This window comes from Hakea prostrata, chromosome 9 (assembly GCF_041222555.1).
Source record: "Hakea prostrata isolate BN-2017 chromosome 9, UWA_Hpros_2, whole genome shotgun sequence".
Taxonomy (NCBI): domain Eukaryota; kingdom Viridiplantae; phylum Streptophyta; class Magnoliopsida; order Proteales; family Proteaceae; genus Hakea; species Hakea prostrata.
Genome location: NC_142608.1, coordinates 12,769,534 through 12,892,553, shown reverse-complemented (window position 1 = coordinate 12,892,553; position 123,020 = coordinate 12,769,534). Strand labels below are relative to the sequence as shown.

Below are 123,020 nucleotides of genomic sequence, written 5' to 3'. Positions count from 1 at the left end.
TGCACAATTTGAGACGTTTAAATACCTTAAAAAAATACCATACGTACGTTTTAGCTCCAACAAATTTATGATTACAATTAGCTTGCAAGGGCAATGCAGGGTTGGTTGAGTGGTAAAGATCCATGTTTCTCAGTAGAGAGGTCTTGGGTTAGACGCTTGCGGATGACATTTCAATTTCAGTATTAAAAAGCATCAGTACCAAAAAAAAAAAAAAAAAAAAAAAAAGCCCATTAAGAATTTTACAATGTTTTTAATTATACAAGCCCACATAGAGAGCAGGAAATAAGTATAAACGAGGCCCAAGAACAGAAATAGTAACTTAAGCCCATAGAAGGAAGCTCAAGGGAGCCTCCCCAAATGGGCTTGTGTGAAATAGCTCGCGATGCCTCTTATTATGAGATGACAAGGACGAGTCATCAGAGCAGTCTCCGAACCAGCAATGTTTCACACTCCTATGGCTATTGAGGTCAAGTATGTTGGAACGGCTTGAGAAGGGTTTTTTTTTTTTTTTTTTTTGAGGTTCATTCAGGTCAGCTTGTGCGCACCTCGATTACAACCTTAGAGGTAGCTTTGTCATCCGCAAGGTTCGAACCCATGACCTCTTCACTGAGAAGTACGGATCTTACTATTCTACCAACCTTGCATTGACACTACTTGGAAAGATTGTTATCGAATCAGATTGCAAGAAACTCGTGAGGTTGGCAAAAACTCCTCCAAACAAGCCCATTATCTCATATATTAGGCACTTTGTAACCGATTTTGAAGATTGCAACTTCTCTTATGCTTCTAGGCATCAACCATGTGACTAATCATCTAGCCTAGAAGGCCCAATCAATTGTAAGCATGTATGGTGAATTCCACTCCTTAGGTGGTGAACCTCCTGCCGTGGCTTTGCGCTGTGAATAAATTTCTGATTTACCAAAAAAATAACAATACAAATTTCGAACACCTAATTTTATTCAACTTAATAACTTTTTCTCAGTGTATTTATTTAATTATAGAGTTTTTTACTGATGGCCCACTTAAATGGGATTAAAACTCTAGGCACCTACCTTTAAGTGTCAAATATTACCGATGACCTAGTTCTGAAATTACTAGTTACCCACTATTACAAAATGACCTTCATTTTGTTAACTAATTCAAAATTTGAAATTAAAATAACCATTTTGCTGTGTAATGTTATGGTCATAATGCCCTCGTTATTGTGTCATTCAATGCTCAATCCTCAGGTGGGTGAAGGGATCCCATCTTCTTCCTATACCTTGTTGAAAAACACCTATTACTACCGGAAATTGTTGTCGCCATGGAAAGTCACCTACCCAATTTATTTTGTCCTTCATCGTTCTACAAAATAGAAAAGTTGGATAACAAACTCATCAGAGCTTCAAAGCCAAAATCAGCATTGGATCCGATGAGTCGACAAAGGTTTCGAACCCCAACAATGGAGGACGCCAGGAGCCGGGATCTTCCTTGGCACCTGTTCATGGTGTTCGCAATCGCTAGAGCCACTATACATGTTTTTTTCCCAGACAGTCTTCAAATACTTAGTCTTTAACAACAATCAAACTCAGAAAACAAGCCTAGAACCAAGGTTTAAAGTATCCTATGATACTGGACGATACGTATCTATAGTTGAAACAATCAATACAATACATATCGATATGTCTCTCTATTGAATTGCACTAAAATACATTAGTCAGAACAATACAATACTCGATATAGGATGATACATCTCTTAAAATCACCTAACCAATATGATACTCAACACCAATACTTTAAACCTTGCCTAGAACAAAATACATTACTGATACAAAACCCTAATTCTCTTGATCGGGTTTATAGAAGCTTCTTCACTTGAAAAGCTTTGGAAATGGCAGCTCTTCTGCCAAAATATGCAAACGAGATAGTAGGAGAAAGAATAAATTGAAAAACCAAAGATTGTGATGAACGAAACCAATGTAAAGCCGAAGTTATGTTTGTTGGCAGTGGCGGAGCCACGTTGGGACCGGAGGGGGCATGGCCCCCCCGGATTTTTTGAAATTGTAAGTATCCTTGTTTTTTCCCTTATTTCTCTATCTTTAAATGTGAAATACCACTATTTGGCCCCCCTCCAAAAATTAAAAATAACAATTTAAGATAAAGATGATGGGTACAAATGTCATTCATAATCTCTATCTAATGGTTATCATTAAATCCCTAGTTTTAAGGAATAAAATGTTAAATTCTAATTAAAAACTAATTCACGATCCTTGAATATCTTCTTATATATTCTCTCTTATTTTCATTTCTATTTATTCTCTCATGAATTTCCTCTTTTATTCCTATTTTTTTCTCTTTTTTTTCTCACACGTCTCACAAAATATTGAAGTAGTTAGCAAACTTTGGAATTCTCCTAAATCTTCTCTACATCAGGTATTCACTCTCTTTCTCAAATTATTCCTTTCTCTCTCTCACACTAACCAATTTTCTATTAATTTACCTAATTTTTAATGTAGACTATACATTAAAATATAATAATAAATTCTGAGATGGGACCTACAGTGGGTCCCACATTGGCCCACATACATTCGGCCCCCCTCCATTTTCAATCCTGGCTCTGCCCCTGTTTGTTGGATTGACATTTTAATATGAATCAGATACGATTCGAATCCAATGTTTTAAAAGTGGGTTGGTTGGAATACATTAAAATTTGGTAAACTTTACACTATACAGGACAAACGGCTAACTTGTTTTCATCTTTTTTTTTTTTGAGAAATTTTCACCAATCCTGAGCCAATGGTGGGTTAGTAAAGCGGTTAAAGGCGCAATCTCCCACAAGGAGGTCTTGGGTTCACATCCATTTGGCGGCATTAATATTCTCATTCCAAAAAAAAAATTTATTATTGAAAATCACCAATTAGCTTCTTATTTTCATAGCTCAATGCAGTCCCATAAAAATGTGGTGATCAATTCTTTTCTTCTCTACTGGAGATTGTCATACGCCATTTGTATTTAAACCTAGAAAAGCTTTTGTACTCACTTGGGTGGTGGATGATTTTTGGTAGAGGCGGTGGTTTGAGTCAAAGGTAGGCATTTTTTGTCAAAGTATAGAAAAAAAAAACCCCTTCACCCACCTAATGGTTAGGTATCGAATGACATGATGATAGGGGCATTACAGTCATAGCCCTACATATAAAGGTAAAATAGTTATTTAAATTTTAAAGTAGTTAATAGAATGAAGGCCATTCTCTAACAATGGATAATCTGTAATTTTAGAAATGAGTCACCAGTAATATTTGTGAATCATCGATAAAAAAAAGAAAAAGACTCTTAATTATATTTCAAGGTTTGTCAATGTAGTGATAAATTTATTGACAAGATCGACTATTTCGAATGATTCACTAAAATTTTGGCCCATTACCACTAAATTCCAATAATTGTATTGAATTACTTCAATAATTTTTCAATTTACCAAAAAAAAATTTAGCCACCTTACCTTGATTTTTATCCTTCCTTTTCCAAGGGTGGCTTTTCACTTATTAGGGTAGAGAAAGAAAAGATTTAATTTGTGATTTGTCCACGTGGCAAATTGTATGCCTTTTTATATTTAGAAAATTAATAAATCATTGTGACTAATAATATTCCCTTAATGAATATTCTAAAATTTGACTTGCCTCATCAATAAATTTTGTAGAGGGCATGTCTGGTTGAAGACCTGAATGTCTATATCATTTAAACTTAGAATTTTTTTGGGAGTGTTTTTATGTTAATTTACTAGGAATATAAGATTGGAAGTATTACATATATCATTACGGAAAAATGAATCCTACCTACCCGTTGAGAGACACTGATCATTGTCAACTAAACTAACCTTTGAATTTAGAAATTTGATCAACTACTTTAAAAAAGGTACACTAATAAATTACACATGTAACGATTTTCTTTTTTAATTTTGTGTGAGACACGAGACGAATTCTATGTTAATTATTTGAAAGTGTAGTTATTACCTTTTTCTTTATTAATTTATCAATTTCTTGTTTTAAAAATCATTTTAGAGAAAATTATATACTTTTACATTTTTAAACTATCATGCTTATACTCATTGAAATTTAGTATGTTAGAAACCTCTCATGTGCTTAACACTATCAGTTTTAAATAGTAAAAAGATATATTTAGCTTTTTTAAATCTTTTTATAAATTTTTCAATTTGATATAAAATATGTAAATAAAGTAGGATATAAACTCGAGAAAAACGTAAATGTAATAATTTATAATCTTAAGGGTATATATTAATTTGTTTTTCTTCTTTGAATTATTTTCCATGGAATCTCCACAATTTTAAACCCAAAAAAAACCCATAAAATGTTGATCCTTTGACTAATATGCCCAATCTTTGAAACCTTACCCCACAATAATTCCGACCTCCTTACTGTTGACCTACTTCTCCTTTTTTTATTTTGTAACCACCTACTCTGTCTACTTGTAGGTACAAAAAATTGTTAGGTCATCTCCCACATTTGTTTCTCTCTTAATTGAATATCTTTTGTCAAGAAGGAGAGAAATAAAAAATTAATTTGATTTAATTTCAAATATAAAATTATCTAATATTTATAGAGTTATTGTAAGGGAAAGGATCAATTAGTATCTATAAGTGATACAACGTGACATTAATTTATCTTGCTAAAAGTGTATAAGAAAAGAAAGTAGTCATTTAATAGTGTTAGAAAGATTCCCTTTTCTTCATGGATCATGAATTAATTACTTTAAATTATGGGTCAGAGTAGAAAACACTTTAGTTAAAAACTCAAAATTTACTATAATAAGGTTGATCGGTTAGTAATGATCAACACCTCTTAGTGAAGAAGTTGTATGTTCGATTCTCCCTAATGATATACATAATATCCTCTGAACCCAAAAAAAAAAAACAAAAAAATATACATTATATCTCATTTTTTCGTATAAAAAGCATCCTTGTATAGTCGTACCTAAAAAAAATTCAAAGTTTCCCTTGGACCATCGTCAACTTAACGTATAGTCTGGGTTTCTTAATATTTCTCTTTTGAGAACACCAAAGTAACCGCTTAAAAAGTTTTTCAAGGAGATTCTAAACGAGATCCTTGTGTATAATTTTAGTCTTCTTTTACTTCACGGTTTTTATATACAGAAAAAATAAATCCAAAGTGAATACAAGGATTTACAAGGTTCGCAAGTGTGATAAGATTATATACATCAACGGTGAGATGAGATTTGCATAATTATTATCGGAGAATAAGGATTACACTAATTCATCCAGACATCTCTCTCAGATCGATTCAAGAGAACGAAGAATTACCAAAATACCCATATGGCCTTAAATGACTTGTTCCATTTGGAATCAACCCAAAATGCAATAAATGAAATATAGAGCAAAAAAAGGAAAGCAGCATGGAGGATATGTTGTCATCAATGAATCTCTAGCTATAGGTACAAGGAGAGCTAAAAGGAATGACAACTTCCAAGAATCTTAATTTGTTAGATGATGCTAGGATACAATACAAGCAAAGTTGAATCTACAAGTATCATAATCTTGGAACTATTCTACTACTATTTCTATGTAAAGATTGATAGAAAGTTTTTAAGATTCCCAAGTCCCTATGTATGAAATTCTACATAAACAAGCAAACATGACACTAAGGTTGGCATTGTGTCACTATCAAGAGGATATGGACATTCAACCACCACCTCCCAAATATTTCTATCTTTAAAAAGTCTTACCTCATTTTACACGAATGTTTTACCAACAAAATTAAACAACACTGCTTGAAGAATAAACAAGTTTGCTTTAAGTATGAATGATAGAACAGTTGAGCCTTATAAGACTTTTCCTCAAAAAACAACAAAAGCAAAAGCATATGAGTGCACTAAAATTCCAGCCCACCTCCCTATCTGCCTTCCTAACTCTTCCTTGCACTATATGAGCTTCAACCAAATCATTAATACTCTCTTCATTTAAAACTTGTCTACTTCAACCTCACCATTAATACTCTTCTTCAATTGAAACTTTATCTACCTTCTTCATTAGTTATTTTCTGCAAGTTCTTGAAGTTCCTGAGGATCTGAAGTTAGCTAGCTATCACTGATGATGGTAGGGACGAAGAGGCTTTGCTACCTTCTGCTAAGGCTTTTAGCCTTAGCTGCAACAATCACAGCAGCTATTATCATGGCTACAAGTGAACAGACTGCCACCATCTATGGTATGTCCTTTGAGGCCAAATATAGCTACACCCCTGCTTTCAAGTAAGTTTTCTTGATATACTTTGTGTGAAATTGTTCTCTCCTTGTTCTTGTTCTTGTCTGTTTTGATTACCAGATTCTTTGTACAGGTTTTTCGTGATTGCGAATGCCATTGTTAGTGTTTATGGGTTGTTGGTTATTTTCCTTCCCAAAGAGAGTCTCCTTTGGCGCTTGGTTGTGGCACTTGATGTGGTAATTCAACTCCTTTGTTCTTGGTTTGAGTTTGTGAATTTGAAAATTTGATAGATTTAATGAAATTTCTCTTTTATGGGTTTTTGTAGATCATGGCAATGTTGCTCAGTTCAAGCATTTCAGCAGCTTTAGCAATTGCATATGTGGGTAAGAAAGGGAATAGTCATGCTGGTTGGTTGCCTATTTGTGGTCAAGTTCCCAAGTACTGCGACAGAGTAACCGGAGCTCTTATCGCTGGCTTCATTGCAACAATCATTTACTTGCTGCTGCTTCTTCAATCCATCCACACTGTTCTTGATCCACTTCTTGTTAATAAGTGAGAGCTTAAACACTTATATATAGGTCTTTCTCTTCTTTATCTGTTTCCAGTTGATGAAATTGTACTTCTAGTAGGTAATTTTATTTGGATTAGAAGAAGAAGAGTACAGAGAGTACTCAGAAAGGGAGAGTGGGGAAGGAGGGTCATGTTATGAATTGTTGCACTGGCTGTGGCTTGTGGTTGTATAAGTCACTATTGATGTATGCTTATTATAATTTACATCATGTTTTTTTGCGTGTTCCATACTTGGTTTGAATTGCAGGATCCTGTGAACAATCTATGAATATAAATTGTGCCTTGGCCCAAGGGCATGCCTTTCCTGGTATTACACATGAACAATCATAAAAGATAATGTAAATTGGCTTCTACTTCTTCAAGCCCTGTTTTTTTTGGCAAGTGCAGGTTGATTAAACTACTTTTATGCTTTGTAGCTTTCTTTTTGGGAAAATTTACGCAAGGAGGGAGATATTTAAAAAAAAAGATATTTACTAAAAAAAATTACTCATTTTTGAATAATATTTAACAAATTTCGAATTTCATGATATATTTTTATTGCCCATATATATATCTCCTATAAACTACCTCCCTCAACTCTCTCTCTATATATATATAATTAGTATTTTTTACCCTTTTAAATATCATTAAATTTTCAAGAATACATTATTAAAATAAAATAATAATTTTAAATGCTAGTAATTTATTTTTATTTGAAAAATCTTAAAACGATTATTTACCTATTTTTTAGTAATTGAATTAGATGAAAAAAATTAGGTAAATATTACTTACCTCACATTTTAGTTGGATAATATCACTTACCTCCTCTTTTAGCTTGCAAAATTATCGAACACCTCTCTTCTACTAATGTTTTCTGTTAAAGTTTTTTTTTTTTTTTTTGAGTATTTTTAAAACCCCAAATTATGTTTAAGTTTAAATCTTAAATTATTCTCTATTATTTTAGTAGTTAAAACCTTAAATTACCTTCAATTAATATTATTGTTAAAACCTTTTTTTTTTTTTTTTTGATAATTTGTTAAAACCTAAATTACCCTCAATTACTTTAGTAGTTGAAATCCTAAATTATGCTTCAATTAATTTTGTTGTTAAAATCTCAAAATACCCCTATGATAGAATTCTTAATACTAAATCTGAAAGAAAACGTTGAAGAGGACCAAGTCAAAATGGTTAGTTAGAGTTAACCACCCATCATGCACATTCCAAAACGTGGGGAAGTGAATGATGGAGTAACGGCTCAACTAGTCTTTTACTAAGAAAATAAACATGCTTCGTAAGGCAACTCGCCCCACTCTTCAATCAATGGACGAAATCGATGAAGGGGCCGCCCTTAGGTAACCGGAATATAACCTTCATCCTAAGATGGACAAGGCATGAGACTCTACTCACTATTATTCTCTATGCGTTGAGAACCCTCTCATAACCTTCTATTGTTGCCTAAACTAACTTGAGTGTCGGAGGCAGTCCCCCAACCAACACAAGGGCAGCCACTTTAATTTCCTTTGTAAGTGCAGGCATCACACCTACTCATATCACATTGGAGAAATCTGGAAGAGGTCGTTCAACTATTCAGTTGACGTGAAGAAGGCCTAGACACAAGACAACCGTTTTGCTTCGGTTACTGTTCTTATCTTATTTGGATTCTTTTGATTTTGGTTTCTTTACAAGTAAAGATACTAGTCTCTCTATTGCAGATTTCCGTACTCAAATGATCAGAATGCCCTTACCTTCTTCCCTTCACAAGCTATTGCCATGGAGATGCAACAGATTTTAATTTCCCCTCTTTGATCTTAAACTGAGAATAGCAGGAGGACAGGATTCCATGGGTACTAAATAATGTCTTTTAGACCAGATTCAAAAAATTAACCAACAAAAAGGAATTTTCATGCTGCCACCTTCTTTTCAGTCTCTTCTTGAACCTATATCAAGGGATCTTATGCAAATCACCCCCTTTTTAATAGCTTGATTTCTAAGGTCTCCGATTCCAAAGGTGTATTCTATGAGATTTCTTCCGGCAAGGGGTGTGGTGGGAAGATTTTCTGGCGGGGGTGTAGGTGTATTCTATGAGATTTCTTCCGGCAAGGGGTGTGGTGGGAAGATTTTCCTGCAGGGGTGTAGTGATTTTCGGTGAAAATTAGACTAACGTATCCAATGAAAATTCAATTTTGAGGTGTCTACGTTTTTCAAACATAAAGTGGAGGTGTCAGTGCTTTGAAACCTCCATTTTGAAGTGTCGGTACTATTTGCTCCGATATTTATTCACATTTGTCAACTTTTGGTGTTTATTTACCAAGCTCTTTTTTATATTCATTTTCGTTCTCATTTTCACTCTATGAAAATAATTAATTCTAAAATCAATTTTGAAAACGTGAAACTTGATTTGATAATTAGGTTCCACAAGTGAATAGTGGTAAATAATTTTTTAATATTTTAATTCATTTTAGTGTTGTTGATTTAGAAAAGAAAGGGTCATCACTTTCAATAAATAAGGTTAATTTTGGGTTTTATCTAATCTCTTTGGGAAACCAAAATAGGGTTCCAAACAAAGGTCTTTATTAAGGGAATACATGTTGTGTCTCACTTACTTTGGATTTACCCTTAATGATTAAAGCAGCATTAATAAATGTTATAATCATTCAGTTTATTTTGTATAATTTATTAGTGTTAGGTTTAATGTCGGGGTCCACGCAATGCCATGTCAGTCCATACATACATAGCCGATTGATAGCTATCTCTAAAGTAAATCTTAACTTTAGTATGTTGGTTATAAGATTTTTTAGTAAATATTAAAAAAATTAGAGCAAGTTGTACTGACACCTCAAAATAAAGGTTTTAAAACACTGACACACTCCACTTTAGGTTTGAAAAACATAGACATCTTATTTATTAAACACAATAGCCCATTCTGTTAGTAAAATCATTAATTTACTGTTTTTTTTTTTTTTTTAATTCCAAAAATATCTTTACCAAAATCTGGGAGAAAAAAAATGGGCCATTAGATAGTTAACACGTGTTTTATTCTAATCCTATGCTCATTATTCTTCCAACACTTAAGTCATGCTTTCATCCCTCAATCTATTCTTTGTCTTCCCTCGACTCTCCTCTGCTTCACCTTCTTCACCTTTGGCTTTGGCAGCGCCAGTGACGCCGCCACCATCATTACCACCCCCTTCTTCCTCTTCATAGAACAGAGCAAACGATTACCATTATCACTTCTTCTGAAAATCAGATTTTTCCACAAGTTTGATTAGAGCCTCCAAAAGAAATGTAAAAGAAAAAATCGCTTCTGAAATTCTGAGAAGACGATAATGAACTTTGTTGCTTCCTAAATGTTAATAGCAACAAGGGTTAGATATTTTGTTTCTAACCTGGGCTTCCTCTGCTAATACTACTATTGCCTTTTAGATCTTTTCTAGTAAATCTGCTTTTTCTGTTTTTTTGGATATCTTGCATTTTTTCAAGGATTTCTAGCTGGATGTTAAAGGTTTAGTGGAGAAGATGAACCGTCATTTATGGAGAGAGGTCGCCGCAGACAAGATCTTTGATTAAAAAATTTCCATCAGAAAGCAAGATCAGGGGTATGTAGGGATGTCAATTGTGCGGTTTTGACCAGTTTCGGGTTGGGCTTAATGGTTTCGGGCTCAAATACACCTAGCCCAAACACGGCCCGTTAGCAAAATAATGGTTTCGGTTTGGTTCGATTTGGGTTCAGGTTAACTAACCGTTTAGGCTAACAGTCTATACTCGAGTTTAACGGTTTGGCTAACAATTTATGGTATGCAACAAAAAGAACAAAAAAAAATAATTGAGCATCTTGCAACAAGAGCCAAAATTCTATGGAAAATAAAATTATTATTAATCAATTCCCATTAAAAAATGAAAAGTCATTCCAAATTACTTAATTAAAATTGATATGCAAAGACATATCTCTAGATTGGATAAATTAAGCCACAATTATATGCCGCCGAATGGGTGCGAACCCATGACCTTCCCATGGGAGGGTGGGTCTATTACCACTAGACTAACCCCTCATTGGGCATTCATACTTAATCATTCTAATTGTCCTTTACAAGTAGTATAAGACTATTTGATCTTTGAATTCATATTCAATTTTTTTGATAATCTATACCAACTACCTAGTGGTAATACAATTTTATTCAAACAATATTTAATGTCAAACTATAAAACGAGTTGTAAAATAGTTTATAACAGGTTGCAGTTTGGGTTTGGTTTGATGCGGGCTCTGCCACCCTCAACCCAAATACAGCCCATTAAGGTTCGGTCCGGGTCGGTTCAGGCTATAACGGACCGGTGCGGTTCGATTTTAACGGTTTGGGCTGCAATTTGACATCCCTAGGGGTATGTATGCAAATTAGGTCACTGGCGATGGAAGAAAGACGGTACATGATCAGGGTCAGATGGTTGGGGTAGGTTTTAGTTAAGTGTTTGATCTGAATCATTTTGTGAATTTTGTCTTCTTTTGTGCAAATTTTCTTTCAATCAAGGTATGGAGAATGTGGTGGTGGCGTCGCTGGTGCTGCGGGAGCTGAAGGTCGAGAGGGTGAAGCAGAGGAGAGCCGAGTGAGGAGAGAGAATAGATTGGGGGACAAAGCATGGCTTAAGTGTTGGAAGAATAATGAACGTATGATTATAATAAAACACATATCAACCACCTAATGGCTCATTTTTTATTTTTATTTTTTCACCGTAAATTTTGGTAAAGGCATTTTTGGAATTAAAGAAAAACAAACAGTGGGTTAGTGGTTTTAATAACAGAATGGACTACAGAGTTTAATCAATGGGGTGTCTGTGTTTTTTCAAACATACAGTGGGGTGTTAATGCTTTAAAGCCTCCATTTTGAGGTGCCAATACAATTTGTTCAAAAAAATAATAATAAATAAATAAAAGATGGAACTTGCTGTAGATGGCTTCTGAACAAATAGTGAGGGGTGCAATTTTCCTACCAACTATTGGAAATGATCTCAATAACAACATTAGAAAAGGAGCCGATCAGCTTGATCATAATGATTTAGTTTGGTTCGGTGTACCGGTCCGGAAGATTTGACACCAATAGAATGAATTATGGAATGAAAAATAGTGAAATAGGTTCCAAAAGTGAAGAGTCATAAAGAGTTTCCTAATATTTGAATTCATTTTAGTGGTGTTGATTTAGAAAGGAAATTGAAAATTTAATGTCGTTTAAATGACAACCAGAACCAGTGATAAAAGGTTAACAAATTAATCCATAAATAATGGGATAAAATTAAAAGTTTTATTAGACGGTTCAGATTTAGTTCAACAAATCTGATGGTAGATATTTAGAAACGTTCAAGTAATATATTCACACATCCGTTAATATAATTTGACAATTACAATCATTACACTTAATTCTTTGGGATTACATAAAATGATATTTAGGATGGAGGTTTCATTCACTCGCATGGTTGGCAGAGGGTAGGAAAAAAACATTTGTGTAGAAGTAGATAAAAGATATTAGGCAGTTATATTAAAACATCAGGAGCGATTTGTGAACCCTAGGGCCTGTTTGGTTACATGAGTCTAGAGATTTCAAATATCTATAAATTTCAAATCTATAGAATTAACGGTTTGGTTAACTGTTCATGTGGATGAAATCAGTGGTTTTATATGTAATTTTTGTGAATACAAAAATATTTAGCATTTTCATAGTAGGAATGAAATCTCTGGATTTCACCTCGTACCCATAAATATACAGATTCTCGATTTTAGTGTAAAAAGATGAATTTCTAGATTTCATGAATCCAAGGATTTTCACAACTAAACAAGTATAAATCTAGCATTCATGAATCCAGAGATTTGAAATCTCTGAATTCATGTAACCAAATAGGCCCTAAGGTGGTGGGAGAACAAGCTTAAACTATATAATTTATGTAAGAAAATAGAGTTAGCAATTCCACATCTAAAACATTTGCCTTTCACAAAAACATTATCAATTTTTGTTTTCTTTTTTGAAATTGGGGCATTGATATTGACTAAATTAACTCAACCTTATTTTTAATGCAAAATTTTCAGATCTTATTTATACACTGATGATATAAGCAACGCCTAAGGTGAGAGAAAGATCCAAGCTGCATGTAACATCAATGGAAAAGGACGAAATCCCTTGATACGTTTTGAAAGTCTCAAATCTCAAGCTTGTTAATAATCCAAAGGATAACCTCAGAGTAGTTGGGAAGTCTCATAAAAGAAAAGGGAAGAAAAGAGGAAAATAAAACTTGTTAGTAATAAAGAAGTTTAGACATGGTTGATTTTTTCTTATTTTTAATTTAGAAGGACCCCTAAAGCCCTAAGATAGTAGGATTAAGTTTTCATTCAATTGAAAAGAGGTCTTTGTTGAGCACCCAAAAAAATATTGATTAAACTTCTTTGTCAAAATACAATGACGAGTTGAACGTATCTACACAGTTGTTTTCTTATAAAAAAAACACTACAATAAATCAATACATAGAAAGGCCTGTGCGGAGATTTTGGTGGTGTTGGTATAATAGGGAGACTCTAATGGTGATGTTGTATTTGCTGCTGTTAGTAGAATGAAGAACATATCTATTCTTCAGGCTGAAATGTTTGTTATTAAGACTGGTTTGCTTTTTGCTTCTTAAAGGGGAGATTACCCAATGTCATCATTCAATCTGATTCGTTGGTAGCCGTTAACTCTATTTTGGGAACCTATTAGGCTCATTGGTCCACCCACCCTTGACATCCTTGAAGACATTCTTGATTTGAAAGGTTCTTTCAGTAATTGTGTAATTCGTCATGGAGTTAGGGAGACTAATAGGTGTGCTAATTTACTTGTAGGGCTTCTTAATGTTGAGCAAATAATTGCTTTTGACCTTAGTATACTTCCTGACCGCCTTGCCCTCTTCATTCATGAAAAGAGACAAGGTCGGCATTTCTACAGAATGTAACACCCCCATATATTCAATATAAGTCTCCCTTTTCCCCACACCATGTGTCAATACCGGGATTATGAATGCCTTGAAATTTAAGTCCAAAAGTTAAATTAAGAGAAATTTCTTATTGACTCCCTCACTAAAAATAGCTAGATATCACTTTTGTTTAGGATCCTAGGCTGATTCTAATTACTATTTTTTTTTCTTTCCCAAAAGCTATGCTAAATACAGATCCATTAGAGCTGGTTTTCCATAAAAGAGGGAAGAATGACAATCATGATAGAATTCTTGTATATCAGCTATGTGGTTCTTGGATCATGGTAAGTGACATTTTTAAGATCGTACAACTGTGATCTTTTCACCCTTAAGTTATGATCATAGATGTTGGATCTTGAAAATGGTATATAAATGTTGTCTGCACAGGATCCTATCCGGAATTTTCTTTTCACACAAAAAAAGAAAGAAAGGTTGAAATGAGGCAAATTCATTGCTCATTTACCTGTTTGACATTAGATTATGATGAATTTAGATAACAGGCTAACCATTATCAGATTTGAACAACTTAAAATGAAGATTTTCTACTCATTCTCCCACTCAAGTGAAACAAACAAACCTAACTTCTGAAATTTCATTACAAATATTTCATTGTAAATAGTATAGTTTTGGGATAATTTTTATTGTCCTGTGCTATAGTCTAATTACCAAATGAACCCTCCTCTTGTCCTCCTTGCTTCTAACGGGTTAAAAGTCTGTTATAGTTGAATGTTTGATGTTCATTTTGCCCTTCTAGATTTAAAAAGCCATATAGACTACCAATTTTGTTCTTAATTCTTGTTATGTTGGATCTTAGAGAATTCATCGGATTGTGATGGGATGAAATTGGGTCAATATTTTACACCCCCTCCCCCCCCCCAAAAAAAAAAAAAAAAAACAAAAAAAAAGAGAAAGAAAGAGAGAAAGACTGTTATAGTTGAACACTTGTTGTAGAAAACTTTGCACAAACACTTGTAAGACTGTTGTAATCACAAACTTGACGGAACTAAAACATACCAGTGATACTTTCTTTAAGGTATTTAGCCACCTCAATTTTTGCAACACGGGCTCCAAGTGTGTCTTCTCCCCCAAGATCAATCAGCCTAAACCTTTAACTATGCAGTACAACAAGATTACTTTATGTGCAATTAGGTTGTATTCACTATTAATCAAAAAGACAACAAGGAGAGAAATGAGGAAAATTCATTGTTCAAAAAAGGAGTTCAAGTCTGGGTTATGAAAAGTTATAGGCGAAAAGGAAAAGGTAAAGTACCTCTCTTTGTGAGGGTACCTATTCATGTCACCTCCCTATGACACTTCCATATCCTAACCTGCATAGGCTTTCCAGACCCATGTCCATGACCCAATGGGCTTTTGCACGAAGGCCCATGACCCACAACCCAAGTCCCAAGTCATGTATAGAAATATTAATATTAATTAATACATGTTATATATCTATGGTTCAGTAGAACTAGGATTCAAGCTAGGTTTGCATCACACTATACTTGCGTGAGGGCAATCCTTAACCCCAAAGTTAAAAAACATAGGTATTTTCTATGTAGACTAACTAACCAGCTCCTTACCATTCGATTCGGACTAAAGTTCCGGCCAAAAAAAAAAAATGATAAATATATATAATTATGTTAAAATGATAATAATACACAACACAAGTTTTAAACATTTTTCAACAATCCCCACAATGGTCAAACCTTCAAATACAAAGGATAAATACCAAAGCAACAGTGAATACATTAGACATAGTAGGACACTTCATTGTAGATGTTTTTTGGACTTGAATCTGCACTAGATACAATAAGACACGCTACAAAATACCAGTGAAGTCAGACTTCTTGAACACATCCTCTTCAGTATAGCTGGCTACTCCACCATTCACATCCAACCGATCGACCTTATTGACAAACTCTTTATGGTATGCTAGTAGATATTTTCACTACAAGAAAATATCGATTTTAGAGGCATTTATAAAATATTTTTAGAGACATTAACCCCAAAAAAAAAATTAATATTGTATCTAATGATTTTTTTTCTTCTTTTGGTCCGTAACATTAAAAACGATTAACGCAGACACTTATGTTAAGTTCACCCAAGTCCCCGTTCACTCATTTATCAAGTTTGGCGAAACTCTTTAACGGCCAAATTTTCAACCAGCGACAACTAGCGGGAACCAGCTTTTAGTCCTTCGTGTTTTTTTCTTTTTTTGGTCTTCTCCCTCTTTCTTCTCACATTCGAACTTACAGCTACTTACAGCCGTGGCTGAAGGTCTTTATGGCTTTTCGTAGGTTATCATTGGCATCGCTTGTGAGATTTCGACGGAGCAGAAGAACTCGAAGTCGAAAGGTGCGGGTGAACTCCAGTTCGACATAGTGCTTTGAATCCCCAAGCAGCAGCTGCTCTGATCTTAAATCCTCCAGACCTATTTTCTTCAATTATCGTCGTCTCTATTCTGGGTTAGTTTCGCGGCCTAAATCGTGCTGATCTATTGCTTTGAAATTGCAGGTATTGTTTTGTATGGATTCTTTAATTTCCTCGTGATGCCACTGCAGGTTCCAATGACATCCCTACTTTATCTGGAGCCGAGCAACTTGCTAGGGAGAAGATTCTTCGGCTTCCTTCCGAAGATAAGAACATGTATGCCGTTCACGGCCATTGTCCGGAATATCCCAATATACTACGTTATTGGGGATTCCTTCCTAGTGAGTATTACTCTTGGTTGTTGGTATCTTTATTTTTGTGACTATCTCTTTGTGTTCGATAGTAATTCTTCTATCCTTTTTTCAGTGATGCTTAATCGGGCAAACGTTTCCCGGGCAGCTGATGAGGACATGGAAGAAGCTGAAGCTCGGATCCCTACCAAACCTGAGCGAACTCGGTCAGATAGAAGGAAACAAGTTCAACCCGGGCCGAAGAGATCGGCAGATGCGTCCGACATTCCTCCTAGGCCGAGCAAAAAGAAAGCTCCTTCATCCTTTATTGCAGGCTCGGGAGAAGATGTGGACGCCTCCCCTTCTGTACCTCCTCGGGATATTCCGAGTACTCAATCTGTAGATGCTTCGTCGAGTGGATCCCTTAAAGCTGGATCTTATGTTTTGAACAACACTACTGATGGTACTGAAGTTGCCAAGGCATGGTTGCCGGGAGCTTTGCTCCCTACAGCCAATATGGGTTTCTTCGGAAAATTGGACCCACCCGTACCGCAAGATATAATGACAAGGTATGTGGTTTCTGCATGAATTTGCTTTTCACTTGGAGTCCTCCTTATTTATCATTTTTGCTTTTTCTTCTTGGTAGGTTGGTTTGTGCTTTAACCCAAGCTTGGGGAGGCAACTTGGAAGTGCTGCTCGGAAGGATCAATCCACCATTTATCATCGCGGACGATAAAGTCAAGGATTTAAGTGGTCGGTTAGAGAATGTAATCGGTGAAAACGCTGCTTTGAAGGATGAGAAGGCGATCACCGATGCTCGTGCTTGGTCCGTGCCGAAGAGCGCATTTCCGTTCTTGAGCGTGAAGTTGCCGGTTTGAAGATTTCTTTGGAAGAGAAAGATGTTGCCTTTACGCAGCTCGAGCAGGAAAAGGATCACTTTATAAGAGATTTGACCAACCAACTCGCTCGAGCTTGCCCGACCTCTTTTGAGAATCTTTCCGAGGAACTTCGTTGGGATGTGATTCAGAGGTGGGTACGTACTAAGGGTTGTATTGGATTTGTTTCCAAAGTTGCAGCCCCGGGCTTTAAGTATGGTCGGAAGGATGCCTTTACTAAAGTCATTGAAAATTATCCGGAGACCGACCTTGGGACTGTGCCAAAAATATGTCGACCCCCCGGTATCTTCGATGAGCTCAAGCTTCCCCCGACCATCATGGGCAGTTGGTAAGGATGTTTTTCCTTTCTTGAAGAGGGTGGGCGTACGGGATTTTTTAGACTCCGCGGGAACCGGCCCCCGAGGAGGAAGATGAAGCCGGCCCCTCAACGAGTACCGATCCGATCGACCCGGGGAAAATGAAGCCGACCCAGTTGATGAAGCCGACCCCGTCGATCCTTTACCGTCCACCAATCCAGTTGATGATGTAATTGCCGAATAGCTTTACTTTATGCTTTGGGCAATTTTTTGTTTGTTGTTTAGGAACAACTTTTGAATGATGAATTTGTAAACTATAATATATTCACTATAATTTATTCATGGTATTTTTCCTTCTTTTTGTGCAAGTGTACTTGGTCGGTAGGATAACCTTATTTGGCATATTTCCCCCTTTATATCAAGTTTACTTGGTCGGTTTAATACCCTTGTTCGTTTGTGGCCTGCCTTTGTATCATCTCAAGCCATGCTGGTGGGGTCAAGAAGGTTTTGTTCGGTCAAGAACTAAGCGGCTATTCGTCAACATCTGCTCGTTCATAACCCCTTCCTCCCGGGCATGTTAACTTGGTATGATTCTGGAATTTTTGTGCCTAAGAAATGTTAGGTCTTTATTGCCTATTGAGTGTAGGTCTTTTATACTTTAAGATTCGTAGGGCCTTCCTAGGAATCTCCGATATTTTTTGCCTGAAATTTTCAGGTCTTTTCTGTCTGAGAGTTTCAGGTCTTTTCTGCCTGAGAGTTTTAGGTCTTGTCCGCCTGAGAGTTTCGGTCTTTTCCTCCTGAGAGTTTCTGGTCTTTTTCCGCTTGAGAGTTTCGGGTCTTTTTCTGCCGAGAGTTTCAGGTCTTTTCCTGGCCCGGGAGTTTCAGGTCTTGTCTGCCTGAGAGTTTCAGGTCTTTTCTGCCTGAGAGTTTCAGGTCTTTTCCTGAGCATTCTGTCAAAGTTGAGTAGTAATTTGTAGAAATGTCTTTATTTATATATAAAAACTGATCTGACTTCTTGGGATTATGAATCTCCCATGTTGTCTACATACTGAAATAAATGGCAAAACTGGAATAAAACGCTCAAAATTTGTCATGTTTACGACTTTCTCAGATGCTATTCTTATTGATAGTATTTCCTGAGATTGTTCGAATTCCATGATCGAGGGATCCTGTCGCTCGTCTCCGGATCTTGTAAATGATATGCTCTCGGGGGCGACTTGTCGTATAACTATGTATGGTCCTTCCCAATTTGGGGATAACTTCCCTTGATTGGCCGGATCGCAAGCAGCTGTTCGCGAAGTACCGGTTCGCTTCGGCAAGAATTGTTCATTTCGAACCTTGGCATTATAATATGTCGCTATTCTTCTTTGATATTCTTCAAGACGGGCTGGGCTTTGTCCCTTCCACTCGTCAATCAGATCCAGATTGGTTCGCATTCCTTCGATGTTTGCTTCTTCTTCGAATTCTATTTCTCGAAGTGATCCAATTTGGATTTCTTTCTGGGACTCGGCTTCTGCTCCATACGCTAGTCGGAATGGAGATTCTCCGGTGGTCGTCCTGGGAGTTGTTCAGGTGCGACCACAGTACACTAGGTAGTTCATCTACCCATCTCCCTTTTAGTTGGTCGAGCCTTTTCTTGAGCCCGTCGAGCATGGTTCTATTAGTAACCTCGACCCGGCCGTTACTTTGGGGATAAGCTACCTGAAGAAAATCTATGCTCGATCCCTTGTTCTTTGCAGAATGTTGAGAATGCTGCATTCTCGAATTGTTTTCCATGGTCGGTTACTAATATTTTTGGAACTCCATATCTGTACGATATGTTATGCTTGACAAAACGCTTCACCCTGCTCAGCATGTGATAGTTGCAAGGGGTTCAGCTTCTACCCACTTTGTAAAGTAGTCTATTGCTACTACCAAGTATTCTCTTCCTCCCGATGCTTTAGGTAATTTCCCTACCAGGTCTATTCCCCATCTTGCAAAAGGTATTGGGGATAGAGTTGATGTTAAAGGGACTGCGGGGATATGGGAGATCTTTGCATGTGCCTGGCACTTGTCACACTTCTTGACGAAGTCTTTGGCATCTTCTTCTAAGGTCGGCCAATAGAATCCTTGGCGTATTATTGTATTAGAAAGTATAGGTAATGCAGTTGCTTGTAGCATTATTAATTATGCACTCAGGTTTGTTCGGTTCCACTAATTTCATCCAAACAATTGGAACTGGGGAAAGTTCAATAGAAGGATAGAGACAAGACTGTTTTAGGTTCTCTGACTACATAAAGAGGGTATTATTTTTTCTTTGGCCCCCAGATGGGGGTGGAAGAAAATTGAAAAATCTTGTGGTGGAAACCAGTGCCATATAGGAGCTGTTTAGTTTGAAAAATTGGAACATTTGTCCTGGGTGAGAGTGATGATTGTATTTTAAAGATCTGAGGAAAGGGATTTGTGGTGAACTTAAAAAAACTACATTCAACAATTAGGACTAAATTGCTAGTAAGATTAAGACGACTAAATAGAGAAAATTTTGAATAACTTAACAATCAGAATTTTCCCATGGCTGAAACTCGGGTTGAGTGGCCCTTTCAATTGGTCCAATCTGGATGCCTTCTCTCTCAAAACTCCCTAGAGAGGGGGCATAGGTCTTACTTTGTCTTCTTCTTCTTTTTTTTGGAGGGATGTGCTAGGAAGGGTGGGGGATACCAAAACAGGGAAGAGATGCTGATTTATTATGAAGCATGGTCTGTATATGGAATTTCAAGGTGGGTTTTGTCGGCTAGGTTGTGGAAGTTCTTTTTCCTAGCTCTTTTTTTTGTGGGTTGAATAGATTAATAGAAGATAAGGATGAACAACTTCAAGTCTGTAAATTGTCCAATAAACAGGGTACCACGGGGTGTTTGGTATAGATATTCTCATTCATTTAACCTTCTGAGTTTAAAAGACTTTGTAAACTGGTATAGTAGCACTTTCATGGTCAACCACTATGGACTAGTCTGGAAGCCCACCCTAGGATAATAGGTCTGAATCTGGTTTCAGTTCAACAGGCTAGTTAGTGAATTCCTTATTTTTTCCAATCATATATACTTTAATTGAGGTTGGTCCCTAGTATACTTGTCACACCCCACCCAGCCGGATCCGGTCATACCCGAATGCCCGTGGGGGTGATACACCGCAAGATCTAGGTTCAGTGACAAATCCATACAAAACATGATATAGCATAATTAAATGGACAAGAATAAATCAAGTTCAAGTAATAAATTATCAAAATCGAAATAATGGTTACAGTCATCCATTACTTCAAAATAAAAGGTATAACATCAGAGTTTTGAAAAGAAAGAGAGTAGTTTTATTCGCAGCGGAAAAATAAACTAAACTTGTTCTCTAATGGAATCCAATCCAAAAGAACAGTCTTGAAACTGGCATGAAGCTCCATGTGCGTCCACTTCTTCTTTGGTCACTCCTTCAAGAAGATATACTAGCAACGAATCCTCCATTTGGAAGAAGTCCTCTTAACCTGCAATATAATCTAATAGAAAAAGACATATAAAAGGAATGAGTTCAACAGAACTCAGTGAGGTCAACTCAACATCATATCACACATTCATTCTCAATATTCCACACCACACATATAAATGAATATCAATAATGTAATTAATGACAATGATATGATATGTGAATGATTATGCTCCTAACTCTACAATGAAGTCTCTATGGTAGACACGCATTAAGTCATACACCAGTCTTCTTTGGGCGGTCTCATCACTCTTCCCTCACGGCCTCGATGCACGTCGTTGGGTTCTCCGCGGTTGTTGTGTAAAGTCTGTCAAGCCATGGTTGGGGATTAGGTCACCACTCTCTCACATCACCATTGGTATAAGATCCGCGCGTGTCAAGGATAATCTTAGGCCCAATGCAAAGTCATATGGTCTCGTACTACATATGGTCCGGATATTTCCCCTCACGCCTAGTGCTCTGTTGGTTCAATACCTTCCCACCTATGAATGGAATCCTCAATGGAGGCATCTGTTGGACCCCATTCATTAACCCAGTGGTCATCCACATATAATGGACAGGATGATCTCCATGTCCTCTCACGGGTCATTTCACCGGTCTTGAGCGTCCATGAGCCCTTATCTATTATATGCAACCCTACCTCTCTATGATGATAGTGGGCACCTTGACATACGGGACCCAACCACTAAAATCACGGGTTAACCGGCTCAATACCCCGCCGAAAGGGTAGTAGTACTCATGAGGTCACCTAACCAAACACTTCTAGACATGCCCTAAATATGTAAATTAGTAATCGGAAAGAGCCAAGGGCACCATAGGAATGCGTCCCATACCGCCTCCTTTGGTATCCTATGGCAGAAATGCCCAAAGGGCATTCCCCATTCCCAACCACAATATAAGCAATCATATAATATCACTAGGGCAATGGGTGAACCCACAACCCTAGTAGAAAATACAAGGTAGAAGAAATAATAATATTTCTCCTCTCATACAATCACATTCCATTTCATAACAACAATAATAGATTTCAAAGCAAGGAGCAACATCAGAAGTAATAATAAACATAAATCATAGCAATTCATATTTAACAAAAGACATAAAATAACCACAAGATAATACTAAAGCAATACAAGATATCAATAATGAAAAGTAACTGACATCATTACACATGTAATATAAAGTTAAGTATATTCCTCACCTTTTACTTTATTCTTCCTCCAATGATCAATAATTCCTTCTCACAAATTAGTAACTAAAGATATATTAACCTATTCATGCAAAAGAAATAATTATCACAAATTAGAGCCAATTTGGGTTTCAAATGATATCTTAAAATCTTCCCACAAAAACTCAAATCTGAAAACTAGGTTAAAATGGGTAGTTCTCAACCTCACTAGTGAATGGTCACTAATTTGCCACCAACTCGAAGTTTATAATGAAGCAAAACTTTGGGAAAATCTAATTGGAAACAAAAGGATCCTACGGGTACCTTCAATTTTATTAAATTTGACCCATCTCAAAAAGCCCCAAATTTGGCTCTCATAAATCACCCGTGGGTGACCGGAGAGTCAAATTCTAAAATCTTTTGCAAGAGGATAAAGCATTACTCCCAAACTCAAGGGAAACATTAATATAAGAAAATATAAGCATTAGGGTACCTATCATTATTCCCTTTCATAGATCCCTCAATAGAAGAGAAAAGATATCACTCCCACAAACTAGGAAGGGACATTAATACAATAAAGGAAAGCAATACCTAACAACCTTCCCTTTCAAGATTCCTTAAAAGGAAAGGAGAGAAAATACTCACAAAATTGTGAGTAAGAGAAGCATTAAAGAAAACTAACCTTTCGTAATGATTTTGCGAAGATTCGGATCACAGACACCTTCGGAAGAATGAAAATCGCTCCTCTATTTCGTTTATCCTTTTCTCCAAAGCCTCCGCCTCTTTCTAGCCTCCAAAAATGCGTTTACGGATGAGATAAAACATAAATAGGGTTTAAAAATCCGAATTTCCAATTTTGCCCCTAAATAGAAACTAGGGTGGGGGTTGGTTCACCTAAACGGCTCAAACTTCTGGCTCATGGTTGGACCCCCAAACGAACTCCGATTTTGATGATCTTTGGCTCGTTGGAAAGGTCTTTCAACGATCTTCGATTTAGTACATTATTTGAGTCAATCGGATTCTCCATCACTGATCTACAGATATTCCAAAATTACCCTTTTTACACTATCGAGACTAATCTTCTCTCTTTACTTAAACTTTAGAAGAGTTTTGAGTCATTATAAGGGTCATCTACCAACATTTGTTTAATTTCCAATCCTTCGGGCTCGAATTGAATGGTCCACAATTGTCGCCGAATCAAGGCCCAAGTTCTCGGTCTTAAAACCACGGGTTAAAGGGGTAGAAATCTGGGGGATTTCACAATACTGGTAAGCTTGTTCCATTGTAACCTAGCGGTTGCATGTTAAAGTCTGGAAATAGCCTCCGTGAAGCTGTTTAAGACTGTACATTATGATGCCCCAGGAGAGGTAATAATTCACTTCTTTCTTCTTCTTCTTTTTTTTTTGGGGGGGGGGGGGGGGGGAATTAGAAGTGAAACTTTTGAGAAGGGAGCAAGAGTAAGTGGAGAGCAAGTATAGGGGGGAGAGAAAATTTTCCTAATAACTTAAAAGATCCTTATTACCTTATGTTGTCTGTTTAACCTCCCTCTTCTAAAGTTCCACAATAGTCTATACCCTTCTGATTAATTTACCATTTGGTCCCAGATTCTTTTTTCCTAACCTAAAAGGGCACTGAGCTTTCTGAAAATTATATAATTGCCACTATTTCTTCAACTTAAGTTATTTATCATTTTGATGGCTCATAACGAGTTGAATTAGGCTTTGGGAAACCAGGTTCCAGCATAAACTCTTAAAACTTCTTGAAGGTACTTGGACTGAAAAACACAAACTAATATTGACCCAAATCTTGCCTAAATTGCTAGAAAGTTGAAGATAGAAAGTAAACTAATACCTAATCTTGTATTTGACTAACCATCCTTTCAAGTGGGCTTATAGAATTAGCTTAATACAGCAGTAAGCTCAAGAATAATTTTCTTATGACCTATATATCTCATTGCACTGTCAGAATCAAGCCTATAAATGCAGCCCCTACCCCAACATTGGTATAATTTTTCTTCTCTGATTGTGGCTTGTTTTGACTGTCTTTATTTGTAATGGCAACTGTGAGGCCGAGCAGTAGTGCGTGTTGTTTTTTTTTTTTGGTTGGGTTTTCTGGGTTACAAAAGGGTGTTCTATGATAGTTATTTAATGAGTAATAGGGTGTATTAGGTGGTTTGGCTTTAGTTTATTTAGTGAAGAGTCCTGATCCGAGTTATCTAAAAGATTATGAGCTTCTACTCTCTAGTTGGTTGGCTTTCTAGTCCTTTTTAGTTAAGGTTGTCTTAGAGTTTTATGGATTAACTGAATTTTCTTTGGTTTTCTTATGGATATGTAACCAACACCATCCAACCAACTCGAGGCTTGAAACTAAGTACAACGAAGACGTAATGTCTAATATGTAACTTCGGTTGGGACCGGAAGGATGATGAGGTGGTGAAATTTGATGAGAAGGAGATTTCATGAAGCCATTATTTTAGGTACCTTGGCTCATAATTAAATATGACATACATAGGGGGGGACGTATATGGAATTAACGGGAATGATTTGGTTGAAATAATGGTTTATCTGGCTCAGTAGATTTAGTTTAGAGCTTTTGGTTCATTTATGAATTGATGGATTAATGAATGGTTCAATGTATAGGAATGGGGTTCGATGGTGTTTAAGGGTCCAATATGGTTTTGTTTGGTTCAAGAGTAAACCAAAGCTTTGAGTTAAGGTGCAAGGGCTGGTTGTTTGCATTCTCTTGTGAACAAGAAAGGGGAAGTGCTGGAGAGGGTGATTCACCTAGATCTTTTAGGATTCAAGGCTTGCATGGACGATTTCTTCATGGATACTTGAAGGAAATGGTTGAATATACAAGCTATTGCTAAGGTTTTGAGGAATCTTGGAGTTTACAAGCTGTTCAAGCTCCAATAGAGGAACCCAACAAGTGTTGAAGGGAAAAGCGATTAAACGGGAGTTTGAAGGAAGGAAAAGGAAGGTTTGAAGTGATCAAAATTGAGTAGGACATTCATCTAATGCTAGTTAACAAGGCTAATGTATATGTGAAACAATTTGAAATTATTGCATGATGGAATAACCAAGAACTGATAATATGCTTGTATGTGAATGATTGACTGTGTATTGATCCAGATGTAATGTTTATGATCTATATCATGAATGTATCTTTTCTATTTCATGTTCTATGATATATAGATCATATGAAAAAATGATACCACACAAGGAAAGGAAAAGGTTACAAAGTAACCCTATGAATGACATGGTAAACACATGATATTAAATATGAACTCAAATGAAAGAAAGGACTTGTCATAAAGTAACCAAAGGAATGAACTGGAAATGGAAAGCATGTTCAAGACTAAGCACAAAGCTCTCAACCTCGTAAAAGTGCAATGTTGATTCGTTCCAGCATGTACAGAGCTGAATCATGTGACAGGATCTGTTCCAACGTGAATGAAGGGGAAGGTGCTCAAATAGTGTAATGGACTAAAAGAAAGATGAGTTGGATGTTCATCTAATGCTAGTTTATGTGGCTAATGTATATTTTAAAGAAGCTAGGAATTATTGCATGATGGAATGTCCAAGAATCGATAAAATGCTTGTATGTGAGATCGGGACAAGGATCAATGTAGCCAACTCATTTAGTTGGGACAAGGCTTCTTGTTGTTGTTGAGTGAAACCAACATCATCCATTCAACTAGACTTTTGACTTTGAATAGAGAAATTTTATTTGGAAGTATTGCCAAGTGAATGCTCCTCATGTCCTGTTCTCCCTTTATGCCCCTTGACAGATCAATTTCTTTTCTCTTTCCTATTGATCTGCCACATCTCTCATTCCTTGTGTTGTTTTTCTGGCTTTGAACTCCATTATTTATTTGCTGATGTAGAAAACAAATCTCGCTATTGAAGAAATGAATACTAATTAAATAACGATTTTTTTTTTCTTTTGGGAAGAGGGGGGGGGGGGTTAGACCAATTTAAAAGGGACTTGAAGGAATGATTGTGTTCAGAATGAGTTGATTTGGTCTTTAATTTCACTCATAATTTATTATTTCATTTTTGTACTCCTTATTTATTTGACTATTTTGTATTATGCAGTGTTGATAATTCTGTTCCTTATGATGCCTCACATAATGAAGGTGAGCCAGCCAATGAAGAAGCCACTGAGCAGCTTAAATGAGGTTTGTCCAAGTTAAATTATCATTCCTTCATGGATAGGACACCTTCTGAAAGATGGTCGAAACAGGACACACAGCAGTTTTATGAGGTATTACTACTACTATTCTTGTTTGCGTTGCAGATTTAGGCCTGTAGGTCTTACTCTTCTTCTGGATATAGGTCTTTGCATTTGTAATTCGTATCACCAAATAAGTTCATCAGCATAGAAATTCTTTTTTCTTTTGGTTGTGGGTGGCTTTTTTTTTTTTTTTTTTTTTGTTTGTGGGGTGGGGTGGGATTTCTATAAGAAAATAATGATAAGTTTGGCCCCCAAATCATATATGATGCATAATTATGCCTCTATATATGTATTCACCAACTTTAATAAATTTATTTACTCTTACCCTGTGTTTCAGGCTATCAGACAGTTTGGCACAGATTTTGCAATGATACAACAATTATTTGCTGGATGTACCCATCATCAAGTGAAATTGAAGTTTAAGAAAGAAGAACGTCAACATCCTTTAAGGGTTTCTGATGCCTTGACTACTCATTCTAAAGGTGATGTCAAACTTGATGGTTTAATTGATCTCTTTCTTCATTCAGAATCTTGATTTTACGTATTTTCTTTGATTAGTAGAAAGCTGGATTTTGGTTTTACAATAATAAATGGTAATTGGCCAAGTGCTGGCTAAGGTGAAAAACATGCAGGCTGCAAGAGGCCTAAATAATTTTAGAAAATAGGAATAAAGTTCACTTTTTTTTGGACCAGTTACTACTCATTACCTATTAAAATAGGAATTTAGTAGGTGATATCATCAACTGGTCTAGTCATAAATAATAACAATAGACAAAGTAATAAAGCTAAATTCTTACTCAACCTATATATTCATATTCTGGGCCCATTACAAGGTTTACCAGGGGAATCAAAACCTGTTACCTATATGACCCAACCCTAGGCAATATTTCCTAAGAAGAGAAGCCCATTTGAGCTATGATTCTGTAAATTTGTGATTTTGAAGATTGAATACTAGCATTCATTTGTTTTGGGTAGTTTTGATGGTGGAATTGGTATATAGGATTTTTGGATCTTGGGAAAATTATGGTTGAGACTGCAGAGGAATAAAAAATGACTACTTGCTTCAACTTACTGCTGATTCGAGTTCCATATGTTCCTGCCCATGAGTTCCATATGTCCTGTGAGGTTTTGAGTTTTGACCGAAATCTGGTATTTGCCTTTACTGCTGACCCATTTTGGAATTTCCATGACCAGCATGGGCTTCTGATTGGATTTGTTGGGTTAATTGTTATTCTGAATTCAGATCATACCTTGGAATTTGTGGTCAAACTGAGTGGTGGGTTCTACCATAGAACAAGGTCTGCTCTTCCCCTTCCGAATGCTGCAGAGAGGTTGAAGACAACTTTCCTTTTACGGATACAACTAAGCCCTCTTTCATTTGATTCACTTACCCGCCATTGTTGTTCTCAAAATTATTCCTATCTCAGTAAATTCCTGATTGATCCTTCTCTTCAAGGATTAAGTACTATTTAGTCCCACCTCCTATATATTCACATGGTTATGCTCAGCAATGAGAGAAATCATGACAAGAAAAAAAAAAAGGTGGGGGGCAGTGAATGCTGCAACTATTGAGGTCTCAGATGAATCACAAGTCCAAGAAGACTCATAATTTTCCATGGGAGGATTGACTTTGGGAACTTTATGGAAAATTAATATTTTTGTAAACCATAATATATTGAATAATTTCTCTTGCAGATCATTCCCATTTTGAAATAGTTATTCAACAATTATAAGCCTCTGCTCAGGCAGAGAAGAATGATTCTGATGTGGAGGTGGCCTCAGTTGCTATGACAGATGAGGAACAAGTTTTTCATTAACCACTAGCCTCTTTTTACTTTTCTGTTAGGCATTTGGATAACAATTATTGGTCACGCTTTTCATATCGTGGAACTCTGGGCTACTCTGTCTGTTTTCTAATAATATCAATGACCTGTAGATTTTGTTGAAAGCCATTCAAGTTCATGATATTTAACCATCTTGTCTGTTTAACATTTCTTCTGAACTATTGGGAAGTATGTGAGGACTGTGGAGAAGCTTAAGCTCACTTTTTTGTGTTCGGCCTAGATGCTGCTCTCCTAGGACTGGTTTTTCCTTAGTGTGGTCAGGATTCCTTTGCCTGTGCTTCAAGCATGTGGAGGAAACCTGAAGGATCAATTTTTGCCACTCCCCAATTGCACTTGATGTAGATCCCATAGGGCTTAGTCAAGATTCCTTCTTCTACAAGCCTGTAGAGAAACCTGAGAATGTTCACACACACACACATATATATCTCCTTTTGTTTGGTTAAGATTTTGTCATTTGTAATATTGATCCTTTATCTTCTATGTGAATTCCTGTATTCTTGTTGAATGATGGAATCAACCATGCTCACAGGAAGAAGTAGCAAAATCAGACCAAAAAGGAGAAGAAGAAGAAGAAGAAGAAAACAATCTTGAACTCAAGGTTCCTGTAAGTTAGTAATACTGCAGCATTCCTGGCAACAAGGATGATTTCAGTGGTTGGAGTGATTATAAAGGCGCAGATTTTTCACCCTGAAGATGAGCAAAGGGGGAATATTACTTGTTCTGCACTAAAGCCCCTTTTTTTCTTTTTTTCTTTTTTTGAACTGAATAAAACTTAAGTTTGTCTCCACTATTTTCTTATTGATGTTTTCCCTGTAAATTGTTAGAGAACTGATTATTTGGCAAGCTCTGCAGCACAAGAACGGGTAGCAAGCTGTAATGCAAGATGGCATAGTACAATTCAGATGGAGTTACATAAGGATACAGCGGGTCTTGCCAGGTATTAGTTAAAATGTGTGATTATGAGCAGCTGTGTTTCTCTGATTCTCTTTTTGCACTAGGGACTCGCTCATCTTGTTTTGACTTTTTATCCTTTTTTTCTTTTTGTCTTTTTTTTAATGGAATTGACCCATTAGTGAAAAAAAGATGTGTACAAATTTTGAGATTATTGAAGTTTCTTTATTGCATGTACATTCAAGTGCATTTGCAGTAGTTCTTTGTATATCTTAATTAAATCATAGGGATCTATTTTATGTTGGATATTAAAAATTTTGTAGATGTCAGAATATTGTATGTGAGCATGGAGGGTCTAGATGCCTTGAATCGAGGGAGAGGGAGAGGGAGATTCTTCAGAGCCAAATGTTGTTGATGATTTACTCAAGTGAGAACTACAGTGTCAAGAAGCCACAGCGAAGGAGCAGAGCTTACATTCAATTGGCTAGAGCAGCCTCTGTGCAGAGTTTCAGATGGGCACCTGATGATGTTGCTGGCAGTTCCTTCTTTTTATATCTGCCAAGTTAATTGTGATGGTTTTCTTTTGCTTCCTACATCTCACAATTTCCATCCTTATGGTACAGGACCGAAAGAGTAACAGAATTTCTTTGTAGGTAGAGAATTCTTTCATTCTTTGATTGCATGAGACCTTATTTTTCAAGAATAGCAAGAACTAGTTACTATTCTTTGAGTTCTTTCAGGTTAGAATTTTCTGGAGTACCATTTAGTATGTTATTCTTTGATTCTTTCTTTTTCTTTTCCCACATTTGGGGAATCGGTGGGTTTTATGTATTTTCTTTATGTATTTGGAAAAAAGTCACATTTGCCTATTCACATTTAACCAGTCAAAATTTTTTTAATGCAATATTGGTTCGAATGACCAAAACAACAGGGAGAAAAGGCTGGGAACAAATAAGAGAGTTTCGAGAAAATTCAAAACAACCATGGCCATGGGAAGCTGTTCAGGATCTACTATACTTAGCACCCAACATAGAAGGTCTACAGATTTTCACACATCAGAATCAAGAGATCCTAAAGAGTGCCAGGATACTAGCTGATATAGCATTAGTTGAGGATGAACCATGGGAAGGGATGAATGTGTAATAGTAATCATAGTTGCTTTTGAATCTTTCTTGTATCAAAAAAATAAAATAAAATAAAAACAAAAAAAAAAAAAAAAAAAAAACCAAAAAAAACAAAAAAACAAAAAAAAAAAACAAACAAACAAAACTGGGAGAAAAGGCAAAGATGAATGGCTAACTGCTAATCCCTATGACTATCATTTTCCTGCTATGTTCGAAGAACAAGTACTGCTATCCGGTGGATCAATTTGGTTTTGATCTTGGTTTCAAGTTTTTGATAGGTTCTTTATGTTGGATTTTGGGTTGTAATAGAGCAGCGGGTCCAATCAAAATTCACCGAGTCACACCTTTAGGATGAATTGAACTTATGAGAAGCAAATGAGGTTTTGTAGCAAGTTAATCCAATAATGACAGGTGGTTAGTGGATCATTTAAGTCAAGAACAAAGGAAAAAGGTGCCACAACATCAATCAGCCAATGAAAACATCAGCTTTCAGAAAACTGCAATGCAAACCATATGAACTTTATAATTCCTAAAACCGTAAATGGATACTTGAAATTTGTATTCATATTTTTTTAAGAATATCCATTTAAGAAATTTTATGGTGAGAGACTTTGATATTCAATTATTCATTGAACTGGTGGAATTTTTTTTTTTTTTTTTTTTTTGACAGCAATTTGCTCACTTAACCCCTCTAAGGTCAATCAACGGTCAAGATTGATTAAATGTGCATCTGACGGTTCGAGTGCTGCACGTGCTAAAGCAAAATCGTACCAATAATGACTCCGACAAGCTCACTTTTATTTTATGTATTACTCTAATGTACGGACTGAAACTACTCCCAATGACCAATTGAAACGTGTAAAGTAAAAAAGCAAACTTTTTCACTTTTAATCTGCACCGTGCAAGTCTTGCGATAGGAAATTAATAATAAAAAAAAAATTCAAGAAAAGAAGTCTTCTTTGAGTCAAGTAAAGTTGCCTTTAAAATGATTTTTTCTGCTTCTGCTTCTTCTTCCACTCCGTGCTTCACTAGTCTCACTCTCACTCCCCATTCCTTCGCTCTGTTCCCAACCCTTCTTTGCTTAATTAATTTCCTGGAATGACATCTGCTTCTGTTCTTGGAGACAAAATGGGGAGATTTGGTTTGGGAAACTCAAATAATCATGATCTTGAAGTTGCAGCAGACTTGATCACACCCATCTCATCCGTGCCACTCTACACCTCTTACAATGAACGAATTCGACCTCTGCTCGACACCATCGACAAACTACGCCAACTCAATGTCATGCAAGAAGGTATTGAGTTACCCACCATCGTCGTTGTGGGTGATCAATCTTCTGGCAAATCCAGTGTTCTTGAATCCCTTGCCGGCATCAGTTTACCTCGAGGTCTGGGCATCTGTACTCGTGTTCCTCTCATAATGCGACTTCAGCAACACTCATCACCTGAATCTGAACTTCACTTGGAGTATAACAGTCAAGTAGTTCATACAGATGAAGATCATGTAGCACAAGATATCCAAGATGCCACCAATGAGATTGCTGGTTCCTCTAAGGGGATTTCCAATACTCCTCTCACTCTGGTTGTGAAGAAGATAGGTGTTCCTGATTTAACCATGGTTGATTTACCTGGTATTACAAGGGTTCCTGTTCGTGGCCAACCTGAAGACATCTACGAGCAGATTTCAGACATAATTATGGAGTATATTACTCCAGAGGAGAGCATTATTTTGAATGTTTTATCTGCTACTGTAGATTTTCCGACCTGCGAATCGATCAGGATGTCGCAACGCGTGGACAAGACCGGGGAGAGGACCTTGGCTGTTGTCACCAAGTGTGACCAAGCTCCTGAAGGGCTGCGTGAGAAGGTTACTGCAGATGATGTCAACATTGGGCTTGGTTATGTCTGCGTGAGGAATCGAATTGGAGAAGAATCGTATGAGGAAGCAAGGAAGGAGGAGGCAAGATTGTTTAAATCTCATTCCCTTCTCTCAAAGATCAACAAATGGATTGTGGGTATCCCTGTTTTGGCCCAGAAGCTGGTGGAGATCCAAGCAGCTAGTATTTCTAAGTGCTTGCCAGGCATTGTGAAGAAGATCAATGAAAAACTGAGTCTCAATGTTTCTGAGCTTGACAAATTGCCCAAACATTTATCCAACGTGACGGATGCAATCACTGTGTTTATGCCGATTATTGGTTCTACAAAAGAATCTCTCAGGAAAATTCTCATCAGGGGTGAGTTTGATGAGTACCTAGAAGAGAAGGATTTGCATGGGACAGCTCGAATGGCGGAAATGCTCGATGGGTACTCCAAAGAACTCCACCAAAAGAGCAGCAACTCGGGGGCAAAGTTCTTAGATGAGGAAATTAAGGTGTTAGAGGAAGCAAAAGGGATTGAGCTTCCCAATTTCATTCCTCGCACTGGTTTTCTCAGCATATTACAGGGTAGAGTGAAGGAAATATCGAATATTCCTGTTGAATTTGTTGAGAAGATATGGGTTTATATTGGAGCTGTTGTAGTGTACATTTTGATGTCTCACGCTGATGGGTATCCAAAGCTTCAATCTTGCATGAAAAGGGCAGTGCAGAATCTGGTGGAGAAGATGAAGGGAGAATCGATTGAACGGGTGATGGAGATGGTAGAGATGGAGAAGCTCACAAATTACACGTGTAACCCGGAATACATGTCAAGATGGAGCAAATTCATGGCAAACCAGCCAGCCTTTATGCAGAGATTGGCCTGTAGATATGGTAGCTCGCAGTTAGATGGAGTGGGTGAGGTAGAAATTGATCATCTATGGGGGTACCATCAGGACTTACTGGGTGAGGCATTTGATCTGAGAATGAGAATTACTGCTTATTGGGAGTTCGTGTTGCAAAGATTGGTGGATTGCTTGGCTCTTCATCTTGTGTTTAGTGTTCAAAAGCTGGTGAACAAAGAGATGGAGAAGGAGATAGTGACTGAGTTGATGGAACCTGGTAGGGGTGGAATTGAACGGTTGCTGGAAGAATCTCCTTCCATTGCTACAAAACGAGAGAGGCTCAACCAGAGTATTAAGTTACTGAGGGAATCAAACAAGGTTGTAGGAAAGATCATGGATATGGTTGAACCTCCCACCAATGACTTCTCTACCAAGCTTGGGTTTCTGAATTTTGCTCCTATCCCTTCTGCCCCTTCTACCTCTTCTCCTGCCTGAAGGTAGGGTAATTGTAAGGAAAGGTTGGGTTAGTATAGCCAGTAGAGGGGATAATTGTAAGGGCATGTTTGGGTTAGTATGGTCACTAATCATAGACTTTTAAATGTAAAAGGACAACACAGTTGTGATTTCCCTTCTTCTTCCCCAATCCCACCTTCTAAATTGTTGTTCTCCCCTTGTAATATTCCTCTACTCTTAAGCTTCAGATATGGTATCATATCATCTTCCATTACGATATAGGAGATGGTGTCTGGTTTCCTACTTTTGTATGCTCAGTATTTTTATTTACTATCTAGGAATAGCTCTGCCATTATTGTGCCAAGGGGAAGCTTTACTCTTTGCTTCTAAGGGTTCTGCTGCTATGAAGAGTTTGTTAGTATGTAGGTGAAATCTTTGCAATGCAAATAATGGTTTGAACATTTTAAGGGTTGCTTTTTAATTCATATTATTTGGGAATGGGGTCATGTTGGGATAGGATTGTGCTTGTATTTCTTTCACATTCTTCCATACATTTAAAAGGTGTTCACTTCTGGTTCACCTTCTCAGGGCTCAAAGAGAAATTTTGGTTTACATGTGTGATTGAGGGGTGAGAGAGGAGAAGATCCGGAGTTCCAGACTACTTGAGATGATATCGAGATATGAATTAGACAATTAGGGTTGTTGCACCTTATCACAACCTTTTCCAAGCCAAAAGTTACCCAAAAAAAAAAAAAGGAAAAATCCTTTTCCAAGCCAAGTTGTTTATGTTTCAAAAATTTCGATTGTATTTCCTTCAAGGTGACCTGGATGAATCCGGATCATCACCCGTCAGGGGAGCACCTCGACGGCTTTACCACCACAAATCCTATGGGACCCACAGGTAAAAAATAAAAATAAATAAAAAGAACCCATCACCCAACCCCTGGGTCCCCCTGTATTTATGGTGGTAAAGCCATCGGAGAACGGTGCTCCCTCGACGGGTAGCTAATCCGGACTCGACCTGGATGGCTGGATACCTGATACTATCATATAAATCAGGTCACAAGCAAAGTGAGTTCTCAAAGACCATATTAGCATTTTCTGGATTTACAAGCTCAACAAGATTTTCTTCTTTTTCAAATATGAAACACAATGGGTACTTAAGGGTGTAAATTGCTAACTGAAATCATTACCAACACATTAAGTTGGCAAAAATCCTTTACTAGACACTTCAAATTGGTTTTGAGTAGTAAAGTAAAAGACTCGACTTGCCTCAATTTTCAAATCGATCTGTTGATAAATTGATTACTTTAGAGTATGTTTGTTCTCAAATAAACATATACGAGAAGCCAATGAGTTTTGTAATAACTCAATCCAATAACGACAAGGGTCACAACATCAATCAGCCAAGAAGAACATCAACAATATGAACCTCATAATTCCTATAACGGTGAATGAATACTAGAAATCTGTCTCTAAATTTGTATTCATATTTATTTAAAACTCTCTAATAACAAAAAAAATTGTATTGAGAAATAGTCTAGTGTGATATTCATTGAACCGGTGAAGTAGGCTCACCCTAAATTTCTCAAAATCGAATAACCAAACGAAAGTTAGAAAGCCTCATTCAGTCGTCCTTCAAACTTGGCAGGCCAGGGACGCGGCCCCTAATTTTTAAATCAATAGAAGTCTTTGATCTCAATAAAAAATATTATAATATATATTAGGTAATCATGGACCTGAGGTGACAGCAAGCCAAAAAGGACACGCACCCCCGAGGTACCAAAAAAAGGGTAACACAGACCCCCAAGGGGCATGCATAGTCCAAAAAAGAAACCATCGCCTCCCATAGATTGAAGAAGTTAATTTAAGGACAAATATCACATGACAATGCCCCATAATAAAACATTGAAGGGTTAAAGATAAACAAAATCATACCCCCAACCCGATCCCAAACCCAAACAAATCCCGGTTCTATCGATTCTAAATCTTTATCCAAATCTTAGTTGAAGATTAAGAAATGAAAATTAATGGTGGAACATAACTCCAACTAGTCGAGAGTGAGAGAGAGAGAACAAAGAGAGAAACCAAGAGGTAGGAAATCGAGAAAAGCACAACGAAAGTAACGGTGGAACAACCAACAAGAAAACCCTCCATCTCAACCCAAGAAACCAAAAGAAATCATTAATTGAACATCCTAACATTCTCAATGATCGAAGCAAACAAAGAAAGAGAAAGAAAAGAAAGGAAATGAAATAATAACACACCGATGATGAAAACGGACCACGCCGACTAACGCCGGTGACCTCAACAACGAACCAACGCACACGAAGAAAAAACCTATAATCATCTCAATTGATCGAAACGAAACAAAGAAAGAGAAAGAAAAGAAAGAAATGAGATTAAAACACACCAGATAAAACGCGGACTCCACGCCGTTGGATCTAATCGCGGTTGACCTCAATCGCCTACGTCGATAAATCAAGAATGATCCATTGCCGATGAACCGAGTAAATCCACAAAAGAAAAAAACCATTAATCATCTCAATTGATCAAACGAAACAAAGAAAGAAAAAGAAAGAGAAAGAAATGAAATATCAACACACCGATGATGAAAACGAGATACCACGGGGGACCTCAACACGAACCAACGGAAGAGAAGAACCGAGAGATTGAGAATGAAGAGAAGGATTTTGTAAATTAATAACAATCCCGTAAATTGTAAAAATAAAAAAATTAAATTAAGAAAAAGAATAAGGGCAAACACCTAGAAGTGATAATTTGTCTTAAAATTGGTTTTTTCCATCCGGCAAAGAGATGCCAAAGCTTCAGCTCTTTGGACAAAAATGACACACATAAACCTCATGGTCCGGATGAAAACTACCCTAAATAATTAAGGACAAAGGATTTATGACCAAAATATCCTCAAATATTATAGATTTAAAAATTATTATTTATATTTTAAGGATTTAAAGCAATTACAAAAACAACCCCAAACCGACTCTCAAACCCGCCTGAACCCGTGATGGAATTGACAATGTCGTTTGGATTAACCGAAGACTATAACAGAGGGATTAAGAGAATCGCCCAAAGGTAATAGATCGGTTTCAACGTCACAGGGAAAAAGTGGGCAAATGCACAGCAATAAAGAGTACAAAGCACAAAAGGACAACCGCCAACCCCCCCATATGTCTTCTAAGAACTACTAGTTCTAAGGTTCAACCAAAACCGAAAGCTCAATAGCTCCCAACTGGTAGAACTAGGGCCTGTCAAGCGGACAGGGGCAGACGAGCCCAAACCACGCCCACACGGCCGATCACCACCTCCACCAGAGAGCCCACCACCCGCGAACTGGTGGAACCGGACCCCCCCGAGCGTCCAGGCCCCCCATAAACAACAGATTGAGAATCGGAAATAAGGGGTGTTTGTAAATAAGAAAAAACAAGTTACAAAAAAAAATATTTACAAGAATACACATGAGGGTATTTTGGCATAAAAATACAATTGCCAACGGTCTTATTGGTAACCGGGGAGGCAGAGCAAAGTGACTATTTATTTGGACTAAAAATGACATAGATCAAACCTTAGGGGGTCCAGATGAAAATTACTCTATTATTTTTTATCGTTCTTTTTTATGTAAAATATTTGGCCCTCCTGTCTCCTAAGTTCTATTTGAGTGTTTTTTGTAAAATTTTTGTGTATGAGGTTCATCTGTTGTTTTTTTCTTTTGGTTTATAGAAACAAAGTGATATTACAATTGGTGGTTACATAACTCAATCAGCTGGCATTACAACCTCCCATGTGTTTGAAATCGACTTATCTATGGTATTTTGTGCAAGGGTACAAATCCAAACTTGGATTTTCGATATTTGAACTGATTTGATCCGGACGCTAGTAGTCGCCTTTGCTAAGGTAAAAAGATCCTCTGTAACCTCAATTGGCCATGCTATTTGGGCTTTAGGAATGTATTGTGGTAGCTCTATAATCGTTGTCCATATTTTTGTAATGTGGATATCGAATGATGATGGTTAACAAGATCCTTCGATAAGACCTCGAATAACCATTTGAAGCTGGTTGCTTGATTGGAATCTTCCAAGTTTACGGTGGTGCAGGGAGCCGTGTATAACAATGGCCCAACAATAGCCCGTCCATTCACTTCTATCAAGTGTACATCCTGCACATATGAGGAGGTTATCATTTGCAATTTCAGTTGTATGGAAGGTAGTGCAAGAACAGACATTGGGATATGGGATTAGCTGAGAAGTATCCAGAGAGCTGCTACCTGGTGGTTTGAGACTATGTTCCTTAATCCATTTGTTTAAAAATACTACAGCTTGACTAGGATGCGGAGCAGTTTTATTGGCAAGAGTCTCATTACAAGTAAGCCATATACCATAACAAGTAATAATAAATACAGAAAAAAACCATGTTAGGGTAGCTTTATCCAACATATTTTGGGAAAACATAAAAGCACAAAAGTCACGCATATCGGTTAGAGCCAGATTTTCCAATCAAAGACCTAATGGTTCCAAGGCCCAAATCCTTCGCATCCATTGGCATCCAGCAAAGAGATGCCAAATTGATTCGCTATGGCTATCACAAAGTACACACATAGGATCAGCCATGGTCCACTTGGCAAGTTGTTCCATTAACCGGAAGACCTGCATGAAACAAACACCAAAAAAGATTTTAAATTTAAGATGTAAAGGGATTTTCCAAAAGAATTTCCACCAATCAGACAACCTATGGCTTGTGCCAGCATTTCTTTCACCAAACAAAAAGTGATATGCATGTTTAGTGGACAACTTGTTATTTTGAGAGTGAGTAACCACCCAAGTATCAGCCTCCTGATTAATAGGAATAGATGCCAGAAAAGACCTTTCCTGATCCGTATTTGAGACCAAAGGATGGGAGAGGGAACCAGGATGATAAATTGCTTCAACCATAGAGATCATCCGCATGGTCGTAGGGATGCCCTTATGATCGATAGATGGAGCAAAGCCAGGAAACACCTAAGGGCCAAACCACAAATTGGTCGATCTACCATTCTCTATTTTCCTTTTAATCATTTTAGATAGTAAAGGAATCACTTTCCGAATGTTGTTCCAAACCAAAGAACCCTTTTTATCCTGGACCTTGGGATCAAACAAAGAGAGAGCTTTGGATAATATTTGGCCTTAAAGCATTGAGTCTAGAGAGAATTAGTCTCAGTAAGAAGTCGCCAACCTCGTTTGATAAGAAGAGTTTGATTGACCAAAGCTAATTTTTTAAGCCCTAAACCCCCATGTGTTTAGGTTGACAACATTTATCCCAAGCAATGAGAGTGAGATGTTTACTTGAATCAGTATGTCCAAGCCAAAATCTCTGACAAATAGAGTCAAACTTCCTACAAATTGTCTTTGGAAACAAAGAATATTGCATATGGTAAATAGGCAAAGTCTGAAGAACATATTGGATCAAAACTGTTCTTCCAGCAAACGACAAGGATTTAGCTTTCCACCTAGCCAACTTGGCTTGCACCTTACTAATCAAGCTCTCCAAGTTCTTAGTGCGGGCACCTAGAATTAAAGAGATTAGTTCCTAGATAGATAGCTTTGGATGGCATTTCTTTCAGGTTCAGGATATTTAGCAAAAGGGCACACATGTCACGAGGCACAGAATTACTAAAGAAAGCTTCACTCTTTTCAAAACTAACTACTTAACTAGTAATGCAAGAAAACATATCCAAAATAGTTTTAATCACACACACAACATCCACAAAAGCCCGACAGAATAAGAAGATATCATCAGCAAAGAACAAATGGGAAATTTCAGGGGCATTCCGGGCAATAGTGATAGCCTTAAACGCATTCAAGCCTCGAAATGCATTCAAGCCTCGAAATGCATTCAACAGTCTAAAAAGTACTTCCATGATAAAGAGAAAGAAATAAGGGCTAAGAGGGCATCCTTGACGAAAGCCCCTCGAAGTAGAGAACCAAGAAAAAGGAGAGCCATTTATTTTGATAGAAGAAAGAGGCAAAAGACACAAGTCCATCAATCAATTTACACCACCAGTTATTAAAGCCTAGGCATTGCATGATCTTATTTAGGGAAGACCATTCTACCCTTTCATAAGCTTTAGACATGTCCAATTTCAGAGCAATGAAGCCGGGCTTGGCTTTGGTCTTCTTCATGTAATGGAAGATTTTCTGGGCAACGAAAATATTATCCATAATCTGACAGGTGGGAACAAAGGCACCCTGGCAGGGTGAAATAAAGTGATGGAGCAAAGGTTTTAACCTCAATGCAATGAGCTTTGCCAAAATCTTATATGAAACATTACAAAGACTGATAGGGCGAAAATCATTAATAGAATTAGCATTCTCCTTCTTAGGAATAAAATAAAGCAAAGTATGATTAGTTCCAAAAGGTAACATAGCATTCAGGAAGAAATTTTGTACAAACATAACAATGTTAGGATGAACAACATGCCATAAATGCTGAAAGAAACAAGCCTAGAAACCATCAAACCCTGGTGCTTTATACGCACCCATGGAGAAACACAACATTTTTAATTTCATCAATATTAGGAATGGCAATGATATTAATGGAAGCATGAAACGTCAGGCTCCTCATGTAAAAGGTTATCAATCAAATATAGCATTGAGGGATTAGAGAAAGAATAAAGTTGGGACATAAAATTCGCAAAGCAAGAAGCAATCTTCCCTGGTTCAGTAATCCATTCCCCATTATCACAAAGAGCTTCAAATTATCCTATGTTTTATATGGATTTTAGAGGCGGTTAAGTGATAAAAATGGGTATTCGTGTCCCCATCCTGAATATATTGCAATCTAGACTTCTGGAACCAAAACATCTCCTGAGCATGGTAAAGCCCAGCCGAACCAAACCTTCTTATGATTATAGGCCACCCAATCGGATGCAAGAGAAGATTCAATAGTATACAACTTAGCCTCAAGTTAGTCACACAAGGAGGAAATATTACCAAATTTAGAGTAATTCCAAATTCGAAGGAACCGAGATAAGTTTGCCATCTTGCAAGTGAGAGACTCACCCTACTGAAGATCCCACTGCTTACCAACATCCAAAAAGAAGTCAGGGTGGGAGTGCCAAGCAATCTGATAGTGAAACAGCTTACGATCAGTTGGCATAAGAGGAATAATGTTTATGAGTAGGGGGGAGTGATCTGACCCAATGGCAACCAAATGAGTAACATGTATGTTAGGAAGAGAAGCCATCAAAGAGTCATTGATGAAAACTTTATCAATCCGTTCCTTTGTTAAGCGGGGGAGGGGCTGATGGTTAGACCACGTGAAGCTGGACTCCAGACGCTCCCAGAACTCGCAGACCATGGGAAGAGAGGAATTGTTGAAGATAGGGAAGAGCAAGAGAAGGTTTAAAAGGACCCCCCCCCCCCCAATCTTGTCATCAGGTGACATTACATCATTAAAATCCCCACAGAGGATTATAGGGTCAAAGATAGAATAGAGATATGCAAACAAAATCCTCCAACAGGTTTTGCGTAGGGAAAATTGGGGGGGGGGGGGGCATAGAGGAAAACAATCACAAAGCATGTATGATTTTCCATAACTCCCCAAAGAGAGAATTATAGGTTTTGAGAACACCCGCCCATTTAGAACTAACTTCATTAAATTGCTTACAACGTGGTTCACAAATAAAAAGGAACTTGGGATGGTACTTGTTACAAAATTTTCCCAAGCAAGAAGTAGGTATCTTTCCATGGATGCCCCTTACATTCCAACAAAATAATATCATTCTTGCCACTCTCTCCACCACCAAAAAGAAGTATTCAAGGAGGAGTCGGCACCAACCACAGCACCCCAGGTATAGATAGTAAACACAACAGATTATAACTAGGTTATCAAAAGATGAAACAGACGGATTGAAACTAGATTGCAAGCGCAAAACAAGGATCATGGAGGACCTAAATAGAATCACACAAATTAGGAACATAGTTAATGGAAGCAAAAAAAAAGTTTACATAGTCTTCTGAAACAAAACAACCAACCAGAAATAAAGAACTTTGCAATATAATCAAGAAGATTCAAGAAATGGGATGTAGGGGTCACCTGGGATTCCACCAAAGGTTGCGCTATAGAGGTGTCTTGGTAAAAAACCATAGGGCACCCAGTTCCAGGAATTGGGCCCGAGTTGGTGAAAGTCCTAGCCACAATTTCATCCCGCATTTGGTGTAAGAGAGATGATCAGTTAGGGTGATTGAGAGAAAGGGAGTCAACAAAGTTGAGGAAAGATTTCAGAGGGGGATCAGAGGGCTAGGGGGATGCTGACGCTTATGGGGAGGTGCCCCATTGGCTGGTTCCCAACAAGGCTGTATCATCCGACTCATCCCTCTTTGGATTAGGAGGTGGTATTCCATGCAAAACTCCATGTACTTTAGAGTGACAACAATAAATATTGTACGCATTAATAGTTTTGCCCTCCGTTTGCACGACTTTATTCTGTAGAAGATCAGCGGAAAGAGGGCCTTGGGCGGCTTCCACCTTCAAAGGAAATGCAGGAACTTTCGCATAAGTGTTTACTTCATGAAACAGACCCTTTAGGTTGAAACTCTCCACAAGGTCATCAAGAAGGAATTTATCCCCGAACATTACACCCTCCCAATCCATTGCATTAAAACCATCATTAGCATTTACATTTGCTTTTACATTTGTGTTTCCAGTATCAACAGAGCTCATTCCCACAACATCAATATTTCTTTTGTTCTTGGAGTCAATAAGGGAAGAAATATTCTTCATTTTAAATGCCATGAATTTCTCAAGGCAACGTGTAGAGAACACCTTCGAAGATCCGACAACAGAGGCATGGTTCGAGCACTCAAGTAGAAACCACCTAGAGGCAGGTCCAAATTAATGCTCCCATTAGGCATCTTGTGGAACGGACAATGACCATCCGAATGTGTGAGACGGCCACATATGGTGCATAGCATCCGAACTTCAAATAGACATTTGGAATAGAAAAAATCACCCTGCTTATACTTGAAGGAGACTTGAAACTCCACCGGAATGCCTAGATCCACCATGATTTTCACCCTTGCAACATCTTTAGGAAGCCCAAGGGATCGCAGCTGCAACTGGACATCAACAGTTCGGCCAATGGGTGCAGCAGTCTCCACTATTGCATTCTCATTGTAAAATTATTTTCTAATGTCATGGATTTTTACCCACATTGTCAACGAGGGAGCAGGATCACCGAGGCAATACATCTCATGGAATGGAGAAAAGGATAGGTGTAGCACCAAGTGATCGAACCACCAGGGGGCTAGCGAGAGCACCCGATTTCGGTGATCTTCAGAGAGGAACTCCATTGCAAGATGTCCTCCATTGAAACAAAGAAGAAGGCTGGCTCCATAATGTAACTCCAAGCATAAGCAAGTTTTTCCACCAGCAAAGAAGCGTGGACTTTAGGAAAACCCATAGCAAATCCAAAGCACACCCGAGAGCTATGTTGATTTGGCATGTGCTTAGAAGGAGAGCCGTCTAAAGTTACAACACTTGCCCTAGTCACATGCCAAAGAGCAGCATCCACCCGAACTCTTCCCTCAGAGGGCCGAGAGCTACCTTCATGAGGCGACCGCCCCAGTAACCCAGAAAGAGATGAGATTCGGGCGTTGGGAACCAGCAGATGAAGAATGCCCCATAGCAAAACCAGTAGAAAAGAGGAGAGAAAAGTAGAAGAATGAGTTTAAGAAAGAGCCAAAAGCGGGGTAAGTGCGTAACACAAAAAGAGATATGTCAAACTGGATTTTAGAAGAGTTCAGTAGAAGTCGCGAGAAAGAGAGGAGAAAAGCATTACTATAAAAAGCCAAACCAACAGAACTTTAATTTCACACACCTAAGGTGGTTAGAAGGATTAAAGCCACACCTAACCAATGGGAAAACACCAAATGCGACATGACATTAGGAAGGACAAAAAATCAAAAAAATAGCAAACTAATCCACCTCCCACGCACCTCATGGCCTTAACCCAAATGACCCCAATGAAAGGAAAAGATAAAAAGTGAAAAGGACTAACATGTAGTTAAGAAGACAGAAGGAGATTACAAACTTAAAAAATAAAAGGAGGTAGGTGACTGAGGCTGGCAACTCCGACGACCATCAACGTTCTGTCATGTTTAAGTCTTTTTAATCTGTATCTTTTAGGATGATAAGAAGTGATCTCTGCTTTCGTAGCTATGGACATCAAAATCAATGGAGAATCTTATCAAGAAAGAAAAGAAAGAAAATCAATTTCATCCATTGTTGTTGTGTATGATGTTTATCCGGGCCAGCTTGTGCACACCTTGATTACATCCTCAGAAGGGAGCTTTATTATTCGCAATGGTTGAACCCATGACCTCTCCACTAAGAAGTATGGATCTTACCACTCTACCAACTTTGCATTGATAGAACTTAATTGAAAAATGATGATGGAGGAAGTTCTATTTGAGTGTTGCATAGCACCATGGAGCTTATTGTCCAGATCAAAGTTTACTATCAAAATAAAATCTGGACCACTCGTTTTGCATTTAAATTTTAGGAAAAATATCACTTAAATCAATTCGCGTCCTTCCTACGGGGAGATCAAAGATAATGAATTAAAAAGTCATGGTGGGACCATGTTAAATCCACTGGTTCCGTCTCGGTGTGTGGCTTTTTCTAGACTTTTCTTGGCATCGCTTGCGACAATTCGACGGAGCGGAAGAACCTGAAGTCAATCGATTGCTTATAGAGGATTGCAGGTATTGTTATGTAGTTCCTTGTGGTGCCACTAGTTTCGTTCGGTTCCTACAGAACCCAGGTTTGCTTATTATTATTGATTCCTCTCCATGGAGCTATACATGTGTGTGTCAATAGTTCAAATCAAATACTGGATTGCTTTCATACACTAGCAGTCGTTAATTTTATCCTTTCGATTTGGAAACAGACCATGGTTGCATGAGTATGCAGTAACAAATGTTTTCATGTGGTTTGTTATTTTAAATGTTTTTGTGTTTTTGTTGTTATTTTTGTACCTTGGTCTTTACTTTCACCAAACATTGTTTATCTCTCTGCTTGAATTATATCCTACTCAGATGCCTTGTTCGATGCTTGTTGTATTACTTTGTTCTTGATTCAGAAGACTTCTTTGCTTCTTTTATTCTTTAAAACTGTTCGTGGCTTGTATGCGAAGATGCTTATGTGAAGTTGAGAAGTAATGTCATTGTTGAGCTATTATATCTGCCCAACAAGGGATTGGATGAGAGGTTGAACTATTGATCTTACCGATGTCCATTGTGGTGGTAACGATTGAAGCTGGGGCAGTTTCTCGTATGAGACCCTTCTTCGAAAGAATTAGCTAGATCTAGTATGTCAATGAAGCAACAAGAAAATACTTCAACAGAGTGCATAGGTTTTGCAGTTCTCTATTTATGTAGGCAGGACAATGAAAACCACATTTATTGCTTTGTTTGAATGGCAATTAAAAAAATAATAATTGTATTGTATAGGGTAGGGTGAGCCTTGACACAAGTTGCTTGTCTTCTTTTGAAATTAGTTCCCAAAATAAGAATTTCTCCAGTGAATTGGCTAACCCATGACTATTTCCTTTTACGCTGTTTTCTTTCTTTCTAAGTAATTCTGCATTAATATGCTATCAGTGTATCACTCGATTTTGCAGCATGTGGATGTGTCTTTCTGTTGTACCATTCCATTTCATGAGTTTATGAAATACATTTTATAGTCTACATAGATATCTAGCTTTTTTGCAAATGTACCTGATTATTGATGAAATGTTGTTTATTGTTATTATTAAGATGGGATCAGAAGCTATATTTTATGATCCTCTAAATGTTCTATTGTATATGTTGTTCAAATACGTACACGAGTACTATAAATTAATAGGAGGAAAGGGGTAAACTTTTTCTGGGGTTATTGAACTCGATTGACATGTGGAACTTCAACTAATTGCTGGATAAGAGTTGCTTTGAACTATGGATCCAGATATGTAGGTAATTTCCCTCAAGTTGTGTGTGTATATTGTCCTTTTCTCATTCCATACTTGACAATTCTAAATGATTAAAATCCAATTAATCCCTTATTTTGTCTGTTGTCTGGATGCTTGACCACATTTTGGCCATCTCCTTTAATTTCTAAGCTGTTTAAATGTGATGTTCCAACCAAATTTTTGTTTTTCCTATTTTAATAATTATGTATAGGATCACACGGTCCCAGGTTCCAAAACTCACTTCATTTATGGATCAGTTTTGTCCTTTTTGGGGATAGCAAAGGGTATTTTAGGAATGTCATGTAATAATGTATTTTTCTGAATTTATTGATAGGTGTGGAGAATACTCTCTTCAATTTTTGCAGAACCATCTAAACTTGCATGTGACCCCCCCCCCCCTCATCAGTCATTCTTGAATTAGGGTTTCAGTACACAGAAGAAGACTTCATCAACCGACAATGGCAGATGATGACTACAATGATGTAGACTTGGGGTTCGTCTATCTATCTGCTCTCTTTTCTTGTTTCCTTTGCAGTATCCATGATTTGAAACTTTCTATTTACTGGTTGAAATTTATAAACCAGTTTTTGCCTTGTGATATTTGACTGTATGCATATCCTTTCTGCTGCCTTTTTGTGGCTCAGCAATTAAACATACCAATCTATGGAGGAATTTTTGGGGTGGCATTAATGGAAGATGAGATGGAAGTTCACCAATAGTGATTACTAAGCCTTGGTCTGGGTGTTTTGAGTGGTGGGTGTTGAATGTAAATGGAAAGATCAGAGTTGCTTTTTCATATAGTGGTGTAATTGAGGCCAGTAAAGAACAAACGAAAATGGAAGAGAAGTAGACCGATGGATTAACTTTCAAAACCATAAATGTAGTCCAGTAAGGCATTGCTTTTTTGTTACTTCATTTGATATTGGTTAATTGTGCAGTGGATGAAATGCCTTAAGACCACTGTAGTAGAAATTTGGGCATTAGGCAACAATGATTCAACTAGACTGATTGAAACTTTGTTCACTATATCGAAGTTTTTCAGGATAGTGGTTTGTCATAAACTGTTTGTACAATTATCATTCAGCAACTCAATACATCAGGTGATCTATTTTACATCTTTCCCTCGACACCCCCTCCCCCAACACCAAAAAAGAAAAGGGAAAGAAAAAAGAAGCAAAATTGTTGTTTTAATATATTATTCCTTTTTAAAGCTTGCATGTGGTTATCATTATCTAGTGGACCTCTCTCTTTCTGAGGGCAAAAGCCTGGTCATTAGCTTGCTGGTTTGACTGCACTGATTAGCAATTTATGCTGCCTACACAACTCAAAAAGTAAAATAAAAATAAGTTGGTTGGGCAGGGGGTGGATGATCCCCAAAGTTTGATGATGTTCCAAAGGGTAAACTAGCCTAAATCTAGGTTTTTTTTTTTAGGACTTTCCAGACTGCAAAAATTTAAGAACCTGTTGTTTTCTTGGTTTAGGCTGTCTAAATCAGCCGGGGTTGAACCTGAAGGTCACTTGGGTTGGATGATGATGTGGCTGTAAGTTTGGGATAGACCTGATAGCTAGATGGATGATAGATCTGGTCTTGAATTTAAGGTGTCTTGGAGAGTTTGAAGAGGAAAAAAATAAGAAGAGAAGGGGAAAGAATCTGGTGGGAAGTCTCAGTACTAAAGTGAGCCTGTTATATAAGCTGATGTGTGTGAATTCTGCTAGAGTAAGAATTGCTTCAATGCCAGTTCATCTGGAAATACTAATGCGTCGATAAGTGGGAGCAGCGCTTTTTCTTTTTAAGTTGTCTCCTATAGAAGGAAACAATGTTCATGTTTTCCTGAAAGCGAACGGCAGAGGATCAGTGCTGGAGCGGCTAGACTCATCCCACCATGTATGTGGATAAAATAACCTGAAAGTGAATGACCGAGGATCAGTGCCCGAGCGGCTAGACTCATCCCACCATGTATGCGGAAAAAATAACTCACAGCGAAATATTCCACTTTGTTGCTTTGAAGAAAGAAGGAAAAGGACAACATGTGACAAACTTCCTTTCCTTACCGAAATAAATACCGAACCTAAAGACGATTATCAGGAACTTTCATGTCCGAAACATTGGAAAGCCCACCCTCAAATGATATTGTGTCTATAGAATATTGAACCTGTTCATGAACCCAACCAGGAGACCCATTCTGGTTTAGCTCCAAAGATCTTGATTCCTTGAACTGCAGCTAATCTTACTGGAACAGGGGTGCTTCAATGGGTGAAGTGAAGACAGTGACAGCAGGCTGAATCCACAACCTAAGGATTCCAGGGATTCAACCTTTTTCACCAAGAAACCCCAATCTAGGCTTTAAATAGTAGATCAGCAACCCATAAGGGGAATAAAAACCGAAGTCAAAGCTGAAAATCTCATAAACTGAACTCTATCTTGTCTGTGCTTTTATTGTTCATTGATGAGGTTAAAGATGGATGGCTAATCATCCTTATAACTCATTATAGGAATAGGAGAGGAACTCCTAAAAGGAATAGAACTTAAAAACATGTTGGACCTAGGTTCTGTTCAATGCCTCACGCTAGCCTTTTTTTCCTTGGGATGGGGGTGGGGAAGCTTAGCCGAGAACATTAATGGATCTTTCTTCTTTTTTAATGGATTTGTTGTGGGGTGGGAAAGTAGGAATCAAAGGAATGAGCTGGAGTGAGGTTTCAGTGGAAGTCGTTAGGGAAGGGATGAGATGTGATTAGTGTTTTAATTCGGTAAGACTCATTCCCCCCTTCCTTTTTCTACCCCACTTTGTTGGTTTTATTATGGCAGAACAGAAATGGATGAAAGAGAAATGGGAAGAAGAAGAAAATGATGGGACAGATAAGTAGGTAAATAGTTGGATCGTTTGTGCTGTGATACCAAATTGGTGAAGGGCCAGTTAGGAGAAGAGGGAACCCTGGAAGAAGTCAGGGTTGCAGGGGAGAAAACACATAAGAAGAAGAGAAGGGGAAAAAAGAGGGGGGGGGGGGTTGTGGGGATATGTGGGTGTGGGAATGCATGCATAAAGTCATAAACCAGCCAAAGCCAAACAGGCTCTTCTCAAATGCAAACCAATCAATCTACCAATCTATTCAGTTGGGGAATTTACCATATATGAATAGAAATAAAATAAAAACTCTTGAAACTAAATACTATCTCTCTTAGTTAGGAAAGTAATATGAATAGGAAAACCCTATATAGCTAACTTCTAAATTTAACAGAAAAAGATAAAGTCAAAGACATTATTTCTCCCTCAACTCCTTTACTATAGGGAATCCAACATCTCAAACTCGACCTGGTTCATCTTCTCCTGAAGATTTAACTTGTTTCAGTCCAAAGTGGTGTATATCTGCATCATACTCCTAAAGGATTCCACTGCAAGAATGTTGGTTGCTGGAATGCTGCTAGAAGTTATCGAACAATGGAGAAAACACAAAAGAGAACCGGAGAAAAGAAGAGGTGACCAATAGGTGTCATCCACCTAGGGCCTGCAGTTGGCATCACACTCTCCCTCCAAGGCTTTACTAACTAGAACGTCACTGCATCACTGAGGTTATATCATTAGGCAAGACATAACTTAAATCAAAATCTTGAAGTCATCTCTTTTATTCATGATAGGGATAATGCACCACAAGAAATAGAAACTGTTAACAGCATAGAAAATAAGGAGAGAATACTAAGTAGTTAAGTGTTAATGGGCTACCAAGTATTTGTCCTCCAAGCAACTATCTGGCCAGTAGCCACACACTAGGGCCCACAGAATCTTAAGCAAAATTATATATAATGAGACAATCACATAACAAAGTGTCCTTACGTGATGCACTTGAATTAATGGGGCCTGATATAGGGTTAAGTGACTTAGCACATATGGGCCCAAACAGGCTGAAAAATAGCAAGACTTAAAAGGCTTTTCATGAATCTGTTTTGTGTGCTGCTTGATTCCCCCTTGTGCACCTTTCAGCTATGCATCTGGAACTTACATTTAGTATTTCTTGCATATCTTGTAAATTTTTTTCTTTAAATTTTATGTCCTTTCTAATGTTCTCATTACTTACTGTTCCTTTTATTGTGAGTTTAAAATCCAATGTGCCCTTACTCAGAAGAATTATTTTTGCAGTTATGAGGATGAGCCGCCAGAGCCTGAGATTGAGGTAAACAGTAAAAACCTTGTCATGTTCTAGTTTAGTGCTTCTGACTGGTAGAATTATGTTGCATGTAGATGAACTGATGATTAACAAATTGGTTGGTGTGATTGGTAGGAAGGAGTTGAGGAGGATGTGGAGAATAATAATGAAGACGTTCCTGATCAGCTCGGACCTGAAGGTGAAGAAAAAGAGGAACAACAAGAGGTTCAACGCACCCGGAAGACTTCAAAATTTATGACTAAGTATGAGCGTGCAAGAATCTTGGGCACACGTGCCCTCCAGATCAGGTATCATTTCTTGGGCTTGATATTCTTCTCGAATGCATGCTGCAGATCAATGGTTTGTTGGAAGCGATAGTAGAGTAACATTCATTCTTTCAAACAGCATGAACGCGCCTGTGATGGTTGAGTTGGAAGGCGAGACCGATCCACTTGAGGTTAGTTTTTTTTTTTTAATACCAGAACAATAAATTCTAGTTCCCTTTGTGTCCTCTCTCCTTTTACTTACCAAGTAAACGCTTGAAGAATCTGGGTATTTACCAGAAGAATGCCACACTGTGTGCATTCGATCTATTTACTGTTTTGCCACTAATGTTTTTGATCAAGTCTTCTATACCTGGGTGTGTCCATAGCAAACCCAAGCTATGTTTTAGGATACTGTATTGTCCATTTGGATAAGAAGCTCGTTGTCAACGCACATGCAAGTAAAAAATAACGGTAATGATAATTAAGGGGGGGGGGGGGAAGGTGTGTTCAAGTTGTTTCTGTGACCCCTATCCTTCTCAGTGTATGTAACCTTGAAAATCCATTGGGATGCATAAATAAATGAATGCAGCAGCAGGCTCCATCTGGATTGGCAAAACTTGCAATGTTGCTGTTTTTATGTGTATATTTCACTCTGCATCTGAGTATTTACTCCAGTAAGCGGGGTTCTAATGTGCTGCCATACATGCCTTCATGACTTAAGAAGTTTGATCCATAGAAATCCCATCATTGCACAAGCCATGTTCATACATTGTCTTCCATATGATTACTTACTGTTGCTAGACACCTCATCCAGTATTCTAAATATATCTGTGCTACAATAATTTGATAGAATTGGGCTCACTTCATGGTCATATTAGCGAAGGGCATGTGATAACTATTGAATTTTTCCGTTGATGTCAGATCGCAATGAAGGAGCTCCGGGCACGTAAGATACCATTCACCATCCGTCGTTACTTGCCCGATGGAAGGTACTACCATTATTTTAGTCTCTCATTGTAATATCTTCAATAGTATTGAATCAGCAGCAATATTGTTCACGGGTGTTTCTCACTCATCCTGAGATTTGACAGCTATGAAGACTGGGGAGTTGATGAGCTGATCGTGGAGGACTCCTGGAAGAGGCAAGTTGGAGGTGACTGAGCTGGATGTGTTGGATGAATAGTAAATGGTATTAATAGTAGGAAACTGATTGTCCATATTACACTACATAAGCATGGATGTTTCAAAATAGTAATAGTATACAGTTGCCTAGTGTAAAATATGCCTTAGAATGTTCTGCTTAGTGTCTGCTCTCTGGCTACTACATGTTTTCCTGGAAGATGTGATTGTCAACCTGGGTAATGGGCAGTGTTGGATTTTTCCTTTCTCTTGGATAAGAATGGGCAGTATTAGATGGCAAGTGGGAGAATGCGAGTCCTCTAGCGGTTCCATTTGGTGGTTTGATAGCTTAGATGTTCTCCAAAAAATCGTCTGCTGTTCACAGCAATGCAGCATCACAGTTTGACATGTGTCATATTCTTAATTAATGGTTCAGATTAGAAGGTTGGGTTTTAAGTAAAAAATATCTAATTTTATGACCAGTTTTAGCTATAATTAGCCCGTTTACAATTCTCAGTTCTAGCCCTCTTACTCCTTTCTTCCATCCCTCGATCTCCTGTCCTGAAGCTATGAGATGCTACTAGGAGCAGCTACAGGTGGTAGAAGGAGGTTTGCTGGAAAAGGGGAGACTTGTTTATGCCATTTCGTATGTTTATAAATTGATTTTTTTTAGTTCTACAATACAGATGATGTGTTTCTAAGTTTAGATAGATCGATTACTTTGATTTCAACCTTGCTGAAGGCAAGAGACTTGTAAAATAGCTATTTGTCCTTTTTACCTTTGTTGTCTCTTTAAATTAACTTCCCCATGAATTCATGTTTATAAAGGCTTGCAGTATCTGAATCCAATGCAATGATGCCCCTCCCAATAATCTGTTTTGTGAGCAATTACTTTTTAGCCAGGCGATTTTTGCCACTCTAAAATTGTAATAAAACAGTGTTTTTCCAACAACTATTTCATGGAAAGGCCACATGTATGCCTATTTGTAGTCAAGTTTATGCTTGCCCAAATCATCTTTTTCAGATTTGTGGACATCACTAAAATTGCTACTCGTCAACAAGAACCCACTAAATGAATAGATAAATTCTAGTATTTCTTGACATTGTTGAACAGTGGATAAATATTGAACAAGAAAATACAGACATCAAATACAAACTGCAAAATCCTTTTTGGGTAAACAACTATGGAATCAAGGAAAAAAACATAAGAAGATCAAGAACAAGAGAACTTACAAAATTCACCTGATTATTCACCTGGTTATGGCTCTTGGTGTATGTTATTTTTTAGAGAAATGTGCTTTTGCTACTCAAAGATGTATTCAAGAATCAATGGTTTCCATTAACTAGGAAAAAATGAAGAAATGGATTCTCAAATAAAGAACAACAATGAAGACATCAAGAGATGAGGAAGAAATACCATGGAAGAACAGCAATGATGGTTAAGAAGATGGAGTTGAAAAGGCGGAAAGTGATAAGAAATTTTATGGTGGGTTTTCCCTTTTTTTAGAATCGTGTATTGGAAAGGGTGGATTTTGGCTAAAATGGATCATAAAATTAGGTATCTTTCACTTAAAATCCGGTCTTCTAATCTTGAACTGTTAATTAAAAATAACACGTGTTAAAACTGTAGTGCTACTCTATTATGCACATAGACGATTTTTTTTCTTCCTACTGTTCCCTGCCAAACCGGAGAGACAAAACAGAAACAGAGGAAGACAGATTAATGAATGTAGAAAGAAATTTCAGGGCCCACGTTTAACGTATCGATCTCAACAGCTGTGGAGTCCGCAACTCATCTTGCAATTAAGAGAGAGCATTGGATTCACTGAATCACACCAATCATCACTCACCGTGAAGGTAATTCGAATGGAAGCAATATCTGTTGCGGGGTGGAGATTTCACGCAATTAAATGGAGTCCGGATCTACGACCCGTAAGGGCCGACGGCTTTTCCACCCCAAAATACAGAGGGGCCCAAGGATGGGTGATGGGATTTTTTTTTTTAATATTTTTCAGCTGTGGAACCCGCCGATTTTGTGGTGGTAAAACTGTGCTCCCCGACGGGGTAATGATCCGGATTCAATTAAAGAGTCTCCCACACGGCCACACTCTTGCCTTTTCCATTGCCACCGGTTTCTGATTTCTTATATATAATCCGTCACTCTCACTCAGTTCACTCCTTCATTGATAGTGGCTCTGAGTTTAGGGTTTAGAATTTCTACAATACATGTTATCCTGAGACTCCTGACATTATACAGAAGACATCCCAGAAGACACCTTCCGAATTATGCTATCACAGTGCGGCTTTTGTATGTTGTTAAAAAGAGGTTCTGATACTTCTAACTGTCTGTTCGGTGAACAAAATTGCAGAGGCTGCCGTTCATACAGTAAATTTCATTAGATCAGACAGCAATATATTCCTAACCGTTAAACACTTACAAGAAGTAACAATAACCAAGCCAATCACAATGCCATCACTTCTTGAAGCTCTGACATGAAATCCTTCTCTACAATCTTTCCTTTTAGACAACTGTAGACCTCACACAGCCCATTACAAAATCTACCAAAGCTTTGCCATGCTCCTTCGCCGTCGCTTGAACCTTCGAAAGACTTTGTATGATTAAAAGATCCCATGAAGAAAACTGGTACTCAATGCAGTTGAAACGTCCATTGGAAGGCCAACCAGAAGCAAGAAGCATTGTCTCATTAAGCGGGTTAAAACTCCTAGGATCTCATACAGTTAATATGAACTCAAGCTGAGGCTGTATCATCTCATCTTACAAGGAAATGAGAGACACCTATAGTCCTCCTTAGATCAGCCCCTGCCGTTGGAGATCGGTATATGTCTTCTTGTTGTAGATGTTACCTTCTTTGTCTTCATACTCCTCTTCAAGATCTGGACGCCACTTATTTAGTCCTTGCCTTTCATGAATCTTCTCCCACAACAATCTTGCTTCCTGCAAGGAAGAGAAATTCATTGTATCAGAGTGTCTTTTTTCGTGTTGTTTTGGGGGGGGGGGGGTTGTCTGTGTACAAGAAAAGGTTGCGCCCGTTTTCAAAGACCCAGGTTGAACCTCAGGTCACTTATAATCAGCCCAAACCTAGAAAAGAACAGGTTGACCAAACTCAGACACAAGTTTTTGGGGGCCAAGTAACAGTGCCATGATTCATGGGAATTAAACTGCTCAAGGAGAAACACTCTTGTGAAGGATGTATCTCTCTACGTAAGCACGCTTGGTAGGATGACAATATCTACCTTGACCTCTTCTTTTCCACAATCTAGCTTTTTATAAATATTAAGAAAATAAGTGCAACTTTAACATGGATATAAAAACAAGAACTGCTACAGTGAGTTCTCAATTACCACCATCGTCCTTGGGTTGAGGTTCCTAGTCGCAGGACACATGGCACAAAAACAATAACAGCACATTTATAAACACGAGGCAAGATTATGGCAGCAGAGGATATCTAATCAAATTAGAGCTGAATAGAACAACCAAATTTCAATTAACACTTCATACTTGACCTTGCAAATGTATTGAATGGCTACATAAGCTTGATCCGATATTTGAATGATCCTAGAGAAATAAGGAGTTCTATTCTTCCGTATATTTTCTGATAATTTATTGGACCATTGACAAAAATTTGCACCAGAAACTAAATGGTGGGATCACTGTGTATTAGGAAGGTGGGTAAAGATGTCACAAGTGGCCAACGCAGAGCTGTTCTAGTGGTTGAAACCAACACCTCTTAGATTAAGTGAATCAAAATGAAAACACCATTCCTATAGATAGACTTGGTGGTGGGATGATAAGATTAAGCAGCCACTAAAAAAAAGAGCTAACTTCAAGACATGGCAAAGGACTAAGGAGGTAGAGAACCTACCAAAATAGAAATTTGGCTAGAAATGAAACTAAGAAAATTGTGGAAAAAGCAAAAGGAATATAGACATCTATATAATAAGCTAGGCATAATGTAAGGAGAGAGAGCTATTTACAAGATGGCTAAAATACGAGACACAAAGATATCAACCATGTTAGATGTATTAAAAGTGAAGACGGTAAAGTACTAGTACAAGATCTAGACATTAAGAGGAGATGGAAATTTATTTCTCTAGCCTACTAAACCAACATACATCAGGTAATTGTGACTCACTAGATTACACCATTCGCCATGGCACCAAACTTCCAACATATATACAAAGAATTACGAAGTCCAAAGTAAAAGAAACACTATGGAGAATAAAAGTAAGAAAGACACAAGGTCCTGGTGAAATCCCAATGGAAGTATAGAAGAGTTTAGGAACCTAAGGGCTAGCTAGTCTAATCAAATTGCTCAATAAGATTTTGAACACAAAGAAAATTCCAAATGAATGGAGGAGAAGTATCGTGGTCCCAATTTATAAAAATAAAGGAGATACTCAAAGTTGTAATGACTAAAGAGGCATAAAGCTAACAAGTCATACTATGAATATGGGAGAGGATAACTGAAACTCATTAAGACCAGAAACTGATATTATAGAGAACCATTTTAGTTTTATGCCAAGAAAATTAACAATCGAAGCTATTTACCTTATTAAGAGATTTATGGAAAGGTATAGAGTGGAAGAAAGATCTTTCTATGGTCTATGACCTTGAAAAAGCCTATGATAGGGTCCTAGAGAGTTATTGGCAAGTACTAGAGAGAAGAAAAAAAAGTACAAATAACTTAAGTGGGCATAGTCAAAGATATACATGACGGTTCAATGACAAGTGTAAGAATGGTAGGGAGACAAGGTGATGAATTCTTGATCATAATCGGGCTTACATCATGGATCAACTTTAAGCCCCACATTTATTTGCACTCATAATGGATGCATTAACCAAAGAGATTCAAGATGAAGTTCCTTGGTAGTTGATCACATTTACTTGCACTCTCAATGGATGAATCAACCAAAGAGATTCAAGATGAGGTTCCTTGGTGCATGCTTTTTGCTATGATATTGTTTTGGTAAGATGAGACACAAATAGGGATTAATACCAAGCAAAAATCATGGAGAGCAACTTGAAATTAAAGGGTAGTAAACTAATTGGAACAAAAACGGAACATCTAATGACTTTGGTCATCATGAGACCGATGAGGTGGTGAAATTTGAAGGAAATTCTACAAAACAATTTTTTTCTGTACTTTGGCTCAATCCTAAATTAAGAAGGTGATATAGAGGATAATGTTTCCAAAAGACTTGAAACAAGTTGGTTGAAGTGGAGAGGTGCCTTTGGTGTGATCAATGCATTCCTTTAAAGCTCAAAGGAAAATTTTATAAGACCATCGTAGAACCAAATATGATGCATGGTGCAGAGCATCGGGTTGTTCAGAAGCATCATCTCAATAAACTCAGGTGGCAGAAATGAGGATGCTATGATGGATGAGTGGAAAAAAGTAAGAGGGGTAAGTTAAGGACATATTAGAGTTGGTCTAGGAGTAGCTCTGATAAATCATAAACTACAAAAATCAAGGTGGATGGCCATGTTCAGACAGAGGCCTTTAAATGTCCCTATATGGAGAAGTGATTTAATCTAAACCAAAAGAATTGTAACTAATGGCATACTTAAGATAAATTTAGGAGAAGTGGTGTCTTTGTGGTGAGAAAGGATACACATGGCTTAGGCCTTTGTCTAGTATAGCCTCAAACTGAACTGATTGGAAGGCAAACATCCACATAGCCAACAGCATTTAGTTGAGATAGGGTTTCTTCTTGTTGCTGCTGCTATTGTTGTTGATGACAAAAATTTGCATCAGAGATTACATAGTCCCCCCCCCCCCCACACTCTGACGGCAGAATACAGTGATTTGTTGCCAATGTATGACCATGATTGGAGAATAAGAAGCCCAAAATCCAAAAAAGAAACTTTGATTACAAGATAACTGTTAAACACCATACCTTTATTGATGTAATCTCATTGAAATTCTTGGTGTTTGGAATCCCAAGGCAACGCATTCCATGCTGATGACGCCACTCCTTGAAGTGCCGCTCAAAAGCCCTACGGCCCCAATAACTATGATTTCCACATATTTCACACTTGAATTCCTGAAAGGCAGGACCAAACCCCATCATATCAAGCCGGACATCATATAGTAAACAAATATAATCAGAAGGTATTTTTACTCCCTCATATCGTAAAAATTTTGCGACAAGTGAATACAACAAATGCGCAGACTATTGAAAAAGGAAACTAAGGGAATCCAACAGAACTTCAATTTTTCTTGGTTTTAATATGGAAAGATCATTTAGGCACACTGAAAACCCTAAAATAACTTTCCTTTTGGTTGTGTGGACCTACCTCTTCTTGTTGTAGAAGTATGTGTTGATAGGCATTCTTATTTCTTTCCAAAAATTCTTCTATTATTAGAAAAGGGGGAAAAAAACCAACATCTATTGGAAGCATTTCAAATGTTTCAGTGTGTTATGTGATCAATCATTGATATAACTTTGGCCACCAAAAGAAGTCTGGTCAGCAATAATGCATGAAGCTGTATGTTGGGCAGTGAAGAAACATCTTACAAATAAACTTAGTGAAGGTCAAATGAGGATGAAAAGACGGAGGTTTGGTAAAACTTGATAACATAAGAAATGAATACATTTATGCTAATTTAGGAGTAAATATGATACACGATAATTTGCGAAAAAGTTGTTTGAGATGACATTGACATTTGAAATTGAGGCCTTTGAGTGCTCCAGCACAGAAGGCTGATTTGATTTAGATTGAAGGAGTTATAAGTGTAGGGTAGGCATAAAATGACTCTATAAGAAGTGGTGATGAAAAACAGGTATCGCCTGGGATTTGTTTCAAGATAGGGATAATTGGAAGGAGGAGCTTGCAGCAAACTTTATTAGTTGGGATGAGTTAAGTTGAAACAGCTAACTTTTGAGGAAACAAAGAAAATTTATACATGCAGTCATGCACACATGTATAACATACAGAAATACATCGGGAATTGGATAAATTTCATTTACATAAATATAAACTTTCTATTGGCAATTAGATCACAGAAAAAATTGTTGGGGGTAAGACTGCATAGGTAAACTTCCCCCAGACTCTGCTTGTGCGAAAGCCTTTGGGACAGGATTCACCCTTTTTCATTCACAATTAGATATATCTTCATTAATTTAGGGGAAAATATACAGGTAGAAGAAAAAAAATTCCTATGTAACTGCTGGGAGGAAAATCAACTGGGATATAAAATATTACCTGACCAAGACCATGAAGCTTATACAACCAGTAAGGAATAGGCTTTCCATCCCATCCCATTGGCAACTTTAGAGGATTATAGATCTGTTGGTCCTCTTCGTCACTTTCAGTATCAGCTTGTACTTCTTCCTGCTTGAAATTTAAGTAAATATTTTTTACTCCAATAGTAGAAACTAAAGAACAGAAAAAATGATTTCAGCTTAATCACTAAGAGACTATTAATCCCAATCAAATTACTGATGGAATTATTTGAGTCATCAACTCACTGCTTATTGCATATTTTAGTCAGCAGGCAATGTAACCAAAACACAGTATTCATGAAGGAAAATATGTTTCTGAGTGACAAGCATTATGGATCACCACATCAGTAGCTTGAATAGACTTGTCCCTTTGCCCCTTCTCTTTGCACAACATAATTGAAGAAATAACCCAAAAGTAGGATCCCAAGAATTGAGAAAATTAATAAGTTGAGATAAAATCAGCTTTGCTCATTAAGGATCCTCCATTTTGAACTAGGAAATGAAAGCCCAAATGACTAAATATTACCTCATTGTACTTTCATAAATCAGGCAAAGGTTTATAAGCTCCTCCCAAAGTTTTTCCTTTCTTTTGTTCTCTATCATTTTTTTTTTTTTTGGAGGGGGCATCTGAGAGTAAAACACTTCATTGACAGTAAAAAGAAAGGGGAGAAAATCTACATATGACGACTTTCCTAAATACTAAACTATAAATAACAAATTATCTCCATTGGTTTGTTACCTAGAGAAAGGACAGACCAGTAACCCCACGCAGAAATTATAATTGTTTAGTGTCACATGAACAACCCACAAAAATATTAGGAAGTAAAAAATTCAACCCAGGAACAGGGGAGATGCAGCCAAAAGAAATTGCCATTGATTTTCACAAATAATATATAACATTGATATAAACAACAAAATTTTATCAAGTATGAAACTTTGACATCACCTCTTCACGCTCTGCTTCCATTTCTTCATACGTTAAAGCCTGTTTCTTCTCAACATTTTCTTTAGTCTGCAATATTGTCTGCATATTTTCACAAAGAAAACCATCAAAATCTCCTACAGATATACAGAGGTTCATGTGCATTTAAAATTGCCTTTATGAGATGTTTGTCACCATGGTCCAAGGTTCTAAACCTCAGTTTTCACATCAAGTTTCATCCAGGTCAAAATAAAATGGAACTCATATGTTAATATCAAAATCTCAAAACAGTTGAGAACGGAATGGATTGAAACTTTAGAGACTGCTGGAATTTAAAACCTCAGCCGAGTCAGAGAATATTTGATTTAAGCTGTGATAAAAGGAAACTTGGACCAAGAGATGGACAGAACTACAAAATACATGGAAGATGCAAACCTCATTTAGCAGTTCACACACGTGCTTTATCTTGGCCTCCATCAGAGCAATCTCTTTTGAATTATCAATCTGTTCGGAAGGTGCAGCATGACCATTTTGCTCTAACCCACGTGAGGGCTTAGCAAAATGTTTTCTGTCCAATTGCTCAAGAGGTGTATGCTGAACAGAAGGGGGGGGGGGGGGGGGGGAAGGTAATTAAAGTTAAGCAAGATAATACATCACCTAACATTAAGATCTCGGAAGAAAATTTGACCAAAACATTTTACTTGATAGTCTGAAGCCTTATTTTTTTCAAAAGGAAAGCATGTCAGTCATTACAACCTTGGTAGTGGTTCAACAGGATTGAACAGCCCAAACAACAAGACTAGAACTGGGCAAATTATAGGATAAGCAAAAGCAAACCTTAAGAAGAATATCATACGTAATCCAGTGTTTAAGTTAAAATCATGCAGATAATAAATCTAGCAAACAAAATTAAGGATTCAGAAATAAAATCTGCAGGGGTTCAACAGACTACTGCTAAGTGCTAACAGATAAAATATGTCGGCTTTGACAAACATCACATTAAAGCCTCCATTTCCAAGATGTTTCCAAAGAGAAAGAGGGAGAGTTATTAAAGCCTTTGACTAAATCCTTTAATACCTTAGTAAGGAAAAGCCTCTCAGCACGTTGTTGAACAGTACCACCTGCTTTCAGTCCTAGAGCAACCAATGCCTGAAAAGAAGCAAAAATGACAAGGTAAAATTTAATAGACACACACACACATATGTATATAGAGAGAGAGACTACTAAAAAAAGTTAATTGAGAACAGTAATATCCCTGCACCGGATTAGTGCCTGTTAGTGGCATAGGGTTCAGAGTGTAGTCACTGTTATAGTCGTGTCACCAGCTTGTACAATTATCTCCCACCACCCAAAAATTAAAAAAGAAAAGAAAAGTACACCATATAATAGCACTCTGCCCTACGGTAGGGCCAATAGACTGCAAAGCATGTTGTGATGCAAAGATATTAATCATTTATTGACTAGATCAACCTAACCCTGCAAAGCATGTTTAAGGATAGTGCAAAGATGTTTACCATTTATTGACCAACTTAAACTATAGGAGTTCTAATACTATTAAAGTTCAGGTTTTGTCAAAATATCTCCAATTTGGGCAGCAATAGCATTTTTGGATAATTTGAGATTTATAGTAAAATCCAAGTCTAGTCAATGTTGCCACATCAGTTATATGTTGTCAATTTATATTCAAAAGCAGGGTTTGACATGTTCCGTTTTTATTTAAACTTAGTTTAGGTACTTTTATGGTGTCACCAAGACTTGTTCTTAAGACAATTCTTCTACTTCATTCTTCCCTTTATGCTACTTTTGGTAGCTACAAAAAGAAATGAAAAGAAAATTTTATAATGTGACAAAAATTATGATAACACAATGATTGGTTTATGTAACCTCCTAAAGTTTCAAATTCTTTTTGGAAAACTTTCTTTTCTTTCCTTGGCTGCAAACATAGCCTTAGGTCATTCATTTGACAGGATTCTATTGTTAATTGAAAGTGACTAAATTAATCTTCAATCATACCGAGATGTTGCAGACCCATGACAATATGAGAAACCTATGTTTATAAACCATGCTGAATGAGCAGTAGAACAACAAAAAATCAGCTTTTTGGTTAGACCATCTGCCCTGCCCCCCCCCCGGGCAATTTAACTAAAAACCATGCTGAACGAGCAGTAGAACAAAAACCCAGAAAGCTAATCAGCTTTTCGGTTAGACCATCTGCCCCCCCCCAAGGGGCAGCCGCAATTTAACTAAAAACCATGGTCAGCCTGGAAAAGATAGAACTGAACATGTTGTTAATTTGCTGTCAGGGCCAGTTTAAAATTACAAAGGAAAGTGATAGGCCCCTCATATCTCGTGTATATCTCGCAAGCAAAAGAAGAAAGCTGGATTTGGCGAACAGCAGCTAGGAAAGGCAATCAAATATGGTCCTGACTCCTGAGAAGGAGGTTGCTGAATAAAGTAAACAATCAGATTTGGTCTTGAGAAGAAGATTGCTGAATAGAGAATGGTTTGCAGAATATTGCAGAATATTTACTACTGAATAAGAGGGATTTGGGGTCAGGCAGAATATTATGAATGGTTTGCAGAATATTGCAGAATATTTACTACTGAATAAGAGGGATTTGGGGTCAGGCAGAATATTATGAATGGTTTGCAGAATATTGCAGAATATTTACTACTGAATAAGAGAGATTTGGGGATAGGCAGAATATTGCAGAATATTTACTACTGAATGGGAGAGATTTGAGGAGATTAAGGTTGATTAGGGGTTATAAATAGGGGCACGATGTGAGTAGTAGAAAAGGATTATTGATGTGAGTGTTTGGGCAACCGTAGGCTGAAGGGAAGCAATGTGTTATGGGGGTGAGTGACACCATTGTAACCAGTTTATCATTGTTCTTCATTATTCTATCAATTAAATAATATCAGTTTTGCATTCGATTCGTGGGTTCTTATCAAATTGGTATCAAAGCAGTGACGATCTGCGGAAATAGATGGACACCAGATTATCCATGTTTTCCGGCGAATGCAATGTGCAAGAATGGCTTCTTGAAGTGTTGTTATTCTGTTGGGAACACCAAATTGAGTAGGAGAGAAGGTTAAGTGTGGTTCTCCAACATTTGGAAGGAGATGTGCTAGATTGGGTGTATGACAGATCTTGGTCGGAATTTACTTGGGTGAGTTTCCAAGAAGCCGTTAAAATAGATATTGATGATAGCAGAGAATCAAAATGAACTTTGAGTTCGCACAATCCTGAAATAGCGATCAACGTTAGTGAAGACAACCATGCTTGTGCAATCACAGGGAAGAGGAAGCGGATCGACGAAGGAAAAAATTGCAGATGAAGCCGTGATTAATTTCAGATCTGTTCAGGCTTGCGTCGATAATCGAAACAATTGCATGGAAGTTTTATTTGAGTTTTCCACTAAAGAGAGAGAAGAGAAGAAACATAGGAGGGGGGCACAAAGGCTTTTTCGGATAGAAAGCAAGGTGGATTGGGAAGCAAGAAGTCCGATGAAACCACCATGGCTGATATTGGTAGCAATGGAAGGGGAGTCGTCGGCACTGTCGGAGATGAAACAGCTTGAATTCTAGCAAAATTCTGGTGCGACATGGGTGCGATTGCCGAATAAATTATTTCCCGATTTTCACCTTGATGACAAGGTGAGACTGTTGGAGGGGAGAATTGATAGGCCCCTCATATCTCGTGTGTGTCTCGCAAGCATAAGAAGAAAGCTGGATTTGGCGAACAGTAGCAAGGGAAAGCAATAAGATATTGTCCTGAGAAGGAGGTTGCTGAATAGAGAAAACAATCAGATTTGGTCCCGAGAAGGAGGTTGCTAACTAGAGAATGATTTGCAGAATATTTACTACTGAATAAGAGAGATTTGGAGACAGACAGAATATTGCAGAATATTTACTATTGTATGGGAGAGATTTTAGGAGATTAAGGTTGATTAGGGGTTATAAATAGGGGCAAGATGTGAGTAGCAGAAAAGGATTATTTATGTGAGTGTTTGGGCAGCCGTAGGCTGAAGGGGCAGCAATGTGCTGTGGGAGTGACTGGCACCATTGTAATCAGTTTATCATTGTTCTTCGTTATTCTATCAATTAAGTAATATTAGTTTTGCATTCGATTCGTGGGTTCTTATCAAAAAGTAAAGGCCAGATCATGGACACTAATTATTGAACTTATTAAATATTAGAGTTTTTAAAATTGAAGTCATTTCCTGTATTTGGATAGTGCTTCTTATACATTGATAATGCACTTAGAAATCCATGATGTGCTTAAAGATATGTACTTAGAGATGTGCACTTTCTTCACATCTCTTTTCTATTTTATCCAATTGATTATGCAAGTCTTTGGTGCTTGGTCCACAGTCTGTAGTTGTTGGCCAAAATTTCATCAAGTAGAAAAGATGTTTACCTCTTTTAATCTTTCAGGTCCCACTTCCATTAGCTCCTCCACACTACTGTAATAATCTAGATCAATTCCAGAATCCATAGCTGAAGCATGTCCATTCTCTTGACTCTTAGTTTCCCATCCTTGTATCTGACCATTCACCCAGAGTTCTTCAAATTCAGTTTCAACCTGTGAGAAGCCAATCATATTTCAGAATGTTGATAAACATAAAGCATTTGGAAGACAATGAACCTGAACATAGATAGACATTTGTTTAAAAACAAAAAAGTCTTCCTAATTCAAATCCCCGTAGTTTCTTACTGTTACTGATGCGGCCTACCTCATAAACAGAAGTAATTAAGCTTGAAACCTGAAACTGATCATTTAAGCTAGATACTTCACTACTCTACTGTTTTTTTCATGCAGCATTGCCCTAAAGTTGGCATCATTAAAGGAAGTATGCATTTGATGTTGTAAACTTGGTAAGACACAATAAACTTAGATGCACCACAGAGTGCAAACAAGATCATAAACATCAGTTCAAATGTACTAGATCATTCGTATTGTAAACTAACCAGAGCAGTTACGTTAAAAAAAAAATACAGAATGCAACTGAGAAAGAACCTTTGAGAACACCCTATCAAGATCTTGCAAGGGCTCCTTTCGCTGAAAGAAATATACTAGATATTCCAGTAGATGCTCCAAATATTCTCGGTACTGTCTATAGAGCCAATAAAATAAACCAAAAAAAATTATTACTTCATGTCAAGATTTAACACAAAGATGAAATTTTAGCAGTTTTGGGGAAAATATCTGTCAATTTCTACAAAACACAGAACACAAAGAAGGATTACCTGGTTAACTTATGGTTGCGAGGAATTTTGTGTGGCTGTGAAAACACATCCAAGTAAGCAGAGTACTCAATGGGCTCCCCGAATTTAGAATTAACATACTCATTATATAATTCATGCAAGTCCAAGTATCGGCCAAAAGCTTCCTGAAAAATAAATCCCAATTAAAAATAAAAATAAAAATAAAAATTGTGAAGGGGGTTGGGGAAAATAATGCATATATAATACAATAAACTAGATATTAAATTAAAAAAGTAAAAATCAATCTGCCGCTCTTGCCAAGGATTTCATTAGAAAAGCAGTAGACCAAGCAAGCAACATAAAGTGAGCTGCAGAGCATACTGGTCAAAGTAATTTTCTCTTTCTCTATATACGGTTCAGCTTATTCATGATTTACATGTATACTGTATATAAGAAATGACCTTGAATACGACTCCCCCAGGGGATGCACCTTTTTTTAAGGGTTCGGGGGAGATGGTGGTGAAGAAAGGGCTTATATTTTGCAATGACTTTGATGCAAATTTACAAGAGAATAGCAGTGTCTTGAGTCAGAGATAGTGTTCCAGTGAAACTCTTGCCATTTTTCTTCCATATAATGAAGTTAATCATATGAACAAAAGAAAATAAAAGCTTTACTAGAACGACGTTTTAGTAAAGAATAGAAAAGAAGAGTTATAAAAACACTCATAACATTCCATTCGTAAGAAGTTTTTGCTCAAAATTATATAGCAGATTCTAAAGAGAAAGTTGTTAAGCAACAGTTGAGGCTGCCACTATATCCATAACTATAAAAAGAAATTTACAAAAATATAAAAGAGGATTTGACATATCACTCTTAAATTAAGTGACGCTACAACAAAATTTAAATGCAATAAGGAACCATGTCACTAATAACCAAAAATATAAAGGGGAGACCAAAAAAAGAGAAAGCGGGGGGAGGAGGGCAAAAGATAAGAACGAACCTCGCCACTGAACTCAACATGTGGTTCTTGTTTGAGCAATTCTTCATACTCCTCCCCGGCATCAACAACACGTGCAACTGGATGACGTCTGTGGTATTCACGAATCTGCAAAGGTTGTAACAGATTCAATTATCATTAAGTCGTGATTTTCCATTATCATCAGTGAGAACTTACATTTAACAAATGAATAAATCCAGATGACGCTGAATGGATCACATAGCTAACCTCAAGTATACAACAATAAGCATTCTCCCAATTAAATGGGGCTGGCTACATGGATCCTTACTCTCTATTGGATCTATCCACTGTCATACTTGATCCAATGCCCGAGTCATGAATATGGGGTAAGGAGGGGAGAAGTTAGTTGCTAAGGGGTTCAAGCCTTAGGCCTCCTGATGAGCATGGGCTTTAGAAGCACCACTGCACTAACCACTTGTTGGAAAGCTATGAATGTCTTCCCTCAAAACTTCTCCCAAAGTTATCCTAGATCTCTACCCAGGGCTCATTTAGCTCCTTCAATCTAAATTAAATCTCTCCTCTGTGCTGTGGCACCTAAAGGCCTCCGTGAAAATGGCCATGCTACCAAAAATGACTTTCTTGCAGCTACTCCAAGATCAAATCTAGTATACCATTCCTACCTTTACGTTCCTAATCTTGATATAGCCCATCACTCTTCATGTCAGCTATACTAAGCAAATTCATTTGATGCTTCTTAACGTTCAACATTCCAGACCTTAAAATTATATCCAGTCATAGCTAACATCAAGCATGCAAAGGGGATACTTCTTCGCTTAGGTGACTATGCATGATCAATTCCTCTACTATTTTTTCTGGTAAACACCATATTTCATAAAAACGAAGTCTATTATTCTCTTTTTCAAACTTCAGCTTTTACAATTATGATGATAACTATCTCTGGAAAAATGGGAAAGCGAGAGGAGGAGAAAGTTTAAATCAAAATAAGCTTACTTACCTCTTTTAATCGGTCATAAAACGCACTAAACACATTGGTTCCAGTCGCAGTCTGTCCTCCGAGAGCAGCAATCTCGTCCTTCCTTGAGTTATCTTTATCTTCGTATACTTCAATCTGCAAAAGTTAACATCCATTAAAAAAAACTAAAGTATGTGTAGATAAACATCATGAAATAGATAATTTCAACGAAAAATCGAGTATGGAAGTGAGAAAAGGGGAAAAAATAGAGAAAATGGTTTTCCCCTCTTTCGTTGCAGAAGAGATATAGAAGACTAACGAGTTTTTCAGAGGTGGAAATTATAGAATCAATCATGTTCCGAACTCGATGGCTTTGAAATAGACGCTCACGGTTTGAAGCTGGCTCGCGCTGGAGGTCCTTCACTACAAGACGCTCGAGACGCTCTACTTCCTCGTGCCCTGCCCTCGTAACTTCCAGTAACGTCGAAGACATTTTCTCCGACCGGATCTTTGATCAGCTGCTCCTCGAATTCGCTTGCAGCAATAAACTAAATCGATCTAGGGTTTAGTCGGAACTACAAGTAACTACCGGAGGGATTTTGCTACTGCCATCGCCAAGGTTCTTCGTTTTAATCCAACTACATCAAAGAAATCATGATGCAAAAGAACCATTGGTGCGTGGGCTTGGGCTTGGGCTTGGGCCTCGAATTGTCTAACTAAATGTGATTTTGTGTGCAATTTGCCCAATTTGGCACAGAAGCATAGGCTGTGTTTGTTTGCTGAAATAAAGGTGGGGTGGGAAAAAAGGGGTGGGAAAATTCTTGAAAAAAATGTAGATTTATTACTTTTTCCTTAAATCCCAAAATTGTAGGATATTTGGATGCTTGGGGTGGGAAAATGAGAGACAAGTTTCCTTGAATGGATTCATGGATTCTTGTCTGGTGAGGTGGCAGTCCAATTTTCCCACCCCATTGCTTTTTAAAACCCCACATATTTGACGGGATTTTGTAGGAAAGCTTGAAAAAGTAAAAAGTGGAACCCATCACTATCACTTTTTCACAAAATTTTTTCCTTTCATTTCCTTCTCCCTCACCCCACTACACATGGGGCCTACATGTGTTTTTTTTTCCCACCCCTTTTTTCGCACCCCACCTTTGCAAATAAACGCAGCTTAAGAAGTGCATTATATGCCGAATTAGAAAAATTGGCATAGAATCATTTCCATACAACCCTATAGTGAAAAATGTGACGAGAGCACAATCCTCCACCCTAAACCTACATATAATGCCACGCAGCCTATAGGGTTGTATGGAAATGATTCTATGCCAATTTTTCTAATTCGGCATATAATGCACTTTTTATGCTTCTGTGCCAAATTGGGCAAATTGGGCACAAAATCTGGATTGAAATATTGTATAGTTAATTCACTTACTTGTAGGATTTGAAAGTCAACGAAGTTCTACAAGATTCTCTGCGAAAATGGGTCTTTTTTCTCCAACACGTGCTCTCTGACCTTGCTACCGTCCACGACAATCTATTGCATTAAAACAATGCAAAAATAGGGTTTAGGAAGCTTTAAATAGGGTGTCAAGGGCCATAGAGGTAATTCTACCCATACTATTCCAATAAATCACCACGGTGGTGCTTGCTTGGCCAATCAACCACTTCAAGCAACTGCCCCTAGAACTTTTTAGTACTTAGGCGTTTTGCTCTCTCAATTGGTTTCAAACATTGGTACAAGCCTAAACATAATTTAAAAGGTTCTTACTTTGCTCGTAAGCATCTGCAAACTTTGTCTTCTTTGCACAGGATATCCTCCTACTCAAACCATCTGGATTCTAATTGGATCTTCTTCTGGTTCCAAACAAGGTAAGTTCTTCACCATCTTCACCTAGGTTCATAAGTTTTGGGGCCAAAACAAGGGCTTCAATTCGGATGGCCCACTGCTTCTTCCAACTTGGTGTTCGGGTTATCATATCTGCAATTCGGGTTTCGGATTAAGATCATGGGGATTATTACATATATTATTCTCAGAAGAAATCGTGAGGGAAGATCAATTTAATCAAGGGAACCTAACTTTTTATTTGATCTAGCATTATGAGTGATTCTCCAATCAATCCAAGTTGCTGAATTTTCTTTTAAGGGAATATTTCTGATAGATCATGATTTGTTTAATTATTGTTTATATTTGAGATCTAGATCTATTCTTTATGTTTACCATGGTTTGGGAAAGTTTGTGGGAACCCTTAAGCAATCTGGAAGTCGTCAGAAACTAGAAAACAAAGCCCACAAGAACCTCGTTTGGTTGTTGTCAGTGCATCCGATAGGGGTCACTAGAGGGGGTTGCCCCAAGCAACCGCCCCCTACTGGTTGGGGCGACTCTACCCCCTAGGGGTCTATTGGAGGGGTCTCCTAGGGCAACCACCCCTTTTTTGTTTAGTTTAGGTTTTGAACCTATGTTTCTATGCAATGAATTCTAATGTAATTCTAACTTAAACCATTGATTATTTATGAAATTTTGGGATGTGTTAGGCCATCCTTTGACTTACTTTTGAAAGGTCATATTCTACGTATCACATGGGGAAACCATGTATGCATATGTTTAAAGCATGATTTACCATTAAATGTCCAGTATGTATTATATATTGTTTCTATATGATTTGTTTGTTCATTAATGAATCTAAAATTATCTTGAATCATGCTTCACCCATGCTTGACTAAATCATGACGTGTTATGGTTCAAGTGTGGGTTAACAAAGTTTTGCATGGACTTGACATGAGGTTGTGACTTGATCATTGCCCTCGAAACCTTAGAATGGACATGTAGTTTAGGTGCACATCTATGATGTCTACTTGCATATGTTAGGTATTACCCATCATGACGTTACCCTATCGACGGGGGTATTGAGGCCTAGTGACCCGTGGCAGCGATGTTGGGTTGATGGGTGCCCAAGATCAGTAACCAATCCGTGAGGGAACACAGCCGCACTATGGGGGCCATTCATTGATAGAGTTGCACATCGTAAGGTTGGGCTTATGGGCTCTCAAGACTAGTAACCAACCTATGAGAGGGCATGAGAGCTTTCCCCCATCATATGTGGATGACCAAGAGGGTTAAGGGGAGGTGTAGTTCAAGTGGGTCAGTGCTATAGGATGCATTAACCCTAAATAGGGGAAGATATTGAACTGAGTTGGTTGGTGCCAAAGGGGAGGTATCCAAACCTATAATGATGTGATTAAGTAAATGACTTTGCATTAGGTTAGGTATTTCCCTCATGCATCAGTTTCATTGGTTGAGTTCTGTTGTGCTTTCGAAAACAAAGCAGGCATCCCCTTATATTTCTCGTTTGAAACAAAAAATTAAGTTGCAATGAATTTTTCACTGTGGAACTTGTTAGTAGGTCAAGCGGCATTGCCCTTTTCTGGAATTTAAATTTTGATGTTACTTTTATTTCGTCATCACCTCATTTGGTTGATCTTTTTGTGACTTCATAGGAATTCCCTACTAGCATTAGGGTAACTATATGTGTGGTGAGCCAGCGGTGGCGAATAAAGTGCATACATGGACGACTCTCAAGAGGATTAGTGGGATGGTTATAGGGCCTTCGTTGTTGTTAGGTGATTTTAATGAAATTTTAGATTCTAATGCGAAGCAAGGAGGGCTTTCTAAGCCATCTTCACAAAGAGAGGCTTTTAGGAATGTTGTGGCTGATTGTAATTTAACTAAATTAAAATTTTCAAGTCCTCATTTTTCCTAGTCTAATAAGAGGAAAGGTTCTGCTCCTATTTTAGAAAGCTTGGATCATGTCTTTGGTAATATTGAGTTTATGTGTGCTTTTGATAGTGCATCTGCTCATCTTTTTTCCTATGGTAGGGTCGTACCATACACCAAACATGATTTCCTTCGTTCAAAAAAAACATAGCCATTCATCTTTTAAATTTGAAGCTATGTGAGAGGACCACCTGGAGTTGGCACAAACTGTACAAGATGGATGGTTTACTATGATCATGGTTCCCCTCTATTTGTATTGAACAAAAAAATTAGTCGGTGTGCTATGCATCTTCACAGTTGTACCAAGAAAACATCTAAGAAAGAAAGCAAAGAGATTGACAAAGTGCTTAGTGAGTTGTCTAAAGTGCAACACCGGCCTCCTTCTATAGCGAGAGAGTCAGAAGAGCACAAATTACAAGACAAACTCAAGTCTCTTTTGGCATGAGAGGAGGCATATTAGGCCCAGCCTTCCAAGAATTAATGGTTGAAGTAGGGTGATAAGAATATGAAGTTCTTTCCAATGAGTACAATATGTCGTTGGCATTTTAATCGAATCACGAGATTGAAGAACTAGGTGGGTAATTGGGTTAAGGATGAAAAGGAGTTGCACGCCCATATCAGGTGTTATTTCTCTAATTTATTTTCTTCCTCTAACCTGATTGAGGGCGATGATTTCATTTCACCAGTAGCCACTTTGGGATCTACTGAAATGAATAATAAATCGTGCGCTCTTTTTCTAATGTGGAAAGTAAAAAAACTTTATTTTAGATGGGGGGGGGGGGATATAAAGCCCCTTGTATTGATGGAATGCTTGCTAATTTCTACCAAAAACATTGGAAAATTGTAGGAGTGGATATTATTCGTGTTGTATCTCACTTTTTTCACGTATGGATTTATGTTGAGGAGCCTTAACCCTACTATTCTCACCATTATTCCAAAATAGAAGATCCCATTGGAGTTGGGTCATTTAAGGCCTATTAGTCTTTGCACTATTATTTATAAAATTATGTCAAAGTGCATTGCGAATAGACTAAAGCCTATTATTGGTTCCCTAGTTTCCCTCTTGTTGGGAAATTCCATGTCAGCGTTGTCACATTAGCCTCCATTAGTTTTGATGATAACAAAACATGAATTACTAATGGCTATATTGAGTTGTGTATGTATATAGTTCAACATGAGAACAAGTGGACCAAATCCAACTAATCGTTGGATGCCCAAGCCCAAGTCAAGGCCAAGACCAAGCCAAGATGAACATAAAGTCTAAGTCAAGATGAGCATGAATAATAAAGTTCAAGAAGACTCAAGAACATCAATGAACATCAACTTAAGCTCAAACAAGAAGACCTAGCAAAATAGGGCCTAGGATACCTCTTGCCCATATAAATGTAATTGCATTCATTTGCATCAAAACCATGTGCATTATATCATTAAAATGACCTAGGACATGTTAAGAGAATGTGTGTGGACATACTTTGGTTAAGAGAACCTAAATCCTTTTGAAATCCCACTCTGGGCTGTAGACAGAGCTCCACTTGGCCCAAGACGGTGATCTGTCTAACAAGAAGGCGATCCGTCTGGTTAAATATGCCTCAACGACTTCTTCTTTTTTTAACGGCTATAATTTAATCAAACGACAATCCATCTAATTAGAAGGCAATCCGTCTGGGTCAAAATTTGTATGTTTTCTATCCATTGGGGATTGGGCTAAGGCACTTGAAGGTCATCTATAGAAACCCAATTCATCCATTTGAGAGTGAGAACCTTGCCAATTGATCATCTACTCCCCAAATACTCTCAAGCTCTCAAATTGCAAGAATTCAGTTATATTTGTCTCGCACCTTTACTCCACCCTTGAAGGACATGCCAAAGCATTTAAGCAAGCTCGTGGAATCTAAGCTTAAGATGATAGAAGGCAATTGAAAGGTCATTGGTGGTACATATCATTTCTATTTAGACATACAACTCTCATTGCATCATACTAACACAAGGGGTAAAGTGTCACACCCCTTGTTAGGTAATCTCTAACCATACTGTTTTATTTTGTTGTATTCAATTCTAAGTTTAGGTAGACTAGTGTTGGTTTAGGGTGCACTTTGCCCGTGAACAAATATTGCAGAGGGTGCTCTTTGCCCGTGAACAAAAATTGTAAAAGGGTGCTCTTGTCCTATTAAAACAAGATTGTAGAAAGGATGTTCTTGCCCTATTGAACATACATTGTAGAAAGGGTGCTATTGTCTTATTGAAAATAAATTATAAGGGTTTGACTCTCTACCCACCATATTGAAAGAGAATCACTAGTGGAATTATCTCTTGAGGCCAAGAGAGGAGTTGACGTAGACTTGTAAAGTTGAATCACTATAAAAAAATTTGTGTTGTGAGTTGTGTGTTTGCAAATTTGTTTAAGTTCAATTTAATTTTTTCAATTATATTTAGATTTGCATACTTAATCTTGTATTTGCAATCAAACAAAAAAATTGAGTAAATTCACCAGTTGCAACCTATTCACCCCTCTTTAGGTTGCATTAGCACCTCCTAAAGTGCCTTTGTCCCAGGTCGTTATATTATGGATAATGTTTATATTGCTCAAGAGCTCTTGCATCATTTGCAAAGCAAAGGGGTAAGAAGGGGTGGATGGTCTTGAAACTTGACTTGAGCAAGGCTTATGATAAAATTGAGTGGTCTTATTTGCATTATGTACTCATGAGGTTTGGTTTTGCAGAGAAATGATTCAATTGAGTCCTACAGTGCATATCAACATTTCAATACCATATCAAAGTGAATCGCTTGATCGGGATGGTGGTGCCTTAGAGGGGTCTTCAACAGGGCTGCCCACTTTCCTCTTAACTCTTCATCCTATGTAAAGATACTCTGTCAAAGGGAGTTCCTGGGGGTGGCAAAGCCTCATAGTAGGGAGAGATCTTATTGCCAATAAGGTCTTTAGGGGTATTGGTAATGGGACTCCCACTCGAATTTTGAAGACCCGTGGGTACCCTCTCTCCACTATTTCAAAGTTCATGCTTCCACATCGAACTTCTCCTCCATAGTGTCGGATCTCATTGACTGAGGGTTTTATAATTGGAAAACAGATTTATAGCAGGCTTTGTTTTCTATAAAAGAGAGAAAGGTTATTTTGCTTAGTCCTTTGTTGCCGGTGAACATAGTGGATAAATGGGTATGGTCTCCCTCTGAGACGGGACGCTTCTCAATAAAGTCAACATATTTTGTCGTTGTCTCTATAAATTCTAGCTTCTTAAATCTCCCCTATAGGTTGACAGCTAATCCATTTTGGAAGTTTATTTCGCGGCTTAATAAACAACCAAAAGTTAGACTCTTTCTATGATGTTGTGGCCACGGCATTCAACCTGTCGCAACTAGTCTCTCGGATGGAATATCTATTCATCCAAGTGTTGTCTGTTATGCAAGGATGGGGATGAATCTTTGGTCCATGCACTCATTTTTGTGATCATGCAGCTAAGGTATGGCTGTTGTCCCCACTCAAGTTATAAGTGTAGAGCTTTCCTACCACAAGCTTTCAGGATTGGGTGATGTGGATGAACATTAATCTCAATCCTCAATCTAGAGATGCCTCATTTGTATTGCTTTGTACACAATTTTTTTGGCAAATTTGGAAGTGTCACACCCCACCTAGCTGGATCCGATCATACCCGAACACCTGTGGGGGTGATACACCGCAAGACCTAGGTTCAATGACAATTCCCTACAACATATGATACAATAAAATCAAACGGACAAGAATAAATCAAGTTTCAAATATAAAACTATCAAATCTGAAATAATGACTACAATCATCCATTACTTCAAATCAAAAGTTATAACATCAGAGTTTTGAAAAGAAAAGAGGATAGTTTTCTCCGCAGTAGAAAAATAAACTAATTTTCTAAGGGCCTGTTTGGTTACATGAGTTTGGAGATTTCAAATATCTAGAGATTTCAAATCTATAAATTTCAAAACTATGGAATCATAATTTATAAAATTAAATGTTTGGTTGTGGAATGAAATCTGTGGATTCATCCTAAAAATTTATTTGATCAACGTGATTTTTGTGAATGTGCAAATGTATAGCTTTTTTGAAATCTTTGGATTTCACCCCTTACTCATTAATCTACAGATTCACGTTTTTAGTGTAAAAAGGTGAATCTCTAGATTTCATAAATCTAGAGATTTTTACAACCAAACGGGTATAATTCTCAGATTCATGAATCCATAGATTTGAAATCTCTGGATTCATGTAACCAAACAGGCCCTAATGGAATCCAACCCCATAAGGACAGTCTTGACACTGGCATGAAGTTCCATGTGAGTCTACACCTTCTTCAGTTGCTCCCTCGAGAAAGCGTGCCGACAATGAATCCTCCACTTGGAAAGAGTCCTCATAACCTGCTGTATATTCTAATAGAGAAAACATATAAAAGGAATGAGTTCAACTCAACATCATATCATGCATTAATTCACAAGATTCCACATTACACATATAGCATGAATATCGATAATGTAATTAATAATATGATATATGAATGATTATGATATTATGCTCCTAATGAAGTATCTATAGAAGACACGCATTAAGTCATACACCAATCTTCTTTGGGTAGTCTCAGTCACTCTTCCCTCACAGCACTAAAGCACGCCTGTTGGGTTCTCCATGGTTGTTGGGTAAAGTCATGTCAAACCATGGTTGGGGATTAGTCACCACTCTCTCACATCACCATTGGTATAAGATCTGGCGTGTGTCAAGGATAATCTTAGGCCCAATGCAAAGTCACACGGTCTCATACTACATATGGCCCGATACTTCCCCTATAGCACCAACCAACTCGGTTCAGTATCTTTTTCCACCTATGAATGGAATCCTCAACGGGAGGCATCTGTTGGATCCCATTCCTTAACCCAGTGGTCATCCACATATAATGGACATGATGCTCTCCATATCCTCTCACGGGTTGGTTACCCGTCTTGAGCACCCATGAGCCCTTATCTATTATATGCAACCCTACCTCTCTATGATGATAGTGGGCTCTGCTTGACACTCAATACCTAGCCACTAACATCACAGGTTAACCGACTTCAATACCCCTGCCGAAAGGGTAGTTGTACTCATGAGGTCACCTAGCCAAACATTTCTAGACATGCCCTAGGTATGTCAACCAATAATCAGGGAAAACGCCAAGAGCACCATAGGAATGCATCACATATTGCCTCCTCTAGTGTCCTATGACAGAAATGCCAAAAGAGCATTCCCCATTCCCCAATCACAACCTAAGCAATTACATAAGGTCACTAGGGCAATGGATGAACCCACAACCTTAGTTTGCAACATAAAATAAAAGAAGTAATTTAATTCAATATCATCCATTTATTTTCATATCAATAATTTAAGATTTAAAAATAAAAGAAAAACTCAATCCTTCCAATCTCATCCATCTCATACATTCTCATATCATCATTTAAAGGATATTAAAAAATAGAATACATAATCATAAGATAATACTAAAGTAAGTCAAGATATCAATAATAAAAATTAACTAACACCATTATACATGTAATATAAGGTAGATATATTCCTCACCTTTCACTTTGATTCTTTTCTCTAAAGTCCCAAAATTCACTCCCACAAGTTGGTGACTAAAAGATAATTGAACCTATTCATGCAAGAGGATCAATAATCATAAATTAGAGTCAATTTGGGATTCAAAAGATCTCCCAAGATCTACCCACGAAAACAGAATCTTGACCACTTGTTTAAAAAGGGTAGTTCTCAACTTCATTAGTGAATGGTCTCTAATTTGCCACCGATTCGAAGTCTAATCGAAACGGAACTTTGGGAAAGTCTAATCGGCAACAAAAGTATCCTACGGATACCTTCAATTTGATTCAATTTGATCTATATCAAAAAGCCCCAAATTTGGCTCTCCTAAATCACTTGTGGGTGAGTCGGAGAGTCAAAATGTGAAATCTTTCTCAAGGGATTGCACAATTATCTCTTATACTCAAGGGAAACATTAATACAAGAAAACAGGAGCATCCAAGATACCTCTTCCTTTTCAAGATCTCACAAAATAAGAAAAGAGAAATTCCCACAAACTATGTTTAAAGAGAAGGGTTTAAGAATTCTAACATTTCATATCGTTCCCGTAACGATCTAAGTCGCAGAGCACCTTTGATTGGATGGGATCTCTTCTTCTCCTTGGTTTCTCCTCTTCCTAAAGCCTCCACCTCATTCTAGCATAAAAAAAATGCATTTAGAAGTGAGTTACAACCTAAAATAGAGTTTAAAAACCCGAAATCCCGATTATGCCTTGTAACTAAAAACTGGGTGGGGGGGGGTGGGTCACCCAACAGACCAATCCATGGTTGGACCCCATCCGAACTCCGATTTCGGTGATTTTTGGCTTGATGGAAAGGTCTTTCGACGATCTTCGTTTGGATACCTTAATCTCGTCAATCGGACACTCCATCGCCAATCTACGGACGTTCCAAAATCACCCTTTTTACACCATCGTGATTGATCTTCTCTCTTCTCTTAAACTCTAGAAGAGTTGTTGAGTCATCAAAATTGTCATCCACCAATATTGGTTCAATGTCCAAAACCTTCGGGCTTGACTTGAATGGCCCACAGTTGTCACCGACTCGAGGCCTGGGTTCTCGATCTTGAAACCACGAGTAAAGGGGTAGAATTCTAGGGGATTTCATAGGAAAGGTCGGAATAACTTTTTTTAGGGACAGTATCCGTCGATAAGTAGTGTTCTCAATCATGTAGGTGGAGTTGTGAGTGAGTTTCTTGGTTCAAAGGAGGAGAGTGTGACTCAAGAGGAGGTTCCCCAACCTCTATTGACTGAGTTCACAATATCAAAAGGTGAGTATGCATCTTTTGAGATGGTTCCTTTGATTCGGGTACGAAAGAAGGAAGTCGAGCCTATGTTACTTGGAATTCTACTCGCCAGTTCTTGGCTACTAGGTGCGTGTATTCCAGTTCCCTATTGGTTGCGGTGGTGGAAGAGGAGGCAGTCCGTGACAGCCTCCTAGCATGAAGTTGTAATCTTCAGTACCTGAGATTTTTCTTAGATTGTCCGGAGCTTGTTAAGGCCCTTAACTCAATTGTCAATTTCCATTATTGGCATGCTATTGCCGTAGTGTAGAAAGTTACTCCTCTGGCTGCATCCTTTGGTTCGGTTTGGTATCTCTTTACCAGGAGGGATGGTAACCTCCTTTCAAACTTTCAACATCTGGCTCTTGCAAGTTGAAAATGTCTCGCACTTGGTGGTTAACGCCACCTTTCTTTGTTTCAAATCCTCATGTAATCTTGGCTAGGAGTTTTTCTCCTGCTTTCTTTAGTTAATAATAAATTGTTGAGTTGCGACAAAAAAATACAAAAATATAATTATTTCTTTGCTCATGATCATGTTATTATGTGGATTGGTTTGTAATTGTGCGTGAACCTGATCTTGTGACTGTGGATCACTCCCTTGGGTATTCGGGTGGATCCAATACCGGCTGGACAGATGTGACAAGATCATCTTCCCCTTGGGATAGTATATTGTGCTCTTCACCTTTTCAAAGCACATATTGTGTGGGACTCATTTTTGAATACTAATAAAATAATTCAAAGGTGGGACCCCCAATGGCTCCCACGTGGGCTTCATACTATGTGTGGTGAAAAAGCATCACAATATGTGTTTCTTAGTGGCGAGGTTATCCGCACTCCCCATAATCAACTATATCAACACTTAGAAGTAGGCCTTCTTCCTACCAAATGCTTTGGAGTCTGAATCCTCTACCCATTGAGATAGCAGATTGTGCTCCCTTTACATCCCTTCACCGCATGCTTACAAGGGAGGTCTACATCTACCCACATATGATTCACTATATTAATGCTCAAAAGTGGGCCCTCCTCCTACCAAATGATATGGAGTTCAAATCCTTTACCTATTGAGATAGAGGATTGTGCTCCCCTCTCATCCATTCACCACATGCTTAGGAGGGTTGTTGACCTCCACCTACTTGTTATCCACTTTATCAATGCTCAAAAGAGGGCCCTCCTACCAAATGCTTTGGTGTCCAATTCCTCTATCCATTAGGATAAGGATAGAGGGTTGTGTTCCCCTACATCCCTTCACCACATGCTTAAGAGGGAGGTGGACCTCTACCCACTTATGATCTACTTCATCAATGTTCAAAAGTCGGCCATTCTCTTGCCAAATGTTGAAAATTGGATCCTCTACTCATTGAGGTAGAGAATTGTGCTTTCCTTACGTCCCTTTACCACATATTTTGAAGGGAGTCCACCTCTGCCCACTTATGGTCCACTTTACCAATGTTTGGAGGTGGACCATCCTAAACATGTGGTCGAGATGTGTGAGGGGAACACAATCATTTACCCATCTAGGTAGATGATCCGGACTCCAAAGCATTTGGTAGTAATGTCAATGGTCCAATTACGTTTGGTTTAGTTTAGTTTCCTTAGTTTTCGTATTTCATGGAAATGGAGACCAATACATTGAGATTTATTTGGTTTTAATTTGGATTAATTTGGTTTTGGTCTGATTTTAGTTTGTGCTAACAATTTGGCATTGGCTTTGATTTGATTTGATTACTCAATGTTTTTGGTTTATAATTATGTTATCCTCTTTTTCTTTTCAATTACAACATGACTATATGTCTCTTCCCAAAACCAATATCACTCCCTAAAACTATAATGCTATTTTTTCTTTTTTTTGCCAAAAAGATACTTATATTAGACTCTTCATACTAACATTTTCGGAGGTAAAATAAGAATTATTTACAATGAAAAGGGGTGGGACATATCACCACACCCTATTTAAAGCAAAGAGTGTAGCTCTACGTGTTAAATAGTCAGCATAAAAATTATTAGAACTATCAACAAAATGGAAACAAAACACTTATAAAACTAGCACTCAAGTGTTTAATCTCTTGAACTATGCTACAACATGCCTAATCAAAAGAATGGGGTTGCCCATTAAGAGCACGAACAACAAATTGATAGTCAAAAGTCATTAAAAAGCCTGGGCATTGTGGTTGAATGTGCCGAAAGCAATCCATCACATATTGCATCTAACTGAATGATAGGAGCTGATGACATTTACAAGCTTTGGTCTAAGCCACAACAAAAGAGCCATGCATGCGGGTCTTAAAATATAATGTCACGGCATCTGCTCTTGCTAGCTTGATCCCATGAGCCATCAGTGTATAACTAATATGTCCCCTCCTCTTATAAATACACCGAATGAATGGTAGTCTCCTCAAAAGTAGGTTTGATTAACTTGTGACACTATTTTTGAATTTTAACATTCAGTTGAGAAATGGAGTTTAAAGTTGTCAAAATAGTGGGAAAATAACCATTGAATAAAACTACATTTCGAGATCTCCATATTGACCAACAAATAGTACTCCATGTAACATCCATAACATCCAAATTCTCCATAGGTACAATATTTAGAATGTACATAACAATATCCTAAAAAAATTGATGAACCTATAAAGTCAGACACATCCTAAGTGGACACATTCACCAAAATATCCCTAGCATGTGTACAAAAGAATGAAGCATGACATTTGGATTTACAATAAAATGCACAAATGTAGACACAAAGGAGAAACAACACCTTTTTCTCTCAAATATGGTTTTACTTAAAGGCAAAGCTTTGTGAGAGACTCTCCAAAGAAAATGTTTTATTTTGGGAAGGGTATGAATATTCCATTTCCCCCCCCCCCCAACATTGAGACATATTGGACAATGATGCTATATTTCTTGGCATGTTAGTTATTAAAAGACATTGATAATAAATAGATCTTGCAGTGAAATTCCCTTGTATAGTCTTATCCCATATTCATGTATTGTCTACATTGAGAGGGGATAGTAATGATTGCTTTTATTTCCTAAACTGAAAATAAAATGAGTAAAACATATTCTTTCCATTGTAAAATTTACTAGTCAATCAAATCACACACACTGTGGGCCATGCATATTAGCTGGACTGGACATACATTCAAAGGGAATGAACAACAACCAATAAAGAGGGGTGTCTTATCCATTACCAATTTGCCTCATAATTCCAGAAAACAACACATCTCTACTAATGAGCACACTAGGCAAACCCCAAGAACAATTTTTGGGCACATCCACTTCAATGATAGGTTTGTCTTTTAAATACTTAGACTATCATATCTTGTGCCCAAAGTGCATTTGGCCATTGGAGAAATCTCTAGCATTGCTTAGCTACTAAAGTATTGTTAAATAAATGAACATCCTTGAAGCTAAGACCCCCATACTTTTTATGCTTACAAAGAGTCTCCCACATAATCCAACAAAATCTCTTCCCTTAATCATTCTTGCATCAAAGCTGCCTAACTTTTTGTTGCATTTTTTGGCATAATTCTTTTGGGATAATGAAATATGACATGACATGGCATACAATGAAAGGGCAAAAGCTAATACCTTTATAAGCACCTCTTCCCCAGTAGGTGACAGTAATTTTGCCCTCCACCTAGATAGGTTAGTACTCAGTCTATCAACAATGAAAGGGAAGGTTTGGGATTTTGACTTACCTATTAAGGAAGGAAAACCTAGGTAAATGTCGTGTAAATGTGCTTCCTATACATTTGAAGTAGAGAGGATGTTAGAACTTGAGGTGGCAGGTGCCCCAGTGCTAAACAATACTGATGATTTTCGTGTGTTGATATGTTGGCCCAAGACTTGCTCATAATATTGTAGAAGAATGTTTATTAGGGAGACATCTTATATAGTAGCAGGAACTGTTAGGGTTAATGGATGCACAACCACAAACAGAGAATAACCACAAGCAAAATACACTAGAGGGATTTAACATGGTTTGGCAAAATCTTGCCTACGTCCACCAAAGATAAAAGAAATTTCATTATTTTAGAAAACCTCACACCACTCTCACACTGCAAAGTATTACCTTTTGCTTCCCCTCTTACCTAGGTTATCCCACATAAACTATTTATAGGGAAACCTAAAACCCTAATCCCAATATAATTACGTTTTAACCCCAAGACTAGTAATTGACCCAAACCCTGTTTCAATTATAAATACAACTAAAACTATAATTACATGGACCCATAGAATACAAGACACCCAAACCCAATAACCTCTACCTTGGCTTGAATTCTGCAAACCACCTTGAAGAAAATTGTTGATGATGTCTCTCTACAATCACCCGTCTCTGTGTATCCACCACACATTATCGCATGGCCCACATCCCCTTGTTGCAATTCCTGACCACCATCATTAAAATGAATATGGCGCACACCCCCCACCTAGGGTGTCCTGTACAACTGATCGCCGAAATACGATGTGACGTGGCTCCATCTCTCCTTCTGTCACAGTTGGCTCCGAGAGATCATTGCCACTCACCAAATCCAAAGTGAAAGTCACCCATTTCTTTCCAGATTTGCCATTGTTTTGTGCCTGAACAACTTGCAAATTCTACTTACCTGTACCCCGTGCCAAAGTGTCAATTGGAGCTCCACCTGTTTCAACACTCCCTGCAAGCCTGTACAACTTAATAATCATCTTTCCCCGCATCACAACTATGGATCCCCTTGAAACCTTAAGAACTCCACCTTCAGATGACCATCTGAAACCTTTATAATCTAGAGTACTCAATGAAATTAGATTATTCCTTAGATCTGACACATGTCTAACCCCAGTCAAAGTTTGCACAATCCCATCAAACATGCGAATCCACACAGTCCCAACTTCGACAACCCTGCTTTTCACATTATTTGCCATCTTGACAATACCACCTTCACATGCATGATATGTAGCAAACTGATTCTTGACTAAACACGTGTGAAAAGAACTAAGGGTGTCAATTGCGTACCGAACCGCGCCGTCTAAAACCGCACCGTACCGTACCATTCAAAATTTGGTATGGTACGTACCGAAACCGAATTTCTTCGGTACGGTTCAGGGTTTTAGGTACTTATACCGTCGGTATGTACCGAAACCGTACCGAATTGGTACCGTACCAAATAAGGGATATAAATTGCATGTAATTTTACAATTAAAGCACTTTACCTTTACCATATCTCTAATTCCCTATTTCAGTTTTTCGTTTTATCATTCACTCCTCTTCTTAGATTTACTTGTTTTGTGTTTGTTAACTAGATTTACTTGCTTTATCTCTATTAATTTCAAATTCTATTGATTGGTTGATCACACTTTCATTAGGATCTTAATGAACTAATAACAACAGTGGCATAAGTTTATTCGTACCAAAATTGTACCATACTAGATACCGTGTTTGAACCGTTTTCCCATACCGATTTAATACCGAAATCGTATCAAACCGTTTTTCTAAATACCGAAACCGTACCGTACCGTTTAAATTTGGTACGGTATGGTACGGTTCTGGTTTTCGATATTCAAAGATGGTACCATACCAAAATGGTACCGAATTACCGAAACCGTACAGATTGACACCTTTAAAAAGAACACCCAGAGTCTAAAATCCAATATAAAGTATCCAAACCTAATGATGAAGTCAAAAGGACATCATCTCCTCTATCATCGCTACATAAGACAACAATATATGATATATCACTCTCCTCATCCTTATCATCGCTCCATAAGACAACAATATATGATATATCACTCTCCTCATCCTTCCTTTTCCTATTCTCCTTACGCCTTGGAAAATCCTTCTTCATATGACCTTCCTCTTTGCAATAGTAACAAGCTACTTTGCAACCATTAGACTTTGAGCAACCCCTTGACTTGCTAGACCCCTCCATTCTCTCACTTAATCTTCCTCTACTATGAGTACAACCAAGGCACTACTTTCATCTGACTCCCTATCATCGCTATTTTTCCGCGGTGTTTCATTCATCAGCAATGCAATAATAACATCGTCAAGTTTCAAAGTATCTTTACCAAAAAGTAATGTGGTTACAATGTGATCAAATGACTGAGGCAATGATATCAACAAGAGTAACACCTTGTCTTCCTCCTTGATTTCCTCATCAAGAGCTAACAACTTCGTCAAAATCTTATTGAACTCATCTAGGTGCTTGTCAAAATTTACTCCCTCTGACAACTGAAGGCCATATAATTGTTTCTTTAAAAACAACCGATTTGTCGACGACTTGGACTTGTACCTATTCTCCATCTTTGCCCAGACTTCCTCTAGATCCACCACCCCAATGATTTTATGAAAAACATTATCCGCAAGATACAACTGGATTGTACTATTTGCTAGATCCCTCAACTCTTGCCACTTGTCTTCCTTCATCACCTCTGGCTTTTCTGATTTTTATTGAGAGCCTTAACACTCCCTTCCCGCGTAAGGATGTTCTTCATCTTTTGTTGCCACAAGGTGAAATCGTTAGGATGTTCTTCACCCTTGGTTGCCACAAGGTGAAATTGTTATGGCCATTAAAAAGTTCTATGGATATATTAGAACTCTTCACCGCCATCTGATTTGTGCCCTTCATACCCGTCATCAACCTAAAAGACCTGTCCTACATATCTCTGTATAAACTTACAAAATCAATACCAATGGGGTGAATTCTCCTTGAACCGTCACTTCCACTAAGTTCGGAACACCCAAAAAACCTTAAAAGAACACTTAACTTCGTATAAAATACGTTCACACAAAATCCTGTGGAAACAACCTATACGGTACCGATCCAATAATAAAAAAAAAATAATAATAATTTCCCCTTTTTTGATCCATCTTGAAAGAAATGTTTGTGACGCGAACCATAAATTTGATTGAATTTGAATTTTGTCAATTTTTGGGCAGAAGTAGAGAAGTCGTGGACTGGGGGGGTATGAAAAATCTTCCAGTCTCGTGTACACAAAAGCTTTTCTCGTTGTTTTGGTAAGTATTTCACTCTCGTTAATATTCATATTTACTTTGCATTAAATGCTACCTCTATATGGATATTTTGCGAAGATATTGAATCTTTTCATTGATTTGTCCCCCAATTTACGGCGAACAAGACGGATGACTAACACACGACTGTTTGGTTATAAAACCGTAAATTTCATAGGGCCGTCGTTGCAGATTACAAAAAGGGATGTTAGGCGAGCACATGAGGAGAAGGTGTACAATAGAGATCTTAAAACTTCTTGGTCTCAAGAACTCCTTTCTTGTTTAAATGATCTCCAGGAATGCCCTTTCTGATCTGAAGAACTCGATTGACTGCTCTAAGAGTTCACAATACCTACCTATGACTCATGGGAGTAGTTTTTATCTATCCTAACTTTTTTGTTTCTTGGTAAGAATTTTTTATCCATGCTATAACCCCCTTGGTATGTAGTTTACAAACGATTTTAATCAACAAATACTAAACTTGTGTGTGTTTGCATTTTTCTTCTTGATTATCTTCCCTTTCTTTATTCTTCAAGTCGATATTTAACGTTTTATATTTGTTAATATATATTTTTTTATTTTTTGGACCATGATCTTGGATAGATTGCTGCTGGTACATTTTGGTGCACAAGGTTAACAACTTCGCATGGCTCCAGTTATTACCATCCGCCCACCAAAGACAAATACAAGTAACAATGGAAATTTTAAGGTATAATATATTCTCGTTGGATTTTCATTAACTATAGATTTAATTATTTCACATTTGTTAATTAATCTATCTTATATTGGGCGGCTTAGCCATCCATAGATGTGTTTGGTTCAATTTTTTTTTTAATTTAGTAAGGTGTGGGGATAGATCTTTGCCTTTCATGGGGTATGGACCTTGTTTCTATAGAGAGTTTAAATTTATTTTCATCTGAATCTATGTGGCAAAAAATCCGAATATGCGAGTTCTTGAGTTCGTATAATTGGAAAAGTAATAATGATCCTGAATGTTGTGGTTTTTCTTTACCTATATGGTGGTAGAACATGGAGTCCGGATCCTCACCCCGTCGGGGGAGCACAGAGTGTTCCCCGACAGCTCCCTGACCCACAAACATGTGGGGCCCACAGGTGAAAAACACTTTTGGAAAAAATAAAAAAAAACTTCAAATTTTCACTTGTGGGCCACACATGTTTGTGTAGTCGGAAAGCCGTCGGGGAGCACTCTGCGCTCCCCCGACGGGGTGAGGATCTAGACTCTAGAACATGTTTCATTTATCACTTCTCTTCTGCATTGGGTCTCTTAAAATTTTATTTACTCATAGCCATATTTGCCTTTTTTTTTTCTTTTTTCTGCCACAAAGATGTATTTGCATCTAAGTAAATATATGAATTTTATGATATTGTTCAAATTCTTTTTTTTTTTTTACTTCATAATTTTATGGTTTATGGTTCAATTTTTTTGTTAAAAAAGTATTTTGATTTTAGGCTGGACACGTATCATGAATCCATCATGTTACTTAAATTTTTTTTTATCTCCTTATTAGTAGAGGATTCAGACTCCAAAATATCATTTTTCAGATGTGTATGAATTTTCTTTCTATATTGGTAGAGGATCCGGACTCCAAAATATTTTCTCTTTATACGGGTGGAATATCCAGATTCCAAAATATTTCTTTCTATATGAGTAGAGGATTCGGACTCCAAAACAATCATTTTCGATAGTACATGAGGTAGATGCACATTATTTCCATTAACGCTATTTGAAAGATAAAGTAGATGATTCTTAAAAAGAAATAAAAAGTACTTATATAAACTCTTGGAACGCCTAAAACCTTAAAACCCTCATTCGCAAAATTACGAAAATACCTGACTTTTGAAGCATGACCTACCTTCTATTTTTTTTTAAAATTTTATTTAAATGTTACATATTGTTCTTAAAATAGAAATTTATGAAAACTGTGGGTTTGGTAATGTTTAAATTTTATTTAAAAAAATAATATTCCATGTTATTAAAAAAAAAAAAGGGAAGTCTTTTGTTCGGTAATACTAATTTGTTTTTGTCTGCTAATGAAATAGGCTGGGTTTTTTTTTTGTTTCAATATAAAAAATAAGATTTTAGGATCAACAAAAATCTTAGTTGCATTGATTTTCAAAGCAATTATTTTCCTTTTTGAAACTGATTCTAAGTAAAGCATTTGACATTTGTTTGAGAAACTACTCTCTCATGTTGTACTTGTACCTTTAAAAATAATTTTCTTTCAATTTTGTAAAATATTTTTGAAAGTAATTTTCAAGGCCATTTATCGGTCACCAATTTCAGGATTAAAAACAGTTTCTTTTTATGAAAAACTTCTCATTACAATCGCGTGGGCAAACACGCCCTAATGTCACTCCAAATATTTGGTCTTTGGGAAGTCAAAGATATGCCAGACAAAGTCAAGGCCGAGTTAACCAGGCAATTCGGCCGATTCAGAAAACCAATTTCTTCCTATATAAATCGCGAGTGACTCAAAGAAAATGTTCGTCTCTTTGAGGACCGCCTCTCTCGTTTTCGCTCAGCTTCGCATCTGAAAATCCCTCAAAACATTCGTGGCAAAAAGTGGACAGAAATAAGAAGATCATTAAGAAATCGACTGTAAACTTGCCAGGGTTTTGGCATTTTTTTGTTAAATCTGTTTATTTTCACAAATTAGGTTTTGCTTGAGAAGCTCAGAAAGCAGATGGAAGACGAAAATGATATTATGCAAGATGAAGAAGAGGAGATCACTCAGGAAGATGCCTGGGCTGTTATCAGTGCTTATTTCGAAGAGAAAGGTCTCGTGCGTCAACAGCTCGATTCCTTCGATGAATTCATCCAGAATACCATGCAAGAAATTGTCGACGAGTCTGCTGATATCGAGATTAGGCCAGAATCTCAGCATAACCCTGGTCGCCAGTCCGATTTCCTCGAGGTATGCTCTTTCGTTTTCTTTCGCTACTGTCATCTATGGGTTCATGGCGGTGCGAACCAGAAGCTTAGGATGAATTTGGTGAAATATACTGAAATTTGAAGTTTGTAATTTTTTCCCCTGAAAATTTGGTCTTTAAAACTTTCTCTGCTTCTCTTCACTACTTCCTCATGAAAGCTGGACTTTGGGAACCTTCGTTTTTAGGGTTCACTTCTTTAGAATCCATAAGTCTAGGATTTTTGTTTTTGTTTGTGAATATGCTGCATTGGAGAAAATTTTGGTGTAATGCTACGGCTGTAATTGGATGCAGACCTTTTATAAGATCAGTTTTGGACAAATTTACTTGAGTAAGCCAATGATGACGGAATCAGATGGAGAAACGGCTACTTTGTTTCCCAAAGCTGCAAGGCTGAGGAACCTCACTTATTCCGCTCCCTTGTATGTGGATGTCACTAAGCGAATCATAAAGAAGGGGCATGATGGTGAGGAAGTAACTGAGACGCAGGATTTCACTAAAGTCTTCATTGGAAAGGTAATGGTGTTTTTTAGTTTCTTATTGACGATTATGTATTGGCTTCTCTCTGCTTATTATTTGTTTCATTTCAGGTACCAATAATGCTCCGGTCAAGTTATTGTACGTTATATCAGAATTCAGAGAAGGATCTGACAGAGCTTGGGGAGTGCCCCCATGATCAGGGTGGATACTTTATTATCAATGGAAGTGAAAAGGTTCTGATTGCTCAGGAGAAGATGAGCACGAATCATGTTTACGTGTTTAAGAAGAGGCAGCCCAACAAGTATGCATATGTGGGTGAGGTCCGGTCAATGGCAGAATCTCAGAACAGGCCACCCAGCAGTATGTTTGTGCGGATGCTCTCTCGGGCTAGTGCCAAAGGGGTGAGTGATCACTGGTTTTTGGGGAGGCGGTTCATGCATGCTAGACATTTTGTTTACCTGATATCTTATCTATGGAGATGCCTCATTTGATACGTATATTTTTTATTCTTGATTCAGGGTTCCTCTGGGCAGTATATTCGTGCTACCCTTCCATATATCCGAACAGAAATCCCAATAATTATTGTCTTCAGGGCACTAGGATTTGTTGCGGATAAAGATATATTGGAGCACATATGCTATGACTTCTCTGATACGCAGATGATGGAGTTACTTCGACCATCCTTGGAAGAAGCATTTGTGATCCAGAATCAATCGGTATCTCCTTGTTTCCGTGGGTTTTCATCTGTTCTTTTGGGATGACTTTTTTTTCTTCTTTTCTTTTCCCTGTTAATTCATGAGGCTAAATCTATTGCTTTTTAACTTTTTAGCTGCGTTGTAGCACCCTTGCCTACGTCAACAAATTATGTTTCCCATTGGTGTGGTAAAAGGACTAATTTCACTTGGCATGTTATTTTTACCTGCTGTAGGTTGCGTTGGATTACATTGGGAAGAGAGGTTCAACTGTGGGTGTCACTAGGGAAAAGAGAATTAAGTATGTCTTGGAGTAATTTAGTTGCTACTTGGACCATCCTCTGGGTTTATTGTGCAGGTTATTTAGTTAAATATCTGCAATTGTACCTTGTGCAGGTATGCTAAAGAGATCCTTCAGAAAGAAATGCTTCCTCATGTTGGTGTTGGAGAATATTGTGAAACAAAGAAGGGTTACTATTTTGGGTAGGTGGTGCTCTTTCGTTTTGTATGCATTGCTATGGCTGCCTGAACATTGTTCAAAAATATATTTTTTGCTTCCTGTGTCAGGTACATCATTCACAGGCTTCTACTATGTGCACTTGGTCGGAGGGCAGAAGATGATAGAGATCATTATGGCAATAAGAGGCTAGACCTTGCTGGACCTTTGCTTGGAGGCCTGTTTCGCATGGTTTGCCCTTCACAATGTCATTTAGGTTGTTAAAATTGCTGCTCTATCGTTTCATTTTAATTGTTGAGTTTTATTTAATGCAGCTATTCAGAAAGTTGACACGGGACGTCAGAGCCTATGTTCAGAAGGTTCACTTTCTCCCTATGTTTAATTTATTGGTCTGTTTTCTATTGTTCGATGGAGTCCATTGTTGCTTATCATTGCCTGTTGCCAGTGTGTTGATAATGGGAAGGATGTTAACTTGCAATTTGCTATAAAAGCGAAAACAATTACAGCTGGTCTTAAATATTCCCTTGCTACGGGGAACTGGGGACAGGCAAATGCTGCTGGTACAAGAGCTGGAGTTTCACAGGTTAGAGTTAGAGTCGGGAGTTGCAAATTTTCTTTTCAATCTTCCTAAATGAGTTGCATTTTTTCTGCTTGACTGGAAGTATGGATTGATTTACCTAAGTTTTTTGACAGGTTTTGAACCGTTTGACTTATGCATCTACCCTGTCTCACTTGCGGAGGTTAAACTCTCCTATTGGCCGTGAAGGTAAAACACATGAGTGCCATCAAGCATTTAGGTTTGTGGTCCTTTAGAGGTTGGTTATAAGAGTTCATATTTTATCTATTAGGGAAATTGGCAAAACCTAGGCAGTTGCACAATTCCCATTGGGGGATGATGTGTCCAGCAGAAACTCCAGAAGGACAGGTAAATATAGATGTATTTAAGTATCTGTTTCTATATTGTGCGGCTTGCATTTTGTAATCACATGTATGTAAAATCAAGAATTTTTTATTATACTGTTTAATATCTTGACACTTTTGTGACTGTTATTAGGCTTGTGGACTTGTGAAGAATTTGGCGCTAATGGTGTACATTACTGTGGGATCAGCAGCAAATCCCATTCTTGAGTTTTTAGAGGAGTGGAGTACAGAAAATTTTGAGGTATCTTTCTTCAGTCCCTCTTAACCTTGTTGCTTGTTGCTTTTAAAAATTATGGAACCCCGGATCCTCTACCAACTCTCTACTGATAAGTTTGTCGTCATTTCTTTTTATACCCAATCAGGAAATATCCCCTGCTGTTATTCCTCAATCGACCAAAATTTTTGTCAACGGTTGTTGGGTTGGCATTCATCGTAATCCTGAGCTCTTGGTGAAGACGTTAAGACAGCTAAGAAGACAGGTCTGTTTACTTATATTTTGGAAATTGATATGTTTCTGTGTAGATAACTGTTTCTCCTTTTTCCATTGCCTTCCTCTTCCTCAGCTGTTTTTCTTGCTCCTCTTTTTCTGTTTTTCTTCTTATATCCAGTGAATGAGTTCTTCCCTCTTTTGTGTTCTTTTCTTTTCCTGGTGAATGAGTTGGACCTTATTAATTCATGCCAATGCACTTAGTGGGTTTGAGTTACTTGGACCAAATTTTAGTAAATTTTCATTATGAGATTCTGCCTTTATGATTATTATGTTATTCAGACATGTGGGGCATCTGTAGGATTGCTTGTTCTTTTTTTATCTCCTTGATGTGACTTTGGGATTTGGAAACTGGGTCTGCTGTGGGCCTACGGAAGCACTTTGCAATAGTAGTTCTATAAATATATATCAAATTTCTTTGAGGTAGTGCATGCCATGGGTGTAATTCAACTGAGTCTTAATGGACTTTTAACTTCTTAGATAGTATAATGGGGAGGGACAAATAAGTGGTTAAGAAATAACAATAGAAGGCAGACTTGGAACAGACTGAAACTAATGCACAACATAGATTTTACAAAAAGAGGAGGGGCAGAAGGGGTTATGGTCTTCTAAAAGAGGAATTAGCACCCCCCCCCGGGGGCGGCCGTTGCTCATGCACAGACCCACAAGTTGCACACATTACTTTTTAGTCATTTTCCAATCTACTTCATGATGGTGATAACTGCCAATATGTAAAGAGAAATAAAAGCTAGCTCCTGACTAGGAAACTAACTAAATTGAGAAATTAAAGCAAATAGGGAACTTGAAATACTATGCATGCAGCTCCAATTAAAACCTTCCAATAATAGGTTATAGAATCTCAAAATATAATAAAATTCTAAAATATCTTGATAGACAAACTCCAAATTGGAACCAGGTGTCCATCTTGGACTGGTCTAAGGATGTGCTCTTGTTTCACCCCTCGATATATGTATCACTTTGTTTAGATACCATTGACCAGTAAAGAATATGGGTATCTGGTTTGTGACTTCCTTTCCCTCTCTGCCTTACAGTTTTTGTAACATAGATCTGTTGCCAGTTAGGATCTAAAATTTGTTTGTGGCATTTTCAGGTTGATGTCAATACTGAAGTTGGTGTTATCCGGGATGTTTCATTGAAAGAGCTTCGACTTTACACTGACTATGGCCGTTGTAGCCGTCCTTTGTTTATTGTTGAAAACCATAGGTTACTTATAAAGAAAAAAGACGTCCGCACCTTGCAACAAAGGGTCTGTGTGGAAGTGTAATCTTTTGGCATTTCTGTGTTAAAAAGTAAAAAAGGAAACTGACTTACAGCTTAAATTTTCACTCAGGAATCCTCGGATGAGAGTGGCTGGCATGATCTTGTGGCAAAAGGATTCATAGAGTATATAGACACAGAAGAAGAAGAGACTACCATGATTTCCATGACTATTAATGTGAGTATTAATAAAGCATGGTTGAACTATTAGATCTTTACTTCTTTTGACATTGAAGTGATTATGTTGATTTCCATGCCCATATCAGCTTCTGTTTAAGTGAAATATTTAAATTCCATGCTTCCACGTTTTTACCGTTCTGATCTTGTTTCAAATATTTGTTTCAGGATCTTATCAGTGCAAGGGTTCATTCTAAGGATTCTGATACTTACACTATTTACACTCATTGTGAAATTCACCCATCGTTGATTTTGGGTGTCTGTGCATCTATCATTCCATTTCCTGACCATAACCAGGTTGATTTATCTTGCAACTAGTCCTGGGAGTTTCTTTTACGAATTTTCTTCCTTTTTCCTCACTTTATCCTTTTTTTTAATGACAGTCCCCTCGTAATACCTACCAGTCGGCTATGGGAAAACAAGCTATGGGTATCTATGTTACAAATTATCAATTACGAATGGTGTGTTCTTTTTATCTTTTCATCCTTTTTATCTAAAACATTTGTATTTGTATTTTAGGCATATTGTCTTTTATAATTGGTTGTTCTCATTCATCTCTTTCAAACTCAGGACACACTGGCTTATGTGCTTTACTACCCCCAAAAGCCTCTTGTTACAACTCGTGCAATGGAGCATTTGCATTTCAGGGAGCTGCCCGCTGGCATTGTAAGTGTTTGATTATTCATAGTTTTTTCCCCTTCCCTTCATTCGCTGTGGCTATATTTCTAATGGCATATTTTATGCGGAAAGAATTCTATCGTTGCTGTCGCTTGCTATTCTGGATATAACCAAGAAGATTCTGTTATCATGAACCAATCTTCAATAGACCGGGGATTCTTCCGATCGTTGTTCTTCCGTTCATACAGGTAGCTACATTTCTTGGGGCTTATGTATTTCATTTCCTTGTTCGTCCTGATCTCTGTCGGCAATCTCGTATCATTGACAAATGTTCATCTACAGGGATGAGGAAAAGAAGATGGGCACATTGGTTAAGGAGGATTTTGGGCGTCCAAACAGGGAAAATACAATGGTGAGTGTTAAATTTTTTTGGTGGTTTAAACTTGTTGAGAACATTGTTTAGAGCAGTGGGAAGGGGAATGAGATAAGGTGGTTAGATGACCTAGGACCTAGACTATCTGGAATTAATAAATATAAACTTTCTAGGTCAGGAAATGTGATAGGCATATTATTTACTTCAAGAGTTAGTTCATATATAATATATATTTGGTGAAAAATTATTTCTGTAACTCGTGATCCAGCTCAAAGTAGGTGACTTCCTGGTGGTTGGAACACTAAATGAGCTGTGAAGAGCTAGTTTGATGAAATCATGGCAGTCTTTGCTTAGCACTGGAACTTACTGGCGTGTAGAATAGCACATTTGGCAGCAATTATCTTTTTGTTGTTGTTTTCCAAGTTGTATGTTGATCGTAGCTATACTATTTGCAGGGGATGAGGCATGGATCTTATGATAAATTGGATGATGATGGTCTTGCTCCTCCTGTGAGTATATGAAGATTACTATCAATCCTTTTCCTCCCTTATTTGTTGCTGAATCAATTTTTTATTCTAAACAAAATGCGGTCTTGGAAATTAGGGAACAAGGGTCTCAGGTGAAGATGTTATTATTGGAAAGACAACTCCAATTGCTCAGGATGAATCCCAAGGGCAAGCTTCACGGTATACACGTCGTGATCATAGCACAAGCCTGAGGCACAGTGAAAGTGGGATGGTAGATCAGGTATTGTTGGCTGGTTTCATTTGGATTTTATCTTGTGATTCGTTCATATTATTTTCTTACAATGTGTTTACCTGCATGGGGCCAAGATATTACATCTTTGATGTTAGAGTTCCATCCGGCTGATGTCCTTCAAACGGGTACTTCTTGTAGGTTTTGTTGACAACGAATGCCGATGGTTTGAGGTTTGTGAAAGTAAGAATGAGGTCTGTTCGTATACCTCAGATTGGAGACAAGTTCAGCAGTCGACATGGGCAGAAGGGAACAGTTGGTATGACATACACACAAGAAGACATGCCATGGACTGTGGAAGGAGTTACCCCAGATATTATTATGAACCCACATGCTATTCCTTCTCGAATGACAATTGGCCAGCTTATTGAGAACATTATGGGGAAGGTTGCAGCTCACATGGGAAAAGAAGGGGATGCTACGCCTTTTACTGATGTCACAGTAAGTTATATTAGGAAATGGTCCCAGCTGTCTGGAGTATTTTCGTGAATTCAATCTTGTTATTGGCACTATCTGGATTTTTTCTGTCTCTGCTTCTTCTTCTCTTCTTTTTTTCTCCCGGGGGGGGGGGGGGTTTGGTTAGTAAAGCGAGAGACTGAAAACCTTGTGACCATGTGTAAAACTATAAATAGATGCCCATCAGTATCCAGGATCTCAAATGGTCTTTGTCAAGTTAAAATAGATGGAAAATTTTCAGTTGAAAATCAGAAAACAAATGTGCTAATTGTTTTGTTTTTGTTCTGACTGATGCAGGTGGACAATATCAGCAGAGCCCTCCACAAATGTGGGTATCAGATGCGTGGCTTTGAGACCATGTACAATGGTCATACAGGTCGGATATTGTCTTCAATGATATTCCTGGGCCCGACTTACTATCAGAGGCTGAAGCACATGGTGGATGATAAGATCCATTCACGTGGCCGTGGTCCTGTCCAGATTCTGACAAGGCAGCCTGCTGAAGGACGGTCTCGAGATGGAGGTCTCCGATTTGGGGAGATGGAGAGAGATTGTATGATTGCTCATGGGGCTGCACACTTTCTGAAAGAGAGGTTGTTTGACCAGAGTGATGCCTATAGAGTTCATGTTTGTGAGCGTTGCGGGCTGATTGCTATTGCCAACCTAAAGAAGAACTCGTTTGAGTGCAGAGGTTGCAAAAACAAGACTGATATTGTTCAGGTAAATGAAAAATCATTGGTTCCTGCTTCCCAGATTTTGTGTGTGGGGGGGGGGGGGGTGTCAAAGCTGTTCCCCCCCCCCCCCCCCACACTCCCAAAAATTTTTTTTCTTTCCAACAATGGAGAAGTTTTTAGGGTTGTGGTATTTGTTGATCTGCTTCTGCATTTCAGTTATGGCTATCATTGTATAAAACATGTTTTCGATATGTTTTTGTGATTTTTGCAGGTTCACATACCTTATGCATGTAAGCTGCTCTTCCAAGAGCTCATGTCGATGGCCATAGCCCCAAGAATGCTTACCAGTGAATTGAAGACAATCAAAGATAAGAAGAAATTGGTTTTGAACTGATGATGCATTCCGGTGTGTGGATTGGGTCTTACTGAGCTCATGCATTGACATCGATGATGAGCAACTGATGCTGAAGATCTAATCTCGAGCTACAAACTGGTAGCATTTGGATCCATGGTTGATACTTGAATGATTGGATATGAGACAACAAGTCGAAGATACGGGGTTATATGCACAATTCTCTACTCCATCCCCCCCCCCCCACCCCCACCTAATGGGGGTAATGAGAAAAAGGAAACTTAAAAATAATAATTTATTTTTAAAAGGTAACATTTTTGTCTTAGCAATTGAAGACTGGGTGATACCCATTTGAAGGGAAAGGAAACATATATCCCGTTGGAATTGTGGGGATTTTCTGCAGAACAAAATAATAGTGTAGGTGCATGTTGTTCTTTGGTAGATAACAATGTGGTAGTGTTGGAGCATGTTGTTCTGTTATTTATTTTGTTGGTTTCCTGTCTTTTAGTTGTGCTTTGTATGGACTTTTGTTGAGAAGTCGTAAACAATGAAATCGTGTACAGTTGTATCAGCAGCATTCGTCTTTACTTTGTAGTTTTGTAATGTCTGAGGGACGCTGCGTGGTTGTATAAAGCAGGTTTGCAGATTCAGAAACCTGCTCAAGTATAAATTCTTCTCTTCCTTCTGCCGTTTCCTGGTGTTTTAGTACTTCAAAAGCTTCAAAATGGGCATTTGAGACATGATATCAGATGCAACATATCATCAATGTGGGCTTTAAAGCGAACGTATGTGCTGCACAATCCATGGTTTAGAACTTCACTCACGATGCAGGGAATCCATTTTCGTTAAAAGGTCAACCAGCTTAGATGATCTTGTGTATCTTTTATCAACCGTCTTGGGTTTAAGGCGGAGTTAGGATTCAACATTGAAGGGGGTTTAGATCAACCCTGTTGGGGAAATATTAATTCTTTTTTACTAAATTAGTAATGACGCACGTGCATATGCATGTGTGGTGTTTTTACGTATGGCTTTTATCCATTTGTAAATGTAGTGTTATCGTTTATTTTGACTTTTTGTCTTTGTGGTAGCTTGACATTCTTCTTTTATTTGTTATTGCATTTTCTATTTTAGGAGTAAGGTTCCCTTTGTTTGGGATAATATTAAATGAATTTTAATCTAAAGTAATACCATTCAACTATGTATGTACTTAATAAAAATGAAATGAACATCTATAATTATTTTCAACAACATTTAATTTCATGAATGTTCTTCACTCCCATAGGGTCGAAGAGCACTTGCATAAGATGTGATGCGTAATTCTTTCATCTGACCGAGGTCATGGAAACCAATTGGTTCAGCTGCCACTGTATATCTTAGTTTCTAATAATTTATATTAAGCTTGTAGCGATAAATCTTTCTCGGGGCCCCCCCCCCCCCCCCCCCCCCCCCCCCCCCCCCCCCCCCCCCCCCCCCCCCCCCCCCCCCCCCCCCCCCCCCCTGCTAGCAAACAAAAGGCACTCTCCATTTACAACGGTAAACGCACATATGACCGGTTTCACTTCTTCTAATGTGATCACTTTAACTCTTGTTTGAAGATTAAACTCCGTGATTCCGTGTTATAGTCATTCAATACCCATGGCATAAAAATAGATTTCCTCAATCTTACCAAGATAATAGATGATTGTGGTGAATAAGAAATTACTTGCTCCACTTGAATATCTTCATGTTGGAAGTTGGATATTGAATTTTTCTTAATGCCTCCTTTGGTAATTTGACTCTCCAAGATGTTCAATTATCAATGTTGCGAGCAACAACATAAGGTTTATAATCAAGACTTCCTTTTGCAATGTAATTCGTGGTGGTTGAAATAAAATGCAGTGCACCATTACAAATATATTGGCATATGATATTGAATATCTCGAGCACTTATGTAGAAGTTTCCAATCTCTTCCCATGCATTAGTTTTTATATACATATAAAAAGTGCCAGATGACCAATCACTTTCTGTAGCTTTTACCATGATGACTTTGTAGTTATCTGGAAAATCTTTGGTAGAGCTGCTATTTGTCTCTATATGTTTACCAACATAGTTTGTAGTTGTGAAATATGGGATGCTGAATATTTTTTGAGTTGTAGGATTATACAACAACAATTTGTTTTGATATTCATTTGTGTTCTTCAACATCAGAATTCCATTGTAAAACTGTAATATAATATTCCTTGATAAGAAGTGGAAAGCTCTCTTTGATATACCATAGTCCTCAAAATTTCCCTTGTTTTGTTTACTTTTTGATATTTTATGTAATTTGATCTTGCCGATGTGGTTATCTTGTTGAATGAAGAATCTTGGATCATTTTTGAGTAAAGCTTGTCTACAATTGTTTCTTTATGAATGATTTTTTTTTTTGTAGGGAAGTTTGGAATAGGTTTTTGAAACAGTTGTAGATCGAATAATAGATTTAGCTGTAAACTATGACATAATCTCGTAAAGAACTCTTTCCAAATCCATATATACTTTCACTGTGAAGTAGGATCATTAGAAAGAAGATTAATCATAAAACATAAAAAGGAAACTTTTAATTCTGTAAATTGATAGAATATTTTTATTTAGTTGAAACTTTTTTGTTAAATATAAAAGTTCACAAATTAAATTAGACTTATAAAATGTTTAAACAATGCGGAAAAAATAGACTTTGAAATTCAAAATTAGTATTTGTAGAATGAAGAAATATTCGTAGCCAGTACTATCAATAGTTGAGAATGAAGAAACAGAGTGGGTGATTTTGGTCGTAGGAATAATATGCAAAACATGTTTGTATTTTCTATTGGTCGAGTATGTTTAGTTGTTTGCAGGTGGCAAGTGTATTGTTTGAATTTGGAACAAATAAGTTACACTTGTTTTGAGACTTCCATTTATGATTGTGCATTAATGTCTTATTCACTATGTTGTTTGTATGTTTATAAGGTTCGCATTGTTTGCTTAGGCGTTGTGAGTTCCTTATTAAAGCAGACACTCCTTATTAGTATATTGCACTCCCAAGAGACAAAACTCATGATGTTAAACATGTGTTATTTTCCTAATGTAGATATCCTTGACTTTTTTTTTTTTTGGCTAAATACAAAAAAACTTCATTTAAATAAACAAATTTGCGGATATCCTCCGAGCTAGGAACACTATACAAATGATCAAGCCCCCTTGGTAGCTGCAGCCACCAAACTTTAGACATACCCAAACAATGGGCCCCTCTAGCTAACAAATTAGCAGAAACATTGTTTTCTTGAGAAATATGTACTACAATACAATTTTCAAACCCTAACAAAAGGTTCTTAATAAGCTGAACTAAGTTAAAACATGTCCAATCCAAAGCATTAGAATCACCATGTAAACTGGAGACCACTTCCCTACAATCAGAGAAAAGTATGAGATGCTTTATCCCTAGAGTAAACGCAACTTGAATGATGTCATACATTGCTTTCAGCTCCACTTGCGATGCAGATAGAGCCCAACCTGCTTTCATACGAGCAGCTATAAAAGATCCAGAAGAGGTCTTGATAACCCCTCCATGACCACTAGGAGAAGTTGTTGAATCCCATGAACCATCTGAAAAAACATAAAAAAAATAGGTATCATCAACTTCTATCATTTGTGAATGCAAATCACTAAAAGATACACCTGATGAATTAGTCAACATATGAGAACCAAACACTCCAATTGTGGCTGAAGAAAAGGCAACCTAGAAAGATAGACTATTAATATCCTGCAACAAACCATTTAAGGACTAGAGAAAAGTAGTTAAGTTGGGTACAATCCCGTCAAACAGATAAACATTCATTGCCTTCCAAATTAACCATGCCACTACACCCCAAATAGTATGCACCCAATCTAAATTACCAGTAGTCTGAAAGAAGGATTCAATAAAGGTCCACAAGTCTGCAATGTCATGGCCATGGAAAAGATCTGTATCCAACCGGAGGGGAGAGACCTTCCAACAAAGTTTTGCAAAAGAACAATGAAATAAAAGATGAAAAAGCGATTCTTGGGCACATTTGCAATAAAGACACAAAGGAGTATAACAACCACCTCTATGAAACAAATTTAAATTTGTAGGGAGAGCATTATGACCTAATTTCAGAGAAACAACTTAATCTTAGGCAAAGTCTTAACTTTCCAAAGTGTATTCCAAAAGGACAAAAATGTAGAGGTGGTTCCTCTAGAAGATAAGCCCAAAGAGCCGTTTAACTCCATAAAATAAGTAGATCTAACAATAAAATTACTTGTATGAGTATGTTTCCATATCCATCTATCCTGCAAGGCCTCAGATACAATAGAAATCTTAAGAATTGCATTAAGCTTAGAAGGTGAAAACCATGGTTGCAATTTAGAATAGTCCCAAGATTTTAAAGGCCAATGTATTAATTCACCAACCCATACAAGACTACCAGAAGGGGGATCTCATCAAATACGGTGTAAAGGTAAATCAGGAATCCAAGGGTCATTAAATACCTTAGTTTGGTGACCATTACCGATATTTTGAATCAAACCCTTTTTAAGAACTTCTTTCTTTCTTGACATGTAAACTCCGCCAACCCCAAGAGCATCCCCGCGAACACTTGGCATCAAGAAAATTAGCATTAGGAAAATATTTTGATTTAATAACTCTGGCCCACAAGGAACTAGGATTCTAAAGTAATCTCCAAGCTTGTTTAGCTAAGAGTGCTTTGTTGAAAATGTATAAATAACAAAGCTCCAAACCACCATGTTCTTTTGATCTACATAGCTTATCCCATGATACCAAAGAAATACCCTTATGAGGTCCCCTTCCCCACCAAAAAAGTCTAATTTATTGGGATAACCCATCTGTTTACTGTTTTGGTAATAAAAAAATTAGACATGGCATAGGTTGGGAGAGCTTGAACAACTGCTTTAATGAGTATTTCCTTGCCAACACTTGATAATAACTTACCCTTCCAACAAGACAACTTTTTAGCCATTCTTTCACGAAAAGAAGCAAAGAGTTGATTTTTATGCTTACCAAAAGTAGATGGTAAACCCAAATATGTACCATGGGAACTCATCTCACCAAGCTAAAGAGAAGAGGTGATAGCTCTCCTAACAGCCAAACCTGTACCTTTACTAAACACCACAGATGATTTTGTTGAATTAATATGTTGTCCAGAAACATGCTGATATTCTTGAAGAATAAAATTTATATGATGAACATTTGATTCACTTGCAGGACAAAAAATCATACAATCATCAGCAAAGAAAAGATGGTTAGTAGTAGAACTATGTTGAGATATTCGCAAACGTGGCAACCTAGGTATACCAGAATATGCACTTAATCTCCTAGGCGAGCCTCATGACCAGAGAATGAAAATATATGGACTAAGCGGGCAGCCTTGTCTAATGCCCCTAGTTGGAACCACCGTCTCTGATAATTGGCCATTAATTTTAATTTGAAAAGTAACAGTGGTGATGCATTGCATGATCCATCTCACCCACTTTGCATGAAACCCCCAAAAATTTAAACATTCCTCAATAAAACCCCATTCTAACTTGTCATATGCTTTACATAGATTGAGTTTCGAGCAAAATAACCCTTGCTTAGATGTAAATTTCTTCATGAAGTGAAGACATTCATGAGCCAAGTATACATTATCTGAAATGGATCAACCAGCAACAAAAGCACTCTAGGTTTCATTAATAATGTTGGGCAAGAGGACTTTCAAACGGTTAGTTAAACATTTAGCAATAACACAATAAGGAACTGTACAAAGACTAATTGGCCGTAGATGGCCAACCTCTTGAGGGTGTTTCCTCTTGGGAATAAGAGAAATGATGGTATTGTTCAAACTTCTTAACAAAAAACCCTTATTAAAGAAATGTTGAATGCCCTTAACGAAGTCCTCCCCTATAATATCCTAGTTTTTCTGATAGAAACGAGCTGGAAACCCATCCATCCCTGGAGATGTTTTCCCTTTCATTTGAAATAAAGAAAATTTAATCTCTTCCCTAGAGAAATCTCCACATAACCTAACATTATCATCATATGACACACAATGTGCAAAGCTTGATAAAAAATATAAAGGGGATTGGGGTTGAGAAGTGGTGAAGAGATTATTGAAATAAGTCCAAATCTCTTACATTATTTCTGACTCTGTAATCAGCCAATGCCCATAACTCGATTTCAGCTTATAAATATGACTTCGCTGCCGTTTTTGTGAGGTAACTTGATGGAAAAAAGAACTATTGTGATCTCCTGCCCTTTCAACCATTGTACTCTCCGCCCACCCGCACCACCCTTGTTGTCGTCATCAACAAAGAAAAAGAAAAAAAAAAAAAACACAAGAGAAAACAACAAACCAAGGGCAAAAGGGGGAACCCCCCCCCCCCCCCACGGACAAAAAAAACACCCCCCCCCCCCCCCCCCCCCCCCCCCCCCCCCCCCCCCCCCCCCCGGGCCCGAAAACCCCAACCCCCACCCCAACCACCCCCCCCCCCCCCCCACCCAAAAAAACAAAAACAAAAAAACACAAATCGCTCTTCTTCTCGTATCAAAGTAGCCAATTTCCTTGACAACTCAGCCTCTTGTACTGTTATATCTTCTGCCAAATTTGAAGCTTGTAAATCAGCCAATTATCGTTGAACTTTAAGAATTTCCCTGGAAGCCACTTTAGTATTTTTCTTGCTCCATAATCGTAAGGTCTTTGCGCAATTATAGATCTTATACTAAAGTCTGTAAGCATTTGAACCCTGTTTTGGTGTGGTCCAACCCTGTAAAATGTTATCCTTGACCTAAACCCATAACTGTCAATGGATCCGTTAGATATTAATTGCTAAACTGGACATGACGTTGACAAAGGTGGATGTACCAATGCTCTTGAATTTATTCCTAAATCCTACCCAATTAATCGTAATGCAGGTAGTGAAACAGAATGAATGCATCTAAATACATGAGGCTGCTGCACATTTATGTCATCCGTGACGAGAAGGTATATTGTAGGGCTGTCAATTTATGTTGGATAAAACAAACATAGGTATTTAGATGCTAGTCTTAGGATTTTGGAAAATTGGCCCAACCAACCCTAGAGCCCTAAAATTTCGATAGAAATTTAAAAGAGAAGTTGAAAAAACATATTCTCTTATAATATATGAAATCATTTTCAAAATATTTTAATAATATATATTAGTTGATCCGCGAAATGAAACATAACAGTTGTTTGTAAATGTTAATGCGTGCAAGTTGTCCTCATGAGCAATGATGACATAAGCACATGGTAAATATAATTGTAGTCATATTTTGGTGACACGTGTGTCTTACTATTATAAAATCAAAGTTAGCCATTGTTGTGGATAAGTTAAACTTTTTAAAAAGACAAAAATTCCTTTGAATCTTCATCTTCCTATATTGTTTGCTACCACTCCGCTTCTTCTATTATTGCATCTTCATGATTTTTATCCTAGTACAAATATTTTATGTTTTCTCCTACTTTGTCATCTTCTTCCCTTAGAATGTAGGAATAATATTAGAGATGAATAAATAAAAACTAACTGAGAGTGATGGTTTAATTGATAAGATGGATATCTCAATGGATGTCATTTGTTTCCCTAAAGCGAACCTTTTTTTCAAAATTGAACCATACAGGCAAGGTGAAGGGAACCATTGAAGTCACGTTGCACCACTGGGAACCTTATGGATAAGTCTCCACAAATTAGATTACGAACTAACCATATAGGTCAGTGAAGGTACCCTTCGTTGATTCGGCTTGCCTTAACTCAACCAAGAAAGAAGTGTTAGCCAAAATTGATAATATAATGAGGGGAATAAAGAATTAAGAGAAGATCCAGAAAGACAGAACTTGAACTGGAAAAGAAGAGTAAAGGAAAACTGTCGAGGCGCGTCAGACGCTTTCCTTAAAACAGATTCGTTCCCTCCACAGTGTGCTTGAGAATTCAACGAACGTCTGTCTCCCAGGATACAACGACGAACTACGATGTACTTAGCACAAAGTATATCGCAACGATGAACTTGACAAGTGCCTTCCTTCTATCACCACACGATTCAAACACGAAACCAAACTTGAAGCCAAACTCAAATCATTGACAACACTCACAAATCGTTTTTAAGAAGACCCTTAAAACACACTTAGCATTCTTCTTAAATCATAAAAGAAAACACAACACAACAACTATCTTCACCAAGGAGGGATCCCTATTTATAGATGAGATCAATGTCTTTTTAACTAGCTTGAAAGATGAAAAGCCATAGTCACTTATTACCAAACTTAATGAATAAGTTATGGGAAATGAAAAGCTTTAGACTTTAATAACAAGCTAGGAAGTGAGAAGTTTTGTTGAGAAATCAAGAGTCCCAAAACCTTCCATTAATCACAATAAGGAAATGAGAAGTTTGTTGTTAGGAAATAAAAGGTCTCATAACCTCCATTCATGAATTCTCCTTGGGAGATGAAACACCCAATAGTCCATAGGTATTCCCATAACCCTTCATTCATGACCTCTCTTTGTGCAATGAATCACCAAATAGTCCATTGGTATTCCATGCACATATTTTCACAAATTCATTTACTTCTACAAACTCTCCATATGAATGATTTTCATTTACACCCAATAGTCCATAGGTATTCCCATAACCCTTCATTCATGACCTCTCTTTGTGCAATGAATCACCAAATAGTCTATTGGTATTCCATGCACATATTTCCACAAATTCATTTACTTCCACAAACTCTCCATATGAATGATTTTCATTTACATTCACTCATGCTCAAAGAGCATATTCCAACAAGAAGTTGGATGAGATGAACTTTGAATATTATCGTTAGAATATCTCCTAACTTGTCAAGATTCAATATAATTAAAGCTGATGCGAATGATCTATCATAATCGTACATTTCATCATCGAATATATATACTTTATATGGATAGGGATACAAATGAAATTTGAATCTAAACATTTGAGATTGTCAATTCCACCCTCTTTAATAATGTCTTTGGTGCCCAATAGGTACATGGTAGGGTGTCATTCTATGTTAGATAAAACCAACATAAGTATTTAGATGTCAGTCTTAAGATTTTGAAAAATCTGGCCCAACCAGTCCTAGAGCCCTAAAATTTTCATCAAAATTTAGAAGAGAAGTTGAGACATATACTCTTATAATATATGAAATTATTTTTAAAATATTTTAATGATAAATATTTGTTGATTGCCTTAAGAAGGAAATGTAATAGTTGTTTGTAAATGTTAATGTTGCAAGTTGTCCCAAGACATGAGCAATAATCGCATAAATAGATGGTAAATGTAATTATATGTGTTGTATACCTGTATCTCTCTCTGTGCGTGTGGTGGTGGAATATGTGGTGTCTCTCTCACTCACTCTCTCTCTCTCTCTCTTTGTGCTTGTGTATATGTGGGGGTACGTAGTGCGGTTGGTGGAGCTGTTTTCGCACTTCCGCTGCTGCTTGTTCTCTTTTTCTTCCAGGGTCGGACCTATGAAGGGGCCGGAGGGGGCCATGGCCCCCCCCCCGGATTTTTTAAAATTTTATGTATATTCCCCTAATTCCTTTAATTTTTCCGATTTTTTCTCTTCTCAGATGTGAAATGTCACTATTTGGCCCCCCCAATATTGTGAACAATTTCTAAAGGTAAAATGATGGGTATAAATGTCATTCTTAATAAAAAAAACTAATTCATCAATCCCTATTTATTCTCATAAATGTCATTCCTAATAAAAAAAAACTAATTCATCAATCCCTAATTATTCTCCCCTCTCTTCTCTCTCATCTTTTCTTCCTATTTATTCTCTTCTGTTTCTATAAACGTGCGTTAAAGGAAATTTTTGAAAAAAAAAAAAAATTCTTATTAGGTATTCAAAAATCAAAATGTTATTTCCAATTAAAAACTAACTCTTCAATCCCTATTTATTCTCTTATCTCCTCTCCTCTATCCTCTTTTTTCCTATTTATTCTCTTCCCTTTCTATAAGCGTGGCTTAAGAAAATTTGGAAAAAAAACTACTCCACAATTAAGTCTCTGTCTCTTTTTCAATTTATTTATTGTTTCTTTTTTTCTCTCTTCTTTTGTTTCTTTATTTCTTTTGCAATTTTTGTTATTTGATTTTGTATTGTGAATAAAATGTCTATAGTTAGTAGGTAACTAACTACCATTGATTTGCATCTCTTACCTAAAAAAAAATTTGATTTACATCTCCTACCAAAGAAAATTTTGGTTTGCAGTTAACTTTTTAGGGTTAAAGTCATGTGTATATGTTTTTTTTATATTGTTGCTTTAATTTTACCTATATTTTGTCGGAAAAAAATATATCATTATCAATAATTTATCATTTTTTTCAAATATGTGTGGGCCCCACAAAATATATGTGGGTCTATTTTTTAATTTAATAAAATAATTTAGCGGTAGGACCCCAAATAGGAAGGTTACTGGCTTTCATTCTTCGCCCCCCCCCCCCACTATTGCATCTTGGGTCCGCCACTGTCTTCTTCAACGATGACATTACTTCTCAACTTCACATAAGCATTTTCGCATACAAGCCACGAACAGTTATAAAGAATAAAAGAAGCAAAGAAGTGTTCTGAATCAAGAACAAAGTAATACAACAAGCATCGAACAAGGCATCTGAGTAGGATATAATTCAAGCAGATAGATAAACAATGTTGGGTGAAAGTAAAGACCAAGGAACAAAAAAAAAAAAAAAAAAAAAACACAAAAAACATTTAAAGTAACAAACCTTACTGCATACTGATTGCAAACCTAGCAAGGTTCCATGCAACCATGGTGTGTTTCCAAATTGAAAGCATAAAATTAACGACTGCTAGTTTAAGAAAACAATACAGTATTTGATTTGAACTATTGACACACACATGTATAGCTCCATGGAGAGGAATCAATAACAAAAAGCAAACCTGGGTTCTGTAGGAACCGAACGAAACTAGTGGCACCACAAGGAATTACATAACAATACCTGCAATCCTCTATAAGCAATCGATTGACTTCAAGTTCTTCCGCTCCTTCGAATTGTCGCCAGCGATGCCAAGAAAAGTCTAGAAAAAGCCACACACCGAGACGAACCAGTGGATTTAACATGGTCCCACCATGACTTTTTAATTCATTAGCTTTAATCTCCTTGTGATCGTGTTATCTAAAACTCATGCCCTAATCTCTTGTGGACCGAACATACAAGGGTATTCAAACATCAGAGAAGAAGAAGACATAATTACGGAGTTCGGCATAGCCTACTCTCCGGGATTCAGGTATGAATCCAATTCACTAAGTAATTTGGGAGATTACAGATCTAGAAGAAGAAAGAAAGGAATACGAAACACCTGATATAGGCAACCTCAGGTCTCCAAAATACCATCGAGTGTTCGCCTCACTCCAGCGATCAAAAGCCCTATGTTTCCTCCTTCAAGCACCAGGGATAACCATAGCTACAAGCTCTCAAACATATCGGCCATGAACGAAGTTTCAAGAGAGCTCCAAGAAGAACCCGTAGAACAGAGAGTAAAATCTCAGAAATGAAAAACGAGTTTTGCACACAATACCCCTGAACCAACCCAGCCTCCTTAATACAATAGGCTGTGAACCAAATGAACCCAGCCGGTTCGGTTCAAGACTAAAACAGTACAAATACCAGATTACCCCTAACACTCCCCGTAGGAAGGAGGCGAATTGCTTAAAATTTCGATTTGCTTTAAGTGATATTTTTCGTAAAATTTAAATGCAAAACTAGCGGTCGAGATTTTGTTTCGACTGTAAACTTTGATCTGGACAATAAGCTGCATGGTGCTATGCAACACTCAAATAGAACTTCCTCCTCATCATTTTAATTGATAAGTTTCGTCAATGCAGGGTTGGTAGAGTGGTAAGTAAACTTTGATATGGACAATGAGTTGCATGGTGCTATGCAACACTCAAATAGAACTTGGGAGACTGTCAATGCAGGATTGGTAGAGTTAGGGCTACAACAGGGTGAGGCTGGGTTGGGCTTTTGCAATCTCAAGCCCAGCCCTAGATCTTATAATCTAAGCCCATTCTTCCCCTAACCCTAGTTTAGGGCCAATGATTATTGTCCGTAGCCCTAAGCCCTACAGGGCCAAGCCAAACCCATTCCCGCACTGATTAGCCCTAATTGGGCTTGGTCGGAATGGGTTGGCCCTGATTGGCCCTGTTTCGAACCCTGATGTCACGTTTGAGCCCATGTGACTCTGAACTAATGATCAATTTGGGAGAAGGTGCCACTGGCTTGAAGCTTCTCCAAGAAGATTTTGTTCTTAACTTAGTGATTAAGTTATATGCTATCATCAAATTTCAACCCTTCATTTAATGGAAAGGGTCTTACAATCAAGATTTGCCTTCTCAATAGCAAAGGTATGGAGTTGGAATAAAATTAATACATTTAGAAAAAACAAGGGTAAGCCCAGTTACAATAACTCTGATAGTAATTCTCCTGCAAGTTTCAAAGAAAACATTCATTCTTGAAGCATTTACTCTTCAATATGAGGATTTATGTCTTCCAAAATTTGACTTAATCATTGGAGGTGGCTTCCCATTCCTAGAGGCGACCCACTCTCACCTATTTTTGATCCGCATGAATCTGGTTCGGGCTAGCTGCAGTGAACCAAGCTGCACACAGGCAGATTTTGGAATAACAGTAAGCTTTCGTACCTTGTTATATCGTAGATCAACAAGGCTCCAACAAGAATTTCATAGTTCATGGATGGTAGTGCTTGTTGTCTAGATCTGCCCGGGGACAACGACCTAACATTCTTTAACAAGCAAAAAAAAAAAAAAAAATCCTTAGTGAGATCATAAACTGACGATTGAAGAAGAAAGAAACTAAAATGATAGCACAATTGTGATAAGAGACTAAGCAAGCAGAGAAGCAAGATAACTAAAATGGCAGCATGACTCTGATAATTGACAGGTACATAAGATTGTAAACATAAGCATTATTGTTTCGTAGGGTACTGGTGAACAATAATCAATCAAGGAGAGCTTAGTCTTGCTGTTTGCCACAATTCTTCTACTATTGCAGATATTCTGTTGTTGTTGTTGAGTTTTGTAGGCAAATTATGTATTTAAAGTCTTGTGTTGATACCAAAGTATCTATTGCACCATAGCCTATTACTTAATTATTTTTATATACTCTTCTAACTCATAATTCTACAGTTTATATTACCATATAACACACTTGATTTACTTCAAACACTTGGAAATAAAAATTTACATTCTTGGACCGTTGATGCTACAATTGCAACTTCAATAAAATAATGGTCTCACAGGAATAACTCGCATAAAAAGTTTGAGATAAAAAATTCATATATAGAAGATTGAATAAAATAATTATTAACTAAAACTTGAATTCTCTACATTGAGTCTTCCAGTAAATTAAAAAATGAAGTCCACTTTCGACCGAAACCTTGTGAATGTAAAAAATTCTCGCTGTGAGACTCACCCACCACAGCCAAGTGTGTGACCTAGGTCGAACACCGGATTAGTCAGAATAAAGCCTTAAAAACCGGGGTTGAAAAAAAAAAAAAAAAAAAAAAATGAAGTCCACAAGTTAAAGAGCATCTGCTATACGTGGCCCAAGCTGCACTTTTATTCTTTGACACAGTATGATACAATACTTTTCGAGGAGAAAGGGAGGTGAATTTTGGTTTTTCAATTGGATGACTTCCATTAATAAAATTTTCGATTTTCTCTTGACAAACAAACAAACATTTAAGCTTCTGTCCCAAGATGCGATATCATTTTGCGAAGCAGTAAATCTACAATTTCGAATAGCATCAGCCACATTTGCCATCACAGAAATTATTCCAGCAATCAACTTATCCATCGTTAGTCATCTCAACCCTTCATCTTAAGTGGGATGATTAGAGGGTTGCGATGCATCTTTACCACCTCAGAGGTATAAACTTGGTATATAAGCCAACACTCTACACAAATTAGGAAAAGTTAAGTTATCTAAACTTTAGCATTTTCTCTCCTACAACGACTCAAGAGGAAATTTCTTCTTCGTCTTCTTGAAGTGTTTACTTTTCTCTATGAGGATTCGTATTTTTTAGATTTAGACTTAATCATTAGAGGTGGCTTCCTGTCCTCAGAGGCAGCCTACACTCACTTTCTTTGTTTATGAAGAATCAGGCGTGGTCCAATAGCAAACCAGATAGCCCATAGTCAAATTTTAGAGCAACAAGCTCACCTTAAAAATTAAGTAAATTAATAGGAAGACTAGAATATAGATAACGCAGTCATTGGTAAATTATTAGAAATATATTGAAATAAGCATATGGGCTAAAATTGTATGATTAGGTTTTTATTACCATTTAAAGCTTTAAGAAATCATGAAAGAAAGAATGTAGAAGAAAAGATAGATTTGAAGTTTATTTACTAAAAATATAGAAAAAAATCGTCAATTTTCATAAATTAAGTGGAATAAACTTCAATGGTTATGATAAATTTAATAAAATTGATGGCTGAAATTCTAAGTGTGAGCAAGTTTAGGGATTATTGTGAAGCCCAGATTGTCTCCCACATGGTTAGGGTATGATGAGGTTTATTTTTTTTAATATTTTTTTCACTTTTACTTATGAACTCCACATAATTTGTGGTTGTAATGCTGTCAGGGGAGATGATCCACACTCATTATTGGGAAGGGGACTAATAATGTATTTCACACATAGAAAGAGAAAATATAAAAAAATAATGAAAATACTGAAACTTTAAAAAAAAAATTCAAGAGGGGGCCATTTTAGTAGCTCCTATGTGATACACTTGGGGATTATGACATTATTAGCCAATGGTTGCGCTAACTTCCTTGTACGGAAGCTCATTTCTGTGTAGAGAGACGAAAGGGGTTGTACAACAACGTTCCTATTTTGTTTCCAAGTATCTGAAAAATAAAAAATTGAAATATCAAAAACTTTTACTAGAAAAATGAGTGAAATGAACTTGTAGTGGTCCAAACACCATTACCAGTGAAGTCACAAACAAGAGTACATAAGGGCCTGTTTGGTTACATGAGTCTGGAGATTTTAAATATCTAGAGATTTCAAATCCATGGAGTTATAATTTATAAAATTAGATGTTTGGTTGTGGAATGAAATTTGTGAATTCATCCTAAGAAACTCTTAATTTGATTGACGTGATTTTTGTGAATGTGCAATTGTATAGCTTTTTTGAAATCTCTAGATTTCACCCCTTACCCATAAATCTACAGATTCACGTTTTTAGTGTAAAAAGGTAAATCTCTAGATTTCATGAATTTAGAGATTTTTACAACCAAACGGGTATAATTCTCAGATTCATGAATCCAGAGATTTGAAATCTCTGGATTCATGTAACCAAACAGGCCCTAAGGTAATTCCATTGGGATAACTTGCCTTGGTATACCAGTAACTCTGAATCCAACGATCACATTAAACTCTGGAATTCGAACTTTCAGGGATGAAGAAGAACTGAAGAAGGGAGAAAAGATTGCACCTGAACTAGAGGATGCAATCCGGCAATCAATAATCTCAATTCCCATATTTTCAATGAACTATGGTTGCAGCAAATGGTGCCTCTTTGAGCTAAACGAGATATATGAATGCAAAACAACGAGGAAACAGTCTGTATTTCCCATTTTCTACAAAGTTGAACCAAGGCATGTGCGACATCAGACCGGCAGCTATGCAGAGGCTTTTAACAAGGAACACCCACGATGCTTTGACCCAACACTAGTGCAAAAGTGGCAACAAGCCCTAAAAGAGATCGGAGGCTTAAAAGGATGGCATTTCAAAGAAGAAACGTAAGTTCATCAATTTCGTCTGGTTCATATTCCAATTGATGTTATGTTTCTCCATTAATTGTAAAGTCATAATTAATAAATCTGAATTACGATTTCAAAATTAAGAGAGTTAATTCTTTTCCTTACCAATGGATCAGTGGATCTTGCTAGATCTAAGGGGATTTACTTCGTAAGCACAATAATTGACTCTGATCTAAAATTAAAAGGGAGAGGGGGATCTGATATGGTTTCCGGCCGACGAACTCTTCAATTTTCTGTTTTCTCCCTTTTCTGTTTAGATTGTAAGCATATCGCTGCTGCCTGCAGCATTGGGTAATGTGGTATGTTTACATTCCATTTTTTTTTATTGGAAATTCATTTCTACATGCATTTATTGGTGTGCTTGCATGTGTCCCTCCTCATGGATTTTTTGTTCTTCTTATATGTTAGGCTCCATGAATTTAAAATACCATGAATTTGAAATCTTGTTTATCATTTTATTCACTCTATCTGCTCACTTGTGAAAGATTTTTTCATATACTAAATTTGTATAATATACATCAATTCAAATAATTCACCTGTGGTTATTTTTTAATCTTTTGTACGTCATTATGATTTTCTTTTTTGAATTAATTAATTAACAGGTATGAGGGGAAGTATTTAAGAGAAGTTGTTCAAGAAGTTTTGAGTACATTGAACAAGAGACCCAAACTTGTTTTTCGCGAGCTAGTTGGAATTGAAAGCCATAAAAGGAAAATGTTGGAGTTATTAGATATTGAACGTAAGGTCACAAAAATTGTAGGGATATGTGGATTTGGTGGTATTGGAAAAACAACCATTGCTAGGGCTGTTTGTGAAGAAGTTCTTAGTAGATTTGATGGATATGCATTTGTTGAAAATGTTCGACATGGATGATGGAAAATTTGGGATTGTTTATCTACAAAACAAACTTATCAAATCCATTTTAAAGGTTGGAAGTCTAGATGTTGTTGATGAGAATGATGGGATCAAAATGATCCAACAAAGATTAAACAAAAAAAGAATTCTTGTTGTTCTTGATGATGTAGATCAAGATAATCAAGTGGAGTCTTTGATTGGGGGTGGTGAATGGTTTGGCATGGGAAGCAAGATTATTATCACAACCAGAAACAGGGCTATTTTAACTGCTTTGAAAGAATATGAGATTTATATGCCCGAATTAATGAATTTAGATGATTCTCTTGAACTTTTTAGCCATTATGCATTTAAAAGGAATAATCTTCAAGAAGATTATTTGGCTATTTCTAAAGAAATTGTAAAAACTACCAGAGGACATCCCTTGGCTCTTAGAGTTATAGGTTCGTCTTTATTTGAAAAAAAGATGCCATTTTGGAAAGGCAAGTTAAGGATGTTGCAAGAAGTTCCTGATGACAATGTTATGAAAAAATTGCAAACAAGTTATGATGACTTAGGAAATAGGGAACAACAAATGTTTTTGGATGCTGCATGCTTTTTTATTGGGATGAAAAAAAATATTGTGTGTCATATATGGGAAGGGTGTAAGTTCTACCCTGAAGTGAGTCTTGATATCCTTTGTGCAAAGTCCTTGATGACGATTAATGAAGATGGTGAGCTAAATATGCACGATTTGCTTTGGGAACTTGGAAGGCATATTGTTCGTCAAGAGAGTGAACGACCAGAGAAACGTAGTCGAATATGGTCCGAAGAGGAAGTCTTGGATGTACTTCTCGAACAAAAGGTAGGTATTGGGTGCAAATATTTTTATTTTTGTATCAACTTTGTGAATTCAATATTTGGTTTTTTTTTTGGTTGGATATTACAATTTATTTATTTTGGTATTTGATTAATGTCATATGTTTTGTAGGGAACAAGTGATTGTTTAGGACTCAGTACCATTGATTTCAAGAAAAGCAATATTGACTCCAAGAGTAAACCAAGGAGTGAATGTTTGATGAGTTCGGGACTTGATGCACGCCCCCCCCGCGGGAACCCAACCCGGACAAACAGGGGGGGGCCACAACAACAAAAACGCGGAGGCAGCCACCAACCACCAAAAAAAAAAAAAAAAAAAAAAAAAACAATCATAACATGAGTGCGGAAGATAAATCATAGATCCAATAATGAAAGAATGAATCATAAACGAATCGGAATAATAGACATAACGAGCATCAAACAGATAAGTAAAGTGAAGCAAAATCCCACACACCAAGAAAAGTAGCCAAAGAATAAACTAGATAAAAGCAATCCCAGAGCAAGTACATTGGGTAACTAAATATTCTCCACTTTGTAGACGACATCCTGTAGGTGTAGATCTCATAAATAGCACAAGGACGCTCCACTCAATGGTCGGACTAAGCATCGTACGGAGCATAACCACCCGTGGGACTTCGAGTAATTGTGGTAACCGCAACACCTTCCCCGGAGATATGTCTCTTCGCCTGCGCTCCTCATAGGAACCGCATAGTACCAAGACGCAGGATAGTCTAACAACATTGTACAATAAAGGAATGAGTTTCAAAGAAACTCAGAAGGCGCAAAACCATAATAACACAAATGGCAAGATTCCGAACAACATAAATGCAATATGATATGAGACAAACAATGAATGAATGAATCTAACCATGTATGCTGGCTCTATTGAGACATGCTTAAGTCGAGCACCGTACTTCTTAGGAAAGTCCACTCACATCCTCAACCATTAAGATATCTTGGATTCTCTCACGGATCATTTCACCGGTCTTGAGCAGCCGAGGAAGGGTCCTCATCCCTCAGACAAACCGGCAGGGGTTAAGTCAACACACCCTCACAACCATTTGGTATAAGTACGGCGCATGTCGGGTAAACCTAGCCAAATGCAAGTCTTCTACTGGTACATCAAGTCGATCCAGAACCCATTCCTCGCCCCGACGATCCTTCCGATCCTCACACAGAGTCCTCATAGTCCCCGACCACGGACTCACCAACCCATTGATCATCCACAATGGAAACGGGAAGCCTCACGCCTCTCACGGGTGGTACCGGCTTAAGCGCCCGTGAGCCCAAGTCTAACCATATGCAACCCTACCAAAAATGGCCCCCACAAGTGATTCCCGTCCTCTCACGGGTTGGTACCGGCTGAGCGCCCATGAACCCCATTGCTACCACGGGCGTCGGCTCAATACCCCTCCGATTAGGGTCCGACATAACAAGACATCCTAGCCAAACACTACTAGACAATCCTATATATGTCATCCAACAGTTAGGAAGGTGTCCAGAGGGCATCTCCGGAAACATCCCATAATATTCCCGTAGTAGTCCAAGGACAAGGCGAAAGGACACCCTCCTTCCAAACCACACGAAGCATACACATGCATCAATTCATATCATCACAATATGGTAACTACATATATGGAAAGAAATCAAATAACAACACTGTATAACATTGGTAAGTAAATCATACATGAATCAATTCAATATGAATAAGTAATGCTACCGTAATCAAAGTATGCAACAGTAGTATATCATTGTAAGAATCTAATTTAGGAAACATATTAATGATATTCCAATATAGAAACTAGATTCATGCTATCTATGTAATTAAGGAAATAACCATCCTACCATAACTCGCAAAGAATCCAAGAAATCAAGTAAGATCTGGCAAACTGAGAAGAAGGTCCAAACAAGATATACAACATATTAGGAAAGATCCCAGCAGAAATATATCAAAATATCCAAAGACCAAACGGAGGCGACCAGGTCGAGGGATTGGTCGAGTGGCCAACGACCAATCAACGACCAATGCAGAAGAGCTTATAAAACGAGAAGATATGAAACCGAATTGGTGGTTCAAAAGGGTACTAATCAAGGGGTAGACTATATCAGAGTATCTAACATAAAGGGGACCCAAAACACTAATCAAACAAGGTATCAAGATCCAAATTAGGAAACAAAAAGTTACCATAAATAAATCAAACATGGATCTTGATGAATTTTGAAATAGAAAACAAGGACAAGAACATAGGAGGATGGATCATTGCTCGTAATGAAAACATGAAAACATACATAGGTCTTCAAGGAATAAGGCTTAGAAGCATAAATCTAAATAAGGAAATAAAACCACCAATATGTAACTATCATGCATCATGAAGAACACATAGTAAGGTAGAAGAGAACAACTAGAACATGGATTATGGATCATGGAAAGAAAACACAACCATAACCACTAACATGATCAATGAAAGAAGATCCAAAGAGATCGAACCAGATTAGAAGATTAACAGAGATTAAATCATGGTTTGATCATGAATCCTCAAAAGCTGCAATGATCATGGTTAAGATCATTGTTCTAGCCTAAATCCTAGGATGATCATGAGAACAGTTCAGAGATGTTGCAACAGAGAATGCAGCATCTCCACGCCTCAACTCAAAAGGAAAGAAAAACAAAGATGGAGGAGAAGAAGAGAGAGTAGACATACCGATGCAAAAGAAGAGCCGACGAAGATCCGCCAAGAAAACTCCAAGGATGCAAGAGAGATGACTTGCAGAGGTCGCGCCCAGGGTTGGAGGCAGCAAATACGAAGTGGACTCGAGGTTAGACAAATAGAGCAAGAATCAACCAATGCCAAAGACAGACCCATGGCGAGGGATTGGCGACCGGCCCAGCCGACCAACACGACCAATGCCGACAACAAGGCCAAAACAGGAATTGAAGGTCCGATCAAACCAACCTAAAGGGGTTTGCACACAAGTCAAGGACACCAGTAGGTAGAAATGCCTTCAAACCAAGAAGAGAGCACCCAAGCCATCAACTAATTAGACCATCGATTCGTTCCATAAATAGAACCATCATCAACCTCATGGATTCAAGCCGACACCAAGTCCTCACCGGGATGGCCCAAAGGATTTTACTTACTTGGTCATCGGACCTACAAATAACAAGGTTTCCGGGTCAAGGTTAGGGCTGGGTTTCACACTTGATGCTATGACTGGACTAAGATTGCTCCAACTAGATTATGCAAAAATCTTGGGTAACTGTGTCAATTCTTTTTCAGAATTGAGATGGCTTAGTTGGAAAGGATGCCTTGAACAATATGCACTAACCAACTTTCGTCCAAAAAAATTGGTTGTCCTTGATCTATCAAATAATGAGATCACAGAGAACTGGAAGTTTTGGAACAATATCAAGGTTTGGAAGACTAATCTCTTTCTTATTTTTAATTTGTAAATTTTTTTAACACATTTTAGAAAGCAAATCTTATAATTTTCTTATAATTATTTTGTAGGTGGCAGTAAATTTGAAAGTCCTAAACCTTGAGTCATGTGAACAACTACGCAGTACTCCTGACCTCTCAAAAAATCAACTTTTGGAGTTACTAAGTTTCAATAATTGTGTTAATCTGGTTGAGATTGACACTTCTATCGGTTCTCTCACGTCCTTGATTATTTTAGATTTGAGCTGGTGCAGTTGTCTGGAGTGTCTTCCTACTGAAATTGGTTATCTCACATCATTGGTCATTTTAGACTTAAGTCGGTGCGAGAGTCTGGTGGGCCTCCCTACTGAAATTGGTTCTCTCACATCATTGGTCACTTTAGATATGAGTTGGTGCATGAGTCTGGTGGGTCTCCCTACTGAAATTGGTTCTCTCAGGTCATTGGTCACTTTAGATTTGAGTTGGTGCATGAGTTTGGTAGGTCTCCCTACTGAAATTGGTTCTCTCACGTCATTGGTCACTTTAGATTTGAATTATTGCATGAGTCTAATGGGTCTCCCTACTGAAATTGGTTCTCTCACATCCTTGATCACTTTAGATTTGAGTGATTGCAGGAGTCTGGTGGGTCTCCCTACTGAAATTGGTTCTCTCACATCCTTGACCACTTTAGATTTGAATGATTGCAGGAGTCTGGTGGGTCTCCCTACTGAAATTGGTTCTCTCACGTCCTTTGTCACTTTAAATTTGAGTTGGTGTAGGAGTCTTGTGGGTCTCCCTATTGGAATTGGTTCTCTCACGTCCTTGGTCACTTTAGATTTGAGTGGGTGCATGAGTCTAGTGGGTCTCCCTACTGCAATTGGTTCTCTCACGTCCTTGGTCACTTTAGATTTGCGTAGGTGCAAGAGTCTGGTGGGTCTCCCTACTGAAATTGGTTTTCTCACGTCCTTGGTAACTTTAGATTTGCGTAGGTGCAGGAGTCTGGTGGGTCTCCCTACTGAAATTGGTTCTCTGACGTCCTTGGTCGCTTTAGATTTGAGTGAGTGCACGAGTCTGGTGGGTCTCCCTACTGAAATTGGTTCTTTGACGTCCTTGGTCGCTTTATATTTGAACGAGTGCACGAGTCTGGTGGGTCTCCCTACTGAAATTGGTTCTCTCACGTCCTTGGTCACTTTAGATTTGAGCGAGTGCACGAGTTTGATGGGTCTCCCTACTGAAATTGGTTCTCTCACGTCCTTGGTCACTTTAGATTTGAGTTGGTGCACGAGTCTGGTGGGTCTCCCTACTGAAATTGGTTCTCTCACGTCCTTAATCATTTTAGATTTGAGCGAGTGCACGAATCTGATGGGTCTCCCTACTGAAATTGGTTCTCTCACGTCCTTAATCATTTTAGATTTGAGCGAGTGCACGAAATGGATGGGTCACTCACATCCTTGGTCACTTTATATTTCAGTGAGTGAAATATGTCCTACTGAAATTGGTTCTCTCACGTCCTTGGTGTAACAACCCCCATATTTCTAACTCGGGATCCGTATTGCAGGTCCGAGAACCCGAAGGTCTAGCCGGGTAAATTTGTGGAGTGTCCGGATAGAAGTCCATGATCCATACCTTGAACCCATGGATCTGGATTCTCTTGTTGAAGAGCCTGTCTTGCTTGGTAGTTGGACCTCTGGAAGGCAAGTGATGGTTGGAGATGTTTAGAATGAAGGTAAGACCTCTCTCACGTTTTATTAGGGTTAGGTTCTACTTGGACTTCAACCCCCTGAGCAAAGCACCCTTGTATAGCAATATACTAGGGGGCGGTTACTAGTGGCGGTTGATTGGATCAAGCGACCGCCTGGTCCTGGTTGCGGGGTTTTGCCCTATTTTGCCCCCAAACTGCTATAAATAGCAACCCTTGTCTATTTTACGAATATTATATTTGGGATTGCTGTTTTGGGTGGTTAGGCTACATTGGAGATGTGCTAGAAGGTGATTTGAAGTGTTGTTAGTGATCTGGAAGCTCTCTTGTCTTTTTCTAGCTAATCTGGTTGAGGTAAGTGATTTTCTGTTCTCTCATACTCTACTCTTGGCTATGATTAATGTAGATTTGTTTTCCTATTTGGTTGTTCATGATCCTCTTATTAAAGTACCTACCCTTTTAATGTTTGATGAGATCAGGTTTGAAAATGAAACTCTGCTTTTGTGAAAAGGACTGATCTTATCAAGGGGAGGATTCTGGGTAACCAAATTGGTGTCAATTGTTAGGTTTCGTATTACCTTTGGTTGTGGGAGTGTTAGATTTTAGATTCGGACTATGATCATCCAAAAATTGGATTGAAATTGGATGATCAAAAGCCTGAGTTTCGGATATGAAAATCACTGTTTTTGGGGCAGTCACTAGTGGCGGTCTCTCAGCCTAAGCGATTGGCCCAAGCGATCGGCTGGTTTCCAGTGACCAAGTAACTTTTGGATTTTGTCCGATTTGATTCATTCGACTTACATATTATTGTAACCCTATTTATAGGTGTCCTCTGTTTCAAGTAAAAGTTTTATAATTGTTTTTGGTTTGCAATCTAGAGGATTTCTACTTATTTACAGGTAAGGACAGACAACCTCATCTTTATGAAATGACTTGAACATGCTAGTCTAGTGTCTTTCAAAACTATTCTTTCATTTTATATACTGCTGTAACCATGAATAGCATGTTGATCTTAATATATACTTGCTGTTTGTATTGTCTTTACATATGCTTTATCATTTATGAATGTGGTACGATGATGATGAACTTATTTTTGCTTATGATTATCTTTACTTGTATTTATTATTATTGATGGGTAAGACCGTGGATTCTATGACGGATCACTCCCACGGGTTGTCGGGCGGATAACCGAGACCGGTGGGTGGGGTGTGACCCTTGGTCACTTTAAATTGCGTAGGTGCAGGAGTTTGGTGGTCTCCCTACTGAAATTAGTTCTCTCACGTCCTTGGTCACTTTAAAATTGAGTTGGTGTACGAGTCTAGTGGGTCTCCCTACTAAAATTGGTTCTCTGACGTCCTTGGTCACTTTAGATTTGAGTGGGTGTTCGAGTCTAATGGGTCTCCCTACTGAAATTGGTTCTCTCAACCCTTGGTCACTTTAGATTTGAGTAGGTGCAGGAGTCTAGAAGGTCTCCCAACTGAAATCGGTTCTCTCACATCCTTGGTCACTTTAGATTTGAGCGGGTGCATTAGTCTGGAGGGTCTCCCTACTAAAATTGGTTCTCTCACGTCCTTGGTCACTTTAGATTTGAGTGGGTGCACGAGTCTAGTGGGTCTCCCTACTGAAATTGGTTCTCTCGCGTCCTTGGTCATTTTAAATTTGAGTTGGTGCACGTGTTTGGCTAGTCTCCCAACTAAAATTGATTCTCTCACATCCTTGGTCACTTTATATTTGAGTGAGTGCACTAGTCTGGTGGGTTTTCCTACTGAAATTGATTTTCTCACGTCTTTGGTCACTTTAAATTTGAGAGGGTGTACGAGTCTGGTGGGTCTCCCTACTGAAGTTGGTTCTCTCACGTCCTTGGTTATCAGATGATATATCAACCCTGAAGAACTTGAGGGAATTAGAGATAATGGAGCGTGCGGAGTTATTCGAAATTCCTGGCCTTTCCATATTGGAGTTGTTGCAAAACTTGGAAATTACTACATGTTCCTCCTTAGAAAGATTACCAAATCTTTTCTACTTGAAAGATTTGAGAGAACTATTAATTTACAAGTGCGAGAAGTTATCTAGAATTTCTAGCCTTGATGGTTTGGAGTCCTTGAAAGCATTGAAAATAGAAGAATTCAACAATCTATTGGAAATTCATGGTGTTGAGGATTGAAAAGCTTGTGGTACTATTATTAAATGCTACTCCTTGGAAAGATTACCAAATCTTTCAAACTTAAAAAACTTGAAGTCCCTATAAGTTATAGGATGCAAGAACCTACTAGAGGTTTCCTATTATAGAGAATGAAGACCTTAGAGCATCAAGAAATTGGAAATTGCAAATTACTTCAAGGTAATGTACACATTTTGTTTCATAAATAGTTCTTATGTTATTTATAGATTAGTAGTCTCATAGGTACTGTTTATTTCAATGTAGGGGGGGGGGGAGGGACTTCAATGACAAAACACAAGAAGGGCCCCAGTTCTAGTTCATGCTCATGTTAGACTAAATGGAAGAACTTGAATCTCACTTGTCACTGATTTGTTGTCATATTTTGGCATTGAGAGTATTGTGTGTGTGTTTATTTCTAGTAAATATTGTGTGTGTTGTTTAGATTGGAAATCGCATGTTTTGACCTCCCATTATTTACATACATAGTGATTGATAAACATGAGCATGCTATATATGGAACAGGAAGAAAGGTAGACTAGATCCTTTATGGTTTTTCCCAAGCTCACCATCTAGTGCTGCTGATATGCCACTCCAATGAAAACCAATTGGGGGTACATAAGTTACCTAGAAAACTACCCCCCCCCCCCAAAAAAAAAAAATAATAAAGAAGAAGAAGAAGAAGAAAAACACTATCTCAATGTGGAACCTTAAGGAGGTTGGGGTGGGACAAATGGCTTGTACTTGGGTCAATAGTTTGACATTTTATGTGCCTGAACAAAAGTGAGCTCTAAGCCAAGTTTTGGATATATTTCCTTACTGTTAACTTGTGTCGCTTCAATTTACAAACATGATTTAAGTGCAAGCCAAATGTAGTGTCTGCATATGTTTTTATTTGGGGAATTGAGATTGTAATCCATAGATAAATGAATTGAGTAATTGTCTTGTAGGGATTATGTGGAACACATAATCTCCATTTAGTGTTATTGATGTTGCAATCCATGCTCTACCATATATTTGTAATTGGTTAACCTCCAAAAATTTCCCAAGAGTTTTGAGTCATCAAAAATGATGTGAAGGTTGTTTATCCTTTATAAGAAGTTTTGCAAATGATTGTTGATTTGAAACAGATTGCATGCATATTTAGCTTGAGATTTCAAACAAATCTCATAGTTAAGCTAGAATTAACATAAGTTGTATGATGTATCCATTTGGATTCATTGGTGTGCATTTTCTATTTTTAGAGTCAACTACACTAACTTTGCAGATTTGTACTATTCAGATATTTTCATCTTCAAATGTTTCCATCAAGGCTAATATATTTATTGCCTTGCTCTTTTGCAAACTTTTAGTGATAATAATTCTGTTAATTTATTTCACACATGAAAAGTAAGAAGAACTTTTCTAATTCAATATTTAAACTACGAAATCTCCAAATCATCTTGTCGTTGATAAAGCTGAAAATGGTGTTAATTGTGTTTCCTTGAACCCTACTAGAACGGAAATGCTCCAGTCTTTCCAAGGGGATATAGTTTTCATCAAAGTTATCCCCACTTTGCCTGGTTTTGATTTACAAAACAAAGGTCTCTCCAATGAAATTTAATGACATATGAATTGTATAGGGGAAGAAGCTAACGAACATAATTTCCACGGTTCTGATAATTAGTGTGAGAAGCCAAAAGTTTAAATGAATAAGGTTGTGCAAGCTAATCTTAACTTTTAAGGTACGTCTTAAGTATTTATAGCATGGTCCTTAATTAGTATATTTTACTAGAACCAATGTAAATTAATTAGTAGCGCTTCTTCTTGTCTAAACAATATGTTCCTGTAATTATATCAACCTATGTGGACGGATTATCTATTTCTTGTTAGAGAGGTTCATGAAGTGTTAAATTCAAATTATCTGAGATAGAACCTAATGAATGATGTGGTCTTGAGCTAAATACATAAATATTTAATGAGGCGGAACCTTAAAAATAAGAGGATAAATAGTGATTACATGAACTTAGCCCTTCTGCCAGTTTCAGTTGGTTTTTGACCTTTTATGTTGCATTCTATTCCTCTTAATTCAGCGAGTCTCTTGGAAGACTATATTAAGGTACATTTGTATGTTTTTATTTTTATTTTTAAAATCAAGCTTGTTCTTAGAATATGAGACTTCTTCAACTTTTATGCATTTGTTTGAATGGTCATTGAAGTAAAGATTGTCTTAGTGATGCCTCTAATCATCCAGAAAATTCAATTATCAGCTTCTTCCTCTCATTTTATCTATTTTGTGTATGTGAGTGACAGACAAACTCCCAAGAGGCAGCACCTATGCTCAATTATTCATCAAGGAAACCTCGTAGGCTCCATATGTTATGTTGCATGACAAGCTCTAAGTTAATTTCACTACTGAAAAGGTCCTATTTTTTGTCTTTTGCTTTGCCTGTTTTACTTTGTGCCTTCAACTTTCCTAAATCACTCCGTATCTGTTGGTACATGTACAGGCCTTCAAACACACAAGACACTTAGCTGGAACTGGAAGGGAAGCAACAATTTAGACTTCACTACCAACTTCTAGTTTCTCTGTAAATGATCTCAATGTATTAATGGTTTACAATAGGCCGTAGCTCGTAAAAAGGGAGATGGCTGTTCTGGTACCTTTCGTTGATAAGAAGGGAATAATTAAGAAATCATCCTTGACCTTTCAAGCTAGTTGATCATTTTCATGGATTGTAGATGGAAAGATCACTTTCTTTTTATCATATGGTCTTGACTCTGGCCAGAAACTCCTCAAATATGTCTATCTGTGGAGAGATGGGGAACTTGTGTATGAGTTATACCCATATTGATACTTTTGGCTCTACAAACATGTATAATACCAACCAAGATTAATTCCACCCTCTTTAAGCATATTTTTGTTCCCTTCTTTTTGAATTTGAAAACTGTTGTAATTATTACTCTTGAGGACTCTCATATTGAATTCAATATTCAAGCTGTTGTCTCCTTCATTCTCTGGCTTCCCACCTAAAGATGGAAAGGATTGGGTTCCAACATATCCTATTCCACAACTGTTGCTTGGGTTTCCTCTCCTAAGTTCTTGGAGATTCGTTGTGGGATGATTTGATTATATGGTTTTTATCTTTAAAATATAAAACCAAATCAAACCGTTTTAACACCTTTAGAATAGAGGAAGACCTGAGAAAACAAATGAAAATAAAAGAAATATACTGATGCTTTCAAGGTAAAAGTACAAACTTTGTTTCATAGATGTTACTTTGATTCAATTCTTTTTCTAAATCAAGTTTTTATTCAATTCCAAATGTTAGTAAGAAAGTTTTCTGTTTCTCCATCATTTGGTTGCTAAGGAAAAACTGAAAGAACTGAGATTTCTTTGACATTGAAAAGCACAGGGCGGAAAGGGGGCTGAAGCCGTGTGCTGGAAACTGAAAGAACTGAGATTTCTTTGACATTGAAAATGACAATCTTCTTGGAGAGAAATTTGTAAACGATTTCCAAAAAAAAGATTATTT

General features: G+C 37.6%; 4 protein-coding genes and 2 pseudogenes across 8 annotated transcripts; 5 read left to right on the top strand and 1 right to left on the bottom strand.

Moving 5' to 3' along the window:
- Nucleotides 1-5,851: 5,851 nt before the first annotated feature.
- Nucleotides 5,852-6,862, top strand: LOC149004707 (CASP-like protein 1C1). Its single transcript, XM_089169303.1, has 3 exons — nt 5,852-6,255; nt 6,342-6,444; nt 6,534-6,862. The coding sequence occupies exons 1-3, from the start codon at nt 6,098-6,100 to the stop codon at nt 6,762-6,764; spliced, it is 492 nt and encodes a 163-aa protein (XP_089025429.1). The 5' UTR covers nt 5,852-6,097; the 3' UTR covers nt 6,765-6,862.
- Nucleotides 6,863-31,369: 24,507 nt separating this feature from the next.
- Nucleotides 31,370-34,240, top strand: LOC149004706 (dynamin-related protein 4C pseudogene; annotated as a pseudogene).
- Nucleotides 34,241-44,145: 9,905 nt separating this feature from the next.
- Nucleotides 44,146-52,492, top strand: LOC149004705 (DNA-directed RNA polymerases II, IV and V subunit 6A-like). Of its 3 annotated transcripts, none has more exons than XM_089168924.1 (7): nt 44,146-44,270; nt 45,849-46,007; nt 49,648-49,681; nt 49,790-49,962; nt 50,060-50,111; nt 50,842-50,909; nt 51,012-52,492. In XM_089168924.1, the coding sequence occupies exons 2-7, from the start codon at nt 45,973-45,975 to the stop codon at nt 51,079-51,081; spliced, it is 432 nt and encodes a 143-aa protein (XP_089025050.1). In that variant the 5' UTR covers nt 44,146-44,270; nt 45,849-45,972; the 3' UTR covers nt 51,082-52,492. The 3 variants fall into 3 exon arrangements, with proteins under 3 accessions (XP_089025050.1, XP_089025047.1, XP_089025048.1); XM_089168921.1 differs by having other exon boundaries at nt 44,148-44,270; nt 45,921-46,007; nt 51,012-52,321; XM_089168922.1 differs by having other exon boundaries at nt 44,259-44,329; nt 45,921-46,007.
- A 780-nt stretch (nt 52,493-53,272) lies between these two features.
- On the bottom strand, nt 53,273-67,023 carry ATO (splicing factor-like protein). Of its 2 annotated transcripts, none has more exons than XM_089168138.1 (12): nt 66,672-67,023; nt 66,395-66,508; nt 65,422-65,526; nt 64,463-64,605; nt 64,233-64,329; nt 63,633-63,797; nt 60,287-60,358; nt 59,645-59,803; nt 59,234-59,311; nt 58,268-58,399; nt 56,959-57,105; nt 53,273-53,995 (listed from the first exon to the last, which is right to left on the bottom strand). In XM_089168138.1, exons 1-12 carry the CDS (start codon nt 66,843-66,845, stop codon nt 53,849-53,851), a joined length of 1,533 nt encoding a protein of 510 aa, XP_089024264.1. In that variant the 5' UTR covers nt 66,846-67,023; the 3' UTR covers nt 53,273-53,848. The 2 variants fall into 2 exon arrangements, with proteins under 2 accessions (XP_089024264.1, XP_089024266.1); XM_089168140.1 differs by having other exon boundaries at nt 58,268-58,396; nt 66,672-67,022.
- A 19,499-nt stretch (nt 67,024-86,522) lies between these two features.
- Nucleotides 86,523-95,173, top strand: NRPB2 (DNA-directed RNA polymerase family protein). Its single transcript, XM_089168105.1, has 25 exons — nt 86,523-86,937; nt 87,245-87,466; nt 87,541-87,831; nt 87,949-88,146; nt 88,359-88,423; nt 88,519-88,605; nt 88,690-88,810; nt 88,894-88,938; nt 89,025-89,162; nt 89,273-89,345; nt 89,428-89,504; nt 89,634-89,741; nt 89,863-89,979; nt 91,099-91,254; nt 91,339-91,443; nt 91,611-91,739; nt 91,826-91,903; nt 92,013-92,108; nt 92,193-92,308; nt 92,403-92,472; nt 92,889-92,942; nt 93,037-93,180; nt 93,331-93,630; nt 93,943-94,365; nt 94,591-95,173. The coding sequence occupies exons 1-25, from the start codon at nt 86,707-86,709 to the stop codon at nt 94,711-94,713; spliced, it is 3,567 nt and encodes a 1,188-aa protein (XP_089024231.1). The 5' UTR covers nt 86,523-86,706; the 3' UTR covers nt 94,714-95,173.
- A 13,425-nt stretch (nt 95,174-108,598) lies between these two features.
- LOC149004702 (disease resistance protein L6-like) lies at nt 108,599-122,449 on the top strand (annotated as a pseudogene). The gene is made up of 8 exons (XR_016169941.1): nt 108,599-108,620; nt 110,108-110,501; nt 111,125-112,218; nt 112,345-112,453; nt 115,418-115,644; nt 115,742-117,701; nt 121,798-121,907; nt 121,995-122,449. The product of XR_016169941.1 is annotated as a disease resistance protein L6-like (transcript).
- The last annotated feature ends 571 nt before the right edge of the window (nt 122,450-123,020 follow it).

Bases quoted from the DNA above. Each gene is read 5' to 3' on its own strand.
- LOC149004707 (XM_089169303.1), top strand. From the start codon at position 6,098: ATGATGGTAGGGACGAAGAGGCTTTGCTACCTTCTGCTAAGGCTTTTA. The intron at 6,256-6,341 runs GTAAGTTTTCTT...TTCTTTGTACAG, and splicing joins AGCTACACCCCTGCTTTCAA to GTTTTTCGTGATTGCGAATG. The intron at 6,445-6,533 runs GTAATTCAACTC...GGGTTTTTGTAG, and splicing joins TGGTTGTGGCACTTGATGTG to ATCATGGCAATGTTGCTCAG.
- LOC149004705 (XM_089168924.1), top strand. From the start codon at position 45,973: ATGGCAGATGATGACTACAATGATGTAGACTTGGG. The intron at 46,008-49,647 runs GTTCGTCTATCT...TTATTTTTGCAG, and splicing joins TACAATGATGTAGACTTGGG to TTATGAGGATGAGCCGCCAG. The intron at 49,682-49,789 runs GTAAACAGTAAA...TGTGATTGGTAG, and splicing joins CGCCAGAGCCTGAGATTGAG to GAAGGAGTTGAGGAGGATGT.
- ATO (XM_089168138.1), bottom strand. From the start codon at position 66,845: ATGTCTTCGACGTTACTGGAAGTTACGAGGGCAGGGCACGAGGAAGTA. The intron at 59,804-60,286 runs GTATTAAAGGAT...CCTTCTGTTCAG, and splicing joins AGAGGCTTTTCCTTACTAAG to CATACACCTCTTGAGCAATT. The intron at 57,106-58,267 runs GTAATATTTTAT...CCTGCCTTTCAG, and splicing joins AGCTTCATGGTCTTGGTCAG to GAATTCAAGTGTGAAATATG.
- NRPB2 (XM_089168105.1), top strand. From the start codon at position 86,707: ATGGAAGACGAAAATGATATTATGCAAGATGAAGAAGAGGAGATCACT. The intron at 89,346-89,427 runs GTAAAACACATG...TTTATCTATTAG, and splicing joins CTCTCCTATTGGCCGTGAAG to GGAAATTGGCAAAACCTAGG. The intron at 89,742-89,862 runs GTATCTTTCTTC...ATACCCAATCAG, and splicing joins GGAGTACAGAAAATTTTGAG to GAAATATCCCCTGCTGTTAT.